Source organism: Epinephelus lanceolatus, chromosome 21 (assembly GCF_041903045.1).
Source record: "Epinephelus lanceolatus isolate andai-2023 chromosome 21, ASM4190304v1, whole genome shotgun sequence".
NCBI classification, from domain to species: domain Eukaryota; kingdom Metazoa; phylum Chordata; class Actinopteri; order Perciformes; family Serranidae; genus Epinephelus; species Epinephelus lanceolatus.
The window spans coordinates 25,299,611-25,443,789 of record NC_135754.1 but is presented as its reverse complement, the minus strand read 5'-3'; the positions used below and the strand labels follow the sequence as shown (position 1 = coordinate 25,443,789).

At 40.1% G+C, this 144,179-nt stretch overlaps 1 protein-coding gene across 2 annotated transcripts; it reads left to right on the top strand.

Moving 5' to 3' along the window:
- Window positions 1-42,042: 42,042 nt before the first annotated feature.
- Window positions 42,043-85,809, top strand: pax2b (paired box 2b). 2 transcript variants are annotated; one of them, XM_033611845.2, is made up of 10 exons: window positions 42,043-42,216; window positions 43,673-43,838; window positions 44,404-44,601; window positions 49,633-49,712; window positions 51,058-51,177; window positions 63,228-63,403; window positions 68,152-68,266; window positions 80,889-80,990; window positions 83,090-83,176; window positions 85,477-85,809. In XM_033611845.2, the coding sequence occupies exons 1-10, from the start codon at window positions 42,174-42,176 to the stop codon at window positions 85,596-85,598; spliced, it is 1,209 nt and encodes a 402-aa protein (XP_033467736.1). In that variant the 5' UTR covers window positions 42,043-42,173; the 3' UTR covers window positions 85,599-85,809. The 2 variants fall into 2 exon arrangements, with proteins under 2 accessions (XP_033467736.1, XP_033467740.1); XM_033611849.2 differs by having other exon boundaries at window positions 85,458-85,809.
- Window positions 85,810-144,179: the final 58,370 nt, after the last annotated feature.

Below are 144,179 nucleotides of genomic sequence, written 5' to 3'. Positions count from 1 at the left end.
AGTCCGTGGAGAGGAGAGCAGAGGGTGAGAGAGGTCATGTAGAACCAGACAGGGACACTGGCATGACACTGTGACATGTTAAGATCCCCTCCACTGAGCTGTGCCTTGCACAACAACATGAAACAAGGAAATGAGCCACACAACGTTTTCCTGACCCCCCTAGCTACTCCAACACACATGCACACACGCATGTACAAACACAAGGATGGGAGTCAAACAGCTGTAATTGTGAATTGATCTTATTTTTATCAGCTGGATTTTGAGTCGTGTTGAGAGGATAATTTATTTTGAAAAGGTGGAAATATGAGTTGCATGTCTCATGCAGGGGCAGGATTGTTCAACTAGACAGCAGCACTATGGCCATGTGTTCATCTTGTTTAGTGCACTGAGCTGACAAGACTCCACTGAAAGGGAATTATATGTCCTCCGCTGGGTCTCCTCTCTAAATGAGAGCCATTGCCCCTATTAGATAAAGGTTAATAGTCATTTGGTGAAGAAAACAGCTGATTTTATGTCTGATCCAGAACACAAACTCAACCAAGCAATGGTTACATTTGTTGTCCACCATGTGAGACCCTCTCTGTTCTCAGAAAGCCCCTAAATATTTTAATTTTGACCATGTGAAAAGATTCTATGTTCATTTTGTCTGTGCCCTGCAGGCAGGAATCAATGACATTTGAAATAATTGTTGTTACAGGGGTAATCTCTGGAGGGAGAATGGGGGCAAAACTGTAGAGAAGATTTGAGTAAATTACTGTGTCAGCTTCTATTTATTTGCGACCGGATTGCCAGAGGCAGCACTTCAAGATAGCCATTAGGAGTCGGGGCAATAAAGATAGAGCGTGTAGCCATTGTCGAAAAGTTAGCGTGTAATGCAGCAAGTTATCATCAAAGTGCTCCCTGTGGAGAGAGCAGGGCGCACACTGGGGAGAATACATGTGAGGAGAACCAATTATAGCTCCTCAAATCTCTCTCTCTCAGAGGGAGAGGTCATAAATAGGTTGCTATGGGTGTGTAAACGCTGCACTGTATATCATTCCATATGGAGATGCTTCTCTGTCTGTATCATTAAAGGTAACAGCCGTCCTTAAACTCATGCTATACATTTAGAGTACAGTAAAAAGCTACAAGCATTAAAAAGGCACAACAAAGTTCAAAACAGAGTAGTGCTGTCTTGGAAAACTTTCTCATGTAGGGGAGACCGGGGTTGGTTGGCACACTTTTCACTGTTTTATATATTACTCGAATATAATTTATGTTAGAATACTCTAACCAGCGGGAAATTAAAGGTTAAGGTCTTGGCTGTAAATAAATATGTTTTAATGTACACAAATGTTTTCTAAAACTAGGTTAAAGGATTAAAGTCATGTTGTGTATTTGTGCCAAAATGTTTTTGTTTTTTTTAAAGAATATTTAATTAAAACAAAAAAATGAGAAACATGAATATTTAATAGAGTATCCATCCATGTTTAACAGCAACATTTTAAGCAATTTATCAGTAGAAATGTTTAGTTATTTTCACCACTGACCATTCAGAATAATGATAATTAACTAGTATTATAAGCATTGTTTTTAATCTTTAAAAATAATTTTAATCTCTCAAAATACAGTTATGGCTACAACTCTTAAAGTGTCAGCCAACTCTGCTCACATTTGACCCAACTTTGTGATAAACTTATATGAGCCAGCCACCATCGCTCATCACAGACTTAAATCTTATATCAAATTGAAGCTGATTCTCTATTCTTTTAAGTCGAAGTAACACTTTTTTAATCACTCTGTCTAACACAGTTTTGTGATACTATCAAACTGAAATGTTACTCTCACCAAAAAGTTAGACTTTCAAATGTTTTAACATAGTGGATGGGTGTAGGTCGAGAAAGCAAACATTTTGGTGTTAGAATTTTTGTGACCTTCCAAGGACCAGTAAATAGCTGTGTGCCAACCAACTCTGGTCTCCCCCATTTACAATGGAAATTACTTGAAATGACTGCAAAGTATGAGTGTGATATTTAGATGTTCTATAATAAACATAATTTAAGTGTGAAGAGGTCAATCGAGTAATGTTTACTTCCAGTGTATCTGCCAGTCCAGCAACCAGTAATACCTGTTAGTAGTAAAAAGATAAGAGAGAACCGAACGGAGGGGAAAAGAAGCAAAGCTCCCTAAATAAGAATAATTTTTTTTCACTTATTTATAAACAGTTGCCAGTGGTGTATGTGCACCTTATAACAAGTAACTCGTATGCAGTAGGGCTCGTCATCTTACGCCACTGGCTAAAGGGCTCCACTAGTTTTAAGTAGTTAAAAGTTTGATACAGACTATTTTGTACTGAAGCTGTTGGCTGACATTGTTTTGCACAATGTTCAATATCTTTAAATATGAACACAGTAAGTGTTCCTTGTTATTTCAATAATAAATCTCATTTTACATGAGATAGGCTGCTCGCTGTTTAACTTGCTCCTGAGAAATGACACCTCTTAGCCTTCACTTGCATCAGTATTACTGTGGGTGTGCAAGGTCATCCAGTGGGTCAGGTCTGGCTCGTGGGCCTTATGTTTTACACCCTGCTTGAGAATGTTATTGCACAGAGCTCTTTGATTTTAAACCCTTAGAGTGTACACATTTAAAATAGTATTTAAATAGTATTAAATAGTGCTTTTAATAAATACATTTATTGTAATTTTGTTCAATTCTATATTTATCTTTCTTGTTTATACTGTTGTTGTTTTTATCTGTTTGTATTTATTTTGTTTAATATGCACTGTCGCTCGTCACAGACGAAGTTCCTAACGGAAAAATAAAGTTCTTTGAATTGAATTGAATTGAATTATGCACCACAGCATCAGAGCAAATCCCTTATTTGTGAAAACCTACTCAGCAATAAACTGGATTCTAATTCTGGTTGTGACGTTGACACCACTTGTAAAACCATTTATATGACAGACTACATAAAGGCTTTTAATACACCTTTTATTCCAGCTCACATTTCTTTTCTGTTACCAGTTTTGTCATCTTAAAGAGAACCTTAGGGTTCCCTGGACCTTCTGCATGCACTTTGAAGACATCTAACTGCACACTGAACGTCTCATGAATCAAGTTATTGGTTCTCATGATTTCAGGTACAATTCAAAGATAGTTTCTGTGCATTTGCATGTGCATTTTTTAACATTACTAACAGAGGGCCGATGTATTACTGCTAGTAATTTGGGACATTGATAGAATATGGAGGAGTTTACATCAGTGGCAATCCTAAACTCTGGGGGCCCAGACATAGAAACCTATCAAGGCCATCAACACCCCCTGATGTCGCTTTTCATTTCTGGTGACTAGAGAGGTATGCTTATTTCATTGTGCTGACCATTACACCTAATGTATGTTTGACAGTTACACGTAGCTAGCTGACTGTTCTAACTAAGTGAGTATCCAAAATTTGCCAATATGAGCAACCTCTGAGGTCCCATTTTCCAGAATTTTATTGGGCCCCCAAAACATTTGTCTGTCCAGATGATATAACCCTGGTTTACATTCTTACTTACGAATAACACATTGCAAAGTTAAGTCTGACTCAGATATATCACTCAGTATTCTTACATTTGACTGTTTTTAGGCCATAAAGCCCCCAAAATATGTAATCAAGGGATCTGATATGGAGCTTAAATGTATATGAGTAGCTAAATGAACGCACAAAGTATGAAAAATACAATGTTAGGAATGTTCTCAAAGCTGGTCAGAAACATAAAACTCGAGGCATTCAGACTCTTGACCTATTTTTAAATCCAGCTCTGCACCTTTTATAAACACCTTTCTATTAATGCTGTTGTTTCAGTGGGTTGTTGTCCTGGTAATCACTCTGAATATATCATTATGTAACAGATATCTACTCTGTTTCAGGCATATAGCCCCAGAATATAACTATGTCTCTTGGGATATCCTAATTAAAATGCTAATTTCATGAACAATGTAAAAGTACACAATTAGTTGCAAATTAAATCACACGAAGCCGCCTCAAATAAAAGGCCAAGCATGAACTGGTTAATCCTTTTTACTCTGTTTAAAATGAATCCTGACCTCTTTAACTACATTTCCGAGGATATTAAGAGAAGTGACGGTAAAACAATGAATATGTAAGAAAGCCATAATCCACAGAAAAGACACCTTTTTAATCCCCCAGCCACTCAAATATGGTACGATAACCAGCGGAGGCAGTGACTTTTAAATCTGGGACTTAAGAGAGGAGGGGGGGGGGAGAGGATCAAACAATGAACAGGAAGTGGAGATGAAAAGGGAGGCTGCATTAATTAGATGACGGCGATGGGCTACAGCAGTGAAGACAAGGCAGGGAGAAAAGGGATTGGAACTGTTTGTAGGGTCTGCCAAACAAATGGTGCGGGTCCCTGCGGGAAAGAGATTATTATGGGCTCTGTGTCTGTCAAACATGTGAACACAATACAAAAAAGGAAGGGAGGTGGGGAGGCAGGGGGGCCCGAGGCGGTGCTGCAGCCTCTGAGGGCCCACGAGGACCCGGGCTCTCCGCAGCAACACTGGCCCTGCCAAAGAATGTCTGTAATCCGCAGGCTGACTGAGGTGATCCCGTGGCTCTCCCCGGCAATGCAGCAGGCTTCCCTATTGTCAGCAACGCTCAAAGAGGACAGGGAGGAGAGAGGAGATGGGGAGGCGGAGGGGCACAGGGGAGGTGGTGTCCCTTTTTCAGCCCGGCCTTATGAGAGCTCCCTGCCATTGTCTGAAAATTACAATTGCACTTTTCTGATCTTTTGTGCACTCCTGTTGACAGTGGTTATTGACTAAGCGGTTGGACATGGAAAGGATATGACCCCCACCCTTACCCTCACTCCCTCCTCCTGTTTTTTTTTCGTCGTCTTTGGGGGGCCTCCGTGAACAAGAGAGGAAGCAGGTCCGAGGTTTACATGTAGCATTAGACTTAAAAAGGGTTTGAGGAGGCTTATGCGAAAAAGGAAGACAGAGAGGGGCGGAGACTTTGGCTCTGACAAAGACGGCGGGAGAAACAATGAGCAAGAGAGAAAGTTAGAAGAAGAAGAAGAAGAAGAAAAAAGAGACTTTTTCCTGAAGATTTTTTCCCCCCTGTTTCTCCCTTCAAACAGATGCTAAGGCAGATGGTGGTGAATTAGCAGAAAATGGGCAAAGAAGAAATGAGACAGTATATTAGAGGTCGGGGAGGACGGACATGACGAAATAAAGATTAAAGTGGCACTGCAGAGGGGAGGAAATCTCACCCAGGGGTTGTGGGAGGTCTGAGGTGTCATCTCAGAAGCATAATGTACAGCGGCTTTGGTGATGAGCGATGTGCTCTGGGCCTCGCGTAGCAAAAGACTCATCACATAGCAGCAGCAGCAGCAGCAGCAGGGCACTGTGTTTCTCAGTGTGGGACTCACAGGGTGAAAAACATCTTATTAATGTGATAATGGGGTTAAATTAGATTGGGTTAACAATGGAGGCACAGACTCAGCAAACGGGTGTTAATACAAGCTGCGCTCTAAAGTGGGGAAGTGACTTACATACGATTTTCATGTATGTTTCAGTGTTTTAAACCAAAGCTTTTTAATATTACAAGAAATTATACCTATTATTGAAATTAAAAAACAGCCGAGTAGGTGTGTGTAAATGGATCAGTATAAATTTGCACACTATATACACTTGAATTTCATTAAGCCTGGGCTAATTATAACGTATATTAGGTGGGAAACATCCCCCCATTATTCAAATATGCTTAAAACGTCACCCCCAAAATATTGGTAAATAACATAAGAAAAAAGTCAGTATGCTACAACAGGCAACAACACAAAGCTGTCCAAAATAATCATTAGCAAATATAACCATAATCATAAATAAACTTAACAAATTACCATTATTACTACCTATAGGTGTCGATTTTGGGATGTGCATTTGTCCACCTGAGTAAAAACATTACAAAATAGCAGACGATGCTTATTTTAGATGGAATTAAAGACATTTACAACATAAATCGATGCAGAAAAGGCATAAATTGGTGCAACAAAAATCTCCAGAATGCAGAAAATTAAGTGTTTGATGCTTAAAATATTCTAGCGGAGGACCGGTTTGGGCCCTGTTTCACATGTGCCTACCCCAAATTTGAAACAAAACCTACTCCCTTGTTGCTACTAGTTTTAATAATACAGTGTACTGCAGTTCTACATGTAGTTTGTCTAAGTGGTGTAGCCATACTCCAGCAGAAGTTGTTGCTCAACTGCTGTGCGTTAACAACACTGTTTAAATAATGGACTAAGCTACTGTGACGTCACCCATTGGTGTATGGACTGTGAGTATGGTATTTTGGACATCACCATCTTTGTTTTTTAGAACCGGAAGTGACCATATTTGGACGAGAGGTTGGAGCTGTGGAGGAGTGACGGGTGGATATGTCCCGCAGCCTGCAGCAACCGCGAGTCGCTACGTAACTTTGGGCGCTAATGAAATGTACAGTAGTCATGGGTGTTGGAATTAGCCATGGAAAACCAAAACTGTTTTAAATACAAGGCTGTAAACATGTTTGTTTCTGCTGTAAAGTTGGGCATTTTAACATGGAGGGCTAAGGGGGTTTACTCTGTTTTGGAGCCAGCCTCAAGTGGCCATTAGAGGAACTACAGTTTCTGGTTCTGCATTGGCTTCATTTTGAGGCCTCGGAGGTTGCTGCTTGGAGTTGGTGTAATCGATGTCAAACACTACTGTCCTTCTATATTGTTATTTTTAAATTGATGAAAAAGTGAAAAACTAGAATATGATATGAGTGTTACGCTGGCTATATCACAGTGGACTGTCACAGTTTTTGTAAAGTGTTAGTATGCAGTGGGGGGTAGTGTTCTGAAAATCTGTACTTAAGTAGAGTACAATTGCTCCCACAAAAAATGACTCAAGTAAAGGTGAAAATTACCTTTTGAGAAACCTACACAACTAAAGGTAAAAAGTACCCGATTCGTAAATTACTCAAAGAACAAGTTACTTTCCATGTTAATATTCTAAGGATGTGAGTTGGTGCAAAATAATGAAAAAACAGCACTTGTTGATAAAACTATTTTTAGGCTTTAACAACTGAGATATGAACGGTCCCTGTCCACTGCTTCCTCTCTACCCCTCTGTTAGCTATTATATCATCGGAGATAAACACTACACATGACAGATTAATAGCTAACGTTAGCTAGCCAACTATAATTTCATCTACACTGTGCATTTTACTTCAATGTGCTTGCAGACAAAAGGAGAGATGTCTGTGTTTTTCAGGAGGCACAGCAAACACTTCAATGCATAACTGGGTCTTTTTTAGATTTTGGTATGAAAGTGTGTCCATGTGTGGTCAGGGACTGTCACTGGAAGCTGCCTCTTGTTTTAGGTTCTCTCCATCGCGATTGCATCATGGTCAAAAGACGTGGTGATGGTGCTTCTTTTTCCTCCAGGCAGCTGGTAACTTGGCATCTACAGTAGAGGTGCTTCTTGTGAGCTCTTCCCCATCTACACTAAATCTCTGCATTTAGAGCAGTCTAGATGTAACGAAGGCATAAACATCAAATGCAGTGAAGTAAAAAGTAGATTACTGGCTCATAAATATACCCGAGTAGAGAGTAGAAGTACAGTGTAAAAAAAAGAAACATGAAAAGTACTTGTTCTTTGAAAAATGTTTTACTCATGTGCGTGCTTGTAATTCGTTACTGCCAGCCCCTGTTAGTAGGTCATAAAAAGGTCATTTAAAAAGAGTCCCTGATCCAGGATTTTGGTTTAAAATGCTCTAAGATGGTCATTATACCCGTTTAGTTTCCAAAAAATCATCCGATTCCCCCCAGACCCCCCTTGATGATTGAAAAAGGTCCCCCTCAGTGTTAAATAGGTGATAACAGCCCTGCATCAGACACACTTTACACAAAATAAATCAGGTAAAATGTTATATTCAGTCGTCTAACCTCTTTTTGGCCTTGTGCTACATTCTATAAATCCATAAATAGAAAGCAGTCCTCAGCTCTTTCTGCAGAGTATCCATTATTTTGAGAGATTGACAGAAATAAAAATAGTGAAAGAGCAGACTAGGTTAAGACTACACAACATTACAACCAGTAATTCTGGCTGCCTATTAGATTTATCTGTTGCAGGCCGAGGGAAAGCATGCACTTTGTCTTCAGACGTGAAAACAGCATCTCAAGTGTTACAATTCCAGAGGGGGTAAAGTGGAATTGCTGTTTTTACATTTCTGTATCATTTTTTTGCCCATAAGGAATATGGATAACAAATGAAATATTCAGCCCCATTGTCTGATTTATTTCTTTTATTATCTGCAAATATCACCCCGGCAATTTAAAGGATAGCTCGCTTCATTCTGGGCCTTTTCGCTGGGGGCTTGACAGCCTATCAACTTTATACCGCATAAACAGGTCAGGATTGTATGAGCATTCCTATATGTTATACTTTGAGGTTTTTGAGCTCGCAGAATTTCTAAATAGAAACTGAAAAAAGGAAAAAAAAAGAAAGGATCCTTAAGGGGATGCTACAGAGCCCCTTGCCTGAGAAATGATAAATTTGCACTGTGTCCGTTTTTGAAACGGGGGAACAAAATGTTATTAATTTCAAACCAACTGGAGACCTCCATATCACAATTTCTCAGACTGTAAGTAATATGACTCTCCTGGAGAGGATGATTGACTGACAGGCGCTCCAGCTCGGCTTTTTGTGCAGGCTGAGTGTTTTGGAGCATCCCTACGCTCCAGTTTGTCTTGAAGCAGTCAGACGATATAATAAGCCCCAGTTCTTGTCTTCTGCTCGCCCTCTGACTCCACAAAAACTATTAGTGTTTCATAACTGCCCGTAGATACGCAATTAAGAGCCTGCATCCAGGCTGGAGGAGTATGTAAAGAAATACAGGATTTCATAAGAAGACATGGACACTGGAACTGTATTTTACTGTGGCAGAAAAACACTTTAAGTCTCATTTATGAGGTTATAGCATGCTGGTTAGCTGTCACATATTCAATCTAATTGCTACTAAATGACTTGGATGTATAATTACGGACAATTTAAGAGAATAATTGCACTAAAAAAAGCTATTGTTACTGTACAAGTGACCTCCACATCTGTTACTGAAAAGTGTTACATATTTAATATATGTGAAAATATGTGTTCGCAGTATTTTTTTCCGCAGCACTATTTCTATTATTGGAGTTTTGTAACAGTTTGTACGTAGTGTCTGAAAGAGTTCAACTGCATAATTACTTATGTACTATAATGTATATGGGACAACATACATGGAAATGTCTTAGTCTGTGAATGACTTTTTGGCAAACAACACGAAGATAGATTTGTTCGTGCACAGTCCACCTGACGTATAAAACAACAAAAAGGTAACCTATTACGCTTTTCCTTATTGTCTGCCATGTATATATAATGTTACAATGTCAGCTGTTCATGTTTAATGTGGCCAAAGCTTCAAATAATAATGTAAATGTATGTGAAGTAATCATTTTAGACTTTTTTTTTCTCTTTTGGGACACGCTGATGTCAGATTGTGACAGATTTCTTATTATATGGTCATCCAACGCGGTTTTATTCCAAAGTCGTTGAAATCCGGCGCTTGGGCAGTGACTTCCAGCCTCAGAAACCTAAGAAAAAAGCTGTCATTTAACATCGGCATGATATGTGGCCGATCACTGTTGTAGTTTAACGGCGGCTGGCAGCATCGGGGGAAACACGGCGGGGCAACAATCAAAGTTAAGGCAACGAAAGTCTGATTAGGGTGGGTGGGAGTGGTGGTGGATGGGTCCAGCAAACACCGACTTTCACCCAGGAGAACAGTGTTTGTGTCCTGTAAGATTATGTGGCCAAACCCTGTTCTTTTTTCCTAAACCCAACCACGTGTTTTTGTTGCCTAAACCCAACCATGTGGGTTAACTGTTGGAGGAAAAAAAAGTAAATTCAACTTAATGCGTTTACCTTGAAAGAAGACAATGCATGTAACAGTCACCGCATCCCAGAACATCAACAACCAACGCACCCAGGGTACCTTGCACATCTTATCTGGGCTAAAAAAAGTCCATGACCAAACGTCAATATGTGACGAGGTCGGAGTGAGAATGTGTTGGATCATCTGCCCCAGACACGTTACAGTCTCAGAACCCATCAGCTATTGTCTGACGATGATATAGCCTCTTGGGGCAAGGGCCAATATTTTGTGAGATCCGGTGTAACCAGGAGATATCCCGTCCAAGACTTTCTCTTTCATGCGTCGCTCATTGTTTACAGTTGGATCAGAAATAAGAGACAGGTCCCGTCAACATTACAGCTGTTCTGTAATCTGCATATGAATTCAGATTCATTAGACAAAAAAAAAAAAAAAAAAAATATATATATATATATATATATATATATATATATATATATATATATATATATATATATATATAAAAGCAAGGTTGTTGTCAGAAAATAGTCGATTGGTTCCGTGACTGCATTTTGGCCAATGCATTCTGCTTCTTAACGTGATTGGTCAATACTACTTGACTACAAACAGAATCCAGAACACTTACGATACCAAAATCTTGTACTGTTGCCTACAGATTCTGCATACACATTCAGAATCTGTTCATAAAGATTAGGCACGCTAAGTGTTCACATTACAAACACTGCTACATGTAGCAACATGCTAACGTCAGGGAAACATGTAATCTTGGTTGCTGATGTTGTTAATTTCTCCCTGATTTCAGATCGTATTCCTGCTGGAACACAAACAGTCGTGAAGATTTTGGTTTGGAAGGTTTTATTGATGACAACTTTTTCAGGAGGGGGCCTAAAGGGACAGGCATGAAACAGAGCCTTCTCAGACATAGGGTGAATACAGGTGTTGGAGGCGCAGACAGTTGGAGGGAAATAATGTGCTCTTGAACATTAAAATATATAAAGACCACTTCAATACTTTTCTACATTTTGTATTTTAGTCGGATTTGAATTATATGTATATTTTAAAGGTACACTAGGCAAGATGGCGGGACACTGTTCGCAAACTGACTCGCCAGCAAAAGTGAAAGTAAAAGCCAACCCCAGGTTTGCTTTCGTTTGGCATTTTGTCTTATAGTTTTTATACATACAACAGTAAGTAACGCCAATGTCAACTAGACACAAGAGTTCATCCACAGTGTTCAGAAACGAAGCTGTAATAAGACAAAGACATAAAACTTTGCCTCTGAAAACCAAATAAAAAAACAGCTTCATTGTTGTTGACCATTAACTGAGACAAATTTACTGGACCGTGGTGTGCCCTATAATAACCAGGATGCATTCAGTAAAAAAAAAAACATATCATAAAGTTGGCTAAGAGGAAGAGGTTTGCCCTACGACCTTGAGAGAAACACTCTGCTGCAGGTTCCTTCCAGGTACTCTGTCCCTCCTGTCTGCATTTCCAAACACGCTGCATGGCTAAAGATAGTTATTCCACCTTGAACCGATCTACATCACCTCCCCAGAGAGCGCCGGTCCCTCTTGTGAAACCTTACACAGTGTAGCATTTCTCAGTTCCTAAAAGGGGAATCGAATGGCAGGGGTGAGGGGGGGAGAATATTCAGCAAGCCTCACTTTAAATCAAGATAAAAGACTGAAATGGAAAATAATAGAGGGAACAAACCCCTGGACGGCCCAGGGCCCCTAATGGAAACACATGGCTGAAGGCTGAGGTGTTGTCAGCAGCCAACACTGTGACATTCCTTTTTGATAATCTGGCCTGCCATAAAATTAGAATAGCAAATACCTCCTGACAAAGATGCATGTTCCTCCTCTATTGTGCCATCATGAAAAAAGAAAAAAAAAAACTCCACTGGTGACTCTGAACGCCACAAACTTCAATTTAAATTTACAGCGCTGCGAAAAGAGAAGTGATATGCACTCAAAAATTTTAATAACCTATTAAGTTACGACTTCAATTTCATTTTATGAATATTTTCCTTGGGGAGCACAGCCATCACCAGAGAAAGATAGAAATTTAAAAAAGATAAATAGTGCCATTAATCTACAACATTTCTCTTCCATTATCCCTGAAAATGAGGAGTTATTTTTGCTCAGATCCTCACGTAATTAGCTCCTTACACTTGATTCACTAGCCAGAAAATGACCATGTTCAGAAAATTAAAAATTTGTCATTAAGTGGAATTTAACATAATATCATTTATCTTTATATATTCCTCGGCTGACAAGCGGCAGCCTTGGATGTTGATCAGGCTTTTGTGTCGTAGGCAGTGTGCGGGGACTTAGCGTTATGAGAGGAGCAGGACTCTTAATGTGTGCCGGGTTATCAGGTGAATATTGGTGGTTTTAGCTGCTTTCACTCAGAATATTTATCCTACTAATGGGGCTGTCATTTGAAACAGGGACTTGCCATTTGTGTCGAAATGAGAATAGGACTGAAACACCATGTTATACTGTTATATTCTATTATGAAGACAGATGTCCAGTTATGAGTCCACTTTGATCTAAAAAGGCAGTAAGGATGCTTAAAACTCACTTTATTAGTCTTAGATTCTACTGAAAAATATCCACTTAATATTTTACCTTTTAACAATAATAAAATGGCAGTAAACTAAATAATACAATTCAAAAATGGGTGCATTGTCTCCAGCTGGAAAAAAATATAAAATAAAATTATTTTTTGCAAACATACTAGTAAATACATCCTTGTTATGTGGCTTGTGCACTAATTTGGTCCATTTTCTAACAGCAAAAAAGAATAAAATTAGGTTTTATTTATTTTTCTGCAGTGGTGGCGACAATGTCAGTACTGTAATTTGGTTTAATATATATGTGGGTGGGCACTGAAAATGTTTCACAGTCTCACTTCAGTTCCAACAGACACCAATGCGTTCTCATCCCGCTTGGTCAGTGGACTTTCATGTCTACATATGACATGCTAGGTATCCTCCTGCATCTGTTGTTGACGTTCCAGTACATCGTTTCAATTCATGCTTGTAACATGCATTGTGTACAGTTTCTGCTTGCTAGATGTCTAGAGAGTCGCATAAAGTGTGTAAAACACCCTGTTTACGTTATTTCCTTGTGAACAAAAGCACATGGTTAGGTCTAGAAAAAAACATCATGATTTGGCTGAACACTTACAGAGAATGTGATCAGCGGGCTCCCGGGTGAAAGTCTTAGGTTTATTTAACCTATCCATATCCCCTCCCGCCTGCCATATAGGCAATATCCAGCTCCTCACATTACTTTGTTACTAGTCTGAGTGGGCTGAAGTTCGCTGCATAGATCAGCCTCTCATTGGGCGGAACGAGCCACCCGCTGAAGTCCCGCCCTACCACCTCCGGTTGCAGTTTTCAACACGTCCTTTACTAACTTTTGCAGTGTTTGATCTTGCAGGGATGTAGCCATTTTTCTGCCATGGTTCGCGTCCTGTAGGCGATATTTTTGTGGGCATGTTACACCAAAACCTGTTTCCCCCGGCAATATTTTTGCAAGCGCATCGTTGCTGTGACACCACCCAGAACGATTGTGATTGGTTGAAAGAAATACAAGCAGCCGGGGCGTTCTCCAATCTTAAAGTGAGAGTCGGCCCAGCCAGACCTTTCTTTTCTTGAGAAAGGTCTGGTGATCGAGACTACCTTGTTACAGGCAGCGTTTCAAACTGACGCACCTTTCGCCGCCAGGCAGCATTATAAGTTGATGTCACACAGCAGCTTATCATACTGCCTTGAAAGGTGCCTTTTTGTGTCATGTCTGACACCGAAATCACTGACAAAGTGGCAGTATTAGACAAGTTTGGAATGAGAACAAGCTGGACGTACAGAAAATGAACCAATATGGAGTCCAACAGTGTTAGTGGTTATTAAGTTCCATCTGTGATTATGTTATTTACATTTAACTTTTGTTGTCTAAACCAGTTGTTCCCAACTGGTGGGCCGCGGTCCAAAAGTGGTTCCCGGGCCCATTCTAAATGGACTGCAAGTGAAAAACATTGTTTATTTTTAAGTACAGTGAATTTCTGGCACATAGCTCTTATTTTGAAGTGCTGTTTCCTGCTGTAGAGTAAGTGACTAATGGACAGCTACTTGACAGAGACAGCAAACTAGCTTGAGGACATGTCCAAACACCAGCATGACGCTGAATGTAATAAACTGTGAGGACCTGGAACTAATGACTAAGGAGAAATCTGGACCCTGTGGCTGGACCAGTTGGGAGCCACTAGTCTAAACCCAACTAATAACCTAGCCAGCATTTACATTTGTCACCACAGTGTTACTGGGACAACAATTTAGTTGTAATTTCAAGGGAACGGGGTTGGTCAGCTCCGCAGGTGTTTAAGTACCATGAACCAAAAGCACCGTCTAGTGGGATTCAGTGCTAATGTTATCAAGCTAGGCTGACTGGCTTTTTCTATGTGGTGGCGAATTAGCCCAGCTCGAAAGGTTCTGCTTATTTAGTGAAATACAAAATCAACAGGAAGATATATGCGCCCATATGTTGAACATTAGCCAATAAAGGGCCACATGTCCTAAAACAGTACAGAGACTATGGAGTACTGCTGCCCATCCAGACGCTGCACTGTTTCCACAAATATGTCAAAACGAGTCTATTCCATCGTCTTTGTCAATTTCAATATTTTACATTTATACAGTTATATCATCCCATACACAAAAAGTCATTTTGACTTAAAGACAAAGCTCAGCAGACAGCGACACTGCGAGCCATAAAGGATTTACTGGTATAGAAACTTTCATTAAGGCTCAAGAAGTTAACGTTCATTTTAAACACCAGCCAACAGTGGAAACAAATGATTCCAACATAACAAACAAATCCGACAACGACACATTTAAAATGATGTAATCAATGACTGAAACATATACAGATTTGAACGGGATGCTCGGTTCTGTTCTGCCAGCTGCTGTGTATGGTTTTTGTCATTTACTTAGTTCAACACAAAAAAACATGGTGGTCATCATCTCGGAGCACAGCAGGCTATCCATTAAGATCTAATTGATCATCAGAAGGAATGGGAGGAAGAAATGGAGTTGATAATGGTGAGAGAAACCATTTTGTCTCCCTCCCATTACAGAGTAACAACATTCTTGTTTAGTTATTATTCTCCTGTGACTATGAAAACAAGAAGTGAGGAGCCACATGCTGCACTTCTCTATTGGAAAACTTTCATTTCTGATAATAGACCTGTGCAAATCTTGTAAAGCTTCAGAAGCCTGCAGATAAAGAGAGCGAATTACACGGAAAAACACTTGACATGACAGGAAACAATGCAAAATCCACTCGCTATTCCAACTCATACAATCATGTAGCACAGCTGAGTTGTTTTGCAATGTGCATGATGTCACGGTACTGAACCAAATTAGGGATACATGTAGTACAATGGAGCCTTCACGTCAAATAGTTAATGCAGGCTCTCGTCACCCATGCCTGCTCCCCTAAAGCAAAAGCACATTACTGCTAGCTTTAAAACTAATAAACTCATTTCATAATAATATGTGCAGCTGGGCTGGTAATAAATCATTATGGGACTCCTTGTTCCCCTGATACAGTACTGAGGCAATGACCCCAATCAAGTGCTTGCAACAAATATTTGGAATTACAAGGTGGAGATGAATAATTTCACCAGATTCTGAGATTCTTTGAGGAGATAAACTATAATTGCCTCGGCTTCAAGAAGAGAAAGTCTATGATACTTTACAACTTTATCAGAGATAGGAAGTCATAAGTACATGTGCTTAAAGAATGCACTGTTGCGAAATATTGTACTTTTTGCTTTTATGTATTTATCTGGAAGCTGGAATTACTAATTATTTCACAGGTTCAGATTCTTCCTTAAACATGAGATGAGTTAAAAAAAAAATCTGGTACCTCCAAAACACTGAAAACATGTTTCAAAGCAATTTTGTTAATTTCTAAACCTGTAAAGGGGCATGCAATGTCATCTGAAAATGAATAATGTCTGGTTGTACTATTTTTGTATCCCTAATTTGGTAGGTTATCATTATTGTTGAATGAACAATCACTGAAGCTGTTGTCATGCTCTGTTGGTATGTATACCTAAGACAAATAATGCACCAGAATTTGTATAACCCGCCTAATTATAAGCCAGTAATTCACGTCGCCATGGAGACATGCGATCCAACACATTCTCACTCCAACCTCGTCACATATCAATGTTTGGTCATGGACTTCCCACGTCCAGACGCAATGTGAAAGGTTACATGCATTGTCTTCTTTCAAAATACACTTCCATTTTCACAGGAAATGTACTGTTTACATTCAGTGTCTTTTAAAATAAACGCACTACGTTGGTACATAAACTAATGCACATGGTTAGGTTTAGGAAAAAAGAACATGGTTTGGCTTTATAATCGTACAGGACATGAACACCACTCTCCTGGGTGAAAGTCCGTGTTTGTTGGACCCATCCACCATCCCTTCCCATCCACCGTACTCGCTCTTTTGCTGCTTAGACTTTCGTTCTCGTCCTGCTGCGTTTCCGTAACGGCTATCGGCCATGAGTCACGTTGACGTTAAAGGACAGCTTTTTTCATCAGTGTCTGACGCCGCAAGTCACTGCCCAAGTTCTGGATTTCGACGACTTCGGAGTGAGAGTGGGATGTGCGATCGTGTGATGAATGTCCTGAACCTGCTGTCACCAGCAGGGGCACCCATTAGTTGGGCACTAATAGGTAGACGCATTGTTGTATGAGGATATGTTGCATCAATACTACTCTAACAGGAACAAGTATTGGCAGTCAAGACTTTTACTTTTGCTTCTTAAGTAGATTTGACTGCACCCAACAACCCATTCACTGACAGCCTCTCATCCTCAACCAGACCTAGGGCAAGTGCCCCCTGCTTGTCCATTTTTGGAACTAGCTAGTAATTGCCGTGAACCCCACCCCCCCCTGCCAAATAAAAACAGTAGATTGATTACAAGGGAGGGTTAGCGTAAGGGCAGGATGGAGTGGTTGCCTCGCAACACTAAAAAGACAAAGCCAATGTTTGAGATGCATAAGGAGCTTTTGGGGAACTTTGGTCAAATTCAGTTGTTTTACCCTTTAAATGTACACCTACCGACCCCATACCAGTTCTACAGTGGCTGACAAGGACAAACATGCTACAACAACCCAAAACATTTTTATTACAGGAAATGTGCTGCAGCTTCAGAAACAATGCCAATTTAAAAACACATACGAAAAACCAAAACAGATACAACAACAGAAACGTTCTTTGAAACATGCTCTCAGACTCCACAGAGTTAAACAGCCAGATATTAAAGATGACATCTTAAGTATGGGAGCAGGGAGTCTGGTTGGCGCACATTGGGAAAGCGTGAACATGGTAGTCAATCACTTGTAATAGCAACGGAACAAAAGTGCATCCCGAGGACGCGCCAAACTCCACCACACACATTTTTCACCGGCCCCTCCCTCGAAAACAAACCCAAGCAACCTTACACGCAACCCACATCTATTCACCTCCCTGGGGTTCAAACCAATCTCTCTTGTCTCCAGCCAGTCTCCCAGCTTCAACCTGCAACAGCCATCAAAGCCATTAATCCATCCGCCGAAGATGACTATGACTGATTTGGCCGCCAAACAATCAATTTGTATCTCTCTCACTCTCTGGATGTACGAAATATCATGAAAAAGTGTCAGTGGTAATAGTTCCACCAGAGTGAAATAATAAGGCAATCAGCGTTTGACCTTGGAGGACAGCTAATTCATCTGCCCATCTGTCTTAATTATTTCCTCTGAAATGGATACAAAAGACAAACTGAACATTTCATTCGTTCTCAGATGACAATTTCATTTTTTATCGGCTGGTAAATGCCTCCATTTCTGACATGATGCAGCATTTCTTTGCAATGAATTTTGTACAGACTGAGTAGTTTAGTGCAGCTGCATTTCAAGGCCAGGACCTCTGAAGGAACACAGAGGAAAATTGGTTCTGGGTAGACCTGTCTGTATATATATTTATATATATATATATGATGTCAGAGAACATTTCCCCCTAATTATCTAAAGCTTTACAGACTAAAATCCTCTGGAAACTCCTTTTTATCAGTTTGCCAGTAATATTTGTTTTTTATTTTCCGCAAAAAAGATCAGATTCAAAGAATCCTTGGTGATTGCACAAATGTGTTCTACCTTCAAAGTCACCAGCAGTCGGCCCAGTGAATTAAGTTATTTTATCTCAGACTCCAGCTGCTGTGAGAGGCAGCAAAACATCCTTTCATTTTATAGTTACAGTTTACTAATAAAACTCTCCACAGTATGAACAGTGGTTACATGAGCCTCAAAACCAGCCACAACTCAGCCCTGAGCAGAGTGACCGTCCTCTATTGACCAATCAGACTGCAGAGTTCACAGCTCCACCTTTTAGTACCAGATCTGTGTGCTAGGTACCCCAACAGAGGGGGGACCAAAAATGGGGACGGTACAGAACGGTTCCATTGGTACCGTCCACAACTTTTCACAGTGGAAACGGAAAAAAAAAGCGAACCAAACTGAAGTGAACTGTATTGCTTGGTGGAAACAGGGCTTTATATATCTAGCAGGGTAAATATCTGGACCTGTCAGGGACCTTGCTGGCAAGCTACAATCAATGACAGCACAAGACACAGATTGAGAACAGGGACAAGGTGTGTGTATGTGTGTTTGAGAGGGAAGGAGAGGGAGACAAAGAGATGGGGAAGAGAAGGTGGAAGGTGGACTATTGCATGCAATGTTTTTGAGTAAGTTAAATTATTTATAACTTACTTGGAATGCTGCTTTTTCACTTTTTGACCCGCCCACCCAAATCTGATATATTCCAAGTTTACCTTTCCCCACTCAACATACAGGTTGTGGGTCGACTCATAAATCACAAATACTCATCAATGATTCCTCCTGCTGAAAGTTCTTAGTGTGTGACCCCTGTCACCAATTAGTCAAATCCACAACTTCAGGACTCGAGCCACGATCTGACAACTTTGAAAGTTTTGTAGTGTGAACTTAGACTACAGTGTCTTTAAACACCACATTTACAAGAATAAATGTACGTCTACATTCGTTATTACCTAAACGTAGCCTACAGGCCAGCAGTGACCAAGCCTCTGACTGTTTATAAAGTTACAAAAACTGTATCATCTTTAATTTGAAAAATAAGTTTGCTGGAGGCTACAGGCATGAGAGAAAGCACAATGGTGCCCTTTAAGAGTAAAATTAAAAAGCGCATTTCCTGGCTAGCAAACTGCACAGGCTAGCTGTTAGCGAAAGAAATGCAAACAAACGGGTCCATATCATTGGTCTGACAGCCCATTGGTTCGACATCCCATTAGTCCGACTGCCCGCGGTGCTGAATGGCTCCCGGCGGGCGTATTTCTACCTTGATGGTGCACTGCAACCGACTCTGGGTCAGCTGGGAAAGGCTTGAGGCGAAGCAGGATCACGGCTTATGTGTTTGTCACTTTCTTTTTCATTTTAACCCACACCATGATCTTTTCCTGACCCTAACCAAGTGGTTTTTGTGCCTAAACCTAACCAGACCTTAACCACAGGGCATCATGATGATTTCGGAACAGACTTCGGAACAATGGGTTTAATATGGTCGGAACAATGGGATGTCGGACCAATGGGCTGTTCCCAAACAAACAAGGCTGTCCTGAAAGATAGTTTTTACTCTAACAAGACTATGTAACCGCTCATATTGTGTTATTAAGAATACGATTTAAGAATACGATTTTTGAACAACTGCACCTCTAATGTCTTTTATTACTTTCATTTATAGCATTTTGTCATATGATAACTTTAAACAGCAGGTTTTGGAAAAGACACCGCAAGTACAGACATTTTAGGCCACAATCATAATGATTAAAGAGCAATTAATGAGGGAATTTTGCCCTTATCTGGATTTATTTTATCAGTACACGGTAAAAATACAACAAATGCCTTTTTAACATATTTTATATAAAGACTGCGTGAAGGTTTTGTGTGAATCGAGAGCTGCCACAGAATAATCCTAACATAATAATTGGAAAGAAACTCCTGTTACTGTTTCGGTCCTCCACCAGCCTTTGGCAAACTGACTTCAGAGACTGAGGTGTCCTGCTTTTAACTTTAATAACAACTTTTATACCAACTGTAGCTCTGCCTGTCCTTCAACACCGAATCACTCGAGGCTAAAACACTGCTGTCAGGTACAAAGTGCTGGTGAGCAGCAGTTGGAGGCACTTGTAGCTTGTCAGTCTCAGTCGGTCTCTGTCAGCGGGAGTTTTTTGAGAGTCTGACAGATGGTTCAACATGTAGGTTCAGTGCTGGCTGTCGGTCAGCTGAGGGCAGTCGGTGTTTGACAGCTCTAACTGATGCTGAGAGAGAAAGAGAAAGAACAAAGCTTTTCTTGTCGATGACTGATTTGTCTTTATATGTTCTCCCCATGTGATTTATCTCCCAACATGCATGTTCTTTCTCTTAGTTTTAAGATACTAATAAACACACTGTACCTGTGGGTGCTGACATTTGATCTGTCAGTTCTTTGTTTGAGTTGTGCGCCTCTCGACAGTGTTAGCTTGTCACCTGGGAACATATGATCTAGCTATGGCTTTTACACTACACTCTTTGTCTTTTCCAAAAATCCCATACTGTTAATTTTGAATTCTTTCAGAAAATAGCATTAGACTGCAGACACACTGCCAACAGAAAACTGATGATTCAAGCCCATCAGAGAGAAAATGTGTTTTCTATTTTAAGATCATTTGATTTGACAACAATATTCTTTGTAACTCCTGTGAAAATCTGTCATTAAATGTTTAAAAATGTTTATTTTTCAATGTGGACCCCAGGAGGACCAACAAACACTTAGTGGAAGTCAATGGGAACCCAAACAAAAAAATCAAAGACATTTAAAATAAATAAACGAATAAAAGAAATGATGCAAATGTATGAACACAACGATTTTATTTTGTGAAATCAGTTGACTTATACAATATTTCTGTTACTCAAGTTTGGTTTGTTTCATTACATCTTTGAATTGTTATTTATTTTCAATGTGGTCCCCAGGGAGACCAAGAAAAAGTTAGTGGAGGTCAATGGGGACCCAAATAAAGATTTAAAAATCCTAGAGAAATTAAAAGAAGAAGAAGGTGAAGAAGTGGAAGATGTAGTCTTAGTAAAGAAAAAGAGGTAGCAGCAGTGAAGAAGAAGATGATGAAGACTAACAGTCAAAATCATATGACTTATATTTTTGTTGTTTATGTTGGTTTGTTATGCCTTTTCCTTCTTTCATTAAATGTTCAAATTGTTGTTTATTTTTCTATGTGGACTCCAGGAAGACCAACAAACACTTAGTGTACGTCAATGGGAGCCCAAAACAAAGAATAAAAATTTAAAGACAATTAAAATGAATGAATCAATAGACAGAGACTAACAGAAATAACAGAAATGATGCAAATGTTTAAATGTATTTGTTTTTCAGAAATTTTATATATATGTATATGTATATATATGTATATATATATATATACATATATATACATATACATAGAGAGAGAGAGAGAGAGAGAGAGAGAGAGAGATTTTTTGGGTTGACTAATATTTCTGTTGTTTGTGATTGATTTTTTGGATTTTTCTCTTTTTTTTTGGTTAAATTTTTTAAGTGTTTTTCAATGTGGACCCCATGATGACCAAGAAAAACTTAGTGGAAGTCATGAGGACACAAAAAAGAATAAAAGAAGAAGACTAACAGAAATAACATATGTAATGTAAATTTATAAATGGAATTGGTTTTCAAGAACAAAACAAAATCAAAACAATTTTATTTTGTGAAATCGGTTAACTTATTTTCCAGTTATTTATGTTTAGTTTGCTTTACTTTTTCCTTCTTTCATTTAATGTTCAAATTGTTGTTTATTTTTCTATGCGGACCCCAGAAAGACACTTTGTTGAGGTAAATGGAAAGAAAAGAAAGAAAGAAAGAATAAAATAAATAACAGAAATGCAAACATATAAATGCATTTTTTTCAGGAAAAAACAAAAACTATTTTGTTTTATATTTCTGTTGTTCATGTTTGATTTGTTCTGCTTTTTCCTTCTTTCATAAAATATTTAAATTGTTGTTGTTTTTTATATATATAAAAAAAGACTAACAAGCACTGAGTGGAAGTCAGTGGAAACCCAAACAAGAATAAAAAGTAAAGAGTAGACTGACAAAAAAAGTCACATTCTGGAATATCCACATTGATCACCTCTCTGAACTCTTTAAAAGGACCTAATTAAATGACCCATGTTTCATCAACTTGCATTTACAAATAGACAAATTTAAGCAGATGGTAAACAATCTCAGTTCGACCTGATTTATATTTGTAGAATGGAGCTTCTCAACCTTTTAAAAGTCAAAGTATTTTTTGTCATTTAGAAGATGACAATGCTTTTTCTCAACTGTGATTTGCTCTTACTAGCAGAAGGATCCCTACAAGGCAACTTCACGTCACAACAATGTAAACACAAGCATGCACAGAGTTCACAGGAAGCATATTTGCTAAATGAGAAAGCAGCACAAAGCTTTTGCATAATTATCCCAGTTGAAAGCCAAAGAGGGAATAAAGGCATTTGGCATTGTGGATACAAACCATAACTGTGAGTGTGATACAACCCCGTCTGATGCTGGGCTTCCAGCAGCCGCGGAGATAAAGCAGCTCATAGTGAGCCATGCGAGAATGCAAAGCAGGCCATCTGATAGCACAGAGCAGAAGGTAGGAAGGAGGCATGTGTCTGGGAGAGGCAGCCGAGGAGCATTTGTCAGGAGACAGTGACAAAAGGGGGTTGAAGGGGCCTTGCTCGACGCTATTCAGAGACAATTTGTAAGCCCGGCTGTTGAAGCCAGGCCAAAGACTCGCGAACAGCTGGAGCCCTGCCGTGATTGATAAATGTGGGCCTCCAAGAACTTCATTTTGATATGAATGAAGACAAAAGCGCGACAACATTCTGTGAGTGTTTAATATTACCGTCATTAAGTGGCGACAGTGGACAAACGCCCTGTCCTCAGCTGGGGATACACAACGCCAAAAGGGAGGTCAGTACCCCCTGGTAATTAACATTTTTATGACAAAACACACTTGTTTTTTTTCTTTTTTGTAGCAGATTTGTAATTAATTCAGGTTTCGAGTCGAGTGATTAAAAGAACATTTAATCAAGATTTGAAATACACTGAGGGAATAATTAACAAAAAAAAGTCAATTGCATTGTTTCTGATGATAAAACATTAAGCGTGAGATAGCATGTCACCTTTTTTTATACATATATATCTAAAATAACAATGTAAACAGGAAACACGTTGCTGGTTTCAAGGGTGTAGGGAGGTTGGGCGTCCTCAACAAGGACATTTTGAGCGTCAAACGCTGAATTTCTTGCATTCTGGTGATTTTTAAGCATCAATTCATGGTGTAAATGTCTTATTTTTTGCCACTACTTCCATGTTTTTATCGCACTTGTTCTAAATATTGAGGGGAGCGTGTCCCCTGCATCCCCCCTTGAAATCTACACCTATGGCTGGTTTGTCATATTCAACTATCCACCCACATCTTGAGAAAGTATGGTCATTTTTGGACGCTTACAACCCTAAAAATCCAGAGAAAGACCCCTCTTTTCTCACACTGATCTGTACGAACACTAATCTAATTACACTGCGGGCAGTTTGTCATGCTAATCACGCAATAACCAAATTTCAACACGTATTGACAGCGTGCCACGTAAAAGAGTTCGTCGCTGCGTCTCTGTCACAGGCTTTTGCAGATGTTGTGACCCATGCGGACATGGGTCATTAAGGGCGAGGGTGACCAGCTATGATCCGTTCACTTACTGGGTTCACTGGCTTTTAAACCCGCGGGAAACATCTTTGTCAACAGCTGATTTTATTATTTCACTAGAGTTTTTATTCAAAGGGAAGTTTTTAAGTAAAAGAAACAGGCAGTGAGGTAATTTGTTTTTTCTCTTATTGATTATGCTTTTTCAAATAAGCTGCTTTATCAACATAACACAGGGTTTCCCATCTCTTTTGTAGAATTGAGAGTAAACTATGCACATTCATCCCTGACCTATTTAATGGCTGGATTGTGCCAAAGACCTACACGGGAAAATTGAAAAGTTTTCCATCATTAAGTGATATATATGGCTGTGACCGGAGTCCATAAAAATTGGGAATTGTTCTATTCTAATTTAAAATTCCATTTCAGACAGTCCTCGCAGTGACAAAGGAGAACATCCATCCAGTAATACAGTCGAGGATCTGCTGCCAGGATTCACGATGAATGAGTGAATATTGATGAAGTTGAAAACTCCGCCGGGTCCCTTTTCTCTACATCACTCCAGTGGAGGATGGGATGGGGGGAAGGGCGGGCTTACACTGGGTTTCCATGGAGAGAGCCACCTTTCTCAATATTCAGAATCCCAGTGTTCTGTGCCGAGTCTCAAAAGGAGATCAATCTCACTTTGAAGCGCTGGGGGCTTCATTTGTTTGTGAAGGATGTGAGGTGCTGCCTAAATGACTATGCCAATTCTTCAAAACCCACTTGCAGTTGACACTCGGTGCCTCTGCATTCATTGTTTTTTTGGGGGGCTCAAGTTCGTAGACGCATGATTGAATCCGGGCCACTTTTGGAAAGGATTGCTCAGGAGAAAGATCTGAGCACATGGGAGATGTATTTCTTACCCAACCGAACCGCCAATATCACAAAGATCAGTAAACGGAACTATGAAAGAACAAAGAAAAGAAGAAGAAAATAAAATCTGCACACGACTGTCGTCAAGAGCTCTGTGATTCTTTTTTTAACGATGAACTTCAGAATCAGAATCTCTTTATTGTCATTGTACGAGTACAACGAAATTGAGGTAGCAGCTCTCAGATTCAGTGCAATAGAGGTATAGTCTGTCTACTTCTGGTCACCCTGGTCTTACTCCAAGTCATCGAAAACTGCTGCTGCCGTTAGACACAGATGAATAAAGCCGGCGTGATACACTGCCAGTTGCCACTATTGTCCAACGGCGCCCAGCAGCGTCGAGAGGAAATGCGGTGAGACAACAACCAAAGTTAACGTGGCAGAAGTCTGAGTAGGGCGGCGGCAGGGGTGGATGATGGGTCCAACAACCACAGACTTTCACCCAGGAGCTGGTGTTCACGTCCTGTGAGACTGTAAAGCCAAACCCTGTTCTTTTTTCCTAAACCCAAGTACATGCATGTGTTGGCTAAACGTGACCACGTGCGTTTGTTGTTGGAGGAAAAAAATGTCAATTTGCAATGTTGTACCAACGACGTAGTGGTTTATTTTGGGTTTACCACAGACAGGCTGTTCTCATGCACAACTAATGTACGTGGTTGGGTTAAGGCAACAAAAACACATGGTTAGGTTTAGAAAAAAAAACAGGTTTTGGCTTTAGAATCTCATGGGATGTGAACACAGCTCTCCCAGGTGAAAGTCAGTTTTTCTTTTAAAAAAAATTTAGCCACTGATTTACAGACGTCTCTTTCACAATGTAAATCTATGGGAAAAAGTCTTTTGGAAGTTGTAATTCCACAGTTGGCCACTATGAAAATAGGCTTCTTAGGGTTGAGGTTTCACATAAAACTAAATGGTACTACAACAAAACTATGATGAACTTTGACTTTCATGACTCGCAAAATTATGATTTGAATTGGAAAACCAACCCAGTGTCACTCCAAAGTCGTTGAAATCCGGCAAATGGGCAGTGACTTGCAGCGTCAGAAACTATGAAAAAAAAAGTCGTCCTTTAACGTTAGCATAATACACGGCTGAGCACCATTGCAGTTTAACGTTGCTCGGCAGCGTCAGGTGGAAACACAGTGGGACAAGAACGAAAGTTAAGGCGGCGAAAGTCCGAGTGGGGCGGGCAGGAGGGGTGGTGGATTGATCCAACAAGTACCAACTTTCATCTGGAAGATCGGTGTGCATGTCCCATAAGATTCTAAAGCTAAACCCTGTTCTTTTTTCCTAAACCTAACCACGTTTTTGTTGTTGGACGGAAAAAAAAAAATTATTAATTCGCAGTATTGTACTGATGTAGTGCATTTATTTTGAAAGAGACTGTATGTAAACGTTAAACTTCCTGTGAAAACGGACGTGTATTTTGAAAGAAGACAATGCGTGTAACGGGCAGAACTTGACACGGTGTCCCAGAACGTCAACACACAGGGTACCTTTCATGTCACATCTGGACGTGGAAAGTCCATGACCAAACATCAATATGTGACGAGGTCGGAGTATGAATGTGTTGGAAAAACATCATATGTGCAATATGCCCCAAACTTGAATGGTTTTGACCCCCACCAAATGATACCTGTTACCCAAATGTTTGCAAAGTGAATGATTGGTTCACCTTGATATGTTCCCTAACATGTTTATTGACTTGCTGTCTCAATTTTTCTATCCATGTTATTATCCATTCACTTAGGAAAATGTGATCGGTTTCCTAGAGTATGTGTCAAAATCCGCCTGCAATAAATCTGATTTTTGGAGTTAGTGTTTGAAAGAACAGTGTGCAAAAAGGTAAGTGACTCTTTAGTCAAAAAGAAACGAGCTTATGAGTCTCAGTTTGATCCCCAGACGCAGATCCAGATTTTGTTTTATGCAGCCTGTTTAATCTTTTCTCTTTGATTGCAGACTCTCCTGCCTGTAAAACAATCCTTTTATTTATAAAAAACAGACTTGACCTTGCTGTGGCATTCAAAAAAGAGCATTAATACGTCTTCTGCTTATATTCATACGATGCTGTTTGCTATTTGATTCTTTCAGTCGGATCAAAAGATTTTCCGCAGCCCAGTTTTTGGGGGGAAATGTTACAACAGTGTGCCAGTGGAGCCCCATATAAATAAGTCTTCCCTCAGTCGCCCGGTGCTTAAGTAGCAGCACGTCAAGCCATTCTTCTCACAGTTTTAGCAGTGCAATGGCCCATGCGGTTCCCTCACAGTGTGTTTAGAAGAGGACCCTCCATGTCTGCTCAGTTGTGCCTGGTTTACCAACACTATTGATTGCAGGTGATGTTCTGGACAGAGTCCATCTGACCTCTGGAGGGGCTTAAATACATCATTGTCCAGAGAGGGACCTCCTGAGACTCTGGTTATACTGTGTGTGCAGCCCTGCGCCTCACTCCCAGACACACTGATAAAGTGGCAACAAAAAAAGTCAACAGGACACATGGATAAGCACTTCTTACTCCTTTACGGTGCTCTGCAAAATCTAAAAATACAGCTGGAGGACTGTAACTATGCTGGGTGATAGTCCTCGATGAAGCAGTTAACATGTTTTTGTCGTCTTTCAACCTTTGGACGTTAGAAACGTGATACGAGACGCTGCGGCCGAGCTGGTTTATGTACGCTGAGATTCTTCAATTCAGACGATCTTGCTCGCTCTTGTCATAATGGCGCTGATCTGCTCTTCTCGTCGCCTTGCTGTGAACTCTAATTGGCGTTATTAATCAGCAATCATGTTAACACTCTCCCTAATCTGTGTGGCAAGCTTTTGTTCCATACACACCTCAGAGCCATTGATGGAAATCCAATGAGACATAGGTTTACCTGCCATGAAAGTACCTCAGCAGCAGTCATCAACACATTGTGGGGAGTGAGGGGGGAAGTACACTTTAAATTAATTAACATCAGGCCTCTTGTAGCACTTCATTTCTGTAAACAAACATTGTAATATGAGGTAATTAATTAGATATGCCAAGCTTCCTTTCTCGTCTGTTCTTGTTGGGCTTTCTTCTCAGAGTTCACTTTTTTGGGAGGGTCACATTTTAGGGGTTATCTCGGGTTAGGATGCACAACGTTCTTACAAAAGAGATGCTCCTTATTTTCAGTTTGAGCTCGACTTACAGACTCACAAAAAAAAAAAGTGTGCATTTGCCACCCCCTAAATAAAACATGAAATTAGCAGAGGACTTTTATTTTAATGAAACTAAAGACATTTCCACAATAAAATGATGCAAAAAAAAAATGCACAAATTGGAGCTTAAAAAAATCACTAGAATGCAGAAAACTAACAGCATGACGCTTAAAATTTCCTGAAGATGGGCTCAAAATCCCGTTTCATATGCGTCCCTCCCATTTAAAATGAAACCGACGTGACGCGCCTGCGCAAAACATACTGTATTTCTCCAGTGATCTAATATAATATTGATATTAGATGAGAATATTGGAAAAATACCTGTGCAGATAACATTAGATCATTCAGAAATTTAGAAATTAACATCACAGTAGCATTATTAAATTACTTAAAAATCAAGATGTTAGACTAAACAACTATGAATCACCTAATTCTTATTTTTTTATATTTAGGGTAAACACTGTGGGACAGTTAACCCTTATCATCTCTATCTATACAATAAAAACATCATAATCATGTCCTGTAGGTATGACATCACTTCCAGGGGTGTAGAACATCACATTCAACAACCTGGCAGTGAACCATGATGGAGAGTGAAATGACTCAGGGCTTTGAAGTGAATGATGTTAAGGTTATAAAAATGTTCAACAACGATGGATAGTTTGTAATTGTTCTATATTTTGTTATAGGATGTAATAGTGAATCGGAATTTTAAAACACACCATTCATATTGATCTTTTTCTGTTTTCTTAATGCAACTTTGACGCTGTCACAGTTTGCCAACAACATATTGTTAAACCATACAAGTCATTAAAATGAAGGACCTGAGCTCCCTTTAATGTGTCCCTGATATTTTTACAAGGATGTACTTAATACCTAACCAGTGGATGAAGAGCCCCCTGATATTATGATGTGGTATGTAAAACGTATGTGTATCATACCATTGGAGGGATTATCACATGTGCTGAGAGGAACTCTGGAGGTTTTTGTGACAGACTGGGCCCTGATATTAATGTATCTGAAAGAAGAGTGGTCAAGAGTCGTAAGAATGGGGGTATCAAATATAACAGGATGCGTATATAAAAGACACTTTGTAAATTCTACTGGTTGTGATTACAGAACACACGTCATGTGTTTGTTCTTACTTTGTGGCCACCATTAGGTTTGTTTTAAGTGTGGGTTTTTGGATCGTTTCACCCCAATAGTGTTTAAAATTTAAAAACAAAAAAGAAAAAAAAACACCCAACCAGTGACAAACATTTTTCATAAATTGCCAAAAATGAATAAATAGATAAACAAAACAAAGTGTGCCATAAAAAGATGTCAAAAACAAGATGGGGGTACAGGCTCAGACAGTCGGACATTTCCAATACTTTTAAATCCACATAAGGTGAAGAAAATTATCCCATTTTTCTTCTGTATAGTGCAGCAGTGCTCTTGAGCTATTTAGAATAGACATTTGGGTCATGTATAAAAAACAAATAAGGTAAATTATCATAACGTGTCCCACTTTACCAGCAGTCATCCCACATACACTAAAGTTCAGTTCACAGAAAAAGAAAAAATACAACTTTTTATGCGTTTCTGGTAGGGCTGCCAAAATAACACATTCATTTCAATTAATTAATCACAGAAAAAACAATGTGGTGAAAAATTAACGCTGATTGATCATGTTCCGTCATGCCCTTTGACCCGTTGTGTCATTGGCAGACAAGACGACGCTGCTTGGCTCCGTGAATGGAACGTTCAGATGAAACTGTTGATAGGAGCACCAAATTTCCGTACCATCCGAGTATGTCAAATCTGAAATATCATCATCAAAGTATTTAGCAGTGAACCCTGAGGTCTGAGCTAGCACAGCCTCTGATGCTAACGCTAGCAGCCAGCCTCGTCAAGCCACACTCAACCAGATGTTCAAACTGAGTAAGTCTACTTGTAACCGACCAACTAGCTCCCTTGCAAAATGGATTGCAATGGACTGCAGACAGATTCGGTGGTAGAGGACGGGGAGACAATTGTGTCCGAAATCCAGCAGCTTTACGACACATCTGCCAAAATTCAATTGATAATAAATTGTTAGAATACTTTAACAGCAAAAATCGATGCATTAACCTAGATTAATTAATCACAGAGTATGTAATTAATTAGATTAATTTTTGGAATTGCTTTACAGCCCTAGATTTTGGTTGATCCTAATTGAAATTACATGTTTACTTAAAGGAACAAGTCTCTAAAAGCATCAGGAAACAGAATAACTGATAACCTCTTTTAATAACAGATTTGTTATGTAGTGTTAGGCCCTGTGTTTAAATATTAATCCTGTGTTTTGAATTATGGTGGAGTCATGTTAAAGACACAATCACAGATTCAATCATTTATTTCTTATGCACAAAAACCAAACTTATTTGTGGGTTTATTTCTCAGTGACACTTTATCCAAAAACACAGGGGCCCCTCACTTTCTGTTTTCCTGATTTCCATTTCATATCTGCAACACTCACGCGCCCAGCTCTGCATGAGAGCCGCTCATGGCTGATGATTTTCGAATCGATTTGCCATTCTCACAAACGAAGGGCACAAAAGGCTGAGCAATCAGTCCAAGGCTGGCTGCTTTTGGCCCAGAGAGAGGAGAGATACTCTGTGAGTGGAGGGCAAGCATGGCTGATCTGAATCATGAAGAATAATGTTTAGCCTGGCAGATGATTAGGGATGTTAATTTTTTTGGAGGGGGTGGGGGCAAAGGGGGCTGGCACTTGGTGATGTCACTTTGGCTATCTGAACAATCTGGCAGGGCCGATCCTGGCGAAACGCTGCTCAATTTGCTGGGGCTCCTGCTCCATTTGCCTGTTAATGAGCACTGTTGTTGGAGGTACCCATGTGTACCATGTCATGAGGCTAGCAGGCAGCACCTTCACCTGACGCTCTGACCACAGAGGAAAATGGCAGCCGCCGTGACAGATGTTTTCACAGTCCTGGGGAGAGAGCCATGGGAGACCTGTACAGTCAGAGGGCCCCGATATATCGCCGGCAACAACTGCTACAACATGTGTCTGCCTCAGAGTACATCCAGCGTGCACCGAAAACAAGGAGTCAGCTCTTTTCTTTAAAGCGACATCAGAATGACACGAGTGGGTCCCTCAGTGTGGCAGTAAATATTTAAATATTTATCATACACGTATCTGTCTGAGTAGATAATGTGCTGCTTCCTGGTGTGTGATTCAGTGGGAGGAGCCCTCGGTGTCACAGGATGGATGACTGGGGTAAACTCATTACGTCACAGCATGACAACAGCACTTAATTACTAATGAAAGGGTGAGCTCTCCACAGTCCACTCCTGCTGAATAGATCCAGGATTAAAGGAGCATGCCAGCGACACTGACTGTTTTTGTCATTTAACTTCAAATTACAAATAGTTAAGCAAACTATACTGCAACATGTTCCTCACTTTTTGTATTTTTTGGTGATTTAACCTTTATTGATAGAAGATGGTGGAGACTGACGAGAGAAGGAGATGACATGCAACAAATGTCCTTGTCTTCAGCTGAACCAGGGATGTAGTAATTTTATGGTGTGCATCTTTGACAACATGGCTACCAGGAAATTATTTGTCTGTAAAAGTCAGTTGGCCTCTTACATTTCAGCGAACAATAGAAACGTTGAATTTGTAAATTTCCATTGTATTAAATCAGTGAAAAAGTACACGAGCTGACTTTGTCATCTGGAGGTGGAGAGGGTGGTCGTTGGTGACGCACCTATAGGTGAAACGCTTGCCAAGATGAGGACAACTGTTCCAACTGTTCAAGATCAACCCGGTCTCACTCCGAAGTCATCGAAATCCGGTGCTTGAATAGTGACTGGCAGCTTCAGACATTGACGGAAAAAGCCGTCCAACATTGGCAAAATGCATGGCCGGTCACCGTTGTAGTTTATTGGTGCTTGGTGGCATCAGGGAGAAACGTGACAGGTCAAGAACAAAAGTTAAGGCTGCAAAAGTCCAAGTAGGCCTGACATGAGGGGTGGCGGATGGTTCCAACAAACACTGGCCTTCACCCTGGAGAGTGGTGTTCATGTCCCGTAAGATCCTAAAGCCAAACCCTGTTCTTTTTTCCTAAACCCAGCCATGTGCGTTAGGTGTTGGAGGAAAAAGAAAAATGTCAATTTGCACTGTTGTACTGACGTAGTGCTTTTATTTTGAAAGAGACTGAATGTTAACATTAAATTTCCTGTGAAAACAGAAATGTATTTTGAAGGAAGACAATGCATGTAACAGGCAGAACTTGACACGGTGTCCCAGAACGTCAACAACTAATGCACCCAGGGTACCTTGCACGTCGTATCAGGACATGAAAAGTCCATGACCAAACGTCGATATGTGACGAGGTCGGAGTGAGAATGTGTTGTCTTGACCAACAAACAACAAAAAAGGCTCTCCAAAACAAACAGACCATTCGGGGTCTCATTTGTAAACATTGCGTAGGCACGAAACGAGGCCTGAAAGACTCGCACGCCCCCTCCCATGCAAAAGTTATGATCTATAAAAACAGACTTGAAGGGAGAAACTTTGACCCATGCACATTTCGGAGAAGGGAAATTGCCGACTCAGATGATGAGGTGGAGGCCTGATTGTAGAAATGGTTGAATTTTTTGGCGCACGCCATTCTTGTCTTTTATCCGTACGTAGATTTTAAGTATGAATCCTACGCATTGTTTTATAAATGAGATCCTACGTGATTAAAACTGGTAACAAAACTGAATAAAGCAGTTTAAGGTTACAAACCAGTGTTTCTCCAATGCTGTTCGGCATGACGTAGACAGGCCAGCACCTGCTAATGTGTGCTGCCCTTTTACTTTCTGATATTTCAACACATTCTCACTCCGACCTCGTCACATATTGACGTTTGGTCATGGACTTCCTACGTCCACATACGACCTGAAAGGTACCCTGGGTGTGTTGGTTGTTGACGTTTTGGGACGCCGTGTCAAGTTCTGCCTGTTACATGCATTGTCTTCTTAGAAGATACACTTCCGTTTTCACAGGAAATTAAACGTTTACATACAGTCTCTTTCAACAACAAACACACATGGTTGGGTTTAGGAAAAAAGAACAGGGTTTGGTTTTAGAATCTTACGGGACATAAACATCGCTCTCTCGGGTTAAAGTCAGTGTTTGTTGGACCCATTCCCACCCTCCTGCCCGCCCTGGTTGAACTTTTGCTGTCTTAACTTTTGTCCTTGCCCTGCTGCGTTTTCCCCTGATGCCGCAGGGCACCGTTAAACTACAACGGCAACCATGCCGACATTAAAGGACAGCTTTTTTCATTGGTTTCTGACGCCCCAAATCACTGCCCAAGTGCCAGAATTTTGACGATTTTGGAGTGAGACCGGGCTCGATAACTTAAGATCCAGACGTTCAGGAGGTTTCTACCGAGAGCCGAATTATCCACAGGGTCTCTTCCTCTCCCAAACAAACAGACCAGGTGATTAAAACTGGTAAAAACACTGAATAAAGATGTGTCACGTGAAAAACATCAATACTTTTTTCAACACTTTTGTCGCGCAGGGGCTGGTAACTGAGGTAGCTGACGCAAAACGTGAATGTCCCAATCTAGAGCCAGTGTTTGGTTTGTCTGCTCAGGGCTACTATAGAAACATGGCGACCTCTGTAGATGAGAACACACCAGAAGTGGCACATTTCTTAGTTTCAGGTGATGCTGCTGATACATATCCCCCGAAATCCTACACACTGAACCTTTAAGTAAAGAACCTGAGTTCTTCTTCCACCACTGATGAAGTACATGATTTGTTGGTGGGTGTCGTCGACATGCTGAAGGCAACAGACTCAACCAAAACGCCGAGGACTGTGGAACACAAGAAGCCTCCGAGTGGAGATGAAAGTTGAAGGTTGCTGTGGTTATTTATTGACGCCGCTGAGTGAAATGTGCCAATAGCTGGGGCCATACATTGTAACACCATTACACAGTGCATCATTAAACAGATCCATAAAACAGACAGGCAACCAGACCAAATTTTAATGACAAATGCACTGATCTGAGATAAGTATAAATACTGTGTAATTCAGCAAGGTTTCATGCCTGGTTAAGCATGTACATCTTTTGGCGGCCCACTAACTGATATTACTTCAGTGCAATATTTCAGAGCGCATCAACATCCCGGTGAAATTAACTCTGATGTGTGAGCAGACCCGGGTCCGGCACTCCAAACTGTCTCGTGATTATATCGAGATAGATAGGAGCAAGTCGTACACACAACTCCCCACAATCTACAAGCTGTCCTGGCAAATTTAAATAAGGGGGAAAAAGACAAGGAGAATCATCCTCTAATGTTTGTGCTGCTGGAAAATAGGTAATAGATGCAACGCCCCGAGAGTGTTTTTGGAGGCAGTTGGTTTTTCCTCAGTCTGATTACTAAATCCAGGGTTGATATACAGATGTAAATATGCTGCTTAGAAGCCCCCTCCTCCTCCTCTGCAACCCCTCCCTCCCTCTCCTCTTCCATCTGGCAGACAATAGTTTAAAATTCTTAATCCATGAGCAACCATTGAACATTAGTGAATTGCAAATTACAGATGTTTTACTGTCTCTGCCTCTTCTTTTTTTTCTGTTTTGATCTGTGCATCCCACTGTCACTCAGTGTCGCGTACGCATCCCTCGCTCCCCTGCATTCATTAGACACCCTGTGCCATCATGGCACCATATGACACTGTCATCATTTGGTAATTAAACCTTTGCTCGTTTAAATATGAAAAGCTGGCAAGGGTGTGATCATAAACAACGTTGCGCAAACCAGATTTTCCAGACTAAATGAGAATTCGAGCAACATCATGCCAGAGATGGATTTTCTCTCTTCTATTTTTTTCCCTAGCATCACTTGGAGCAAAACAGAAATGAAAAACAAACATTGGGGAAGTTGCTCCTGTGCCAAACACATCAGACTGCCGCACACATTCAAATTCATATAAACAGACACTTTATTTAAAGCGCAAAAACACCGCACTTTAGAAAACAAACTCCAGCTTTGTGTCTAACGTGACACCATAAAAGTATGTATCTTTATGGCCGTGGTCACAGATTACAGCTCTCCTCTGTCACTCCACAAGTAAACAATGATAATAAACCAGTGGCTGACAACTTCCAACACCAGTATGTGCACCATAACACCATGATGGCACGGGGATTTTTAAATTCTGCACTAAAAGGACATCACATCAATGTTGCACTCTCCTATCCCCTAAACACAGTTATGTGCTTGATCATGTTGGACCACCAGACAATAAAATCTCCCCGCTGCCCGAGGACAAGCGTCAACATCTCCCAGATTCTCATCTAAATTCACACAGGCCTCCATCACTGGAGATTTAGCCAAATGGCTGTGGAGAGGAGGAATGCCCGAACCATTACAAGCCAAACTACTGGCTTTTTATTACCACTAAACAATCTTCCTCCGAGCCGTCCTTTAGCATACCTCCGGAGCTCGGAGCCGGTGAGAAAGTGTGTGGGAGGAGGCCATTCAGTCACATTATGGCTTTCCATAGATCAAGGTCACAATTTTCATGATCATTACACCACTGAAGGTGACAGGAAGCATTTACAGAAGTGATCAGGAGCTTATGTGGGAGCTGCTCATCCGTAGATTTCTGGGGAGAGGAATATATGTGTACACACACACACACACGCACACACACACACACACACACACACACACACACAAACTAATCAGCAAATGTGCAGCTGACATCCTCATCGTTACAACGAAGATAACCAGCACAGACAAAGAGGGAGAATTAACCTTTTACCAACCCTGTAAAATTCACCTAAAATGCCAAAGTAAACTGAATTTTTAGTATGTGCACATGCAAGATCTCATTTTAAAGGTAACACTGATTTTTTTTCCCACAAGTCAGAATCAAGCTTCTTTCATAGACTAAGTTTAAACGTTTTCTTTTTAATCCTCGCCTAAATATTTTCTTGAGAAAAGATGCTCCAGATGACCAGAACTCAGCCTGAAAACACTTTAGAACCAAAGCATGAAGCCTCACCTCACTTCATGTCAAATTTAATAACAGTAGCACAAAAAATAAAAATTTTACAGATGTTTTTTTAAGGTTTTGTCCAGGCGCTTTTCAAAAAAATATGTTAAAGAAATCAACTTGTGAGAGGTATACACAGGGAAAAAAAAAAGGTGAGTTCAAAGCCTGCCACCAGGAGGTGACTGCTACATTATGCATTCACATGCCATAGGCTAACACATGTCAGCGGCCCACTGGACAGAAGCTCTGTTTCCCATATTGCTGACATGTGATTGGAAGCTGTTGGCTGTCTGGTTGGGACACAGGCAGCTGGCGGGACACCTCCGAGCCGCCTCGGGCTGATCTCTGCTGCACACACACACACACACACACACACTGAGAAAGAGAGAAAGAGAGACACACACACTGAAGGATCCAGACGTGGGATCAGCTTCTCCCACGGTGATGAACCCAGGGCCTTATGGGAGGACTGGCTGCTTTTATCCACTGGAAGAGACGCTTCTCTTGAAGGTGGAGGTGAAGGATTCTTTTAAGTTTGTGTCGAATAATAAAATTTAAAAATGTTTCAGGCTGAACTTCTCTATATCCCTGACTTTTATTTTATCACTGCCCTCAAATTTTTTACAGTAACGCCTCCCCAGTCTTTGTTAAGTCCCAACCAGAGGGGCACACATTTAACTATTCATGTGGAAACTTTGATAGAGGGGGGAAAGAGACGGGATTTAGCCCTTGTTCCCAGTACAATGAATGCAACACGGAGAATACTTTTGAAAATGACAAGATACAGTCCTATTTTTAATCCAGCACTGCGGGGCATATTTAACAATTACTTGCAAATCTGCATAATGAATGAGGAGCGAGTGTGTATTTTAAGTCTCTGCCACTTGATTCCCCAACTTGGCGTGTTAATGCACGTGAGATGGAGAGACAACGTGGGTGAAATTTTCAGAATATATATGGTAATTTCTTTTTTTTTTTGTTAGGGATATGGGGGGAAAGAAAGGGAATAAGATGCAGGAGTGAGATTTTGTGGAGTGGATTTAAAAGCTTCTGATACTAATGATTTTATTAATAATAATAAGTAATGTTATTTTTTTGTAATTTGGCCCTTCATTCACGTTTAAATGCAAATGAGATGTTAATTTTTCTTAATGATTTGTTGTACCTGAGGCATGGAAAAGCTCAGAAACTCAACTGTCTGACTGCTTTTGTGCTCAGGGTATGAAAAGTAATTTAACAAAGTGTTTTCTAATCAAAGTAATGTAACCTGATCTCACTTGCATTTGGATCTTTAATACAATGCAAAATCAGTGGAACCACTCAGTGTGTGTGAGTGTGTGTGTGTGTGTGTGTGTGAGGACTAATGACGGGACAGATCATCAGCTGAACAGCCAGCCTGCCAACATGCAGCTAAAGGAGAAGAATTTAATTGGAGTTAACAGCAAACTGGGTGAAGAACAGTGAGAGCAGCTCCCAGTGTGTGTATGTGTGTTTTATCATCTGAAATACGAGCCTGACTGCTGTAAACTTCCGCATTGACTTTTACGTCTATTCTTAATTTTTGATGATTCCCCATCAACGACAGTAAACGGTTAAATTGGCTGCATTAAACTGACATATTTATTTATAAGTGCACTTCCGGGGGGGGGAAATGGTGTGAAATATATAAGATGGCGTCAGATTTGAGATCGAAGCACTGATGGAAACACCAAAAAATGCGATTTTGTTTTATATTATAGTGTTTAAATACACTTTTTAGGGTGTATTTCAGCTTTAAAATGTATTTTTTTTTAAATAATAATTGGGTTTACTTAGCAAAAACATCTCTGAACTCGAGGAAACACACGATAAAAAATAATTTATTGGTAATGTGTGATGAATGTGTGTCGATCAAGTAATTTCCCACAATCCTGCCTGTCACCTGAAGTTGAAAAAGAATACTTGAGACTTCCCACTTTTTTTTTATTAATTTATTTTTTTATTTAGCCTACAGAATATTTGTTAAAGAAATAAAAAATTAAAAATTAAAAAAAAAAAATAATTAAAAAAAAGAGATGCAGCCTGGCTGATAATAAACGGCAATAATGCTCATAATAATGCAGCCGAATTTGCACTTATTACTTGAAAATGATGCTCACATTATATTAATATCATAAATGCAAAGCTGGGAAAAAATACAGTAAAATATATGAATATTTAAACGAGATTTCGTTATGAGATGCTGCACAGGACCAGCGTGTGTGTTCCAATCAATAGGCCACACACTGATGTTATAATTAGTTTATAACTCTGCAATATTAATGCACAGGAAATACACGCCTAAATAAGTGTCCGTAAATGATATATAATTATAAAAAAAGAGGATTTTTGTTGCAACAACACGGAGCAAACAGGACAAAATAAATAAAAGCCATGATAAGAAACATAGATCACATTCTAATTTTACATTTAAACGAGGGGGGATCGATGGAAAACAGTCGTAATGATCCAATTAATTATGGGCAAAATTAAAAGCAAGTGCAAAATCAATCTTTCACGGTGTCGAGGATGGAATCAAATTGATGCTCCATCTGTTCACGCCAGCAAAAAAAAAAAAAGATTTGTAGCCCGGGAGTGTTTGTGGCTGCTCGCTGCTGGAGCACATGGACACAGTGAGGACAACCCAGTGTACAGTAACAGTGTCAGGAGATGTGTGTGTTAGTGGATGCAGGTGTGTTTTAAGAGCTGGTCGTTTAATGTGGATTTTTGACACGTAAAGAGCCTGAGAATAGTTTTAATTATGATGTAGGATATGTGAGCATGCACAGATTTACAAATGTCGCCACACAGCCGCCATAACTCTCCTGACAGAGTCCCTCCCTGCAATCGAAAAGGATTAATATTCAACTTACAACCAAGTGGTGTCAGCTCCCCTCTGCAGGGAAACTCAGATCGATTGGTGACGTTGGAATAACGCGAGACAACCTGCACGGGAAGAGACACACACAGAGAGAGAGAGAGAGAGAGAGAGAGAGAGAGAGAAAACATAAATAACACCTCTCCCACCTCCAGAAATAAAAAAGTTCTTCCTTCCATCATCCTCCCCACAGTTGCCTCAAAGTGTGAGCTGATGTTCGGCGGGTGGAGCTGCGTGCAGGACCCTCGGTGCTGCTGCCGCTTCCTCCTCCTCCTCCTCCTCCTCCTCCTGCATGCCACCTCTCCTCTCTCCTCTCTGCACAGGCCATTAGGAAGCGGGGCAAAAGATAAATTGCTCTCTGTCAATACATTACACCTCTCCTAATGGGTGCACCCGGGCTCCAAAAACATTTTCCAAACTCTTGACATGCAGTGTCTTAAACACTGCAGAGCGGAGTCAGTAATTGATTTCAATTCTAATTTTTCTACAGAAAATTTGGGCTGTTTCCTGGCTACACGTGGTTATTAGTATTAATTATTAAAGGAGCTGCAAAAATAAGAAGAAGAGGTGATAATTAATTCAGCTTTTGTGTTGTTTAAATGGCTTCTGTGACCCCCGTGTTGTTGCAGCTGAATGGGGCCCCCTTCCTAAAAAGAGGGCCCATCTGACCACACGGTCAGCGCACGTGCTGCTCAGACACAAACAAAGTGAACACGTGAAAACAGAGTGTTTGTTTAGATATTTATAAAGAGAAGAAATCATTTTGTTTCCTGCTCCTGCTTAATTTTTGCAGTGGGGAGATCAGATTGTGGGAGCAGGAGGACACGAGAGGAAACTGAGGGAGGGGGTGATGGTAGTGGTGATGATGGTGGTGGTGGTGGAGGTGGTGGAGGGGGGCTTATAGGGGGGGAGAAAAAAAAAAAAGGATGTAGCTTTAAGGGAAATGTGCAGCCGGCTGTGAAATTACAGCCTATAGTGCTACATATTGTACCAGAAGCTCTCTCCAAAAACAGTAACAAAAAGAGAAATCATCCCCTAACCTGACCAGGAGGCAGAGATGTGGCCGTCTGCCCCCAAACCCCACCTACCTACACCCCCCCCACACCCCCCACCCAAAATATGGTCAAATACGTGGCGGAGAGCGCGTGCACGAAACAATAACAAGGAGAATTAGACACTCACCTGGAGTGATGTCTTTTATTTTGAAATCTTATGTTATTATCGATCATTTTTTAATTATTTTAATTATTTTATAATTATTAAAATACATTATATTTAAATATATTTTATAAGTACCGTCATGTAAGGCATGCAGGAATATTAAGACTAACTGACTGATATTTTTGATCAATTTGAGGCTTTATTTTTTTTAATTTTACTTTTTATATTCTTTTAATTTCTTTGCTTTGCTTCCTTTTTTAAAAAAACTTTAAGAAAAGTGCTTCACAAATTCAGTTTAGCATTATCATATTAATAATTATTATTATTTTAATTCTATACAATATCATTATTATTATAATTATTATTATTAGTAGTAGTAGTAGTATTTTTGTTAATTCATTCTTAATTCTACACGTTATTATGATGACTATTATTATTATTATTATTATTATTATTATTAATAGTAGTAGTAGTAGTAAGATTTCATTTTATAATTTTATTTCTATTAATTTATAACTAATTCTATATATTATTATTATTATGATTAGTAGTAGTGAATTTAATTATAATTTTATTTTTAACAATTTATTATTATTTCTATACGTTATTATTTATTTATTTATTTATTTAATTGTATAATTTATCTAAAAAAATCTAATTTTAATGATTCTTATAGATATTATAAATGCCTGTGTAAAAATATATATTAACAGGATCCCAAATGAAGCCTCTTGACTTTCCCTCCATAACCGCTCAGTTTAACTTCACCCTGCAGGTGGAGGCCAGGTCTCATCTGCTGTTTCATTCCTTGCACCACCCTACATGGATCTATAACACATGGATTATTGCTGCGGAAGAATATCTGTAACTCCTAACTTTGATCACTCAACTGCACCCCAAGTTCCACTTTTTTGGGAGGGGGACTTTGACAGCACCTTTAAAATTTGAGAAACCATACAGCGCCATCTACAGAAGCTGAGCGGCACTGCTGCGTGCAGACCACTCTCACCTCCAACCTCCAACCACCTCCAGTGCTCCCAGTTTGGACCACTGCAATCATGACACCATCAGCTGGATGTAAAGAGGTCAAAGCATGTGCGTTAACATATATTACCCCCCTGTTAGACATTTTAAAGCAACAAAATGAGGCTGTATAATTATTTCAGGCCTATTGGGCTCCAGAGCGGACATAAAGACACATGTGGAGGAAATACATTAAATAAAAAGATTAAATGTGAAGATCCAGGGTGTGAGGACGCAGAGATATTCCCACAGACAGTCCGAGTGGTAAAAAAAAATAAATAAAATAAAATCAGAAAGACGCACAGATGTTTTAAAAATAATCTCAAAACTTCCTTATAATTCACAGCTGTTGTAATGTGTAATAATCTGATATTTCTAACTCTGATCCGCTCCTTATTTATCTCCCTCCCCTTCCTGCCGGTGTGTCAGACCCACAGACCTCCTCATTTGGACCCTTTTTTTCCCTCTTTGCGTTGGCGAATCACAAAGTGTTGGCATCTATTGCCTTTGTCTGACAAGTCATCCATATAAGCAAAAGGGGGGTGTGCAGAGGGGGAGGAGAGGGGGGGAGAAGAGGAGAGGAGAGGAGAGGAGAGGAGGGGAGGGTTGCAGCTTTTAGAACCACAGACACAGAGCGAGGCTTCATTCCCAGCCCCAAAGATCCAGCCTTACGCATCCAGCGCTGAAGACCAACCCGATGTGTGTGTGCGCACCGTGTTTTGACGCGTGAATCAAGGCCACCAGGATTGAGGAGATACACCGCGGCCCTGCACGCTGGACCTGCACCGGTGCATTTGCAAGAAGAAACTGCTCGCTGGCTGGCACGCTGTGAGAATTAACCTCCACCAAGGCTTCTTCTTCTTTTTTGTTTCTGCAGAACACAAACTAAACCCCAGGTCGCGTCACTGAAACAATCCGGTCATGCCGCTGCTGCGCACCTGCCAGACCTCCGCGCCCGGACCGGACTGTTGAAGACAGCAAGAAGACAAGGCAACTTTTTGGGGGGAAGAAGTTGCCGTCAGATCGGTTGTTGCAGCAAGGGGGTGGAGGGGCAAACTCAAGTCCCTCCATCGAGTCGAATTTTTCTCCTCACATTTTCATCCGTGACAGGAAGGCGACACGGCGACTTCAGTTGATTATCTCTCTTTCCTTTGCTATCCAATGGATATTCACTGCAAAGCGGACCCCTTCACTGCGATGCACCGTAAGTAGCACAACCCGAGTTCCCCCTGCAGCTTCCATGCGGATAGAAATAATAAGAATAAATACATGTGTGCATATTACACCGGCCTGCAGCGGAGCATGTGTGCTAACAGCATTTTGGCGCATAATAAACTGACATGCAGCAAACATGGAAACACAGTGCCATAAATACTCCTTTTATCACGTGTGCACATATTCTTATTTAAAAATCTCTAAAAAATATAATAAATTGCAGCAACTCTTGTGCACGCACTGCACAAATTAAACTTGTCATAGTAAACAAAGAACATGCGTTGGCAGGTGCTCTGTAATTTACACGTGTATCAGCCTCCAGCTTCCCGCGCACTGTGTGTGTAAACTGTGTGTGTGTGTGTGTGTGTATTTCAGGCCTAATAACACATATATTATTCAAATTATTCAAATAGCAACAAACTCTATAAGTCCAGCTGAACATACACACTCCTATCATTGTAATTTGGGGCATGTGTGTGAATAATTGATGCCCTCTTCGTTGACTAAATAATATGTAATATGAGTAATCAAAGCTCGTTCAATTATTTAAAATTACCGTGCAGGGAAAATGAGGGAGCGTGTAACTTAATAGGCAAAACATGAGCCGTGCAGGAGCTGCTGGGAAAATATGAGGGCAGGGAAACTTTGACTATATGGAGCCTCACATAAATTATTTTTTTAATTATTATTTGCACAATTTAAACAGCAGGTAATGACACATACTCATGGGTCAAAACAGGTTATTGTGATAATCGCACAAGTTGCAAAATAAGAGTGTGACAGGTGAAAAATCAGACTGTGTGAGGAGGTGTTCACTTAAATGTAACCTTTTATTTTGTCTTATTTAGTCTTAAAATAGAACATTTGGCATATTATAAAGAATTAATGTAATTAATTGTAATTTTAAAAGTTAAATATAAACAGGGAGTGAAACTACAGACCAAAATGCATGGATACAGATTAAAATAAGACACATTTTAAGCTGCAATGTCATTAAAAATGAAAATAACACTAATAATTACGGACACCAGCTTTACAGTGTCTGCTCTGCTTTTTCTTATAACATAAAAATATTTTTTATTCACTAATTATTGGAAATAATGACTCACAAATTTTAATTATTTAGTCACTGTGTTGCATATTTCATACATTATTAAACGTTTAAAACGCGTAAGGCGCCTCCATGGTGGCACTAAACAACTTTCTGCGTCCTTAAAATTAAAAATTCAAATAATATATATATTTTTAAACAGTAATCTGATTTCAAACATCCTTTAAGGCTTCTCCATAACACCATAAACACATATAAATCCACCTGCTCACTAGAAAACACAATTTCCCGTCATTATTTTTACACCCACCAAACTCACCTGCGCCTTCTTCTCTCCACGACGACTTTATGTAATGTTACGGTTGTGTGTGTGCTGCTGTTGTATCCCACGTAGGGCACGGAGGTGTGAACCAGCTCGGCGGGGTGTTTGTGAACGGCAGACCCCTCCCGGACGTGGTGAGGCAGCGGATAGTGGAGCTGGCCCATCAGGGCGTCCGGCCCTGCGACATCTCCAGGCAGCTGCGGGTCAGCCACGGCTGCGTCAGCAAGATCCTGGGCAGGTGGGTGAAGACCTCTGCAGCCAGGTGCACCGAGTGTGCTGCTGGGTGGGTGTGAGGAGGTGGATGGATATATGTATATGTGTGTGCAGTGGTGGTGGAGCAGTGGGCTCACATATAAAACTCAGCTTTAAATTCCTAAACATATGGTTAAATAATGGTCCGAAATTACGCATTAACAGTATTTTTGAGGGTTAGTGGAGATCAGGTGGGCTTCTCCTTTATTTTTTACATGCATTCAATCGGAATTTAACAGAGTTACATCTTTGCCGTGCATGCATGCGTGCACCAGTGTATTTTTCTTGCATTTTAATTCGCTTTTACGCAAAAATGTGTTTGTTTTGTGCCATCATGTTAATGTAAAGACGCCTGTTAAACTAATAAAACGCAAAAGTTGGATAGTTTGCTGCAAAAAAGTTTGACTTTCCTGCTAAAAAGTAGTTCTAGTGCCATATGTGTCATAAATGTGTGTATCATTGCGTTTAAAATGATATTAAATCTTCAGAGGGTGTCGGTGGGATGGAGTCTTAAATATTGCAAGCTGTAAGAATATTATTATTTTTTGCAGATATTACGAGACTGGCAGCATCAAACCAGGGGTGATTGGTGGGTCTAAACCTAAAGTGGCCACGCCAAAGGTGGTGGAAAAAATCGCAGACTACAAGAGGCAAAACCCAACCATGTTTGCGTGGGAGATCAGAGACAGACTGCTGGCAGAGGGCATCTGCGACAACGACACTGTTCCCAGCGTCTCATCCATTAACAGGTAGGACGCACCGGTTAAAAGCTTAAAAGAAAAGATGCAAATTTGGATTTAATGGGTTTTTTTTTTGTTGTTGTTGTAAATATAGCTGGGGTTAAACACCGGGCTGCAGGGTGTAAACACCTTAATGAATAAATGATTTATCACGGTGTATCTGTGCTAAGCGCACAGCAGAATATTGTTTGACCAACTTTTGTGCTGGCCGGCAGGCCGAGGCTGCCCGCGGTCTCTGAGGTGCAATTCAATCTTTCAGACCAAACTCCCTCAACAATCAGCAGTACATCCAGGACTGAGTGAATCTGTCGAGATGAAAACCGATCAATATTCGGTGACCAGATCCCGTGGCGCTATAAAGCAGGCCAATTTTCTTTAGCACATCTAATGTGCTGCTGCTGCTGCTGCTGCTGCACACAGGCTCATGGCTTTCTGCTGGATTTTATTTTGAAGAATTAAGGGGAAACAGATTGGCTGTAATTTGCAAAATAAGGTGATAAATATAAACATATTGTTGCAAGAGAAATCCTTGCATTAACAATCGAGATGGTATCCTGCTGTAATTAATATTGATGTAACATTGATGATGCATAAAAGTGCTATGGCTAATTATCTGGTAAAATATCCATATTTAAGATTTCAAGAATCACTATTGATGCTAAAAATCTCTCTTAAAGAAATATGTAAACGGCACTATTTGTCATAGGTGCAGATTTCAGGGGTGGGGGATGGTGGGTGCATTTGTTCCCCCCACTCCATCCCACCCCTAATAAATAAAAACATTACCTTTTTACAAAATTGAGGAGGTAAACCATTAATTGATGCAGAAAATGCACAAATTGGTGCCTAAATATCCACCTAAAAGCAAGGAATGCTCAAAATTTTCTGGTGAAGGACCCCAAAGGCCCCCTAATAAATTAAAATATGAATGAAGCAGAGAACGTTTATTCTGACAAAACTGAAGACATTTACACCATAAATTCATGCGGAAAGCGCATTAATTTGTGTTTAAAAATTCACCAGAAAGTAAGAATTTAAGTGTTTGATGCTAAAGATTCTCTGACGAAGGACCCCCGAACTCCCCCTTATAATTTAAAACATGAATGAAGCAGGGAACTTTTATTCTGACAAAACTGAAGACATTTACACTATGAATTAAAGTAGAAAATGTACAATTTGGTGCCTGAATATTCACCTCAAAACAAGACCTTGAGTGTTAAATGCTCAAATTTTTCTGACGAAGGACCCCAAAGCCCCCCCAATGAATAAAACATGAAGGAAGCAGAGAACATTCATTCAGACCAAACTGAAGACATTTACACCATAAATTAATGTAGAAAATGTAAAAATTGGTGTATAAACATCACGAGAAAGCAAGAAATTAAATGTGTCAGGCTCAACTTTTTTTGGGCGAAGGACCCCCAAGCCCCCCCAATAAATAAAAACATCAATTAAGCAGAAAACTTTTATTCTGACAAGCATGAAGACATTTAAAACAATAAATTGATGTAGAAAATGTAAAAATTGGTGTATAAAAATTCACCAGAAAGCAAAAAATTGACTGTTTGATGCTCAAATCTTTCTGGCACAGCCTCCCCCAGTAAATAAAAATATGAATGACAGAGAATTTTTATACTGACTAAATTGAGGACATTCAAAACTATGAATTGAGTAGAAAATGTACAAATTTTTGTGTGAACATTCACCAGAAAGCAAGACATTAGGTGTTTGATGCTCAAAATTGAAAATTGTATGGCCCGGGACCCTCAATGCCTCCCAATAAATGAAAACATAAAAGAAGCCGAGGGCTTTTATTTTGATTAAAGTAATACATGTACACCATAAATTGATGTAGAAAATGCAGAAATGTGTGTATGAAAATCCACCATAAAGCAAGAAATTAAGTGTTTCATGCACAAAATATGTCCCCCACCACCCCAATGCTGAAATGCAACCTACGCCCCTGCTACAGTCATAGAGTGGCAGCTACAGGAGGACCCAGGACACCCCCACCCTCACCCTCACCCCTCCTCACCCCCCCTCCACCAGAGATCCCTGGTGATGAACTTTGGTTAAGAGGCACTGTTCCATAGAGCCAGCATCAGCATTACATTTTAATGAGCTGATGGGAGAGCATGGACAGCTCCACACAAGACATCTTTTAAATAGAGAAAAAGGCTGAAGAAAATTCATTTCATGCTTCGTGGCTGCTTAAAAAGCCCCATTTAAGGAGGCTCAGACACATGTATGTGATAAATTCAAAATGTACATTAATATCATTAAAAGAGCCCTATAAAGTTTTTTCAATTCCAATTAAAGCTTTTTCTATTTTGGACCCCGGGGGTGGGGGAGCCTTATGTGTCTTTGTTTATGTGGGAAATTAAATTGTGAATACAAAGAAGTGTAATTCTATCAGCCAAATATGAGAGCTACTTTGAATTTCTATTACGGCTTAATGCTGATTTTTTTTCTTTTTTTTCTTTAAGCTGATTTCAATGTGTTGCTCTGTGCTACACACACACACACACACACACACACACACACACACACACACAAACACAATGGCGCGCAAATGAGATGCATTTGTTTTGATTTAGCTGGAGGTTAATATTTCAGGGCATTTCAGTGAATTTCTAAAGGAGCAGTCCGCAAAAAAATCAATGAAAACATCCTTAGTGCTTCAGATCATGTGATGCTACTGGAAAAATATCTGAAAATAAACGAGAGAAGTTTTCTTTTTTGCCAGAGGTGTTAAAACAAGGGTTCCCCCACTTGAGACAATTCAGAAAAAAAAATTAAAAAACAACCCGTAAGACTGGAGCCAAAGTCTTTTCCAGTTGGGTGACTCTGACTGGGGCCAGTCGTGGGTTTCTGTGGCAGACAGTCTGACCTCAGGACTGTTGACAAAAGAGGATGCTCCATTTAAACACCTTTCGCCTGCATGCATTATTAAATGCTACAGAGACAGTGTTGTACTACGAGTCAGGGGCCATCACAACCAACAAGTAACGCTACCCTGTTGGTAGACATATAAAAAAAAAAAAAAAAAAAAAAAAATCCTCAATGGCGCTCGATATTATTGATTCAGAAGGAAAGCAATTTTAATATTTCTTCAGGGGATTTTCAGCAACAGCCAGGTCATTAATTCATTCTCCCAAATTGCTTATTCAATATCAAGAACATGGATACCAAATAAAGTCTTTGAATTTATGTAGCACACACAAGTCAAAGGGGTCGAATAACTGTTATGGGGAGAAGTGAAAAAAATTAAAACATCAATATGCGCTCTCTGGAAAAAGCTTGTTGTTGTAGCTTTGCCTCCAAGGCGAGTTTTTTTGTGTGTGTGACAGTGTTGGATTTATTCCTCTGAAGCCTTCTGGCACCTACAGTAACATCAATATCCAAATCATCTGATGCATTTCTGGATAATATGGAGAAAATATAACAGGAGTATTTTTGGTTCGGTGTGTGGAGGCTTGTCTGTTCATCCTACTGGAATAATACATGCACAAAAACAGGGGCGTAGGTTTAAACATATGAAACGGGGGGTCAATTTTGAGCATCAGACACTTTATTTACTGCATTTTGGTGAATTTTCATGCACTAATATGCGAGTTTTCTGCTTCAATTTATGTTGCAAATGTCTTTAATTTTGTCAAAATCAGAATCCTCTACTTTTTTCATGTTTTCAGTGGGGGTGACAAATGCCTATGTTCTAAAAACTGAGGGGAACGTATCCCCTGTGCCCCCGAAATCTTCGTCTATGACTGAAACATACTGCCCATGGCACTGAGTATCAACAATCTAAACCACCAGAATTTGGCATCAAATGTCCGGTCTGATTCAAAATCTTGTTTACTTATTTTTAAATCAGATATCTTCTGATTGCAGATTTCAGACGGACTATTTATGCACCAATTTTAAGATTTTGCAGGTGTCGTTTAGGACACTAAATGGGGGATGTGAAGGTTTTTGCAACCATGTGTGAGTTCCAATTTTGGTGCAAACTGTGTAAAATAGTGAGTCATTTTATTTTGGTTATCATGTCATATCCTGGAGTGTATATGACTGTCTTATTAATGTTTAAGTGTACTGTTGAAAGCATCAAACACTCAATTTTCTGCAATTTTCATGCACCAATTTGTGTCTTTTCTGCATCAATTTAAGGTGTAAATGTCTTTAATTTTACACCATTGCTACTTCTATGTTTTTATTTCAGTGGGACAGATGCACATGCTCTATCCCTCTATCCCCCCTAAAATCCGCACCGATGCAAATAAATAAGGATCTAAATCTGAATTGTGCACCCTAAAAGGCCCCACAGTCCTCACCCGACCTCTCTTTGTGCTCCAAAATAGCTCCGGTGGCATACATGATGAATAGTTTTAAAGTTTACAAATTATTGTGACAGCTCCCTTTCTCCCCAAGTGCCATTCAGATTAAAGGAATCTAATGCTGGCGTAAGCTTGTGCAAGGCAATAAGGAACTATTGCTTTCCTGTCACATATAATTTATAGCTTTCTATTTGCATCTGTTTGCCCGTGTGACTAATCCCCAACTTTTTCTCCCCAAGCCCCGATCAATACAACCTCATCCACATTGGCACATGGGGGGCTGCTGGTTCTACAGAGATGTTTGATCTGGGAAGCAAAAGGGCTGCGATCGGACCCGGTGAAACCCCCTCCACAGTGGGGGGGTGGGGGTGGGGAGAGACGAGGGGGGAGAGAGCTGATTAGTGTGGGCCAGGTAGAGTCAGTGAAGCTGATCATTGAGGTGAATTGATGTGATTTCATGCTTTGTTTGCAAGATCACTCAGACCAAAAGTGCAATGAAGACTTTTCTCCACAGCTCACCTTTAAGGTAGAACCACTGACCAGATCCCTGCTTGCGTATGAGTTGCGTTTGATATCTTAATCTCACAATATCTCTGTAGTAGCTGCTGTTAGGGGTGGTTAGGGAAATCTCCAGGAAGGGACGTGGGTTGTAGAAGAGCAGCTGTGACATCTGTTTTTTTTTTTTTTTTGTCCCTTTGTTCCTCAGGATCATCCGAACAAAAGTCCAGCAGCCTTTCCATCCGTCTCCTGATGGGTCATCCCTGTCGACACCAGGCCATACTATAGGTAATGCTGCACCTCACAGCATCATGTGAACACTGCTGGTTTGAAATGTAATGGGTAACAGATTACTTTGCAGATGTGATTACCTTTTGATTATAATAAAGCTGAAGGGTCCTAAAAACATAAATTATGTCGATGTTGACGCCATTTTCATCGCTGGTGGTAAACAAGCTTAACGCTGCACAGTGATGTCAGAGCTAATTTCTGATTTTAGAAGGGAAGTATTTTTGAATTTTGAAGAACTGAAAGGCATTCTTGTCTGACCACATGGCCACCTAACTTGGCATTGTTGACCGGTCGCAAACTCAGGGTTCTTAAAGTATTGTGCAAGGATTTTATTGGGAGACAAGAGGCGGAGCAAATTCAAATAAAAGAACCAACCAAAAACAATGCTGAAAATTTGACGTAGAAGCAGCTCCTTGTAAGCCAACCTATGCTTGATGGTGCACCCAAATTTGTCCCAAAGGCGTTGCTGACCCTTGTTGACTGGCAATAGGCCAAAGAAAGGTTTTACGTGCATGGCGACAAGATGCAAAGCAACATAATAAATGTTTTATTCAACCTATCAGCTTTTTACCAAAAATATATTCGAATGTAACCGCTTTACAATTGCTAACATTGTGATTAGCAACTGTAATTTAATCCCGTATTTCTCCACGTAACTAGTTATTCCGCAACACTGCCTATGACATCACGGCACATACTAGGGCTGGGCGATATGATATTATATCGATATCGTGATATGAGACTAGATATCGTCTTCAATTTTGGATATCATAACGTAACATAATGTAATTTTCTGAACATAAGCAGACTGTTTGAGCTGTTCTATTATTTGCCTTTACCCACTTTGTCATTATATCCACATTACTGATGATTATGTATTGAAAATACAGAAATATTTTGTGAAGCACGAATTGTCAACCCTACAATAGCGATGCAATATCAATATCGAGGTATTTGGTTAAAAAAAATATCATGATTTTTGTCATTTCTTCCCAGTAAATACCGTACATGCATTAGGAGTGTGTCGATATACCGGTATAGACGATAACCATAATATTTAAAATATGAAATACTGATATCATGGTAATAATACACATACGATAATATTGTGTAAATAATCCAGCGCCTCTTAAATTGTTTGTTTCTTTCTGCTCTTGCTTTGTCCCCCTCTCCATCTCTGAACTCTTGTATTTTGTAGTAAAGTTGGAGTAAAGATGAATTTGACCAATTAGCATTATTATTAGTAATTTTACAAATATATGCCGATATTATCGTTATCGTGAATTCTTTTTGCTACGATAATTGTGTAGTGAAAATCTGATATGCACGTTCCCCCCCCCAGTACCAAGCACAGCCTCTCCGCCTGTAACCAGCGCCTCCAACGACCCTGCAGGATCCTACTCCATCAACGGGATTCTGGGTATTCCACGATCCAACGGTGAAAAGAGGAAAAGAGATGAAGGTAAGGGAATTTTGTCTATCTTGAGAAGTAAAGAAAAAAAAGCTCAGCTCAGGATTAGCATGAAGAAAATATCTTTTCAAAAAAGGCTAAAAACTTGAGTAGAATTCTGTGCAGCTTTATGCTATAAAACCCACTTTGCTGAACTTGCAATTACAGCATTAAAACCTGCTTCAGTTCCAGCAGATGACCCTTATAAAACACCTAAGTCTGAACTCTGTTACACCGCTGTGTCAATCTGCCAAGGAGTCTTTTGATTTGAAGACACGACCTCCGCTGTTGTCTCCTGCAATTAATCTTTATGGAAGTGATTAAAGGGCTTTAGATAATTACATGTCAAGATGATGTAGCCAACCACCCAGGTCAGTCAAGAAAGCCGCTGTAGCTCTGTGGAGGGCTTTTTTTTTTCCTCCTTTAACAAAAGTGGCTCCACTTCTGCTGCTGAAGTAGTAGGTTAGTGGATATAAGAGAGCCTGAGGCGATATAGATTATTGGTTCTGTAAGCAATAGGCTTCCTTAATGTCACTACATAAGTAGCTGATGAGAATAGCTAAACAGATGCACTCCGAAGCATGTATGGGTACGGAGGGATGATGTGGCTGCTGGAAAAAGGGGCAGTTATCTCAAACAGGGTGGGGAATGAGTGCCTTATTTCTGCAGTGCTGTGGAATGAGAGCTAATCAGAGCACGGCAGCAGTTTACATAGCGTCTTCTTTGTTATGGCGTTTGTTGAGAAGCACGGGGGTTTGCGGGATATTGAGTGGAATTGATGTTTTATGTGCGTGCAGGGGAGGGAGGGGATGACTAATGACCTGTCAGAGGTAGATTTCCTGGCAAAGATATAAAAACCAGCATGACGTGGACATGGCAAATGACATAATCAAGTCTTTCCCTGTAAGAGATGCAATCGCGGCGGCATAATGCAAACGTCTGGTATTTTCAAGGGTTCATTTTCAGTCGTTCGAGGACCTCTCATATTAGCCGGGGTGTAATGTCTAGTCCCTGAATGATAGAATGCACACATTTCTATGCAGATTGCTACTGAAGGGCAAAGAGGTATTAAAGGGCATGGAGGGGAATAAGGTGTGTGTGTGTGTGTGAGGAGGAGAGCCGGCCTGTTTTGTGGAGGTCTTCCAGGTGACAGCGCCATGTTTCTACGGCTATTCAGTCTCAAATGATTCCCCTGATGTGCTGCCATTTCTGTGATTTAGGTGCTCGGCCAGCATTACGATGAAAGAGAAGAAAGCTGTGTGTGTGCGCGCGTGTGTGTGTGTGTGTGTGTGGGGATGTGTGCGCCCATGTGTGTGTTTGTGTCAGGGTAGGACTTGTACTGAGGGTGACAGAGGGAGCTGTGGTTCTTATATACTCTCTCTTATAACGGCCAGCTGGTGCCTACCTGGAACCACGGGGTCAGGGATACTTTATCTTTCCAAAACATAAACCCCAGGCCTCGGCCGCACACACACACACGGCTGCAAAAGCAATGTCTCGCCTCGAGCCACAGTTTGTAAGAATAGTATATTACATACGATGTTACCCTGTAGACACTATTGTCCTGTTGCTGTTTGCTCTTAAAGTGCAAATACAGTCCCCAAAAGGACTAAAAAACACACTGAATTTCAAGATTTTGCATGTGGTGGGCTGCAGCAGGGCCGGAGCCATGGAGTCAACATTGGGGGGGCCATTATCTGCTGGGGGTTCTGGGGGTTAGGAGCATTTATTCTAATTATTTCGGACAGCGATGCATGGTTTCCTGTCCTACTGTAGTAGCATAACAAAGATTTTTTTTATGTATATGTTAGCAATAATTTGGGGGTGGGGGGTGATGTGTCCCCCCAAATTTATATTATAATTCCTGCCTTGGGCTAAAGTGTCATAGCTGTCATTTAAGACACTAAATTTGGAATGTAGAGGTTTCAATATCTCTGGAAATTAAGCCTTTGCATGAAAAAAGTGAGTAATTTCATTTTGACATTTAGGCTGCAGCTCCAGTATGACGTATTATTAAGTTTTGCAGTGCACCGTTGAGAGAAAATCATCACAGATGCCACATTTTGCAATAGATGCCATCAACTGTTTTAAAGGGCCTTCTTACTCTGCTTCTATTCATGCATTTTTGTAACATTTACATTGAAAAAACAAGTAATTTAGTCACTTTTAAAGAGAAAAATGTCTGGACATTATCAAATGCTATAACCATAAGCCTACTGCTTAGCCTTTTTTCTAACCAAACAAGGCAAAGTGACACTTCTTAACCAAGAAAGCTACATTTATTTATTTATTTTTGGATTTTGGATTCACTCACCAGTCTTTTTACAATGTAGTAGTAAAACACAAACTTATAACATGGTGTGTTTTTCTTTTAAGATGAATGAATAAAAAATATTAAAGAGTTGAAAAACAAATTTAAACACTTTCCAACACATTTTCTGCTTCTTCCAAATTTCCTCAAATGTAATTCCCTGAAGCCTCATTGTGAGCGTAATTCTTTCCATTACATAGATTTCATAAATGATATCACACCAGCTCTCTATAAATGGGGTGTCTGGCTTAAGTCATTTGTTTGTAATTGCTTTTCTAGCAACGACACTCAGTATGCCTAGTATTTTGTGTTAATATGAGAAGATGCTGAAAGTAAAAAGCCCCAAAAAGGAGTTCATCACACTTAAATATATATTTTTTTCTGTGTAAATTTCACACCAGAAAGTGTTTACTTTCTGACAGGCCCAAAACAAGTGGTAACGGTTGGCTTCCTGGGAGCCAAAATTCCTCCAGTGGTGAGACCTCTGAGCAGGTGTAATATCTGCAAAGACTCTTCTAGCCAGACGCTCTACATACAGTTCAGCTTGACATCTTCCACTGAAATTCACAATATTTTGTCCAAACTTAAAGCTAGAAAGCCACATATAAGTCCTCAGTGTTTGGAAAGTGTGAGTAAAGTCACAAGGATGCTGCTACGTTGGTGTTTCTGGTCATTTTTGGGTTACAGCAGCTCTTTTTTTAGCTGAGCTCTGTGTTTCAGTGTTGCCTTATTTCCCATTCAGATGTATTTTGCTTCCCTCAGTAGTCAGTAGTCTATAGTCAGTTAATGCTTGGATTAAATTTCCTCACAGCACAGTAGCTTGCCTGAGCCCTATTTAACTTGGTAAGCCTCATGATGATTGTGGCACAAGCAGTCATTATGGAGGGTTGAAAACATGAACAAAAAATGAGCGAAGGAAAAAGGAGGGGAAGGGTTACGGGAGGGGAGGGAGGGCGGTGTGCAACACGGGCCCTGCTGAAATGGATTGGCTGTGCAGCCCAGAGTATTTGTTTTAGGCAGTCGCTGTGGCGCTCTGCCAAGCAGGCCGACAGCTCCTAAGTTTCCAAGTCAGCAGTGCCCTTAAAAAAAAAAGGTCCCCCCCATTACAGGAGGGATGTAGAGATAATGTACTGTGACACACGTTATGTACACTGGGTCTCGGCGAGAGGAGCTTCAGGGACACAGGTGTCATAAGAGCCATTAATCTGCTATTGTCACGTGTTATTGCAAATTAAAAGTAGCATGTTACACTTGGCAGCCATTGCTGCGGACGGACAGAGTGGGGGAGAGGGAGACCTCTGGAGACGGTGTCTTTGGTGACCATGGCTGTCCGCACCTTTTACAAAGTGACATATATTAGAATTTGCAATTCTGCAGAGAAAAGCTATTACCTCACAGATTAACATCCCAACTCCGCCACCCCCGCTGCTTCTGACACGGTGGGCTCCAGAAAAGACAAAGGAGAAGCTGCTCCTCTCAGGGTCAAATAAAAATCTGTCATACAGGATCTGATGTTTAAGTACAAATCTGCTTTCATGGATGTTTTTTGTTCACCTTCTTGTTATTAGTGAGCGTCTGAGTGAGCTGAATTGACTGTTGAGAACATGCAGCGTCCATGAAGTGTGTCCAGGCCTTTCAAAGTCATATCACAGCGGCCTTTCAGAGCGGCCCACAAATTGCACAATCAGACCTGTAGACGACTCTTAATTTCAGCCATTCTGGCCGCTTTCTAGCTTTGTGTCGGGCTTTCTTCTTGATTTATGAGAGGAATACAGAGAGAGAGAAATTTCATGATAAGATGATCATCATATATTTCAAAAGCCAACAACAATAGCCAGTGGCAGTCAGAATGGATGTGATTCTGTGCTTCAGTAGCTGTTGAATTAATTATTTCTCATCTCTGAGCGTCATGAGGACTGAGCTGATGTGTGTGTGTGTGTGTGTGTGTGTGTGTGTGTGTGTGGATGGAGATGAGTGATGGAGCGGGCCACCGTCACACCCTGCTCTGTGTATCAGCATCTGTTATGGAGGGGTGGGGGAGAGAGGAAGAATCAACACAGGAACTCAGAGTGGAGCAAAATGTCAGCACCTAAGTGCAACCTCCAAATTAGATTAATAAAGCCTTTAAAAGCTCAGGAACATCACAGCAAATGGATGGCCGACAGCAAGTTTCCAAAATGTTTCCCCTCTGAATCATCCCAGCAGGACACCGACGTCATTACACGTCCACATGACGTAAAATTCTAACATCATTAGATATTTAAAATATCGTCAACACGAGTTTCATTCCAACAAACTTCCAACGTCTTTCTGACAGCATCTTGACATCCAGTACCGACTGGGTTACGAGGAGGAGCAGCTACAGAATACTTTGATTATTTTGATTTGTTTGTACTATAAATTGTCAGAATATACTTACACTACTTGTAATGTCTTCTCAGCTGGCTATCAACATCATGAGACCTTGATATTTGGTTGAATTTAAATTGTGACACTGGGTTAACAAATTCAATGTCAGAATGTCTAATGCCAACGTCTATTGGACGATAGATGATTTTGTTGGTTTAAAGATCAATCAATCAGTCAATTTTATTTATAAAGCCCAATATCACAAATCACAATTTGCCTCACAGGGCTTTACAGCATACGGATATACATACAAGATGTGTTAAGTAACCAAAATCCAACATCTTCCAAACGTCTCATGCCAACGTCATCTTGACATAGAAGATTTAGTTTAGTGAAATATGGAGAGCAAAACCCATAAATGTCATAATGTTAATGTTCACACAACTTGAAATTCTAACATCATTAGAAATTGAAAATTTTGTCAACACAATTTTCACTCCAACCAAAATTTAATGTCTGTCTGATGTCATACAGATTTCCGATGTCAGCCCCAGCTGGCACACGACTGACCTTCAATGTTGAAATGTGGTTGCAATTACTGTATGTCAGTTGTTGTTCCAACATTAAAACAACATTGAAACAACATTTAAATCTGATGTATGTAAAAAGGTTAACAAATTTCTCATGACTAAACACTGAAATTTCAGTAAGATCTGTTTCAATGTTGAAACAATGTTTAAAGTTTATGAAACAACACTGTAAAATCAACATTGATTCATCTTTAAAAATAAAAACATAATTCAACAGTGACTCAGCCATAGTGCATGACGTTAGTTCAACAGGAAATAAACATTAGAATGCCTGCTGGGGCACGATTATGAGGAATGGGGCTGCAGCTACAGAGTACTTTAATTATTTTAATTAGTTTGGCCTATTAAATGTCAGAAAATATTACATCTACTTCTCAAGGGCGTAGGTTTTGTTACAGCATTGTGGGGACACATGAAACGGGGAGTTTGGGGGTCCTCTGCCAGAAAATTCTGAGCATCAAACACTTAGTTTCCTGCAATCTATTGAATTTTTATGCACCAATCTGCTAGTTTCTGCATCAATTTATGTTGCAAATGGCCCTTTAATTTTGTCAAAATCAAAATCCTGTGCTTCTTTCATATTTTCACTGGGGGTGACAAATAAAATATTGAGGGGGACATGTCCCCTGTGACCCCCTGAAATCTTCGCTTATGGCCGAAACATGCTGTCCATAGCGCTAAGTGTCAAAAAACTGAACTACCAGGGTCAGATTCATAATCTTGTTTACTTATTTTTGAATCAGATATCTTCTGATTTAAATCATAATTTTGCACATTTTAGATGGACTATTTAGGGTTTCAGCTGTGTTTAGAAAACCCAAAACATTTGAGAAGTTTGGCTTCATTTATTAAATTAACAAAAGAAAATAAGGGTCTGTAAAAAAAAAAAAAAAAAAAAAACTCGACACCACTGCTACTTTGTACGTCCTTGTTTTGTTTGACCAACAGCCCCAAAATCAAAAAAGTAAATTAATGTGTGACATAAAACAGAGAAAAGCAGCAAATTCTCACATTTGAAAAGCTGCAAACAGAAAATGTTTGGCCACTTTTTGATTAATCGATTATAAAAAAATGTTGTTGATTAATTTTCCATCAATTTAATCGTCCAATCCCTATAAAACACCAATCACACATCTCTGGTGATGCAGAACAAACATATCACAGCATTTCATTTATGTTTACATAATCAAAACATTCAATTAGACAGAACAAAATGCAGCTGAGTTCATCCAATTTGTTTTAATTTGATTTCATTTAGCCGAGAATTGAATCAGGCGGGAAATCATGGAGGTGTATTATTGTGAAATACATAACAATGTGTTGAGGGAACGAGAGCGTATGTATGTTGACATGTTATTTAAACAAGGAGCCGACTGAGAGGGGGGGTAAGCTCATTCATCTGAGGGGGGTGTTCATGACCTCAAGGTGCCAGCTCACCTCCCCGCGCCTCCGACAGCAACTTAGAAACTCTGTTTTCATCGTGTCAAAAAAGTTAAACTTTCATTCTGAAAAGATTTTTTCTTCTATTGGAATCAGACTTTTTGTGTTATTTATGCTCAATGTGCTCTTCATTCATGATAACTGTTCTGTTTTTGTTTGGCGGGCAGTCACTCAGACTCACCCCCGGTCTCAGAGTTGCCTCAGCTAAAGCCTCCTGCTAAGGGTCGTGACCTCTGGGTGCCAAACCCGCAGAGAGGAGTCTGCTTTATAGAGCCGGTTATCTGATCTGATAGAGGCTGCTCCCTCGTTACCAGAGTGTTAATACAGACCGATGTCAAGATGAATACACTCAACTCCAGCGATGATCAATAAACGGCCACAGAGCGGGACAAGCATGTAACGCACCAACAAAGCCACTGTGGTCAAAGATTAGAATCACCGCTGCATAATGGGCACATTTGGAAACGTCCAAATAATGAATCTGACTTCTTGTGGCGACAACAAGTGTTTAAAGACACTTCACAGCAGCGGACAACAACTACAAATGTTTTACATTTCTATTTAACACTCATTATTTGTGGCTTAATGAGCAAAAACCAAAGCTAAAGCTGAAAAAAACACAAGTATGTACACATTAATAATAATTTAACACTAAAAACTCAACTACTCTGCTGCATCAGGTCTGTGCAGGTGAAGTTTGATCACATTTGTTTGGCAGGGGCATCTCCTGATCAACATAAGAAACAAACAACCATTTAAATATGGATTCTAAATTTTTTTATTGGTTGAATTCTGATTTGTGAATTGAAATATCACTGCATCAGCCTTTTTTCAGTCATATTTGAGCACACACAAAACACAAATATGGAAATCTCTGATGTGAAATGACCTGTATTCCTCTTACTTTGGAAAAAAAAGTGTTTTCATGTCTCATTTATTGTAAGAAAATGACAAGTCCTTCATATTAAAGTACTAAATATGCTGAATGCAACTTCCCCTCAGAATGACGCAGAAAAGTTTTGTTGAAAAATCATACACAGTTTTGGTTAGATAAACAAATGAATTGGTTCGGGTTAGGAAAAGGTTAAAATGACTACTTTGTTTAGATTATGGGCGTTTGATGACATGGTTGCAAGATTAAAGGAAATGATTGTGGTCATGATTGAAAGACAAGATGCCAACACTGAGTCTTGGTAGGAACAGTTGACTTTCTTTGTTGACATTTTGTGGTTCTATGAAAACGTCCCCCTACTTCTTTTAAGTCTTTTTTGGGATTGTTGGCTCAAATACCTGATTTCACAGCAGCTTTTCTAAAAAATTGCAATTTATGTTGCAATGTTTTTAATCGTTTTTTGCGGGAGCGGGTGAAAATTGCAAAAACAGTTAGAATTTGTTTTTCTGTATACTTGATTAAAAATCGAAGGCAACTCATTCCAGGCAGAATCAAACCACAGTGTTCTGAGTTTGTGTTTTATACAACACCAATGATGCATATATAATCAAACTCACATTGATACTTTTAGCATGTGCAATAGATCTGGATGCAACAGCCTCTGTCTTGGTGATTTTACCTGTCTGTCATCAACACATTTCAAATGTTCTCCTGGTGTCATTTGCGGTAGAAACTGTTTGTGGAACCGATGACTTTTGCTTGAGTTCCACCTTAACGTTGCACACTGTTTACCCTTGTTTTGTTCAAAACATCAGGTTGCCTTGCATGGTCTTTAGCAGTAATTTCTGTTGGTAAATGTGAGACGTTCATGTCGCATGTGTCTGCATCTTTACAACCAGGAACAAGGAAGTGAGTCTGGTGATGTGCGGGGGACTGCTATGTTTGGTGAAACCTAGGAAACGATATTTGGTCAAATATGTATAAGCTGCAGTGACTGGACAAAGTTGAAAGATCGCACAGAATTCACAGGAATTGGTTGAATTTGTTTTAATTGTTATGATCGCAACATCCTACAGGAGCTGTCTGCCGATGGAAAAGACTTAAAATTTGTACGACTACTAAAGGGCTTTGTCACTTGAATGAGAACAAATGTAGTCTTTAGGGAACTGATGCTATAGTTTTTTCGTGGTGGACGGTCTTGAACAATAATTAAGGATGCATGAACTTGATTTAAACTGAAAGGAGGCTTAATTACACATCTCTACATAAATGTTCTAAATGTCACCAGAATCATCTTCATCACCAAAACACAGTCGTTGCTGATCTGTCAGATGAGAGTCAGTAGCTGGGAGGACAGATGGGACTGTCCTCAGTCTGAGTGGGAGGAAGAGTGTGTAGGTTGACCCAGGATGGTTTGTCTTGTGTGTGGGAAGTGTATTCCTCAGTGGTGAATGACAAATATGGTGGCGGTGGGGGGCGGCGGGGTTGAGGGGGGTATTGATCAGGTGTTGTGGCTCGGGCTGGCTGATGGAAAGTAATTAATGACTCCATTTGCTTTGGAAGCAAAGAGAACAATTGAGTTTGATAAAGTGACAAGCAGCAGCTCGAGTAGGTGAAAACATGTTGAATATTCACCTCAAGAGTTCAGACGAGCAACAGATCCGGACCAAAATCAGAGCTGGTCTCATATAGCTTAAAGGAACAGTTCAACCTCTTTGTTTTTGTCTCATGGGTTGGGTGAGTCATATCTGTGCAATAAATATGAAGCCACAGTCAGAAGTCGGTCAGTCTCAGAGCCCATCTGCTAACGGTCTGGCAACGTTTAGCTTCGGGGGGCAAAGTCCAATATTTTCGGGGTTCTGTAAGATCCAGCGAGTATTCGGGCCAAGACTTCCTCTTCCATGCGCCGGCAATGGTTTACACAGTCTCAGAAGCCATCAGTCTGACAACAATCTAGATACTGGGGAATCTCTATAAACAGATATCTGCATATGAATGCACATGAATTTAAACTAATGCTTATAAAAAGCTTTATCATCATCAGACGATAGCCGATGGATTCTAAGATTGCATTTCGGCCACTGTGTATCACCTCTTTTGCTTTCCACATGGACTGTGTACCTGCATGCATTCAAAGCTTATTCAAACATGATTGGTCAAGACTACTCAGACTACAAACAGAAACCAGTACGCTTCCGGTACCAAAATCTTTATATGTAGCTATCTGATTAGAACACCAGGTTCTGCCGCAGCTGCTTCTCTCGTCCATCGATCTGATCAGCTCTGATCTGATTGACTGATCAATTATTAACCCTGCTAATCAAAGTCCATAAAGTCCTGCTGAGGAAAAATAAAGTCACGAAGAGCTCCACCTGTGCTGCATTCATGGACCCACAATTTAGAGAGGGGACACAAAATGAAACCAGAATGATACCAAAGGACGCCAAGGAAAATAGTTTGCCCACCTCCATACCCCCACCCCCTGGCATCAGCTACCATCATACATAGATTATGATTCTGTGGGAACCACTGAACTATTCTTTTAAATTATCTTGTGTCCTTAAAAAAACATGTTTAAGCTGGATGACAAAGCATTTTTGCATTTATGGTGGATTTGAATATTTAGAAGTACTCAAGGTCTAAAGGTCAAAAGTGATGTACTCTCATACAACATGGAAAATTTCTCATAAATATAAGGAAACATGAGAGTAAAATTTGGATTGAGATTAACTGAAACCTCAAGTCAAGGTATCTACTGTTACCAAGTACCAGTGATTTCTTAGCCCAAATTTAAAATCTGTTTACCTTACCTTACGTACGTTTAAAGGTAAACAAGTAAAATGAGGACAGGGATTACTGCGGCACTAAAATCTGATACAGCAGCCATGACTGAAAGAACCACAACTGCAGATAAATTTAAACAAAGGCTAATAAAAAGCTTTGTCATCGTCAGACAACAGCCAACAGATTCTGAGATTTCATTTTGGTCATCGAATTGCATTTCCATTACCGTGCCACTAAAATCTGATACAGCATCCATGACTGAAAGAACTATGAGTGCAGATAAATTTGGCAGATGCCTTAGATTTTTATAACGACATTGACAAAGAAACGAAATCCATCATATTGTGGCCAAAACCCAATCAACCTATTAACATCAGTATTGGCACCGATAACGATACGACATATTGGATCAGTGTATTGCATGTAAATATGTCCCGCATTTATCTGTGCAGTGAAAACAGAATGAATAGTTAGCAAGATATTGTTGGCAAACTCGTGATATTTATTGCTCTACGTTTTTGCAGCTATCAGCACAATTTCAGGTCAAACACACTCCCCACACACACACACCCACACACACACACACTCTTTTATAGCTCCTTGACGGGAGAGTTGGGTTCATCCTCTGGCCTCAGCCGGTGAAAAAAGGTCAAGCAGCAGAATAGAATGGCAATAACCCTCCCAAATGGTACTATCACACAGACATGATTGATCAATTGAATTCCATGGCAGAGAAAAATGTGGGATTAAGTAGAGTATTATACGCACAATGAGTTGAGGCATGATGTTCATTTCAAGTTCATTTCAGCTCCCTCTTGCCACCAGATCAGGCAATCAATAGGGGCCTTGCATATCATATATCACTACTCTCCCACTGAGGGGAGAACATAATCTGCCGCAAATTTAGAATGACAGATTTGTAAGGGAGCTGAAGCTTTCTGGGATCCGGGGAGGAGACCTACAGACACTGCAGCCAGGAGGGGGGGGGGGGGGGGGGGAGGAGGGAGGGAGGTATGGTAGGATGGTCTGTAAAGGCTTTAAAGCGTCGCAAACAAGTAAACAAGTGACAACGGGAAAAGCTAAGGCATCCTTCTCCCAACATTCAGGTAATCAGGTCAGGAGTCGGGAGAAAATTCCTGTGTTTGGAGAGCAGGATGATTGAACCAGACTGTACAATTTTATTCAGCCTCTTGTCCTCCGCCGCTCTTTCCAAATGGAACCACCACACTCGCAGAGAATGAAAGCAGTATTGAATTGTGAAAGGGAAATTGTGCTTTAAAAAAAACTGCTCTTGATTTCAGCGAGCACCAAGAGGGTTTTGGGGAGGAAAAAAAATCCTCTAGCTGGAATGAAAATGGGCTAGCTGCTGCTTTCATTAGTATACATGCTTGCCACAACATGTATATATTTGCAAGTGATGGTGATCCATCAATTACCAGAGGGCTTTCAGATCATGATGGTGTTACTGTGGCGGTGGGCGGGGGGGGTGCAGGGAAAAACCTGTGTGATGTAGCCAGTGGCTCACTACAGCCATTAAGGAATGGGAAAACCTGCACACCATCCCTTTCTGTCCTCCTCAGATCCCCCACAGAGGTGGTACAGAAAAATACATGAGGAGAATATAAAGTGCTATAGCTTGAAGTGAAGGCCAGCTTCCCGGGGTCAGTGTCTCGATTGTTGCTCTTTCTTCTTGTAGATGGTTCAGATGGTTCTGGCCCAAACAGTGATTCTCAGGGTAGTGTGGAGAGTTTACGGAAACACCTTAGGGCAGATGCCTTCACCCAGCAGCAGCTGGAAGCATTGGACCGGGTCTTTGAACGCCCCTCGTACCCTGACGTCTTCCCAACATCGGAGCACATCAAACCTGAACAGGTTAGTAGCACTGAAACACCTCTGCTCTTTCTTCACATGCAAGTTAACACACCCAAACTGTGAATGTGATGATACCTGAAATGACCATGACCTCTGAACACTGCATTACGTGATGGTGACATGTACTGTATTGAAATGACATGGTGGTGGTACTGATGGGTTCAGGCACTAAAACTGCTTGATTAGGTTTAGAAAAATCTTGAGTTTTCAGTTAAAATAAGAATGTATGTTATGTACAGGGCAGCACAAATACTTGGTTAGGTACGTTTGTTACGTACAAAGCAGCACAGTTGTGTTAAAGCACCAAACCTGCTTGGCTAATTGAAACAAATATCATATTTTAGATTAAAATAACTATGTTTGTTAAGGACAAAGCGGCATGGTAGGAATTAGACACCAAAATCATTGGTAAGGCTCAGAAAGAGATTGTGTTCTCAGCTAAAATAACTATGTTTATCACGTAAAGGGCGGCATGGTTGGGTTTAGGCACCAAAACTACTTGGTTAGGTATAGAAAAAGCTTGCGTTTTCGGTTAAAATAACTAGGTCTGTTATGGCCAGAGTGGAATGCTAGGAATTACGCACCAAAACTACTTGGTTTGATTTAGAAAGAGATTATGTTTTAAGTTTAAACAACTCTGTTTGTTATGTACAGGGTGATTCGGTTGGGTTTAGGCACCAACACTTCTTGGTAAGGTTTAGAAAAAGATTGAGTTTTTGGTGGAAATAGCTACTTTTGGTATGTACAGAGCGGCACGCTAGGAGTTAGGCACCAAAACTACTTGGTTAGGTTTAGAAAAAGTAACTACATTTGTTATATACAGGGTAATACCATTGGGTTTAGGCACCAAAATTGATTGGTTAGTTGAAGAACAGATCGTATTTTAGGGTAAAATAACTACATATGTTGTGCACAGGATGGCACAGTTGGATTTAGGCACCAAAACTACTTGGTTTGGTTTGGAAAGAGATTAAGTTTTTAGGTAAAGTAACTACGTTTGTTATACACAGGCCGGCACGATTGGGTTTAGGCACCAAAAATACTTGGTTAGATTTGAACAAAAGATCATATTGACCATTAAAAAACTAGGTTTCTCACACACAGGGCAGCACAGTTGGGTTTAGGCACCAAAACTGCCAGGTTAGGTGGTTTTGGTTAAAATAACTGCGTGTGTCACCTTCAGAGCAGCATGGTTGGGTTTAAACACCAAAACTACTTTGTTAGGTTTGGAAAAAGATCATGCTTTTCATTATAATAACTAAGTTTGTAACATGCAGGATGTAAGAACATCATGAAAGCACAAAAGTATGTAAAGGACATACGTATATCAAGTACTAGGTGAAAGTCCAGCGTTTCTTCCATAAGTAAGGACGTAAAGGATATAACTTGTGAAGTAAAATAAGCCGAAGTTGACTTTTAGTTTCACACAAAACACAAACAGCATGTCCAGAGTAAAAGTACGGTGTAGCTGTAACCCATCCACCACCCTGACCTCCCCCCTAAGCGGACATTCTCACTCTTTATACTGCCTATAGGGTCATTACATCACCACCGCCCACTGCATGGCAATACTGAACCAAGGAATTTGTATGTCCACCAAAACCAAGGATCCTACCTGCCTTTCCATTGGCATTCTTACTGTAGTGCCAGCCTGTAATTTCAACACAATACATGCCACCACCATGTAATGCGGCGTGAAGAGGTCCTGTTCATTTCACATATTTCTGTACAACCAGGCTATGATTCAAACACACGCACACAAAAAGCACCTTTGTCACAAATATTCCCATACCCAGAAAGCTAATTAAACAGACGTCTGAGATGTCTTAGCACTGGATTACAACCAAGCATGTATAATGCTGGAGGGATCACCAGGAAAACTCCCACACACTATTGATTTTGTGATGAAAAACACATTCCTTGTATCCCCTATAATTGAGAATAACAGTAAGGCAACATGAAATTAATCAATACCTAGATTTTTCCACATTTTTGTGCTGTGTTATTCAACCGCTGCTTCTTGCCTTTGTTGTTTATTTTCCAATTCTGTGTCACATCTTGATGCTTAATAACTGACACAGTCTCCGAGGCTGCCGTTATTGTAACATGTATTCACGAAATGGACGTATGAAAGCATGTATTCCTGCTCCTTCGTTCTGATATTAAAACCACACTCGCCATCCATCCTCATTTTAAAAATTAAGAGGCATTTGGGGACCAGCCACCCTCCACGCCAAACCGACAGCCACAAACCACCGCTTATTAAAAGCTCTGGGCTTATTACAATGGATAACCTTTATTTACTTTCATTATACTATTAAACAACAAGAGACTATTAATTTCTCCCACCGAACTACAAGTCGGACCCATAAAGCAAAAGCAGTCGCCTAATTGAGTTCATTTTAATTTCTCTCCAATCGGGGCGAATTACGCAGGTGATAAATCAGTGGGACAGGCCTCACCTCCAGAAGAGGGCCTAATTTGCAGCTAATTACAAAACTGATTTCTACTGGAAGATCAATACCAAAACGAATTGGAAATGACTTGCAATCACAAAGAGCGTCAGGGAGAGTGTTAAAAGGCAGAGGGAAAGGGGTTAGACTAAAAAAGAGGGCAAGTAAGGAAAAAAAGGAGGCCAAGAACAGTCTAGAAAAATCAGGTTTAATTTAATGCAATATTAATCAGAGCACTTTCCCTTTCATGGGTGCCTCACGTTTTTTTTTTTTTTTTTTTTTTTTGTGGCCCTATTAGCCAGTGTCTGGGTTCTGTAGCGAGGCATTAAAAACCCATTCTGGAGATGCAAAACTCAATGGATTCACCCCTCCCACACTTCTGCTAGCCATTTGGTCATCCCTTTCAGACCTATCTTTTCAGTTTTCCCCCTTCTGCCCTTTATCTGCATGATAAAACGTCTGTTTGGCGTCTGAAGCCTCTGAGAATAGAGGAAAACATCCGACATTGTGCCAGTGAACAGTTGTAGCAGACAATTAGAGTTTATCGGTGATAGTGGCAGACAAGAGCGGGGTCACGGGCGTCCCCCTGTGGGAGCGCGGCCCACTGAGTCACTCAGGCTCACACTGGGCTTTGGACAAACATTGTCAACACTCAGACTCCGGAAGTCTCATCTCATTAAAAAAACCTGCTAGCATCTGCCATGAGTGTCTTTTAGCGGATTTACAAAAGGGAACATGACGATGAGGGACAAGCTGGGAAGAGATTATTTTTAGATTTAGTTGTTGTTGTTTTTTTAATTAAAGGGTCAGTTCACCTAAATAAATAAAGAAACACTTGGATTTATTTGCATCTAAAGAGACGTAGCTGTGCATGTATTTACTGGAGCTACTTTCTACTCAGGAAACACACTTCTGTTGACTATCCAGGACACTTTTGGGCACCAAATGAAACCAAGGGTGTAGGTTTGGTCTCAATATTGGGGGTGACACATATAAAAAAGGGGATTGGGGATCCTACACCAGAAAATATTGAGTTTCAAACACTTAATTCCCTCCATTTTGATGATTTTTCATGCACCAATATGCGCCTTTCTACATCAATGTAGGGTGTCTTTAATTATATCAAAGTAAAAGTTCTCTGTTACTTTCATGTTTTTATTGGGATGGGGGAAAAAATGCACATCCGTCCACCCTGAAATCTGCACCTATGACTAAAAAATATTGTCTGTATCAAAAATTTTAACCACCCAAAGTTGGCATCAAATGCTTGGTCAGATTTGTAGTCTAGTTTATTTGTTTTCTGAATCAGATATCTTAAGATTTAAATCATAATTTTGCAAAATTTAGACAAACTATTTAGGGTTTCAGCTGTGTTTAGAAAGGATGAAACATTTAAGAAATTTGGCTATATCTGTTAAATGAACAGAAGGATTTTGTAAAATATAAATAAATAAATAAATAAAGTACTTAAAAAAGTATTATTTTGTTATCGGTACTTGTATCAAAAATTTTATTTTGTTTTTAATTTTAATAATAATAGAATGTAATAGTTAATAATTCTATTTTTTTATTAAAAATGTACATTTAAAAAAATAAATAAAGCAGCAGAAATGCATTTATTCCATTCACCACTGTTAAAGTAGTGTTGAAATGGAAGATTGTGAGATCTCAAAACCTGAGCACATAAAATTACTTGCATCACGAAACACTGCTTTTGTTAAAAATATGTTGTTTTTTTAATATGATTTGGCTGAACTAGTCCTTTAACACAACATCTGAATGCACACAAGAAGCACAAACACTCAAACAGCTACATGGCCACAAAAAGTGCAGGTTGTACAAGTGATTCTATTCAGAGATAAGAGGTAATGAAATTTAAAGGTGGTTTCGACTCCAAATTAAAAGCAAAACGCAAAAAAAAAAAAAAAAAAAAAGGTGAATGGTGTCTCTCAAACAGGGGCCACATGGTGAGCCTGTAACAAAGCAGAACTGCTTTCTCCCTTGGCTGATCAGGGGTAGGACTGCAGTCAAGCACAAAGGGCCAGCTGACGCCTTGGCTTTTCACTCATCTCAAAATCCCACTTCCTCTCAGACAATACCAAAATACATTCATGATATGCTTGAACTGCCACCCTGCAGCTTGAACAGACACACACACTCACACACACACACAATGCGCTCATACAAATTTATACTCGCACAGGCCTGTGTGGAGCGCTTAATGGAGGAGGAGAAGGGAGGATTTCCATCTTGGTATTGTTTGGTTGTGTAATGATTCAACTGTCCTTTTCCCAGGCTAATGAGTACTCGCTCCCTGCCCTGAATTCCAGCCTGGACGAAGTCAAGCCCAGTTTATCCTCTAGCGCCAACCCAGACCTGGGCCCCAGCGTGTCGCAAAGCTACCCTGTAGGTAAGATCAAGCGCCATACAGTACGCCTTTATGCTGCCGAGCCACAGCTTCAGCTGAGGGGGATTTTAACAGTGTAAAAAGATCGAGGAAAAACAATGCTTGTGCAATTTGACAAAAGAAAATGTGATAATAAAAGCAAACCAAAAAGTTAAGTGTGAAGACTTTTTTAATACCGTTTCACTCTGAGCTGAAAAGGTGGTACAATGGTGCGATAAAAGCTTAGCAGCTGTCCTCCGTCTGGTTCTTTGCTGAGCAAGCAGGGCGATAAGAGAGATTGTGGGGTGGGGCAGGGAGGGGGCGAGCTGTTCAGTCACCGCTGGACAAGGACCTTTGGGTGTCAGCACATCAGAACTATGACTGTGTATCAGAGCAAGGTCTCGCAACGAAAAAAAAAAACAAGAGAGGGCCACCATGCAGGACTGACTGCTTGTTGGCTGCTGCTGTGTTGCTCCTGTGATTTGTTCGCCGGGAGACAGTTTGTGTGTCTCAAAGCACGAGTAATGTGCCTCGGTAAATACGCTCTGGCATTTTCTGCCGCCTAACTCTAACACCATGATCATTTATTTCGCCCTCCTATCTCTCTCTCTCCCTCCCCCCCCCCCATCGTCTCCTCTCCTTGTCACAGTTAATGACTGCCTGGCTAATTGAAATATTGTTTCGTTGTTGCTGTGTTATTACCAAGAAGAAGGTTAAGTTTACTGAAAGTTTACGATGACTGTCGGGGGCCCCAAGATTAATATACAGAGCTTTTATTAAAATTCATATAATTATGCAGCAGCCATCAAAGGCAACGAGTTCTGCGTGGGGGAGGACAGGGTGATTGAAAATTGCTGCAGCCCCCCTTCTCAAATGATAGCCAAGCGGCCTTATGAGAAAAGAAAGGGCCCTTTTCTCATTAATATGTGGGAGGTAGATTTCCCCTGTAAGACTGGCCTCCTGAGAAGAAAGGTGTGTGTTTGTCCTTTGTGCACCGATGGCCCCTGTAGAAACGCAGGCCCCAGTTGTGCAGGCGGCTTTGTTTGCACCTGGGATATTTTAGATGGTCTCTGCAGACTGGAGAGGGTCTCCTTACTGCTTTACAGGTGCAAAGAGACATGTAGAGGAAGAAAGATGGGATTGTATGCATACTAGTGTGTGTGTGTGTGTCTGTGTGTGTGTGGATGCATGTGAGAGCACATGACTTGCTTTGGTGGAAAGGCGAAGGTTTTGTTTCAACATTGGGGAGGAAATGGGAAGTTTGGGGGGTAAATTTTGAGCATCAAACATTTAAAGGAACAGTGTGTAAGATTTATGGGTGTGAGGAGTGCAGATTGCAACTAGCGGAAACTTCTCCCGGTTAGAATTCCTTCAGTGTTCATTGATCAGGAAGTTTTTACCGGGAGCCGAATTATTTAGAGAGGTCTTTTCCTCTCCAAAACAAACAGACTGTGTAATTTAAACCAGTAAACACACTGAATAAAGCAGTTTCACATTACAAATCAGTGTTTCTCCTACCCTGTTTGGCATGCTGCAGACAGGCCGCTAGTCCAGCACCTGCTAATGTGTGCTCAAATTTTTCCGCGATCCCGCGATTAAGATCCAAACGTTCAGGAGGTTTTTACCAGAAGCCAAATTTTCCACAGAGGTCACTTCCTCTCAAAACAAACGGACCCTGGGTCTCATTTATAGAACAAAGCGTCGGTACAATACTCAAAATGTACGTACGAACAAAAGGCAAAAATGGTTAGTGCCAAAAATATTTGATATTTTCCCGTTTCTAAAATGTTCGTAAGCATGGGGTAAAGTTTCTCACATCAAGTCTGTCTTTATACATCACAACTTCTGCCTGGGAAGTGGCGTACGACACATTCAGGCCTCGTTTTGTGCATACGCAGTGTTTAGGAACGATTAGCAATGATCATTTAAACCAGTGAAAAAAACACTAAAAAAAGCTGTTTCATGTAAAAAACAAAGAAAAAATGCTCTCACTGCAAATACGAATGGCCCTTTCTAGAGCAAGTGTTTGGTTTGTCTGTTCTGGGCTACTGTAAAAACATGGCGGTGCAACAGGGCGGACTCTGTAGGAAAAAAACACTCCCTATGTAGAAATAAACGGCTCGTTCTAAGGTAACGGAAACACAACAATTCTTATTTTAAGTATATTATACACTACGGAATATATTACATTTCATTTCTGCTAAAATATCCCCCTAAATCCTACACACTGGACCTTTAATTTTGTGCCTTATCTGCATCAGTTTACTGTAGAAATGTCTTTAATTACATTTAAATACCAGTCCTGTGATACTCTCATGTTTGTAATGGGGTGGGGATAAATGCACACATGGTAAATATTGAGTAGGACGTGTCCCCTGCATCCTTCCCAAAATCTATGCCTGTGCTTTTGTGTTATAAGTTTATCCCATGCCCTTTCTGGTGGCAGAGAAATAAAGCATACAGAGGTCAAACTAATGGAACAAACATCACTCTGACTTACACTTGGTAATTAGTATTTGGTTAGTGGCTCCTCTGCTTGGTTTTCCCTCAGTGGCTCCCTGTGTGGATATTAGGTGATATTCAGGTGTGTGGTCTCTCTAATGGCTGAGTATTACAGTTTACTTGGCAGCGATAAGCCTACCAGAGGAATTTTAAGCCATGCAAAAAGTAGTAAATTATCTGCAGTATTTAGGCTGAGATCCAATTCCAAATTAATTGTGTCTTTACGGGGGAAAGAACTGGAGATTATGTTCATCCTTAAAATGTTTTCCAACACCAATTAAAAACGCCTGCAGTTATTGATCTTGTTGATTTTATGTCCTGGAATTTGCATAATCTATTAAAAATGAATGATTCATGAAGTGCTCATTGCCAGAGATCGGGATTCTCAGTGAACTGAAAGACTTGAGAGATAGAAATCTTTTGTGTCCTCTGCTTATCCTATTAAGGCTCAGAAGTACCTGCAAAGCAGGCTCAAATAAGAAAGGGATTTAAGGGCATTGTGCACATCATCGAAATTCAGAGGCAAGAAGCCACTTCCATTAAAACAGTTTTTTCTCCCTCCCTCTCCTCCACATTAATGCTGTATTACCTGCTAAATAGTCCCTCTTACCCCATAAAAACACCAAAGGGTTCCATGAATATGTGGATAGGACAATTGCATATTGTGAGGTAATTTCTATTGTTGATATGGGAAGTAATTTCTTTGATGAATTCCCTTCGAGAGATGGATTTCATCTCAAGTGCTTCTTATTCTTGTTCATTCGAACTGCTTAAAATTCAAATAGTGTGAGCCGTGGGTGAATTTATGAATAGCAGAAGGAGGAGCTCTGAACTTTTTTGTGTATTTTGAGAAATAAATGGAGAGATGGCCTTGATACGGCCAATTGTCCACTATTTCTATAGAGAGTTTCTGTATTTCCTGAAATTAGTCAGAGCCCACCTGTTTTCTTGATGGTACTTCAGACTGAAGAGCCATAGCCGAGCGCCGAGCGTATTCCCTTGAGCACTCAGTGGGAGTTTTACACATCTCCACTCAGTGACTGCATACTGAAGACTCTTTAAACATATTCCCTGCTGGGCCTGTTAATGGAGGCCTCCGAAGGCTTAAAGCTCCCGTGTCAATGACACTTTTTCCTCCTCGAGCAGCTGCTCCTGTACGCTCCCGTCAACTCTCTAAACAAAACTTCACCCAGCAAATAAAACTATCCACACTTAAAGGGACAGTTCACCCTCTTACCTGTAGAGCTATAGAGACGTCTGCCTTTTCTCCAATACAATGGAACTAGATGGCACTTGGCTTGTGGTGCTGAAAATGCCGAATTAACTCAAGATAATCAGGGGGTTTACATTAGCCTGCATATGCTGTCTTTTTTCTCAGTACCACGTGTAGTTATCCAGCAGATGAAAATATCAATAGCCAAAATGTGTGGTGGGAAATATGGCAAATAAATAAATAAATTCATTCATTAATAGCACACTAAATAGCCGAATATTGTATACCTCTGACCTATGTTGCCAAGAAAACTTATAAACTTAAATATAAATATAAACGTATACTTTGTAGGCTAGATTTTAGGATTTTAATTACAGACGGATCTATTTATCCTCTTAAGCTGCCTCTTCAGAGCATACGCCACATACATTGCCGTCATGGTCTTCCTCTTAGCCTGCTCGGTATAGTTAGGCGACCACATCATGGATCACATTCTCAAGGAAGACCTTCAACACACCACGGGTCTCCTTTTAGATCAAACCAGAGATACACTTCACTCAACCATGGTTAGCCAGACCATTGATAGTGGGTTTGATGATTTCCTGAATGCATTCACGGAGGACTTTATGGTTACACTTGACGCAAGTCCTTTGCCTCCTTTGCCTCTGCCACTACGCCTCTGATTAGTCTCTCTGTTCAATAGGCCGCTTCTTCATTTGGTTTATTTTCAAGTTAAAATTTGTCTCATTGTCGTTTGGCTCTTTAAAACATGTTCGGTAGTTGTTCTACATGGCCGGAATTCTGGAGTATTAACAGCCATATTGGCCGTTGAAAAAGATGTCTTGCATAAACCCTGAAACCACAGACAATGTTGTGAGCAGTGTCATGTAGGAACTATTTTCTTTCTACCAAACTACACCCACCAACTGTATCAATGTGCAGAAGGAAGTGTGCATCTACTGCTAAACTAAGGAATGGTTTCTTTCCCTGGGCTGTAAGAACACTAAACAAACAATAATCATGTGCAGCATCTACACTGTGCAACATTTTAGCTGCTGTCTTTTATTGTTTTTACTTATTTTATCATTTGCTATTACAGCTATTATATGGCTGTGTGTATGTAATGTTTAAGATGGTTGTCTTGTTTTATCTGTTTTTAAAGCACCAATGGAGTGGCACGTGTAATGTCATCATTTCCATCTATTCTATTGCTAGCTCACCTAGCACCACTGATGAGAAGGACACCATTAATGTTTACATCTCACGCTGTCATGAGCACAAGCTTCTGATGTACGAGTAGATGCACTGTTCCTTCTGTGCGGTGATACAATTGGCTGGTGTAGTTCAGTAGAAAGCAAATAGTTCCTACATAAAACTGCTCACAATAAGGTCTGTGGATTATTGCTGTTGAGTTTTTCCAAATGTGTTCTTCGGCTCTTTGAGCACCACAAGCTGAGTGCCATTATAGTGGAGAGAAGACAGACAACTCTATGGCCAAAATCTTCAACACTCTGCAACACAAACCAAAACTATCTAGACTGATACACAGCACTACAGGTAAGAGGAAAAATATGTAGTTTTGATTTTGGGGTGAACTGTCCCTTTAACATTCAATTAAGGTGAGTGAGCGCTCTCAGGCTGAACTACACAGAAAGCATCAGGACCTGCCGTTGTCCAGTGAGCAGCGAACAAAGATCAGACAGCGAACCTGCCGTAAGTGATGTGTGGCCTCATGACAAACCGCTCGCCCGTCTCCCCACAGGGGGAAACGCGGGCCCAGGCTCCGAAATTAATGCTTATTTCGTCTTCACAAAAGCAAACTAACCTTTGAGCACACATTTGATAATGAATGACTTTCAGCCGGTGTTTGGGGAATTAAAGCAATTTGGCTCTCCAAACATTCTTTACTTAGTTGTAATTAATTAGGGTGCTGAGATTTTTTGGCTTGTGATAAATTGCCCCATTCTGCATATAGCCTAGAAAACGGAGGTCAAAGATTTTTGGTTGTTGTTGTAGCAAACATGAAGGTGTCCCTGTCATGCTAAATTTAATACTCTTGCAAGCAAAAGAGTCATTCACAAATGACTTTGTTCCTGTGCCAAATAAAGAGAAGGTCATCTTGCTTTTCTGTTTGTGTTTTAAGAAATGGAGTTGATGTTAATGCAACAATAATAGTTTCTTGTCACGTTGTAGTGGGTTGACTCATGAATCTTTGTCTTCTTGTTGCATGATGTTTTCAGCCACTCTGTGTAGTTCAGATTAACCAGCAGTGTTGTCAGTACGCTGTCATTTCTTCTCAGTTTGTCAAATACCTGCAGCAGAAACACTCTCAAACAATCCTGTCTGTGAAAATCAGATATTTCAAGGCCAACTAAAAGCAGGAAATGCTGTGTTCCCCGCTCAGCGGCGACTGTTACGAGCCACTTCTCAAATTAAGACAGAAATCAACAGGCTTTTGTAACAGCAAACCAAAAAATCTTTGAATTGATTTTTGCAGGGGAAGAAAAAAAAAAAAAGAGGGCAGGGGAAAAATAAATAGCTTGATTTGCTGGCGTTCAATCTAAGGGGACTGTCAGAGGAAGTAGACAATATAAAGAAGCCCATCTTTTAATGAGAATCTGGACACACATCTCTGTTGTAAAAACAACAAAGGCTAGGAAGCAGCTAATGAGGCTATCATTGCTGTACAGAGAGTTCTCCGAACTGGCGCCTCTCAGAAAGAGGGCTTTAAAGGGGACATAAAGCAACAGTCACAGAGCTGCTGGCGGTCACTGCCAACTGTATCCCGGAATACACAAAAACGGGATCCACAGAGGCCGCGATTATCATTATTATTATTATTATTAGAGTCAACATGTGATGGCAAAGACTGAAGCTGGTGGCAATAGGCTGATCTCTTACTGTGTAATACCAACCTTTGAAGAACATGTTCTCTACATCTCCAATCATTTGCTTTTGTATAGTTAAAAAAATGAAGCAGAAAAACACCTGTGTTTTATTGTTGCTATTTAAGGTTAAAATGAAGATTGAGTCTCCAGTGAGAGTTAAGTTGACAGTATTGATGCCCTGATTCAACACCCTGGATCGGTATCAGGGCTAATATTGATCAGGTATTGGCTAGAAGTGACCGACCCACATTAAATTAAGCTTCTAAGCCATTTGCCAATGTTATAAAAGTATAAAAAAAATGCAATTTTATGAACCTCCTACAAAAATTTTGTAAAATTTACACAAACATTAATGGAATTTGGTGTGTGAGAGTAAAACCTACAACCTCAGGACCTCAAAATTGATCAGTTTCACCAGTAAGACAAACAAAATCTGATTAAGGGCTGCTAGATATGCAAGAAAATTACATCGCCATTATTTTGACAGATACTGTGATTGCAATATGAATCGTGATTTGAGTGGGAGTGGTAATTTTCGCATTTCATTTTCACCAAAAAAGGAAGAAAAGAAAATGATGACTGTGATTTTTGCAGGGTCTGTACCAGACAAGCATGTTCCTTTACATCTATATATGATTATATAATATGATTTATAGTCCAGGGAATCTCTGTTGCATCAAAATGCTTCTTTTATACTGTTATTTTGTGGCACATTTTCCTTCAACAAAACGTTGCAGCTCCTGCTATTTGAATAATATTTGGATTAACTGTGTAGCCCTGATCTGAATCTGTATCTGAAGAGGAAGAAGAAGTAAAAATAAAAGTAAAAACTGTATTTCTTGCCACATTTTAAAGAGATCAAACTCGATGTTTCCCCTCAGACTGCGCAGTAAAGGCAGAGAGATCCTGCGCTCATTATGTATTTCATCTCTTTGAGGCGAGGTAATGAAGAGATAAGAGTATTTACTTTTATTAAACATGTGCGACTGCTGTAGCTGCTGCAATGATAATGAAGAAAAGACCTGGGTCAGTGTTTGCTGAGACAGTTAGACAATAGTTACCAATGTCTACACACACACACAATGGCCTCACCCCTGCCGGACCCCCCACCTACATTACTCCCACGGCTCCCTTTGACTTTTGTGCACTGGCTTGTGGCTAACTAATTCTTATTATAAATGAAAGGTCCGGCATGACCTCACTCTTCTCTGTAAAGCTCTTTAACTCCGCAGCCCTCCAGTCTCGGCGCTTTAACCAAAAGTCACATCTCAGCAGGCCTCGTACAATGCGCCGATCAGTGCAGAGATTTGAAAATAATAGAGAGCAGGAAGGCTGAATAGTTTCATTATTGCACGATACATAATCACGAATGGAAGAGTCTTTTTTTTTCGGCATGTGTTTCAAGGCAGAATTTGCTTCGAAATAGATTTCCCGTATGTATTTTCTGTAATATTGTGACTTTGCTGCTCAACCAAAAACAGAATTATTCAGACTGACAAACCTGGAGTTGCTCCACAGACAGCCAATAGCAACTCATATGACTTTGTGACAACAGGATGGTGTTTCTATTAACATACAGGCACATTTTCTGATGCAGAAGTGGAAGATTTGCATTAAAAAGCTTTTTCAGTAGTAGTATAAGTAGTAGTTAAGATTATAGATTTAAGTAGACGCAGCACTACCACAATGAAAAACATCATTACAAGTCCTGCATTAAAAGTTTAAATGAATAGATTTGCAGAAGTCTTTTGAGCAAAATGTACTTAAAGGGTAACTTCAGTGTTTTTACAACGTGAACCCTGTTTTCGCATGTTTCTGTGTCTACGTAGGAACAATAATTTTTGAAACTGGTCCAGGATTGAGAGAAAGGGCTGCAGGCTGCAATGCAACTTTTCAGGGCATTTGTGCACCCTCAATTATACAGCTGCTAAAAGTGCTTTTTTTTGCCACTGACAGGCTCCGATTATCATTTTAAGTGTCTGAGAAAATTCTGGAAAGGATCCTACAGAGATAGACCATTTTCTTAAAGAGGAAGATAATTTTTGTTTAACTAGAAACAGCCCTAAAATCCCCAAACTCACCAAACTTCATTTAAATAAACAGTAATTTAAGTGTGTATAGAGCAGCATATTGGATGAATTCATGGTTTGTTTTAACTCAACCAGAGGTGGTGAGTTTTATTTTGTTTCTGTTGACTTTGAATGAAGCTAAGATGCTAAAATTAGCAATGCATCATATTCTATTAACAAATTATACAATATATTTGTATGTGACATCTTAATCTGCAAAGTAATTGTAGCTCTGAAGAGATTTAGAGGAGTAAAAAGTGCAATATTTCATAAATATATTGGAAAAAAGCAGAATATCAAAGGTACAAATACTATTAAAAGTACTACAAACTAGTACTGATAAATGTGTCACATGACGACGTCTGAAAACAATTCCTGTTGCTCTAATTTGAGTATTTTCACACGTGTTTTATTGTCCCAAATAATAGCTATACAGGGTATCAATGGCTCCTTCCACCCCCACTCTCTCCTCCTCCTCCTCCTCCCTGGCAGGCCTGAGTCTCGAGGACCTCCAGGCCTGCCACCCTGCCTCTCCACCAGATTCACCAGCCGTTTCACTCCCCACACACCCCCCTCTTCCGCAGCCCCCACTGCAGCCAGTATGCCTGCCAGCCTGTAGTAGCAGGTACTCCAATACCCAGAGGGCTCATTCACTCACCCTCAATTAAACAAATAAGTTTCTCGTGATATTGCACATGTATGAATTGGATTTTTTTTAAGCCAATATCTAAATTTGCCTGTGGTTTTATGCTCTCATTAGCGATGCTAATTGGTGACAAGAGTCAGTTTTCAATATTCGGACAGATGAATGTGTTTTTGTATGAGGGTGAAGTATAGCAATGGAGTTTACTTGTAGAGTTCTTTTCATATTTCATTTTGTTTGTTTATTCCATTATGTCATATTTTGCATTGCATATCGCACAGATGACACAAACACTTGGGTTTGCCACACACTACAAAATAGTACACACAATATCCAGATAAGATGAATAGGTATAAAAGGTATGATTTTCCGAAACTATCAAAAACAAAGCAGCAATCCCATCCCGACCTACTGCATGTGACAAAAAGTAGAAAAATATTTTCGTCTACATCAATTTTTACGCATGTAGAAAGTATTTCTACACTCCACAAGGTTGTAATTTGACTAAGTGAGACAGATTTCTATTGTGAACAAGAGAAATGAAAGAAAAGAGAGAAAGTTTTCCTACAGGAAGTTGAGTTTGTAAAGGCTTCAACACGCACAACAGTTTTCCTGTGGCGTTTGATGCATTTCTGTCCACTAGTCCCTCATTAAAGCTCCATTGGGAGATGATTTTCCCTCCGAGTCCAAGTGGCCCTCACAGCTGACAATATAACAGGGGCCTCTCTTACCCCGGCCCCTGCGCAGATTGGGGGTTACGTGCCATTTTGTGAAAACGTCCCTGTGGCCAGCGAGGACAACCCAACCGTCACTCTCAATTACAGAGCTGAATATCTGCAGCTGAACGGGTGACGCTCTGCAGAGGGGCCAGTGTGCGCAGAGAGGAGAGAGGCTGCCATATTCAGAAAAGTTTGAACTGTGTAATGAGGAGACATGTTTGTGCAACCAGTGTTGAGCTGCATCAAAGCAGCAGCTGTTGTCTTGTTTTCAGTTTAACTGTTAGAGAGGCGGACTGATGGTTTCTGGGGTTTGGTAACAGGTTTATATGGCACTACATTCCATGAGATGTTTGTTGAGTGTCTCTAAAATGAAGTGTTGTACTGACTTGCAGTGGTGATGATGAGACACGATGTCACCGTAGGTTCACATGATATCTTTTTTTTAAAAGAGGTGACATGTTATAAGTGTTACTTAACTGCAGGAGCTGGTTTGCATTTTTAAATTGAACAATAAAAGCATAGCTAGAAAGCTATTGAGCACATTTACTCAAGTACTGTATATAAAGGGTGCCTATTACTGTCCTTATTTTCTGTCTTATGAAGGGTGTTCATAAATGTATGAAGGGCTAATCCCTGTGAGCAAAAACCTCAGACTGCAGACCGGTCTGACACTCAGCTTCTAAGTTTTTCTACTTTCAAAACAAGCTGACTGTAGCTTATGATGGATTTCTTTAAATGGTCATCTGCTCCAGGCACACCTACTGCAAGTGTTTACATACCTTGCTACATGTAGCTACATGCTAACATCCGGTAAACATTTATTTTATCAATTTAACCTTTACTTATTTAACCAGAAAAACCTCTTGAGATTACAAATCTCTTGAGTGTCCCGGCCGAGGCAGGCAGCAACATGAGTTACAGACAACATAGAGGAAAAATACACAGTATAAATGTAAAGCTCTAAAACAAGCAAAATAAAACACAAAATAAGATTACAAGGGCAACTACATGATTATAAAGACCAGCTAAGACACACTGTGACATGGGCATATAGAGGATTGTATACAAAAATCCTGCAGCAGTGCTTTGAAACAGCCGAGAGGAACCAAAGAGTGCATCTTTAGGTCCTTCTGCAGAGAGTTCCATATATAAGGAGCTGCAGACATACAGTAAATGCTCGCTTACCAAACTCTGTATGTACCCTCAGTACAGAGAGTAAAAACATAGGCCAAGACTAGCTTTGTAAACAAGAGAATGCCAATGAAAACATCCAAAAAATGACAAATATGAAAGACAAACATAGTTGTGGTTGCAGATGTTGGCAATTTTCCCCCAGTTTTGTACCATATTCCTGCTGGAATACATATTTGGTTGTGAAAATTATGGTTTAGAAGTTTTTATTGGGGATTTTTTAAGGTAGAAACAGCAGCTATAGTCTTTCACAGTCATTCCCCTGCTTCAAGTACACTGCTACATGTAGCTACATACTAGCATCAAGAACGCGTGAATATTGAATGCTGATGTTCGTATCCCCCCATTTCGGATTATATTCCCTCTGAAACATTTTTTTTTTTTGGTTTAAGACCTTTTATTGGTGATTTTTTTTAAGGTAAAAAGCTGGTGACGCAGTGACGGTGTAGAGACTACAGATACAGAGACCCCAAAACACAAATCAATCAGAGCAGACTGGTCCAGACTTTTTTGGGGAAGGGGCTGAAAGAGACAGGTGCTAAAACAGAGCATTTCAGACAGAGGGTGTATACAGGTGTTCCAGCACAGACAGTATGAGGATAATAAACTGTTTTTAACCCTTAAAGCATGTAGATGTGTTTGAGTAGAAACCAAAAATACAAGCATGAACCTGAAAATGAAAATAATGGCTCCCATTTAAGTACAATTTTGAGGTACTTGTAATTATTTTTCATCTCCCTGGCTTTTCATTATGTTTGACTTCACTACTTTTATTTGAAAGCCATATTTACAAACTTAAATTTAATAAGAAGATCAGTAAATATGAAACATCTGTACAGATTTAACGAACCAACTGCTACATCATCATCATATGTATCCGTAATAATATCTCAGTAATTCAATACATATATAAAACTATCAATCTGAAAGGTATGGAAGCCCATTTCTGCCAGTAAAATAAAAAACAAGATGAAAACTTGAGCCTTAGGATGAAAAATAAAGATCCTGTGAGTCATTATAATGGAAACGTTCTCAAAATAATGAGTTTGTAAAATAAAGTTTCCCATTATTTTCAATACTAGGTCACTATTTTGAGAGTGTTTATTATTTTGCAATAACTAAGTCACTATTTCGTCAAAGTTTCTTAATAAAATGACTTATAGGGTATTTTGTGTTTATGACATTGATGGAAATGGGATTCCATTGAAAGGGACCATTCTGTATGATGAGTATTTCTGCTTTTATTTTCATACAATAAGTACATTTGTAAGAAAGTATCAATTCAATGCTGTATTGCTACCTTTACTTCAGGATGTAAAGATTTCTTCTACAGGTCCAAGAAATGTTGTTTTATTGCACACAAATTCAAACTAGAAAGCACTGATGAAGTGTTTTTGTTCTGTTTCATATTGTCTCTGCAGGTCGGGATATGGCCAACACAACCCTACCTGGGTACCCCCCTCACGTTCCCCCTACAGGCCAGGGCAGCTACCCAACATCCACGCTTGCTGGAATGGTTCCTGGTGAGTGAGCGACGACGTCACCGCTTCATATTGCCATTAGGCGGTCTATTTAACAGGTGGCATCGCCCTCAAAATGAACAGGTGTAGCAGCTATAGAAGCAGAGTGAAGAGACTTTAGCGCCAAATTACACGGAGAGGCGATAAATATTGACCTGCAGAGTAAGAGGCACACACGTCCTTATATTAGCTCTGTGTGTATGATTGGATTAGACAGGCTGAATAAGTGATCAGAGACAGGGGAGAGGACGGTCGCTCTCCCTTCCTTCCTGCTTTCCCCTCCGCCTTATTGGCTCATTATCTCCCCGCGTGGCCTGTTCGCACCAGCCGTCGATAAACAGCACCAGCAGCCCTCCCCAGCCTCTGCGCTCCAAAGCATATCCCCTTCCCCTCCTCTACTTAACCTGCAGTTCAGGTTCACAGCAAACAGTTAAGGGTCAAAAGGCAGAGGCATGGGAGCCCGGTAAATATTCAAATCGCTGTCTCTCTGAGGAGGTCAGGCTCGCGTTTCACTGCCAGGGATGCAGTTTTGGTGCCGGGGCTTATACGCTTCTCCAGCTCCGGCGTCGCCACACGCATTTTTCACCAAACCGCAGCCGGCATTTTGCTTGGGTGTGATTAAACCACATGGAAGGGGGAAAGCAGTGGAGTGTGTCTTGTGTTTGCATATCATTTACCGATCACACAACCCATCACAGGCTCTGGCTGCTCCTCTTTTCTCCTTTATGAAGGGCTGCGATGATGAGGTTTGTTATCACCTCACACCAACCAAGAGGGTTATAGTAACTGGGCCATTTGTTTTAATCTTAAGTGGCAAGTAACCTTTGAAAAACAGCAAATATAAAGTTTTTGAACCTTCAAAATTAGGTAATGGAATGAGGAATAAGTGCTTTCGTTTGATTTTTTCCAGATTTTAAGGTGTCCTTATGTTGGTAAAATAAAGAGATGTCAAAATGTTTTTAGGAATTTAGGCGATCTGACCCTCTGAAAAAGTGAGATACAACGTTTTGCTATTTTCTTATACACTACTACACTTATTCGCATGAAAAAAAACTTGCCATATGTATCCCATGATGCTTTGTAACCGTGTATTTTGATGCTGTTTTCTCAACATTTTCTGATTAATTTAGGTTGGCTTTTCAGTCTAAATAAACACAGGAGGAATGCAGCCTTTCAGTGCTTTCTACTTTTTATTCCTGCCTCTGTCATAAAAAGCTGTTTTAAAAATATAGAGAGACTTTACATTTTTTTGACATACTCCTGCAAACAGCTGAGTCTGTTTAACAGCTACCAGTAAAAACAGAAGGAGATGTGGTCGCACCCTGTGGCGGTGCAGCCCGGATTTACTTTTGGATCTTAACTAATAAAACTGTTAAATCATGTCAGTGGAAAAGCGTCAAGTCAAACATACTTTTACTTTCCATTTGTTCTTATGTGGCACAAAGCAAAAGATGAGGGCCTTAATCCCATGGCTTGTGGTTTTGTGTTACAACCCATTCATCCCATACACAACCGCTAAGATTTAGTGACAGGTGCAAAAACACAGTTAAAGCAAAGCCATTTCTCACCAGCTTCATATAAAATCCGGCCTTTATTGTCTCGTAAAAGAAAGAAACGTGTTGAACCAACAGCAGTGCTCACTGACATGCTCCAAGTTAGTTCCTCCTGCAATGAAAATCCTGTCGCGCCAAACACCAGAGCTCAGACCAGAGGGGATTCAGATTGGAGATGTTAAAAAATTCCTCCAAGAAAGGCTGCAGGATTTATTGCAGCATATCAAAAATGTATGCATGAAACTGTTTATTACCACTCTGTATTTATTAGAGCGGTTTGGAATATAGTGGAGGAAGAAGAATGGGTAGATATCCATAAATGGGACAGGGAAAGCCGCCTTCAGTGTCACATCCTGTATTGTTCAGTGTTGCATAACTTAAGTGAAATGAAAAAGAAATAAATTACTTGCTTGACTGGTCGCACATCGATGACTATCATTTTCCCCCTCAAATTGCATCCTGTTTTGAATGACGAGAAATGACTGCATGTGAACGCCGTAATGGTTTGATGCATTGAAATGCTAATTGATTTGTTGTTTTGTTTTGCAGGGAGTGAGTTTTCGGGGAACCCCTACAGTCACCCACAGTACACAACCTACAACGACGCCTGGCGATTCAGCAACCCAGCATTACTAAGTGAGTAGAGACTGAAAAACTGGTTTCATTGACCATTCGCTAAACCCCGCCCCAAAACGGCGATAGTCCAAATGTAGCCTTAGCAGCCCTAACTAGGCCCAGAAGCTTTGGATTTCATAGGGGCTGTAATAAGAGCAACACTCTGCCTTTTAAGAAGCTGGAGGGTGTTTTTTTTCTCCAGGTTTTCCAAAACTTAAAGCCTAAGAGCAAAAATGTAAAGAATAGATTAAACTCTGTGTTTATCTGCTGTATCCTGAGCTGCAACCGTTAGCATGCCCTGCTAACTACCTCACTAAATACAGTAGTAACTTTCTAAAGTCAGGAGCACAAGACACAGTGTGTAGAAGCTGGTCTTGGGTGCTTTCAGGATCAAGGATCTAACATTAAGCCTCATTTCCACCAAGCAGTCCGGTTCAGGTCAGATCAGTTCAGTCCACATTAAAACAATTATTTTCACGTTTTCGTTGTGAAAAGTTGTCAATAGCACTAGTACAACCATTCTCTACTGTCACCATTTTTGGTCACCTCTCTGGGGGGGTACCCAGCACATTGATACAATGCTAAGAAGGTGGAGCCAGAAACACTGCAGTCTGTTGATTGGTCAATAGAGGACAGTCACTGCTCAGGGCTGAGTTGTGGCTCGTTTTACAGCTCATGTAACCACTGCTCATACCGCGGCAAGTTTTTCGTACACTGATAAACTATAACTATAAAATGTAAGGATGTTTTGCTGCCTCTAGCAGCAGCTATAGCCTGAGAAAAAATACTTTAATTCACCCTGCTGTTAGAAGGCTACTGCCGGCAGCACTCGCAACTTATAAGGTGGAATATTTTCTTGCATGTTATTCAAAACATAGGTCGACGACCTGACTCAATCAACACACCTTAAATGTCAATATGATAACTCTGACCATTTCATTTGTTATTACTGTCTCTCTAGAATAAGATACGCTTTAGTGACAATTGGATCTTTAAACGTTTAAACATGTTTATGAATTTCAGCCGGATTATGTAGATAAACGTGTCAGAGTGTCTTTCTGGTGCGCTCTGGCAGCACCACATCCCTGCGCTTGCCTGAGAAGGACTAGATGCTCAAACCTGCTATTTCTAAATATCTCGTCGAAAGACGCTCACTGCAGCCTGTTCCATTTTGTTCTGAAAATAATGCGTGCAACCCGTTCTGTGGATGATAAACGAGGTGCAGAAGTTCCTCTGTATGACCATTAAAAAGTAAATACAGCCTACATTTAAGTATTGTTTGTTGTGGAAATGCTAAACAGATCTAGGGTCTAGGTATATGTTTGTAAAGGTTAGTTTTGGTTCTAAAGCTACTAAAACTAAGTACCTCAAGTTTTTGGCGGAAATGCGGCATTTGCGGCTTTGTCCTTCTCTTTGTTCGTACATTTGCCAAACACATCAGTTAGTCCTCATCCTGAAAGCACCAAATTATAAACAAGTATATAAGCAAAGTAACCATCCAGATTTATGTTGGAACGAAATAAAAGTCTGAATGTCTTCTAAAATTCATCACCTGGCAAGGATGCTAAATTTTGCTTTGGACATGTAGCTTCAGCTTTTTAGTACAATATTATTTTAGACCAAGATTGTCACCTTAAAACCAGTTTGCTAGAAAAATGAGAACAAGTCAAATTGAGATGGCATTTTTAGCCAAGTCATGGACTCATCGTTTGCATAATAGGCTAGCTAGCTACATCTGACAAACAAATCAATTGTCCCCCTGGCTAAAAATGAAAAACGTGCTTGCTTGTCTGAAATCATGGACACTTTGTTTCAAAAATTATAAAAACTCAAGTGATAAATGCCTCTGTCGTCATTGTAAACCGCATTATGTGTTCGGGAAAGAGCGGGAAAAAGCTTAGCAACAGTAACTACGTTGCTACGTAACTACGAGGTTTAGCTAACGGTCCAATAATCATTATCATTTTACGTTAAAGACCTTTTCAGTTTAGAAAATGTGTAAACAAATACTTATATTCAACTCACTGTAAAAAAAAAAAATAAATAAATAAATAAAAAAAATGTATGGCAAAAAATTGGCATCTGTGGTTGCCGGAATTTCACCGTAATAAATACAATGGAACTTTTTCTACTATGACAGTAAGAGGATATTAGTGCTGTTAACTGTATGTTTGGAGGTTTTAAGGTTGGAGTTTGATTCCATATTTTACCAGACACAGTGATTAACATTAAAGTATAATACATTTGGTAAATGGCATTTTGTTTGTTGTTTCAAATGGTTCGTTCTTCTGTTAACTTTCAGGTTCCCCTTATTATTATAGTGCCGCATCGAGAGGCTCCGCCCCTCCCACTGCTGCCACTGCCTATGACCGTCACTAGTTACCATGGAAACCAAATCAACCTGCAGGACCATGGCCTTAGCCTCCATATTGCCCCGGTGTGAGCGGCATGGTCCACTGGACACTGAGCAACTGCGCATAAAATGTTCCCCGGCTCACACAATGAGAAACTTAACGTTTTTTTGGGAGGGGATTCCAGACGACTGCTTCCCTCTCTCCTCCTCACAGCTTTTTTTGGACACTCAAAGCCAAAAAAAAAAATTTAAAAAAAGAAAAAAAAAACTACAAGAAGATCATCAGAGACACTGAAAGTCACCACACATGATGAAAACTGGCTAATTGCAGTAAAAAATGAAAAAACAAAAAGACTGAAAAGACAAAAATACCAGAATCTATTTTCCCTCTCTGTGGCAGCATCACAGTTTCATCCCATCACGGATCAATACTGTACATTCCTTTTCTTGGCGGCTCTCAGCAGGGACGCTGTCCGGAGCTTAAAATGTAGCAGCAGCCTTTTTTTTTTCTTCTTCCTGTTTTCATTCGTCTCCCACTCCGATTCAGACGGCAGCGCAGTGAGATCAGAGGAGATTAGCGGCAGCACGTGCAGGCTGTGGCAGGCTAACGCTTGTTTTTATCCATCTGAACAGTCACCAACCAAAACATCCAGCATGAGTAAAATCGATCGCTTTTGATGCCATGAGAAGATTAGGACATGTTCTCTGTGATACACAATCAAGATGTAAAAATGAAAATAAATAAAGAAACATCCATGTGAGAATAGAGGGAGCCATGACAATATATCACCATGGCCCGCTATTTGCAAGATTTCAAGAAACTAGTAAATATATTCTTAAAATGATTTTTTTATTTCATTTTTATAATTCGTAACGACTAAACTGCAGACTGCTTGGCTAGTGTTTTACTATTTCTTATTTGTCAGGATACGAGAGGTCATCAGGCAAAACCTTGTTGTGTTTTTTTGTTAATTTTGCACTATGTTGGAGGTTTGCAACACTGGAGCGTTATGCAGAAAAATGATGATGCATATTTTTGCTTTATGTCATGAAACTGACTGTAAGTCTAATAAGTCTCAGTGTGAAAAGGCACTTACAGTTTCACAGTTCTTTTTGTTCCCTGTTATTCAAGGCCCATCATGTCACTGCCTTGACGTGCACTACTATGTTCTCACAGCTTACATTTTTATTTAAGTTGATTAAGTCTTTGGCATTCAACCACAGAAAAAGGATACAACAGCCATCCCGAGTCAAACCAGTGTCATATCGTCTAGTTCGAAGCCGGATTCACGATCCTGGCAACTCCAATAACGTCAAAAAGCAGGGCGACGATTTCAGCTAAATGCCTTAAACATGTTCCCTCCTAACTTCAGCTCCCTCACATGTTTCAGGCCAAGTTATTTCTTTGAATCAAGCTGGAACGATGGTGTCTTCATCTGTCAAGTGAATGTATTTGCATTTGCCAAAGACTTAGTTCTTGTTAATGTTTATTTACAGGCCGCCTATATGCATCATGAGAGCAGTATTATCATTATTATTGTTATTGTTATTATTATTATTATTATTATTAGGAAAAACCCACGTTGTTCATGAGGAAAAGTATATGTATAAATTCTATGCAGTGCAGAGATGGTCATCATATGCATATTCAGCTGTAAACCTAAAGGTAGGTGGAGTTTATTTAACTGTTATGTTATTTACAAATGGTTCATTTTGTAGAAGGATTTTTTGTGTGTGATGTGAAGACACTTCTCTGTAAATACAGTAAGAAAAAATGTCTTTCATGTTCATGGGTATTATCACTTTCATTATGCTGGTCTCACATGTACAATAATAAAAGTGTCTGAAATCTTTTACGCAAAAAAAGGGCTGCATGGTGTTTCTGACGATCTGGAGAAAAGCTGAAACAGCTAATAGAAAGAAGACTAATCGACAATGTTTCTGATAATTGGTTAATTCCATAAGTTATTTATTAAGGAAAATGCACTGGTTTCAACTTGTCAGTGTTAGTGTGAACTGAATATCTTTTGGTTTTCGACGTCAGCTTGGACTCTACAGCAAAATGTGACTTAAGAAATGATCAAAAAAATGGGAATAATTCCTTTTTGTGGCTCAAATCTTTAAAAAGAAAACTCAGAAAAGTTCTTTTAAATGAGCCTTTACATGAACCTGTGTCTTAAATTTTAACCCTTTGTTGTCACCATTTGGTCCCTGTTATGAAATGCAAAAAGCATCTATCAAAAGGTATGAATTGATCTGCCAGTATGGTGATACTGAGTTATGTTAAGGGTAATCTCTCAAGACAGATTCTGCAATCTACATTGTAAAGGAAGAAATTTTTTTTTTTTTTTTTTACCGATGGATTTCCAGATTGCGTTAACCATATGGGCCCTAGGCGTTTTTGGGGTATTTTTACTGCCTTTACTTTTAAGCTCATATCACAGTCATTATAAAGGCTACATACACATGCTATATCTTGTTTTTTTCAGGACAATGTGGGCTATCCAGATTTGCCATCATTTCATGTCCTTCTATGTGCTTGTATTTTATATTAATTTTTATATCAATGAAAAAAACAAATCCATGTGACTAAATTCTTACATTTTTACATGTATCTCAGCATAGCAAGTTGGAAGTTGACATATTCTGCCATATATGAAGAGGGGAGACTCTCTGGAATCTGGCATTATAAGAACCATGATGGTGGGACATTCTGTCACTTCACAGCTGTCCAAAACATGTGGTTTGTGCAAGGCAGACATGATTGCCAGTATTTTTTCATTATTGTAAGAAATTCCATTGACTCATTCACAAGTCAAAAATGTGTTTTATCTGAAAGAAACATGCAATATTTACATCTAAGATCATAGAAAAATAGTCAACCCAGTGCAATGATGTCCTCCAAGATAATATTTGCCACTTTGTTTGCAGTAAAGAAAGTTTGTTGTTGTTGGTGGGGACACGTGTCCCCCTCAATGTATATGGTGACTACGGCCCTGTCAGCATGCATAATTAGGCTACAGTTGTCTGGGTGCGCAAAGGTGAAGTGGCTGGTCTTGTCATACAAAGTTTGATGGAGTGTCAACTGGACAATATGGAGATATTTGCATCTTGAAAGCTGGACTACAAATGTGGATAGACAGGGAGAAACACACGCAAGCCTAAGACGTGGTAAGATACGATATTCCTCACTATATGAAGTGACTGATAACAAGATCTGTATATTGGATTGTAAAGAAATTTGTCAGGTTTTTATTTTGTAGACATTCAATCTGTATTTACAGCGTGATGGGATGACAGTACAATGATGTGTGTGGCATCACTGGAAAGCTCTGCTCCTGCGCTTTCATGTGATATGCGTGGCATTTCTGTGCGAGCCTGCATTCGTGAGTAATCCATCCAGAAGTGTGCAAAGCTGCATGAAAGCTCTGTTATTCATGATTTTAGTGTAAATTTATCACTTTTTTTCGCTGTGAAAACATTGGACTACCGACAAGTGCTTGGTCTTGTCGGAAAGCTATGATTCTGCTGTTTCACGTGATATGCGTGGCTTCTCGCTATGACGCACGGTCGCGGAGAAAATCAATAGAGAAGAACAGGTGTGAATTTGGACGCACTATGCGTCGTTCGGGCCCATAGGGTTAACGGTAACACTTTATTTAAAACCCTGGTAAACACTTAATAAATATCTTTAAACACAAGTGGTGGAAAGTAGCTGAGTACATCAACTCATGTGCTGTACTATTCATGTACTTTTTTCCTCCCATACATTTAAATTACTTTGCAAAATAAAAATTCTACATTAAAAAAATCTATTTATAATAAGTGATGCATCGATATTAAACAATTCCTACAGTATATAAAGTGGGTAAAATTGGATTCACATTGACAAACTACATCAAAATGATGCCTCATAGAAATACGATTAAAAAATCAATAATAAAAATGTAGATATTAAAGCAGTTTAATATTATCGATCTCAAAATCTAAGTTTTTATTGGGTGGGGTTTTTTTTGGAAAGGGCCTGTACATGGCATTTCAGGGTTACAGGGGCACACACTTTTACATTATATGGTGTATAGGGTGCCGTTCAAGACACCTTTTAAACAAATTTAGGACAGATTTTGGGACAAATTATGTTTTACTTATTTAAGCATCGCAGGTAAACACTGCAGGCAAGTAGTATACATGTGGTCTTGTGCAGAGGTAAGTGTTATGTAGGAATATGGTTATTAGAGTGCATAAAGTTAATCTACATTTTGCCAACAAGTGCAAGTATGAAGTAAAATGACAGTATTGTAGTTTTTAAAGATTTGTTATATAAGAAATGTGGAGTTTTATATAGAAAAACTTCACTCATTTACACAAAAAGAAATCAAAAGATGTATAAATGAAATTACATCAAATATTTGTAGCAGTTACAACCTCACAAATTCAAATCTAAGACTATTTAATGACTTTTAAAGCCTTATTGTTGCCCTGTAACACTGAATTTAAGACATTTTAAGACTTTCTAGGGACTTGTAGAAATCCTGGGTGTAGGAAATAAAAATTAAGTTAAACACACAAAATGAAAATTTCACACTAACAGATGATCTTCGTAGCTATATTAAAAAAAAAACAAAAAAACGTCCAAACTACGTCCCAGGAGGAACTCCCATCTTTCACACTGCCTTATAATCTATTGAGCACAGACTCACAGGATGCTGTCTCTACCATTGCATTTACATAACCTAAAAAATCTGGAGCTTTAGCTGATTCACAAGGCCTTGAAATAATTCTAATAATAACCGATAATTTACATACTGATGGATTAGCTTTTTTGGAGAGCTGTTACCCAATATACATGAAGCAGGAGTCAAAAAGAACATCAACAGAGGACTTTTGTAACTTTGCCTCACAACAGTTTCACTAATGGATAATGTAGGAAGGTTTATTATTGCTTACAACTACAGGAAAGTGTGTAAAGTGTTTGTATGCTGCTTATAAATGCTAAATAATGGGTTAAAATAAAGGGAGATATCTGCACATATCAGATGCAGGTGTGTTGGAGAGTATAACCTAAGTCTTGATAAAAGAAGATACAGTACACTGCTCTTGCTCAGCATCACATTTTGGTCCCTCCAGACTTTCGTCAAGAGTATTTTAATGATTTAATTTAATGTACACTCCTGACAAAGGTCCAGATTGACCAAAATGTAAGTATGACCGATAGATTATGATGCTGAGATACAGCATAGTGTGGGATCATCTTTTTTTTAAGTTTAAAATAAGTGTTAGATGTTAAGTGATGTTTATAACTTTTGCTTGACGTGACAAATAATTCAATGGGTAAAAAAAAATAAAGCCTGTTGAAATAAACACTGGCAGAATGAATGCAGGTAGGTAATGAGAGTACTTTCAGATAAATGTATTTGTTTTCCAGGTATAAAGATCACATGGTGCACAGGGGGCGCCTACAGTGAGAATGCCTCTAAATGTTTTCTCCATGATTCGGATCAGCGAGCAGCACATAAAGTGTTTAACCTCTCCTCGCTTTGTAAAGCTGAATTAATTTTTCTAGCAGTGTGCCTGAATTCAATTTGTGCTAAGTTGCAGGGAGAGATTTATGCATGAAATCCCTCTTAGAGCTTATTTCACTCTTTCTTCGCGCCGTAATCCCTCTGCCGCTGCCGCCTTGTATGACTTAGTTATATCATTATTGATTTACAACAAGTGGACACTGTCCTGATTAGCGCTGTGCGATTTGCAAAGGATTTGGGGGCTGCGGGAGAACACGATAAAGCAGTATGTACATATGAAGCGATGTCAGACAGAATGGGAACATATAATACAGTTGTTGGGCTTTTCAGTTGTTAATTCAGACATTCATTTCTTGGTCCAAATACTGTTTATAATCTTGTTTTAATGGAAAAAAGAGAGTTTTATCCTGTGGTCCAGCATGGATGGCAGTGATGTGATATTAAATTAAAATATTATGAAGTTTTTTTTTGGTAGAATACTCACACTGCGCATTTTCCTCCCAATTTTAACAATGTAAAGACAGAAACTAAGCTCCTCTAAAAGACACTGAGCTGAGCTGTTTTTTGGTGCACTCTGATGCCTCTGGGTCCACGAGGAGAGACCCCCTTTTTGCTTTGTAATTCAATTTCTCTGCCTGTTGTTTATTTCATAGCTCCCCTGTGAAGCATCAAAAGCTGATGTTCTGTCAGCCCCTAACTGTCGTATATGTTTGTCATTCACAGCCCTTGTTAAAGGAAGAAGGGAGTGGGAGTGGAGAGGAGAGAAAAAAAACGGGGAGCTTGACTCTTTCCTCTCCCCAGCTGAGAATTCCCAGAAGCAGAATTATTCTATTTAGATGGAAACTTTTTTGTCACTTTCCTGTCTAAATTGGCATATCTGGCTCTCTCCTCTGAAACCAATAAACTGTGAACCTGGATGTATCTGTCAATCACGCACAAGCTGACTGCAGCATGCCAGATGACAACAGCATCCTCTGGAATATAAATATATATATTATTTACTGTATATAAGAGGAGCGGAGGGATGATCTGATTGGCTCTAATCAGCAACTGTCACTGTCGTTGCTCATCAAACACTTAGATCAAATTAAAAATCAGCAGCAAAAGCACAATTAGTTGGCTCAGACTGACAAAAGTGTGAGACATAAAATTGCGTATTTAATCTTTAAAACTATAAAAACTTAGCAGAGTGTTGCACAAATACATTTTTATTCAGATAGTTCAGTAATCAAGTTAATGCTCAAGTGCTGAAATCTTGATTTAAGGCACATTTTACACAAGAAACAGGCCGCAGCTTTGATTTTTCCTCTTTAAATGCTCCACTTTTTGCTCCATATCTATCCGTGACATTAATGTTATTACTCCTCACTGCAAAAACAGTAATTCTCTTAATGTGTAGACCTCATTCTGGAGATTGCTAATGTGGAAGTTGAGTTATTGTGCCTCAAAGTTGCACTAAAGATACGTACACATAGAACAGTTTGTCTCCATTGTAGACACACAATCCTGAAAACTTGAAGCTGATGTATTAACACGACCCCAGACCCACTAAATTATTCTAATTTATTTATTTTTCATTTTCATTTTTGCTAAAGTCTGAGCACCAATGGCAAAGTTTAGCACATTTTGTTCACCTGGAAAACACTGGCCTTCACAAGCTCACCTGGCAGAGCAGGTGCCCCACGTACATAGGCCATGACCCTGCTGCAGTGGCTGCGGGTTCAGTCCCAACCCACGGCCCTTTGCTACATGTCATCCCCCCTCTTTCCCCCTTTCATACTGTGTCTGTCCGATCAATTAAAAGTAGAAAGCCCCCCAAAAATCTCAAAATGCCACACCCTAACACCAACTGGTCTCACTTATTGGACACAAGGGAAGTGTATACTTCGTAAACATGGCTGTAAAATTTTTTGTCCCACCTCTTCAAACTCAAATAGCAAAACTCCTCCAATCATGTGTCAGCAGTGTTTTAGCAATATTTGCTTTGTTACCATTTTATGTTGGTGCACTAATATGGGTTCTTATTTAACTAAGACAACACGTTTACATGTCGTTTTCTATATGTTCTCTGACATTTATCCTCGCGATATGAGGCAGTCTTTGTGGAAAAAAAGCTTGTTTAGTGGACTAACTTTGCACTTGAAGTATGCCCGGTCACTTACGTTTTAACAGGTCTGACGCTACTATGCGCCCCAGCTGTATCTAGGCTAACGGCTAACATGCTAACTATTATTTTTATGTCACTAGTCACTTGAAACAAATTTAGGACGATAGGAGACAGGTTGAAATAAACCGAAATTTCCCTTTAAGAAGACAATATCCCTACTGAGCTGTTCACATGGCTAGTAAAAATGGATATTCCACAATTATTCCTGTTTACATTCAGCCATGTATACTCTGATTAACGTGCCCTAACAAATCATGTCAGCGCTGCAATATCGGCACATATCAAAAAACCTGTTGATATCCAAGTGTTTCACAATGTTTACAAGTAGGTGTGTTTCTCTTTCTGACCGGAAATGTGGGCTTTTCTTCTGGGCGTGTATCTCTACCCCATAGCCTTTCAAAATGTTTTCAAGTTGGTTTGTGTACAATGTATCCATGACAACACACAGAGCTGACGGTAAACAGGCAAGAGGCTGTGTGTCGCAAAACCCCAAATGAGATGCATGTTCCAAATGAAGTGTATACCTGCCCAAAGTATGCTATTAAAAAAAATGTCTTAATCAGAAAACAGCCTAATTTGGAATATCCAAAGAGAATATGCATTTTACATGACTTGCATCATAATACTGAAATATTAGCATGTATGTAAATGTACGCAAGTTCACAGTATGACTCTGAGAAGCTGGGTTGTGAGTTTATCCCAACTGGAGCTCAATAGATAGACAAGTATGTATTGTATCCTAAATTAATACAACAATTGTGTCAATACAATATTTATGTATTTACAATATTGTATAAGACTTTGGCAACAACCTTTACATAGCAGCCTGGATGTCAACAGTTAATCGCCAAGTATATTTCTGGCTGGCATGTCAGTCTATAGATTAATTTGCCACTCTTAGGTTAGTTTACTGCATTGTCCTCCAACTAGGTCTGATGGGAGCTAGCTAGCAGTGCCACTAATGCAGTGATTACCTCAAGTAACACTGTCCTGACCCACAGGTCACCCAGGTGAGTAAAGCGGCTCAATTTTGAGCCATGGATTGTGCTGTCCCAGTGACAGGACAGCATTACCAGCAGTGATCCTCAAATTAGCGGCATCACTAGCTAGCTTCCCACCAACCTGGGTGGTGTGCACTGCAAAGTGGTCAAGGCTAGCATTGGCTAACCAGTGGAGACCGGAGGGTGGGCAGTAGGTACTATGTTTCTGCATGTTAACGTGGCTAGCCGGCTGTCTGTCACAGTAAAGCCGGCAGAAAATAAAATAAAAGGCGAAACATTTACATTACAAAACTTTTAAATGTCACCACCTCTAAACAGATATCGCTTTGAAATGCAGTGCTAAAGCTCAATGAACCAATGAAGGGCCAGAGTAAAGGGAAAGACCTCTTTTATTTTGCCTCATTTTGCATGTTTTTTCTTAAATATTTACCTGTTAGTTACTGGGTAATGGGTGTTGGGCTACTGAAAGTAACATTAACTGAAACTGACATCCCTAGTCTGTAACAAACAAAAAAGATGCATCCTATTTTGGGGCAAAAAAAATATTCCTTGAACTTTAACAAACAAGAAAAAGGAAACAATTCCTATGTTTTTTTTTACATCTTAATATGTAACATAGCCTGATGAAGCCAAAACATACATAAACAAGTTTTGACAGTAGTGTTACAAATTTATTTTTAACAGTGTTTAATTGCTGCTCAGTAAGAGATATTCATGTGAAAGCTGTGTGCATCATTTTGTTGGAGAGAATCAGTAAAAGACAGAACATGGTTTTAAGTGCAGTGTTTGATCCGTTAAATACTCCGTTATTCATTTTTTGAAAGAAACAGAAAAAGACCCAGGCTGGAGTGCCACGTGTGGTGAGATGTGTATTAAAATATAGCTCTGACAGTAATAAGAAAGGCCCCTCTCTTTCAGGTATTACAGTATAACAGTGAACCCCATCATGCATAACTTCAAACCACAGTGTCAGATCTAACTGTTGACCTTTCGGAGCGGCTCCGCACTAATACATGCTGACTGAACACTCTCTGTGTGCGATTTGTACAGTGGTTCTATGAATATGCCGCAGCAACTGAATTATAATTTGGTTACTGGTGTGTCAAATGTACAATAAATCCTCAGGATGTTATCATTTGCAGTGACACACCAGGACGAGAGGAGGGGTGTGTGTGTGTGTGTGTGTGTGTGTGTGTGTGTGTGTGTGTGTGTGTGTGTGTGGAGAAAATATGAAAATGCATTTCACGTCTTTATATCTGGTTTGGACGTTATGAAAAGAGGGGAATGGATCTGCTGCTTTATGTGCTGTATCTAATTGGATATGGCAATATATAATACGATTCTCCAGTATCCATCAATTCCTGTGTTAGACCTGTTTGTATGGCCGTGTCACTGGGGCAGCCTAGCTTGTTATGATGCCTGAGCAGCAATTATGAGGTAATTTTTGACTCTTGCTGTGTGAGGCCATCCAGAGGATACTTGAGGGGAGGTTCCTAATGAGTGAGCATTGATTGATTGGACGTAATAAGTGCGCTGCTTGACTGAAAGCGAGTGTGAGAAAAAGGGGGGAAAAAGGCGAGAGAAGGAGGGAGGGAGGGAGGGGGGACAGCGGAGTTTGGATGACAGGATATTTCCAAATGAAGCAAATGACCAGCGATTAGATTTGTTAGCGTATAGGTGAGCGCCGCACCTCTGCCAAAAACGAGGCTAGCTGCCTGGCTGGCTCAGCCCAGCGCCAAACCTCATTTACCCTTCACCAGTAAATAATTACCCTAATGGCTATTGTGTGATACATGATGCAATTAAAGCCTAATGCAATGCACCTCTCTTAGTGAACGTGTCAGGTCCCACATAACAGGCGATGGTGGTCCTGGGCTAACGGGGCTTGCTACCTGACTGGCCAGTAATGAGGATATCCTCCAAAGCAGACAGAGGAGCTCCCTCATCAGCTGGATCTGTCAGCCAGGCGTGTTTGTTTGCAACCAGGGGGAACTGGGAAATATTCAGAGAGGAGTGAGGAGGGAAAGCAGAATTTGATGCAGGCTATTCCTGTTCGAGGGGAATAATAGAAGCGGGTAGAAGAGAGGGCAGAATCATCAACCCCCATCCTTTTCCCCCCTGTAACCCCAGCTTCTCCTGCGGCTCCCCTCACCCTCGCCTCCCCCACCACCACCACCACCACACTCCCAACACCCCAGTCACTGTCAGGCCAAACACATGATGAATTGCCCTGTCAACAGAATTCATTCAGGGACCAATTAATTCAGCAGAAATGAACTAGAGCCATCAGTCGCTGAAAAACTCAGAGCAAAGAGAGCAAAGTAGCTCTCTTTGGAAGAAGGAGAGACAGTGTGTGTGTGTGTGTGTGTGAGGGAGAATGAGAGAGAGGGTGCCAGGGGAGTGCAGTGGAAGTTAGCCTGACAGGAATTGGTCATTTAATGCTTTAGCGCACTGGAGACAGCCCCTGTCATAGAGGAAGCCATGACAGGACTCCCCTGGTACTTTATTTATTAATTATCCAGAGCAGCAAGGGGCATTTAACTGTCTCACTCCAGGCCTGTCAACTCGACTTCTTGTCATTTCCTCTCCATAAATAGGTCCTTTAGAAACAAAACCCCCCGAATCAAAGCAGGAGGAAATGTAATTATTCACACAGCAGACAAATATTTGTGTTGCAACGGCTGTTGCATCTTGGAGGGAGAAAAAAATCAATTGTCATGAATCGTCATGCTAAGGGGTTGCTCAGAAGTGTGAGCCCGCTCTGAAAATTTAAACACTCGATTGTCGTGGAGGAAACAATATCTGGCCTTGTGTTATGTCAGCTGATCAGCTGTCAGCAGTGAAAGGGGAGACAGGTCACTCTCACGACCTTTTGACATGGAAACAACACAAACATAAACACCCCTCCCAGGACGCTTACTCCTGTTCAAAATAAAGCATCTGATACAGCGTTTATTTTAGGGCTGCCTCCTAATAGTCGACCAAAAGTTAATTAGTCAGCAAGATTTCATTGGTTGCTTAGTCGCAGAAAAAATAAAATGAAGCAAACATGAAAATCAGGAGCTGCGTCTTGTCAAAATAAATCAAAACTTATATGTCTGGACCATGTGGGAATTAGTTTGAAAGAACAGTCACAGGAAGTGGCCACGCTCAGCAGTTAGACAGGAGTCACGTTACAAACCAATCACAGTCGACAGATTTCTTTCCCTTCTTCTGTAAATATTCAGTCTGATGAATACAGAAAAGTTGATCATGTTAGTGCAGGGCTACCCAGAGCTTTACATCTGTCCCACAGACCATAGGCCTACACACTTATAAACAGCTCCTGGAAGAATATCACCTCTGCACTCAGGCTGTGATACCATGCTTGTTAAGGTTGCAACCTCGGACGCAACCTGCTGCCACGCTCTTGAAAACTGGCACAGTGAGGGAACAAGAGTAGCACCCAGCACCCGACCTCGTGTTTGCCAGGAGGTTAAAGATGCAGCATGTGTACGGCCCCTAATTTCCAGGGCTGGTACCTGTGGTTATTACACAGGCTACTTAAAGAGGAACTAATGTTTTTTTCAACCTGGGCCCTATTTTCCGATCTACTTTGAGTGAAAGGATGTTCAATATGTGACATTTCTCCAGTATGAAGCTAGGGCTGACCTGCCTGCAGCCCGCGAGCGCGCGCTATATTAAATAATAGGGCACTCACACAGCGTCAAACAACGTCAAAATACGTCCACTAAAAGTGCATTTTTTTCCACACAGATAGGCTTGGATTGTTAGTATAATTATCCGACAACATAACGGAAAGGAGAAATGAACGTCTGTGTTTACCTTTAGCTGGAATCTGGGGTGGCACAGATGACAACGTATGTGATGATGCTATAACTATGATCCTAGACAGGGTATAAAATACAGCATTAACATGTCAACATATAAGCTACACATCACACCACAGAGCCCCTATGTCTAAATTAAAACCATATGCAACAGTTATTCTCTACAGATGAATTAGAAATAAGGTCTAAGGCTGCCTTTCCTTAATGCAGCCTCAGCAGAATTGACCATAAAAGAGATAAATGTCAAGACAAGTACATAACAACACAGCCAAAATATCACCTGGACACCTGTGGCGGGTATAACAAGTAATATTATTAGTAATATTAAGCTGCATACATGAAATAAATCACCAAAACACAAAGATGTATCAACAACACACACATTAAAGCAAAATGGAGACACTATACAGCACAGTTTGCGCACCACCCGCTGCAGGACGGCAACGGGTGGTGCGCACACCCGCGCGCAACGCTACGTTGCCTAGCAATATTGTTGTCCTGAAGAGAGAGCTAGCTAGGAGTGTGTCTTCGTAGGCTACTCACCTGTATGAACGGAGTAAGGTCTGTGTGAGGCTAGAGCACCGCGAAGTCCTGAATCTGCTCGGCCTCTCTGCTCCCAGTATACCCAGTCCACTCGGCCTCTCAGTCCCACTGTGCTCCTCAAAGTTTTCTTTAAACATTTTGAGCTGAATGAGTCTCTGCAGTCTGTGTGACAGACATTAAATGTCATGAGCAGAAAGTCCTTGTACGTCACTGAAGGTATAATTTTCTACCGGAAGAAAGAAATTGGGGAATCAACAGCAAGCACTCTGTTAGCATGTTAGCATGCTAGCCACACCCAGCATGCACCTGTTCACGCAACGTCATGGGTGTGTTTGATTTGGGTCACTTAGGGGTGCTGGCCGGGTGGAGCATAAATCACTTATTTTATTTTTATTTTTATTTAGTTTAGTTTTTTGGGTTTTTTGTTTTGTTTTTGTTTGTTTTTTTGTTTTGTTTTAAAGTAAATTTAGTATTTCTATAACCATAAAAACAGAATTCTATTTGTGTGCAATAACATATAGTGGGATATATTGTGATTTATTACCCTTTAACTCTAACTATAAATTATGTCCCCAAAGAAAGACTTTGTCAACATCTGTTTTATTTAATAACATAAATGCACTTATATACTTACATTCTTATTTTTTATATCCTCAGTCTTTTACAAATGTATCTGTTTAGTCTGCTTGTGATATTATAGCTTACATATGTAGTGGCTTTTCTTTCTGCTGATATGCTGAATGATGGTTTAATCTATATTATCCTTAATTGATTTTATTTGGGTATCAGTTTGGTATTTTGATTGTTTTTACATCTTAGTTTGTCTGTACTAATATTTTATGTTTGTACTTTATTTCAGTGTGTAGGACCCCAGGAAGACTAGAGGCACATTCATGTGTTTTTAACAGGGATCCTTGAATAAACAATAAAGGATAACATTTTGAGTCAGTTAATCTCACTTCATTTTTATGTATCTAGTTGACCAAAGAAGCAATGATTCTATTATTTTTGTAGGCTACCAAAAGTTGAATTTGTATTTGCAATATTAATAATTTATAAAATAAAAATTGATACTTGGCATCTATGTATCGATACAATATTGCCAAGCAAAATATCACAATACTATGCTGTACCGATTTCCTCCCCTACCCCTAATGACAATACAAGGGTTAACTAGTGAGGGTTTTTTAACATGATGAGCTTAATATGAAATCTACTGATCCATTTGGGACATACATGTTTTTCAGTCTTACACAAAGTGTGTTATTTGCGAGAAAGATGTTTGTAATTGTAGACTTTTTTTGTCTAAATACATTTAAGATAGTAAAAGTTTGACATCACATCATTGTCTTACATGTATACAACTTGTATTGTCTTTATTACAATATCCTGTATTTTCACCTTAACTAACCCAGCTGGCAACCGACGTCATAAGTTGATATTTGGTTGAATGTAGGCTGTGACGTTGCGTGACCCAACCCAGCTGGCATTTTAATGTTTGTTCACTGTTGAATCAACATCATACACCATGGCTGAATCCCTGTTGAAGTATGTTTTGATTGCAAAAGATGAATCAATGCTGATTTCACAATGTCCTGTCAATGTTGTTTCATAAATTGTAAACGTAGTTTCAAAATAGTTTCAACACTGAAACAGATCTTTATGAAATTCCAACTTTGATTTATATTGATCACCTTTTCACAACCATCAGAATTAAATGTTGTTTCAATGTTGTTTAAATGTTGAAACAACAACTGACATACTTTCCACCACATTTCAATGTTGAAAGTCGGTTGTGTACCAGCTGGGAAACGTCTAATGCCAATGTCAATTTCACGTAGACTACTGACGGCAGATGACGTTGGTAATTTTTTTGGTTTTAGTTGTACCCAGTGTCTTCCAAATGTCTAATTTCAGCGCCAACTTGACATAGGATAACAACATTAAATTGTAATTTACGGAGAATAAAACCTAATGTCTGCAAAACATCATAAAGTTAACATCTAGACAACGTAAAATTGTGTTGTTAGACACTTAGAATATCTACAACCTGCTTTTCATTCCAACCAAGGCCCACATCGTTCTGGTGTCAAATCAATGACCGGTGCATCTGGGAAGGGGTTCATCATTCAAATTTCCCTTCACCTCAGCCCTTTACTTTTCAAATAACTTCCTTTCTTTATAGTATCTCCTTTAGAGTCACAGAAACCATTGGCATCTTAACTACAAGCTCATTCTAATGATTTGTAAATTGTAGCTTATTGTACCTTTGTACTCTAAAATGAATGACTAACTGAACTGTTACAGGACAAGTCTGAGTCTAAGTCTGAAAGAAAACTGCTTTAAGGGATGATGTAACCTCAAGGTACATAGGTGCTTTCATAAAAAACCTAGCAAGATTTTTGGATGCAAAAAGAAACATTTGTAAAAGAATAAAAAGCCCGACTGTGACGGTGTAACTGTTGTCTTCCTGCGGCTGATACCGCTCTGTCTTCTCTGCTGGAAACTCAATGAGTGTGTGGTTGACCTATTCAGTCAAAGGTTTGATCTTTCCCTATTGTGTGGTGTTGATCAGGTGGTAAATATTTGATGACACCTTTTCTTTAGCACATCATGCATCCCGGTGTAACAGGAGGATGCAAGTGGCAGCTGGGAAGCTGCTGCAGGTATTCCTTACCACAATGACACAACAACCCACAGCAAAACAACCAACTTCGCCTGCTCTAGCAGCATTACGAGGCACATTTTCAAGAAGGAGCACACACAGAAAGTTAAAGAAGGAATGTTAAATGATTTCTTATCCAGTCGTCCTGTTGTCATGGGAGTCACAACACTTAAAATAAACACCTTGTAGTGAGCTGACCATCAAAAGAGTATGTTAAATCCACACAGCACCTCTCTGAGAGCTGATCTTCTCTGCAAGTTTGAAACAAAGGCAATGAAATCCAGAGGAAGCCAGAAATAAGGAGATGTGCTGCAGTATATAATTAATTAAATGAGACTAATTAGGAACATGAGAGCAGGTGCCAGGCTATGGGCTGACAGCACAGACAGCCAGACAACAGGAAGGGGAAGAAAAAAAAACTATGGGTAAGGGGTGTAACGTGACAAGAGGAGGGACAAAGCAACTTTCTGTGTTTTGTCACATGAAACCTCCAAGGAATATATATGTGACAGAAACTGTAGACCCAGACGCCATGGGGGTCTTTCCCTTTGTTTAAGACAGATTTTCATTTCGCCAATTTGAGGTTGATGTAAGCAAGAGATTTTCCTCCTCATTATTTCCGAGGGTGGATTAAAAAAAAAAAAAAAAAGACAGAAAGCGGTACGACTGAGGGAGTAGTATATGAACATGTGTGGGAGCTCACCAGAGACGGCATAGAGATGTCATGCATTTCGAAATACTATGCATATAAATTGTAGTGCAAGGCTTATATCTCAGACTGCACAGCCTCTGGTGTAATAAAGAACTCCAGCATTATAGATCCAACAGAACTCGGTGTTATTTTTGGTTGATAGAGGTAATTCCAGCTCACTACTTCCTGTTTCAGAGTCATACCAGGAAGCGTAATATCCCTGTTACTGATATGAAGCATTCAAGATTGAAAAGAAACCCGTATTTCTGCCACAGAAAGCACCTCTCGTCCTCTTTTTCTCCCACACCGATGTGGCTCCCAACATTATGGAAAGTCCAGCTTGTGCAGCCAGAGACGCTCAGAAGGGGCATCAGCCTATTTTATCACAATTTGCTCGCTAACCAGTTACAAATGTGGCATGTGATGACAATAATGAGGCTTGATGTCACTTAGCCTTTGGGCCGTGTGTGTGGAATAGCAAAGCAGGATGTCAGGGTGCTGCAGGTCCTCCACTCTGAGAGGCCTCCTGCGCGCGAGGTGACAGACACCACGGTTAGAGAGAGAGAGAGCCGCCTCTCTAACAGCATTATAAATTACTGTAGATCCTATTTGTGTCAGTGGAGGCAAGTGAGGGGAAAATTCAACATCAGCCTATTTATTCATTTACTTATTCCCTGGCTCGGTCAGGCTCAGTGCTGCCGGAGAGGAGCTCTGCAGAGCCACTCTGCCTCAGAACAAATGCTGTGTGTTTACAGGGACACATGGGCATTTTATTTTAGAGGCACTGCTGATATCAGAGTCAATCAGGCCAGAACAGGGAGAGCATTACAATACAGCTGATTTTTCTTCTCCCGATCTGGATGGAGCCTGAATTTTCAAACAACCATGAAGTGTAAATAAACCTCCAAGTGTAGATGGCATTTCCTACATGGACGAAAACATCCTTCCTGAGATGTGGCAGAAATGTTGAGGAGAGTTCACTCACAAATCTTTTTCAAAAATGTTGTGTGTGTTATGTGTAGGATGTTTTAAGGCAGAATAAAACCAGACCAAATCCAATAAGTTGTTTGTACAAAATGACCCATATGACCATGAGACTAACAATTCGTATGGTGGTTTTCTGATCTATCATCTCATTCGTCAGCCTTGTCGCCAGAATAAAATGCTGGCATTGTTAGTTTCTGCAAACCTTAGATGTTTCATTTGTACATTTCCTACATATGGCATTGTTCAGATTACGTGTGCCTGAGCTGAGTTTTTCATCAAGAGGAAAAAGGGATTCATGGTCGATAGGCGATAGGCGACAGCAGCAGCCCACAGTTAGAGACCAATAAAAGTGGGTGCTATTTATAGCAGCCAAATTTGGTATTTCATGCCAAAACATGATCTTTTTCTCGCCCTAACCAAGTGTTTTTTATGCCTAAACCTAACCACACATAAATTACAGCATTGTCACTACATATGATTGAAAAACTGGAACCATAGATAATGGACGCAGCCACTATGACATCACCTGGTTTGTGGACTCCTGTTTTAAAGCCTCAAGTTCGCCATTTCAGCCGTCACCATCTTGGTTATTTGGCGCCAGAAGTGACCATATTTGGACAAAACACTAGTGTTGTGGAAGAGCGAGGGGTGGATCTGACTGCAAAGCTGAAAGCACTATCTGCAGACAGCCTGCCACTCAAAGCAGCCTGTCCTTAATTATACTTTAAGCCTTAACAGAATGTAAACAGGTGATATATATATATATAAAAATGAATCACCGTACTGTTGTAATGAACGGGGAAGTTAGCTACAGAGACCAACGAACTGTTTTGGTACCAGGCTGTAAACATGTTTATTTCTGCTGTTAAGTTGGGCATTTTAACATCTACAGGTCTTCAAGGATTGACTGGCTTCTGGAGCCAGCCTCTAGCGGTCATTTAAAGAACTGCAGTTTTTGGCACTGTCATGTTGGCTTCATTTTTCAGCCCTTGATGCCGCTCGATTGAAACATAAAGAAATGTAAAGTTTTACATATATTTTACATGAAAATGTAGAATGTACAAATGTTACATATTAGCGGCATGGGCGGATTATGAGAAAGTCTTTGAGACCATCTTTTCTACATAGGAGCAAGACACAAACTTTATCTTTGTTTAGCCTCCTTCTGTTGTTGTTTTGCATGTCTGTGTGCGTTTGTGTGTCTTTGTGGTTATTTTGTGTCTCGTTGTGGTTGTGGTTTTCCCCTTTCTATAGTCGTCGTAGGTATTGGTGTTAGTCTCTTTATATTTCTTTTTAGCTATTTTGCATGTCTTTGTGGCCAATTTTGTTTCTTTATAGTCGTTTTATCTTTCTTTGTGATCATTTTGTGTCTCTTCCTGGTCTGTATGTGTTTCTTTTGATTTACATGACATTTACATGGTGGGGTCTACAATTGGTGTACAGCAACATGATGTATGATTAGTGTCTTCTCCAGCGCCACATAGTGGAAACAGGAAGTGCGAGAGGTGCGAGAACCGGATCATTGCTGCTTACAGCTTTAATTTTTCTTTGTGATCATTTTGTGTCTCTTCCTGGTCTGAATGTGTTTCTTTGAATGACATTTTGCAGGTGAAGTCATTAGGGCCCTGACACTTTGGTAATCCATCCATGATCCGTCGTTTGCAGAAATGTTCAATGCCAACATTTATTCTGACAGTTGAGTTGCTTTTTTTAAGGATTGCTTAGTTTCGTGTGTTAAGTTTAGGCAACTAAAACGTGGTTAAGGTTAGCAAAAGATTGTGGTCATGATAAAAAGAAACGCAACAATTAACAACACATTTTCACTCCGACCTCGTCACATATTGATGTTTTGGTCATGGACTTTCCACATCCAGATACGACGTGCAAGGTACCCTGGGTGTGTTGGGTTTTGACGTTCTGGGACACCATGTCAAGTTCTTCTCTTTCAAGATACACTTCCGTTTTCACAGGAAATTTAACGTTTACACACTCTTTCAAATAAACGCACTACGTTGGTACAACAACACAAATTGACAGGTTTTTTTTTCCTTCAACAACAAACACATGGTTAGGTTTAGGAAAAAGGAACAGGTTTGGCTTTAGAATCTTACGGGACACGAACACCGCTCTCTCAGGTGAAAGTCGGTGTTTGTTGGACCCATCCAACATGCCTCCCGCCCACCCCTCTCAGATTTTTATCACCTTAACTTTCATCCTTGTTCCCCTGCTGCCAGGTGCCAGGTGTAATGGCAACCAACCGCATATCATGCCGACGTTAAAGGATGCCTTTGTTTGTTGGATTCTGACGTCACAAGTCACTGCCCAAGCGCCGGATTTCAACGACTTCGGAGTGAGACCGGACTCTAATTAAACTAATAATTGCCTGTTAGGAGAAAGGATGTGAAAGGTTAGGGTTGTTTCTGTGTCAAAGCATCCAGAGAAGAAGTTACATGTCAGAAAAAACACAAGGTCATTTAAAGCATTGGTGATTCTTTATCAAATCAAGAGAGCCTCATTGAGATTAAAAATACTTTTTCCTTTTAAAAACACTAACAACACAACCCACAATGACTACAGACAGGGAAAACAACCACAGACACACAAAACCATGGAGGGATGCAAACCAACAACAAGAAGTATCCTGGGTATCCTGAGTTACATTCTTATATTCCCCAAAACACTGACAGCTAAAACATGTTGGTGAATGAAGTTCTTGGTACATGAGAAATGTCTTTGCCCAATAAACAGACTCACCTGACTAAACATTCAAAACAAGAATGTTAACAGTTCTTACTTTGCGTAATCAATAACAAGTGACAGAGAATGGATTCAGAAAAAAAGTCATTTCCCAGCTAACAATGCCACAAGTGATTTAAAGGAACACAGTGACCGCAGCTCGATATGTTTTTGCATGCACCTGTTAATTCACACACACAAAAAAAGCTAATACAGAAAAAGAGATGGAGCTTTCGTTTAATTATCAAGGGATGGCTTGGACTGTGCATCATCATTAGTTTGACTAAATAGCGTCGGTCAGTGACTCAAGTAGTGGTAAATGGCACAATTAGCAGGCTGAGCAGGGAGAGGTATATTCAATTTGAAAGCCTTCTTTCTTAATCCATCTCCTGTGATCATGAGAAATGCTGAGCTATGGGCTTTTACGCTCAATGACATTAATCAGGTTAATTCCGAGTAAAATGTCAACATTGTAATCAAGAACTAGCACACTCCAGCAAAACGTAAATGTCTATGGACGCTAAATTTAAATGTCCAACAGCTTTTATCTTCCCCATCTCCATCTTAATGTCTTTCTGCAGAGATTCCTCTGTTAGCATGGTGGCACATTTCCTCTTCAGCTGGGCATATTTGATTAACAGCTAAGAGGGAAAAAAACAAGCACAGATTAGTTTGAAACCTACGTAGCAACCGGCAACAATGAATAGCTTAAGTACAGACACCAGGGAGGTGTTGACATGCTTCCTTAACATGAATCTGTTGTTCCTTGTTCTACTCCCAGTGCCCCAGTGCTTAATCCCCCAGTGCACTTGCTCTGTAACCCCAGCAGGTGCAGTGGGAATCTATAAACACAGCTGGTGCGTCTCAGCGTCGAAATTCTCGGATCTACCCTCACCTCGCGCCTCACCCCACCGAAAAACCCACAGTTTACCCTGAATACCACGCATAACCCAGATTCACGATGCTGGCTGAGTCTTTTATCAGGGCTGCGGGCAAGACAAGAGTTCATGTCAACTCATTACAAGTACTCAGTGTTTCCGTCAGGATTTTTAGAAATTTGTCAGAGTGGAAAAGCCACTGAAACAGCTTATAGGCCATTATGGGACACTGAAACTCTCAGAGTTAATGAAACATTCTCTGGTTTGCATCTTTTAAAGCAATAACACATATTCAGTGTTTGAGGATACAGCATGATACAGTAACAAAAGCATAAACAAGCAGTGAGAGAAATAATTTCAATGTACCGTTAAGTCAAAATATATCTATTGCAGATTTTATACTGCTTCTGAGTGACAGTGTTTAAGGACACACCTCCAGTTTATCAGCACTGACCAACACTGACAAGCAGATGCATAAGTATAGACAGTGCAGGCAGTGAGGTTGCATTGGAGCCTATGAAGCGTGTGTGTGTGTGTGTGTGTGTGTGTGTGTGTGTGTGTGGAGGTGAATTGTAGAGAGTGCTGATCCCATGATAATGTCTTTGACTATCTGACAGAGAACAAACTCAGAGAAGCTCACCTTAAACTGAAAATGGTGCCATCTGCCATATGCCCTCGTAAAAGCAAGCCCAGGTCCATGATGGTTAATGTTATGTTTATGCTATATAAACTATAAAACTATAAATAAACTATTTAAAAAACTAAATTCTTTCTTATTTTATTTGGTATTTTTGTCATATACTGATTTGCAATGATGACTGCCGGGTAATACGTATGTTGATGTTGTCCACTGTCAAGTCTCCATTTTATCATGTGACGAGAAAATTTGAAATACGGTAGCTAGCAGAGTTAAGTCGAATTAACTCGGATTAAATCAGTATCTGGTACAGATAACGTGCTTTATACGAATATGAGTCCTACACGTGTCTCTACTCCTGATGAGGGGGAGTCCTCATATAGGTACCTGTGTTCAGTCTCTTACTAGTTTGATCAAAAATTAATTGAAGCTCAATTCTGAGATTGTTGTATGGAAATAGTTTTCTAAAACATAATAAATATAGCAACTTCTGATCAACCCATGTCAGTTTCAGGTTTAAAGTAACAACTTCGGTCTAAACTCGATCCATTTTGAGTACAGATACAGATAATTTTGTTGGTTAAACACATATAGACACTCGCTCATCCGTAGTTTACGAACTTTCTCAAATCTGGCACTAGGGTTTGTTATAATAGTGTTTACTGGGGCCTGTACTAACTACCGTACACCACGGCTGACAAGGCTGATGTATGATAGCATTCAATAAAAAGTTATGTTATGTTGGTTTGAATGAAGACTACAAAACTCAAGATCAAGATCAATTCTTGTTGAGCTGAATTAGAGCTCTGAGTAAGAGAGTTTGAAACTGAAACAAGACTCCAGAGAAGATTCGATCTGGTACAAGACCACAACCAAAATCATGTATGTCTATGTCAAATGTAAAATATAAAGCTATATGAAATTCATTATGGATTAAAAGAAATATGGAACTAGCTGAGTGAGTTTTTGCCTTTTCAAATAGGTCCAAATAGGCAGGCAGTCCAAATAGGTTTAGATAGCTTGTCATCTGAAGAGGTCAACAAGCCTATCCCAGCAGACATTGGGTGAGAGGCGGGGTTCACCCTGGACAGGTCACCAGACTATCACAGGGCTGACACATAGAGACAGACAACCATTCACACTCACATTCACACCTACAGACAATTTAGTCACCACTTAACCTGCATGTCTTTGGACTGTGGGAGGAAGCCGGAGTACCTGGAGAAAAGCCACCCATTGAAAACTGGGTTTATGACAAGTTATTACAAGTTAAATAATAACTATAAATTTGTAAGCTTAGCGAATGATTGTGGTCATCAAGAAATATTCTGGTAATTTATCCACCTCAGCCTTCTACAGATTTGTGGTGCTATAAAAACATACTTTTAAGTCGTGAAATTCAGTCTTAAAAACGGTAAATATATTGGAAAAGTTGAGACTAACCCTGGAGAATAAAACTTTGTAACACATGTTAATGCACAATTTAATACTATACACTGCATCTCCTTCCCTGTGTTGTATTTATGTACACACGTCACCCACTGTCTCTTGTCTCTTTCTAGACGCCTGATGACTCTGGGTATAGGTTGTCTCATTCACTCTGATTTAATGTTCTACTTGGCTTTGCATTTTAACTTGTTAAAGTGTCGTAGTCTATACCTGCCTGGGAACGTTAGTCCTGATTGCTTAGGAAATTCACCGCTGCCTGCCTGTAATGAGAGTGGACAGAGGTTAGAACAGCTCAATAGAAGAGATAACCAGTCTTTGATCCAAACAGCCATGCAGAACATACAGGCAGTACCATTAGAAAATGTACTGTCAGGAATTTTGGATTTTAAATTACACCTGATTAACCTGAAGGCACGGTGGAGGAAGAGTTTGGAGGACTTGGACATACTGAAAAGAAACATGTGGACAGAAAACCTGTCAACTTTCCTGAAGATTCAGACAAAGCCGGAATTAATGCTAAAACATACACAGTTGCCACGTTCAAAAATAAAACGCGAGCTCTCGGTGATGAGGGATTTTATTCCGTGCACCTGTCATTCACTTCCATCTCGGGTGCTGCAGAAGTGTGAGAACAGCCCTTGCTGATCAAGATCAGTGAACAGTCTCATGTCTGCAGATGTCTGCTGTGTGCTATTATCAGAAAGCAGCTACACGTCAGACTGCTGCCATGAAACATGCATCCTAGAGAGGTTTGATTCAGTCAAACTGAAATTTAAACTGTCCTCACTTTCTAAGGAAGTATAAACTACATTAATACTACAGCTACTCTGCATGTTTTTCCTTTTTTTGGACATTTCTTAGCTTTCTCACGGCAGCAGATCACTGACATCTGAGGGCCAGTGTTGCTACAAGTATTTATAGAAAGCTGTTTCATGCTGTAAAGTTTGTATTTCACAAAAGAGGAAGCTAGTAAGCTAGACTAACAAGCTCACGGTCAAAAGGTGGAACTATTACCAGAGACCGCTGATAAACTGAGACTTAAGATTCATTTCCTGTATCTGTGTCACTTGGGTTTCACCACTATCCCGCCCCTTTAGGAGGTTGTAATATGTTGTTTTCAAATACCATTACAAGTTAAATTTTGTTGGTGAAACTGTATTGTCTGTATTTTATAAGTTAAAGGGTGTCCAGTTAACACAGCAAACGCTTTAGTGACGTAATGAGCATAGCGTTAGTTCAGGCAGGACACGATGTCAAGCTCAGCTCACATCCCAGCTACATCAGCTGATCTCAAACAGCCCAATCAACTGATGGACCAGCTGATTATGGAAGGGAGTCAGCTGATAGATCACGTGATGCCTTTCTATGCAACCAATTGGCAAAGATGCTTTGGGGGTCTTTGCTGCTGCTCTCCTTGCCTTAGGCTTTCTATGTAGGCACATGGAAGGGCAGAGAGGTGTGCTCTCTCTGCCTTCAGTTTTCCTCGTTTGCGCATGGAAGGGCAGGGAGGTTTGCTCTCTCTGCCTCAGGCTTTCCTCGTTTGCACGTGGAAGGGCAGAGAGGTGTGCTCTCTCCGCCTTACGCTTTCCATGTACTGGTGTCTTCCATGTGGAAGAGATTTTCTGCGTAGGCCTAGGAAAGTCAGAGAGGCCCCAGAACAGAGCCATACCACCAAATATAATACTGCAAATGGAAATAAAGTTTTCTTTAACTAAAGTGTTCCTGACTGAACTGTATTTGTTGTGTGTAATTTGTTGCTGTAGAGAAGGCCGAGTCTGATTTTGATTTCATTAGCCTGATTGTAATGTTACACAGTAACTCCGTAGTGTTAATTGTTAAGCAGCAGTTAGCTTAATTATTTCTTGACCTTGGCTGTAGGAGCCCTCATATCATTTACTTTTTACCAGGTACATATTTGTTTTGTTTACATGTAAAAATTAATTGCTGTATCCTGTCCTCATGTATTTTCTGAAGCTGTGAAAATTTGCCATGGAAGACGATTACTACACAAGGCCTACTAGACATTACTTTTCGTTCATTAAAGATTTAAATGTCTCACTTAGCAATAAACCTGTATAAAACTCTGGGTATGAACTGGGGTAATAAGGATAATAATCAAAAGGTGGTAAGTGATTTTCCTCTCTATAAGATAAAAGTGTCACAAAGTATTTCCCAGTAGACAGTCGTGAAAAACGTATCTGTTGATGAGATACCTCCTTTAATTAATATTTTTCCCTTTAATCAGGATTATGTTTTGACAAATCTCCTTGTCTGACTTTTATTAAAACTGTAAATTGATACTAAATCCCTCGGCTCTTGAATATTCACGAGGGTCACCTAAAAAAAAGATTCGGATCGCCCAGAGTTGCCACCACAGCCACAGTCTCACTGTGCCTTCCAAAACACCTGAGGGGGGAAAATGATTTCCTCATCGCCAGGCTAATGGTGTTCATTTCTGTTAATCTATGGTCCAGTGTTTTCCAATTTGGAGGGTGTATCCTCACTATCCACTGTCTATTATGCTCCAGGGCCAGGGAGAGGCCACTTTCTTCCCATCTTGGTGGCACTTGAATTAAATGGAAGCCACTTGATTGCTGGGAAGCACACGGCTAAGCGATAAAGCAATTAAGACAGTCCAATTCTTAGCCAAAGGACGGGGCAGCTACAGCTCAGGAGAGAATTAATTTGTATATAATGATATCCTCTAGTCTTTTTATTCACATTTTTGTTTCATGGCTCTTCTGGGCTCTTTTGTGTGGAAAGTACACTCCTCTCTTGGCTTGTCAGAGAGATGAAAACAAATTTGTGGTTAATAGGTCCTCTGTGGACAGAAGAGGTCTATTAAAAGGTTGTTTGGGAATGAATGGGTGGACCAGCTGAAGAGACAAGAAGAAAGGGTGTAGAGGCAGACTGAAGAGTGGACACACTGCTGCCCCTCTGTAGGTTAGATTCATTCATTCAAATTGCATCATTCAAATAAGCATATTTTGAAGGAGTAAGGGTTGTTTAAATGCTTTGAGTGCTTCAAATGAAACCCCATCCATCTGCATTGTATTGGGGCAGAGGTAATCTAGGCCTTACCATACATACATTATTGACAACTGTTTTCCGCCTCCTTTGTTCTCACACACACGAAAAACAATCTTGTCCACACAAGTACTGTTGAAAAAATCTCCATCCAAATGTAAACACAATTGAAGCGCTGTCAAGAAAAGGCCAGACAAACAGGCGATGATGTTGGTGGCAGGGTCTGTGTCATTAATTCATATTTACTCCCAAACCCTCAAACCCAATGCTTGGACAAAGGCCCTCAGCGTCAGATACCGACACACTGAAGCACCCTTTAGCAGCATAAGACATAGCCTATGGGTGGCTTTATTGTCTTCACAATTCATTGTTTCTTATCTGTGAAATAAAAGTAAATAAAAGCTTTGTTTCCACTGAGGGAAATGGTTTTGGCTTACAGAAATAGACAGGAGGTCTGCATTGCCGCCACATGCAGTTACATTTCTGGGGAAGTACACGTCAGGCTACAGTGTAGGTATGGTGTTGACTCGATGTTTAAGTATAAATCTCACTCAAGATATACCAGGCAGCAGCATTTTATCACTCTCCAAGCAACCACTGTAGGTATAAGGAGCAAGAAAGTGGAGGTGGATGGGTCAAACTGCACTGGTCATTTGACCAGATTTGACCCGATTTTTGAGACGCACGACCTGCCAACGCTCGGGCCGGATTTCCGCTTCGTCGTACGTGTTTTGCCGTGCAGTGTACGGGGGGGGGGGGGTCGAGGGCCGATCATCTGTTCCAGAACCGCGGTCGGATGGTCGGATGAATTTCTGACATGTCAGAAATTTTGGTCGGCCGGCACAGACATTCACACAGTTGAAGCAGAGCCATGAGCCGATTCACCAACGTCTGTGCATTTATCCCTCACTGCGCCTGCGCGAGGACATAGATCACCATGGCGACGCGTTGGTGGACCGTAAATATGGAGGCCAGGTTGGTTGAGCTGTGGCAACAGTATGAGTGCCTGTTCAACGTTTCTTCTGCCACCTACCACGACCGCTATCAATGAGAGAAACGCTGGCAGGAGCCAATATTCTTCAGCTGCCTGGTAAGTTTTTTCTGCTCTCATTTTCAAGCAAGCGCAACAAACATACAAGCTAGTGTGCTAGACAAGGTACAACACACACACACACGCACACACACAGAGGGTGCACCTGGCTGTAGCCAGCTTACCTTCAACTCTCGTTGTAAAATGGACAAACCATACTGTCCACGTCTGTCAAGCCATCTGCGAGTCCATATGCGCTGACGCCTCTTCTTTTTGGACGTTTCAGCACACAGTATAGCGCAAATCATCAAAGCAAACCGCTTGTCCTGCTTCGTTGGCAACATCGGCATTTCCGGAACAAATCGGAGCTTTCAAATGTATCTTTATTGACAACTGTCAACGGGCAGGACAGTCAGCAGGGGCCGACGAGCCGTTTTCACCGTACAGTGTGAGCTCTCTGATCGTGCTTGATGATCAGAACGTACAGTGTGAGCACATAAATCGTGAGCTTTGGCCGCACATTGCAAACGATTCACTCGTACTGTGTGAGCTGGTATTAACAACAAGATTTTAAAAATCGTACAGTGTATGCTGGGCTTAAGGAAGTACACCCAGTTCTTTACCTACATTCTAACGTTATTTTGAAAAAGACAGTATGGATTTAAGCAGAAGCTGTGAAAACAGAAATTAATGATGGAAACACAAAATGCATGTAACTGGCATTGATTGAAACGCCCTCCCTGATCATTCAAAACTGACGCAGGGAGGATACTTAAAGCATCATAGTTTGATATTTTGGGTTACTGACCAAGACAAGGGCATGAATACAGACAGTGCAGGCAGTGTGGTTCCACTGGGGCCTGTTGGGTTTAGGGCCCCATAGAAAGAGCAGGCCCTTGCAAGTGATTCAGACTGCCACGGTGAATATATACCTGTGTTCACAGAGGAATGATAAAAAAAAAAAGGTTGCCATTTGCTATATATGTCCTAAAAAAGACAAACCCATCTATGTCATGGTTAATTTTTTTATTTCTTTAATTAGTAAGTAGCTATCTAAAATAAAATTATTTGCCTTTTTCTACATAGGCTATAAAATCTATAAAAACAACTCAATTAAATGATTAATTCCTTACTTTTATATTTTTGTCAGATATGCAGTGATGATTGCTGGGTAATATGTATATTGATGTTGTCCAATGTCAAGTCTGTATTTGTGTCAAGACAATACATGCATGATAGCGTGCACTGGGGCTTGTCATAATAGCGTAACTTCCTTATGCCACTGGACCAAGCATAGATGGTAAAAATAATGGACGTAGCTACCGTGACATCACCCATTGGTTTGTAGACTTGTGTTTTGAAGCCTCAAGTTGGACCTTTCAGCTGTCGCCACCTTGTTGTTGTTTTGTTTTGTTTTAGTTAAAAGTGACCACATTTGGCTATTTTGTGTTGACTTCATTTTCATTCAAGTTTGCTGCTTGTATTTGACGAGTTGGGAGTGAGAATGTGCTGATGTCGTAGGAGTGTTAGCAGTACAGCACACTCTGATGCCTGTGTTCCTCAATAGTGGAAGAGTAATGTTACATTCGTGTGTAAGCATGTGAAAAAGTCCTGTTTACAAGGTTAGGACCAGCACTTTTCTGGTCGCGTCAGCCAGTGCAAGAAATGGCACCCTCATTCATCTCACAGAAGAGATGCACTCTGGCATCACAAGCCAAAAATGTCCTACTGTTTTCCTTGTTTATACATCAACATTGAAACAATTTTAAACAAACTATTATTCAGTTTGCATGTGGATGAAATTTCAAAACGCATAGAAAAAGCTATGTTTTAAGATATATTAATGTATGTGTGGACGAGGTCTAAGAGACAAAACCTCAGCAAATAAAACCAAAACTGTCTACATGGATAGATACCACTGTAGTAAGTGAAAAAAAATGTGTCAGGGTTTCTTTTTTTGTCATTTGGGTTAATTTAACTTAATTCAGCTGGTTGTAACCAATTAACAACACACAAGCATGTAACTATTCTTATTCCCCCCAAAAAAGCCAAACATAAAGGAGATCAAAGAGTGATAATCATTTTCTAATCACGAGTGTGATTGCTTATAGACACTAAATGTTTGAGAGCAAACAATTTTCTCTCCAGCTGGCCTCTTTATAGATCATGAAAATATACTACTTAAATCAATGGGAGACATCCCACACACAATGGCAGCCCTGCTGTTCAATGATGGCTTTTGTATTGGGGATAATCTCCTAAGGTCATCAATCATGTCATGCATCCTCCAGTCTGAAAAAAAAAAACAACACTGGCTGATGTAATGGATTGAAACATACCTATTAGCCTGTAAAACAACTCCCTTCTTCTTTTGTTCACTGAAGATGTCGTGAAATATCTGTGAGGAAATATATATGTTTAGCACCAAACAAGGGGAATACTTTACACCAAACACCAAGGGAGTCAATAAGGCAAATTGTTCCAAATTCACTGTCAGGCATGTGGCGAGACAGGCACTTTCACAGCAAAAGACTCCCTGGTTGAGCTGGAAATGTACAATTGACCCTGTCTGCCTTTTCAAAATGGTGCAACATTATAACCTGGGGGAATGTGTTGTCATCCAAATGAGATAAGTTTATTTTCTGCGATGTAGCATTTGTTCCATCAGGCAGGGAGGCTATAAAGCTAGAAGGATCAGCGGGGAGTCGAGCTCGGCACATGTGGCGCGAACGAGGAGCCCGACGAAAAGGCTTGGCCACCACCCAAATCTCTGCCTCTGCCGTCTGTGCGGGCCCAGCCTTGGAAAGCAGGAGGCCACAATATTGTGGAACAAATTTCCTCTAATCTGAGCGTGCTGGTCCGGGGCTCCGGTGGGAAGGCTGCTCTCCTGTGCCCTCCCCGCCTGTCCCACAGATCAGCCCAGTTTACCCTTCACAGTGCCAACACACTGCAAGACGGATGAGATGTCAGCGGGGGGGTTAGAGCTGTCGGGATCCCGGCCCTTCCGTGGACCGCTCATGTGTGCTCTCAGCAGGCCAGCGCTTTGCCCTGGAGAAAGGAGCTGAGTGGAGAAGAGCTGGCACGGGATTGGTCAGCTCCCACCTGCATCCTCACAGCCAACACTGATACAACTTTCACAACTTTGTCACTATTAATCTGAGAGTACAAAACAATAAAAACCTGATCCGATGTTTGGTTTCTTCTTCTCTGGATGCTAAACCATTCTAACCAATGTGACAAAAAAACTCGCCGTAAACTGTCCATTTTCAGAATAAAAACCTCAAGTACGAACATATATATAAAACGTTTCCAACCGCAAAGATCCCACACAGCTAAGAGAGGATCCTCCCGTTGTCAAGGACTACATTTAGATTAAATGTGGTGCCATAAGCGCCGATGGAGACAGGTCACGTGCTCTGCTGGGGACTGTATCCATCAGCTTCCAGTCATTTTACAGCAGCATGCAAGGCTCCTCGGCGCAGGATTGATCGAGACAGGAAAGGAGTGGGAGTGATGAAATGTATAGCAGATAATTATTTATGGCGGCGATGCTAGGAAGCTCCTCCAGCACTTTCTTTCAGGCGGCTTCTCGGGGAATAAACAGTGTTTATACCACAAGTTTGGGAGTTGAAACTTTGAATTGATGGCTTTAAGATGAAATCCTAAAAGCACCTCTTTGTGACTTGTGGTTGAAGGCTTACTTTTGATTTTGGGACGACCGATGAAAGGATCAACAATCTGAAACATGTTTAAAATTAAAGCCTTCACATACAATCGTTCAAATGGCAGAAGTGGAGAGACTTTTTGTATTTCCTCTTCTTGGTATAACCTGAAAAATGTGCATCAACAATACCCTTCTCCTCATTAACATCTTCATAAAACTAATTTTGTTTTTTTATTGGACTTCATGTTATGTTTACAACTTCTGAGGGAAAAGTTCCTAACATAATGAAGGTGGATGATGTCAATATTATACATATCCCTCCTGCTGTTACTAACAGGAATTAGAGTAAAAATATTTTCCCAGTCAGCAGTTCATATTTACAGAACAGGAGACAGGATGTGCAGCAGTGTTTACCATTTATTTAAAAAAGATAGACACACACAAGTTTGTTTGGTCGTCTTTTGTGTTTGGTTGGTTTCTATGATTACGTATGTATGAATATATATGTAAATGTTTGCCTGAATGCATATATGTACTGTATATTTAAGGCACCTTCTGGATAATGATGATGATCATTGCAATCGTAATGTCTTGAGATCACTAAAGGTGTCCCCCAGGATTCCATCTTGGGGCCTATTTTGTTCTCTATTTTGTATTATATGTTGTATTTGTTACATTTTAAATGTGCATTGATAGGCTACTGCCCTCTTCAATCTCAGTGGGACTTCCTGGTTAAATAAAGGTTAAATAAAATAAAATAAATGTGCAGTATTTGGATGTATGTAACCAGTAGTGTAGTGGTAATTGATGAGGTGGGTGTACTACTAGGTAGATAGGTAGGTTACTGATGAGGAAGTGGGCATACTCTCCTATATATTACAATGGCTGTTTAGCTGATAGGTGGGTATACTGTAACTGGATAGAAAAAGAAGTGGAGAAGAGATGGAGATAATGGAGAAAATATACAGTCTTGTCTAGCTGCATTGGTGCGTACGCACAGGTTTGCAGAGTGTCGTGGACTGGCACATTGCAAGTAGCTGCAAGTTTTAACTTGTGTCGTCACTAATCTTTGGTCTGAACCGGGCTTAATGGTGCTAAACAGCGCGAACGACTGCTACAGTGCCAGGGCTAATGGTGTTAACCTGATGGGGAACCAGAGTGGGGGCACTATGCTTCCGCAACAACACTGTCCCACCAGAACTGAAACTGAACTACGTTATCAGCAGTAACAGTCTTACAAGCGTGAGAGAGGAGCGGTGAATAGCTATCCAGTAGGACACACACAGAGGGACTCACATGTACTAACATGCTCATGCAGCTGGACCATCTACCACAACAAAGAACAGATAAGCTCTGATTACAGTGTGACTTCATTCTCTGCTCATGACGTCGTTACTCTACTATAACCTTTCATAGCTAGTAGTTGTCTGCTGCTATATTCATACTCTGAATGTCACATAGAGCTCCTTTAAAATACAAACACATTGAAAGGCTATTGCTGAACATAAATAGTATCAAAAAGGGTTGCTATAGTGAACATCATAAGGATTATAACTCTTGATACAACAACTAGAACAACTAGATATTCATAACATTAATGATAAGAAACCAACAAACTGTGTGCTTGTATTATATTCCTATCATGGTTATTTAAAATTGAGGAAGACTGTTAGGCGAGCAATTCCTCAGTCTCCATCTCCAGCCAGCTTACTGGAGCCCATTCTAGGAAATTTTCCAGCTGCAAAGCCGAGCTGAACACCGTTAAGCACCCGAGTGCACCCCGAGCCATTTTCCATTTGCAATAAACCCTGTTTGAAACAGGGCAGAACAACAGAAAAGTTGACTTGTTAACACGGGGAGAAGGAGGAGGACTTGTATGGTCTCAAATGAGCAGTCTGGGGCATTTTCATGCACTCGGGGGGGTTGGACGGGCAGGGAGGAGGGGGAGGGGGTTGATTTCCATAGCAACAGTCAAGTCCCCAGCTGTCATGTTTGGGCTGAGATAGGTGCTGTGAGCATAGGGACCACTTAACCCCAGCCACACTTCAACTTAGGAAGTTAAGATGCTGCTGAGTGTCTGTGCTGTGCCTCACTTAAAATGCAAACTCTATACCCCTGGGAAGATAAGGGAATGCTACTGAATTAACCCTGGGATACAGGAGCTATGCAAAAAGGCTCCTCAGAAATAATTAACCATCAATGTTTTTGGATGTCATTGAATGAAGTGTAAAGAGAAAAAAACAAGCAGTGAGAGCATCGAGCTAGGCACACAAACACAATGAATCCCCAGTTTATCGTCATGTGTCACTTGAAACAGATTCACCAGTCAACAATTAGAATAGCTAGCGGAGCTATTGTTTAGCAATCAGGAAGTAGATTTTTTTATCTCCCAAAATAAATTATTTATCAATGCTGATGAAATCCACTTTATACTACACTCACAAATACTAATTCAAACCTATGAAATGGCAGCTTTAACAATGTGTAATAACAACTCTAGTTTATCAAGAACGTAATGTCAAAATAAAAGCCTTGACAAATTGCTTATTTAGCTATTTATTACCCACACCATTTTCTCCATGTGAAGAAAATTACACCCACCTTAGTTTTTATCCTCTGCCGTTGTCCAGATCACAGGGTTCATCTCTCCAATTACAAGCATGTGAGAACCCTTGATGCTCAAATGAGGCAAAATGAATTCATATTATGTCTGAAGCTTAGACAGAGAACATGGTATCATCACAGTGAAGCTCCATAGCTGCTGAAATACACTGTGGACCAGTGTGAGCACACAAGCATGAAGCATGCGAAAAGGAGGGTAAAATGTAGAGGAAGTTTAGAACGAGTGAACGTCAACCGAAGTATTTTTTTCAATAAGTAGTAGCTGCTGACAAGTTGTTTATTTTGACTTTCCAACCAATAAGTTAAATAATGTCAAATGTTCTGTGTTGTGTAAATGTACAAAGTAAAGGTTGAATGCATGCAATTTGGCTGGCGTTCGGACATTAGGACTAGGGTTTTAAATACATTTGGTGATTGTGTTCCTAAATTGACTAAAAAAGAAGATCATGTCTGCTTTGATTTAGAGGTCCACTGTGTAGGATTGAGTGTTTACTGGAGATGAATGGCGAACCTAGAGCCGGCGTTTGATTTGTTCATTCTGGGCTACTGTAGAAACAACATGGTGGACTCCATGGAGGAGGACCCGCTCTGTAAATGTAAATATAAACGACTCATTCTACGGGAATGGTAACACAATGATTCTTATTTTTAGGTGATTATAAAAATAGCTTAGACGAAATAAAGACATAGCTATGAATATTATATTCCATTTCTTTGTCCTTTAAAAGAAAACATCATTCAAAAGTCTTGAAACACTTTAGAAGAGGAAAGGAATAGTTCAACATTTGGGGAAGAACCGTTATTTGCTTTTTTGCTAAGAGTCAGATTAAACGGTTGGTACGTCTGTCATCTTAGTGGAGTAAATGTGAAGCTACCATCAGTAGCCAGCTAACTTGGCTTAGCACAAAGACTGGAAATGGGGGGAAACAGCTAGCCTAGCTCTGTCTGAAGGTAACAAAATCCTACTGTCAACGCCTCAAAAGCACACTCATTGACACGTATTTTGTTTTTTAAATTTGTTCAAAAACTTAGGTAAAAAAAAGGGGGGTTGTTTGATAAAGTATTTCTTGGTCAGGACAAGTTGCCAACCAACCAGCAGAGACTCCAGGAAGGTTCTCGTCCTAGAAATAGTCTACATATCCCTGTATAGCTTTTTTTTGTACAGATTAAACACTCAATATATAACATGTTAGTTCATGATCTTTAGAGGTGCCCGTAGATTTACTTACTGTTGGAAAGAACCAAGCTAGCTTCCCAGTTTTTATGCTGAGCTAAGTTAGCTGGCTGCTAAGGTAGCTTCATATTAATGCTGCCTTCAAATGGGGGCGTGTTAACTGTGTTCACAAGAAGAGTCCGAATGAATCCCCCCCTCTTATTCACAACCTTTTAAGTATATATATATATATATATATATATACATAAAAGATGTCAACAGTAGCGTCAACATTGCCGTTGCCTCGCAGCAGTGTTCTCGTGACTTAACCACTTGAATGCCAAGCATATAATGTAACATTACACGACTTCCTATGTCATCACCACAAGCTCACAAGTTGCTTTTAAAGGCAGCATTAATGTAAAAACATGAAAGTGGTGTCAATCTCCACACTTAACTCTTATCAAAGCGTAGTAAGCGTATTCCCTCGAAATATTTTATTTGTACTTTGGAACTAGGATTATTCGTAACACCTCAAAGACAAGAGTGGAAAGGTAGGTCTCATTTATGCTCAACGTTAGATAGGTGTAAGGACACAAATGGAGCCTGCTGTACGAACTCTGCATCCATTTTGTCTGTATTTGTGCATGTTTTCTGAAAGCTTCCGAATACGGATGAAACTGAGCAGTACAACCAGAGATCATGATGGCAGTGTAGAGTAGTTCAAGCGAGATACGACCGTAGGAGACGACTAAAACATCCAAAAGATGGCGGTACAGAGCAAATTGGTAATATAGGGAAAAGAAGTCTCCGTCTACGTTATGCCAATGTATTTCATGTCTACAACGCTACCTCCATTAAAGGTACATTATTACGAACTCTACCGTTGCTTTGTTGTATGCTATCATAAAGGACGCATGGAAGTATAAAGGCTGTGACGTTTACAGCGCTGGAAACAGACGCATCTTTTTTTATACGTAAAGGGAGTATACAGCTCATAAATTGCTTATTAAAGACGGCACAATCGGGAGTTTTTTTCCTCGTGTTATCCATGGCACATATTTTATAGATCCATACTGCTATACAATATTGATCTACTAATATCCATCAATATTAAAGATTCTTCACATTTTTAATCTAAACAGGGAATTATGTAAATCTGGACTCCTCCAAACCCACCAGGAAACACTGATTTTTGTTTAAAAAGAGGCGACTGCAGTTTGAACAACCAGTCATCTCTCCATGCAGGCTCACTCGGTCCCCTCTGAGCTTTTCAAACAGCCTTCTACAACATAACAGATATTGCTCGCGACAGGCCAGACAAAATGTCCCTGTTGTTTTGCAAGGGAAAATGTGGCATTGTCCCTCTGCTGCGGTCCCCTTCTGGGTGTGAATGGCCATCTAATCAAGCTCTCCCTTTCACTGCAGCTGGTTTACAGCGAGCAGTGGGGCTGACCTCTGAGGGGCCCGCCTCCCCCCTCCCCGTCCTCGGGGACCCTTCAACAAGCTTTAGAGGCCAAATGAGGTGTAAGTCTATTAAAAGGGAGTTTGTGTGTAGATCACAGTCCCTCTGGGGGTGGGAGCCTTTGCCTTGTCATTCAGGTGCGGCTAATTTCCTTCTGCTCCACACGCAGACATCAGGCCTGCCCGTGGTCCTCATCGCAACTCAGACAAGACCCGCTGCTAGAATTTCAAATGACAGCTTCTTGCAGCGGCAGCAGGTGATATATTAAAACACAAGAGTGAAACAAAGAGACATCGTCTTTATGTTGTGGATTATATGCACAATGAATACAGTGTATAATGTTCACAATCCATGATCCAGTTCATTTATGCACGTCATAACTACAGTGTAAATATCACTGAATGCAAATTAGATGGAAAAAACAAACAATTTTTGCTCATGGTTTTTTTAAAGGCCAAATTAGGGTGGATTTTTGTAAGAATGTGACAAATACTGCTGTTTATTGAACTGACAGAGAAAGAGAGAGGCTGGAGAAGCCGACAAGGGAAAAAGGAAATGGAGGAACAAGGCCACAGGCGATGCTTGAGTGAATGTGAGTTAAGAATTTGTGGCATAAATTGATTGGAAGTGAGGGTTGTCAGAACAACACGATGTTCTACCAATCAGTTAGCTCTTATCGAGAGATCTGTTTATCACAGCGCCCAGAGAGGCATCTTAAACCTCGCAGCCCCAAACACAGAGACAATCACAGCAGAGTGTAGTAATGTAATACCTGACAGTTACAGTGCAGTCAGGACAGTGATGTGGTTTTACTTGTGAGTACTCCAGCACATTGGATTTGAAACGAAACAGTGACTGTGAGGTTAAAGTGCTGACATTTAGCTTTAATTCCAGGTGGTTTACGTCCATATCAGGTGAAATGTGTAGCCCTGACCTCATTCTAGCTGATCACATGTTTCACTTACTGAACACCATACTGAAGGCAAAATGCTGGTTATTTTCTGTGCCCTAAAATTGGGGGGTATGTATAGAAAAGGCTGCAATTCCTGCACAGTTCATCCGATGTGAATATAAACACCCTTAAATAAGATAATTCTATTAGTTTGTAATGTAAATTAGTTATAATAACATTGTACTCACCAACATGCATGCTGAGATCTAAGTTTAAAATGACTGGGCAGGTTGTGAACAAGCAAACAGGTTAGTACTTTAGAGGGAGGCAAAGCTGGTGAATGTAAAACATCCATTACAGTTCAATTTATTGTTCTCTTCCAACAACATGGAGGGTTATCGAATCACCTGTTTGCTTTTGTTTCGTGCTGCGTTTGACTTCTTTAAAGTGCTGCATCTGGGTGTCCTGGTTGAGCCACAGTGGAGCACAGCAGCTCATGAATGCATCATTCAATCCAAAATAACTTTTCATACCACTTCCTAATAAGTTCACCCCTTTCAAATGTCATCAGCTCATTAAATGGCTGTTATCAGTCGTTATCACTACCATTCTAACATTTCAGACAGGGCCACCTGCACCTACCAGCAGGTTGCAGTGCGGTTAGGTTTCAGTTTCAATAAGTCTAGGCACCAAAACTACTTGGTTAGGTTTTGGAAAAGATCATGGTTTGGGTCATGTTTTTTTTTTTTTATAGAAGTTCTTCAGATGTATAAGACCGGGTTGTTGGCACCTCAAATTATGTGTCCATTCCTTGATTAGCCTGTAAGTTATTCATATTCCTTTGGTCTGTATAAGGGTCCTCAGATCAAAAGAATCAAAAGGGTTTTTCATTAACAATTAATCCAAGTTCAAATCAAAGGCCTGTCCCAAATATAGGCCCATTGATTTAAGTGATGTAGGCAAATAATAACCCGGGCTATTAATTGAAGTTTTACAGTAATCTGCGTTACCTGTATAATATCAGTTAAGTATGTTACAAATGTTAACTTACGTACATCTGTTAAAATTTTGGTGTGTTTTCACACCATAGATATAAACGGTGGTCTCCCGGGTGAAAGTCCTGTGTTTGTTTGAACCATCCATCTACCCTGACCTTCCCTACGCAGACTTTGACGCTGTTTATACTTTGTCAGCTGACTTCATCCTTTGCTCCCTTCATAATTACACTGTATTAATGCTAGGTATGCTTTATACAATAGCTTTAAGTCATTGATAATATGTGCATTGCCAGTTTGTAAGCCATTACTAAAGTTATCAATAGACGGTCGAATTTTTCACAGTCTAATAAGTCAACAGCAAATTAAGAAATCCATCTGTAATTAGTAACATTAACAAGTCATTAATTACAAGTTCCTACAGTACTCCATTGAGTCTGATAAAAAAGGTCAGGGGTCAAATGGTCCATTAGAGGAGCCTTCATGAAGGTAAAGAGCTAAGAAAATCAAGTGTCATGCTGGAGGAGGACAAACAACAGCCACAACCTGGCAACCCAAAAGTAGTTCTATAAAACATTAGTTAATTATTATAGACTGTTAATAAAGCTATTAAAATAAAATTACAGTTGTGCACTTTATGCACTTGTATGAGATTACTGGATCATCTCTGCATCATGATAGAAAATGTATTTGGCAATTAGTCATACTGACATATCACTGGATGTTTGGACTCCCATATGAATCCCTGAACACCCCTCAAGCAACCTTCAGAGTGGACCGTCCTGATATTTGGCTGAGGAAGAGCTTTTCCGAATCAAGCATTGACAGTGTTTGTCAGAGGGGACCGGGGTCAGCCGAGCCGCATTAACCTCTGGGAGACCATCTCCGTGCAGTGCATTAGTCACATGGAGGAGGAGGAGGGATGTCCTGTAATAGATTATTGACCAGCGGGCAGCGGCCTGCACCGCACCATGTGGTCCTAGCCAGCTACTGACCTCTTCATCACAGATGGAAGAGCCCACCCGCAGTCCACGCACACACATATATGCTCCCACGGCAGCATAACCCCGACGACTAATGAGAAACACACGAGTAATATTCTCTGTTTGGTTGCGAGACAGTTAGCAGGACAAGGAACCTGAGGGGTATGAAACCATATTCATTCATAGCTATAAAATGGGAGTCCTTGGCTCATCAAATTGAAAGTGCTGGGGAAACAACAATTGCTTCCATGAACTTAGACTACCTAATTAAAGGCAGGCAATTTCTCTCCGAGAGTCACACTCAGGATCTTTAATTGAAATCAAAATGAATATCGCTGGAACACAGAGAGCAGGGTGGAGCGAGAGTGGGGGTGGGGATGGACACATCCTTTGCCATTTCACCGGTCTCACTGTCGGCTCATGTGACTTCACATTTGATTTGTTGATTGCTGAGGAATAGATTTTAAAACAAACCGTTCGTTTTCTTACTGTTTGGGCTTTAAACAACTCATGACACGCTGCATTACAGTCGCCAGAAGCATAAAAAACTAGATCAGAAGACAGACTGACTTAACCCAGAAAGACAAGAGCATCTCAAAAACCATTGCCAATATCATCTGTGCTCTGTTTCCCTTTGGCTCAGCCTCACTTGTTTTTTTTTGTTTTTTTTTAATTGTTTGATAATTCATCTCCGAGCTCTAATTTACCCCCCATCGTCAGCCCTGTATGTTCGACCATTGTGCGAGACATTCAGCTGAATTCCAAATGAGCTGGTAGCATATAAAGTCTTTCTTCCAGGGAAAGCACCTATTTATGGACATGTTTGTTTGTTTTTCATCAACATTAACCCTTTGGGCGAGGAACGTCCGTATGCCGCCTTTTCAAGAACGGTCCCAGGAACGTCCTTGGGCAGGAAGTCACACTGTTTTAGTTAGTCTGGTTTCTCAGTGACTCCTGGGGTGAAAATACAAGATAATTAATTTAGGTTTTTTTTCAGCATCAGAACATGTGACCTATAGGATGGTCTCTTTGAGCTCTTATTTAGCTCTAGTTTTTATTTTCTCGCATTTGTGTGTGTGCTTTACAATGCAGATAGTTATTAACAAAGGCAGAACATGAAATTTATGACAGGTGACTATTATCTTTAATGGTGTCTTCATTGGTCCGATTCAAATGACATATATACACCAGTCAGTTTGCTTAGTTCACAACCGAACGGATAAGAAGAAAGGTTTGCTTTGTAAGTTTCTGTAAGCTATGGATACGTTACATTTGTAGATTCTTTTGTCGTGGATATGATGAAACTTTGCATTTCAACAAGGTTAGGTCTAGACACAAAAACCACTTGGTCATAACTAGGAAAAGATCGTTTTTGGCTTAAAGCATCCACGTTTTCTGGCACAAAAGCTGCTGGAAATGTAGGGATGGGTTGATGAAAAACACCTAAGTTCAGGGGCTCACATGCTGCTGGGAAATGCTACAATATGCTGCTAAAAAAAACAAGTAAGGTGCCACAAACATTGGTGGAAACACCATGAAGGGTGTTCACTTTAGAAACATTGACATTAAATGTATGAGACATGCAAATCTAAGGCATTCGTGATTTGCAGAAATGTACAATGCAAACTTTGTTGCTCCCCAAAAAATGCTACAGGTCCATCAAAACACACACCACAAGATTCATAAATAGTCTCTACCCCAAAGCTATTCCCTTACTGAACTCTGAACTGAAGCGAACCCACTAAAACACATTACAGTTCTTTTTCTTAAGTGCAATAACTTATTTTATGTGCAAAATTATGTATGCTTATCCCATTTAAACTGCATACATTGGCAATGAGTGTATGGTATTTACAATTGTGTTTATTTTTATTACTATTAATTACTTATTTTCATATATGAGCTCGGTCCTTGAGTGCACCTGAATTTCATTGTATGTTGACAATAAGGAAATCTGAATTCTGAAATCTTTTGGCGACTGGACTGTAGTGCAAGGACTAAAAACAGATGGAACGAGATACCTTGACTTTGTCAACAAGATATAATAATCAAATAATTTAAAACATTAGATCCCCACTGGGAATATTCTTGCGAAAACCCCCTGAAGTTGGAACAACAACTCGGACAGTCATTTGGTACACAACTTACAGACTTTGACATCATATATACAGGAACATGGCGGACAAAAGCAAATGTTTGGTTGATGGTAATAAAGTTTTTATTAATTCACATACTGGCTATACATTTTTTGCAAAAATGTAATTTGTAATATGGTATTAAGATGTAACAGTTAGTTGCCGTCGATGTAGAGTGACCTTGATTAGTTAGAAAAGTTATCTATTAGCATTAACCCTATATCAAATCAGTTAAAGCACTATTTTAGTGTTTTCACAAATATACTGGTGCAGCAGCAAGTCTGGGATGGATATATTGGAAATCGCTATCAACGTGTTGCTTATTGAATACTCAAAGCAATAAAATACAACACATCTTCTTTGTAGCATTAATGCAACATATTGTCATACAACGGTTCTTATGATATCCAATGATTTAACACCCCACAAATGACATCATCATGTTATAAACTTAATGTAAAGTTAAATACTTAATGTAAAGTTATGTAGGTTGGGTTTAGGAAAAGAAACACAGTGATGACGTACCTTAAAATAAAAAGTTTACTTGCTTTCACATGGGACACAAAAGCAGGTCTCTTGGGGGAAGTCCTGTGTTTGTTTGACCCCAACCTGCCTGCTTACACCAACTTTCACTCTTTATACTACTTCCTTCTTTTCTCCCATCAGCATTAGGAATCATACACATGCCATGTTTTCTGCGCCCTCAAATTAATTATTTTCAATGTAGTTGTGGGTTATATACGAGTTGTGATGCATTACTTTTTGTAGCTATATGAACAGAACATGAGAGCAGCCTCGTCCATGTTGTTCTCACATTATGACTTAAATGCTCATGAACGCACCAAAGTTGGAAGGATGACTCACCATCTCAAGAAATGGACCATCCAAAGAGCACATGAATGCAGCATTAATCAGTGAGCTTTGAAGGTGCTGGAAGGCTGATTTTGTTATTGTTGGACAGACGCAGGCTAGCTGTTTCCCCCTGTTACAAGTCTTTATGCTAAGCTAAGCTAACCCCCTGCAGGCTGAAGCCTTATATTCAACAGACAGGTATGAGAGTGGTATTGATCTCCTCGTCTAACTCGCGGCAAGAAAGCAAATAAGCGTATTTCCCCAAATGTCAAAGTATTCCTTTAAGCGTTGGCAGGGCTGGCCAATTGCTGTAGGATGTAAAGGTAAAAGGATTTTGCAATAATAATAAGATTATATATTTGTTATATTTATTGAAGACATGGGAGTTTAACTTGCATTATTATTTTTTTTATTTTTTTATTTAAGGGAAGCTTCACATAATGAATTCTTTCTAACAAGATGAAACCTTTTTTGGTGTCTCATTTTTCTTCGTTGTAGTTAAAGATCAAATATGAAAAACCTTTAAACATATCAAGCGTTTCAAAAACATGTGTTCCTCGAAACACAACAAACCTTTCAGGGTGCAACACTTAGCCACAAACACACACACGCACGCACACTCAGACAAACACCCACACACTCAAACAGGATTGAGAATATGAGGCTATCAGAGCCTTGCACATTACATTGACTGGTGGAGGTCTTCACTGTTTAAGTGGAGCTGCCTGCTGAGGTTTTCCTCCCCGGCAGCAGGCCTATAAGAGTGGTAAGTGGCGGTGATGAGACACTGTCCCCTGTGCCTCCTTCAGCTGCCATTCCCCTTAAATTGAAACAGAGTCCTGCAAATAAATGCCACATTCTGAGCTGGGAGAACGCCTGAAAGTTGAATTTCATATAAGCACCCGTTGGGGAATTGGCCCCGGCACAGTCTGCTTTATTCGCTCTGCTTTTTGTTATTTATATGATGAAGGAACAGGGCTACGTCAGGGTCATTCAGTGTTCATTTATCTTTTTATGTTGTGTTCTGAGGCAGGCTACTATAGCCAGGCTGCCTATAGCGACGGATCTTGCAACATGACTCCCCTCCTATGCCTCTGAATATTACAGACGGTCTTATTCTGACGCTTTCACCTCTATATCAATATGCATTAGTTTTACCCCCTGTTCATTAGCTTTAAATGGCATCTCTCTTTAAGATTAATTGAAGCCGAGATAAAAGAAGATGGCTCCCAAGAGTGGCCCACTGTTTGTTATTCATGTTGGCCTGAAAACGGCAACAGTAAATCCTCTAAGTTGTTGTTAAGCTGGCTGTATTACCATATGTGTGCCATTTCCATGGAGTGACAGACCCCCCCTGGATCAAATGGGGACTATTGATCCTGCAGCACTCCATTTCAAGTTAATTGTGCTTGAAATGAGGTGCACACACTCAAGCATACCTGCATTGGGAAGGCTTTATTTATTTATATTTGTCAGGGAACCCGTGTCAGATAAACAGAAAATATTCAATTCACGTCTTATTCAATTTTGCTCAAAAAAGCCAGTTGTGCTGAAGTATGCTCAGAAAGTGGTTGAACCAGATTGAATCAGACTTTGATCCTCAGTAAGGCTGGTGCTACATGAGGCTACAGGCTACAAGGGAACGTGTTTAGGTGGGTGCTACAGGGATGATGTTTTTTTGTAGGCCAACATAGAGGTTAGCGTCGCCCTCAAGAAAAAGCCAATGTGATTTTTCCATTGACATACCATAGTCGCATGGTTTCCACGCTGCCACCGTAACGAGGCTCTGAACTCCTCCAGTTGAAAAAACTTCAACTCAGAGTGGAAAAACGCCCCATGTAACCTCTTTTTTCATCATTTTTTTCCCCATTGTCCAATCGATTTGAGAAGTGGGCCTTCTGAGGTAGTCCTGACAACAAGTTTACAGTAAGTAAACAATGAAGGAGAAGCTGGTGGTATCAGTTGCTGGATACCCAGAGCTATACAGCCTGAAGATAGGCAGCAGGTTGTCAAACTGCCCTGAGTCATCCTAAAATATGCCTGGGAATGGCCATCATGGCGGCGAAGCTCCTGGACCAACTGGTGGTACTCCCCATGATCCATGATCTATTTACTGACAGCCTCTCACCCTCAACCAGAGCTACAGCAAGTACCCTCTGCCTGAACATTTTAGGAACTAGATACTATTTACTGGGGGTGGTAGATTGATTACACAGGAAGGACGTGATAGGATGGTTGCCTGGCAACAATAGAAAGACAATTAGAAAATTATGTACATTTTATTATTATTTTACAATATCATGTAATATTTTATTGTTTATTCACCTGAATAAATTAATATGTAATCTTTTTTATTTTTATGTTATTTCACTGGGGGCCACCAGGGGGAGACTCGCCTAGGGCACCAAATGCGCTAGGGCCGGCACTGATAATGTTAATAACATTAGCAAAATCACTTTTCTTTGTTTTATATGGATCACATCCAACTTAAGTTTCAATTTTCTGATTCTACATTCTGCCTGCAGGTTCAAGCAACCCTTCTATGTCATCACTTTCCACTATTTTCAGTTCACGCAGTATATACATTTATCACTTCCTGCCCCTCATCTGAATTTCACGCAGCTATACAGTGCAGGGGATGGGCTGAAATTATACTTGTAGAACAAAGATTTAACCTCATCAGTGGAGAAAACTCTCAACAGATTCTGACAATATTCTCACTAACCTCAGCGGGATTCCTCCCAGGCCTTCTTTTCCCCAGCTGGAGACATGAGTAAACCTGGCTGTAATATTTCAGGAGGGGTCAAGTGAAATCTGGCCTCTCCCTGACCCCTATTCCCTCCGACACTAACAAAGCGGGCTCTAAGGTAACCAGGCATGAAGAGCCTGGCAGCACCGAAGAGGCTGGAAGCGGCGGAGTTCCTCAGCAGACGTCCCGCTCAGCCTTCAGCGTGATCATGTGCCAGATTATGACTTCGAATACAAACAGCCTACAAATCATTTATCTCTCCGCAGCACGGTGGGCTGAAACTGGTGAATGCGGAGTGAAAGAGAGGTACAGGAGATTAAATGTTTCAAATACAATCAAATCTAAAAGCACCATGTCCTGAAATGTAAAACAAAATTCTATCATAAAAGAATGCGTTTGTCAGAAAACTGAAATTAAGTTCATACACAGTTCAAAGCAGCTGTGAGGGTAATTCCATATTTTCTACTGTCAGTGACTGGCAGTGAATATCACCGCACCCTCCACTGGCCCCAGGGCCACTGCACGGGGAAACAAGCCAGCACAGCACCATTTGTAGAACAACCCCCTCCCTCAGTTTGTTTATAAGCCTATTCTTTTATAATAGTATATATAAATAAGTGAAACTGTGTAATGGATCGCATTAAACAGGCAGGCATATTGAGGCAGGATTTAATTTGCATGCCAGATTAGCTTGCTATTGGCTGGGGCAGTGCCTTAGGGCAGCCTATTCATTAATAGGATCTAGTCTCTTCAAATCCATTAAGTCAATTGAACCCATACATAATCTGATTTCAGAGGCACCATGTAAATGTTGTACTGGTACGCCTGTTCTAGGACAGGCCTTTGCACTCCCTTAAGTGCAAGTGGTGTGGTGGTATTTGTAGAAGTGAGGGAGTGCCTGTAAGCAAATAAACAGGCTGAATAAATAAATAATAAACAATGTACCCAGAAATATCAGTTAAGCCAACGTACAGAATGTGTTGTGAGGCCTTCTTTGATCTTTTCATCTGTAGTTTTAAAACAATTTAGTTTTAAAGTTCCCCTCTGGACACTGATTAAACCCCTGAGAACCCATTCTATGGTGGCCCTGAGGGTCAAAATATAAATTTCGAGAACACAACATCATTTCAGAAAACATAACAACATTTCAGAAAACATAACAACATTCTGGAAAACACAACAACATTTAGGACACACAACATTTAGAAAACGCAACAGCATTTAGAAAACACAACATTTAGGACACACAACATTTAAAAAAACACAACATTTAGAAAATACAACAACGCTTAGAAAACGCAGCAAAATTTAGGACACACAATAACATTTCAGAAAACACAACAACACTTAGAGAACACAACAACATTAAGAAAACAGAACAACACAACACAACATTTCAGAAAATACAACAACATTTAGAAACGACAACAACATCTCAGAAAACACAATAACATTTAGGAAGCACAACATTTCAGACAACACAACAACATTTAGAAAACACAACATTTCAGAAAATACAACAACATTTAGAAAACGCAACAACATTTAGAAAACACAACAACATTTCAGAAAATACAACAACATTTAGAAAAGGCAACAACATTTAGAAAACACAACAGCATTTCAGACAACACAACAACATTTAGAAAACACAACATTTCAGAAAATACAACAACATTTAAAAAACGCAACAACATTTCAGACAACACAATAACATTTAGAAAACAACATTTCAGAAAACACAACATTTAGGAAACACAATAACATTTAGCAACAACATAACATAACAATTAAGCAAAAAAAAAAGAAAAAAAAGAAGACATTTATAAGTTTTTGCTCCATGAAAAAAATCCCATCGTGTCTTAAATGTAACAACCTTTGCCTCATTTCATATGCGTAGACCGCACGAGCGTAGTACCTGCTCACCTTTGGCTCTGCTTACCAAACACACAAAACTCAACTTGCAACCAGTAAAACCTAACATGAGCCTTCAGATTGACAACATTATCAAACAGCTAATAACGTGTTGCTAGTGTTAGATAAACTTTGCTCCTAGCTGGTTTCCTTCTTTCACTGTTGTGCAAGTTGGCGAGATTGGCCCGCAAAGTTTGTGATGTAACAAGCTCTGGCTGATAATCTGTGTTTTTGAGACTGTCATTAATACACTATAGTTGATGCTTATTGTGCAAAGTCTTAGGTCTGCGCCTACTTAGGGCAACAAAAAAGTTTATCTCTGGTGCGTTGGTACAATGGACCACCAAGAAACGACAGCAGAGGAGATACCTGCACACCAATAGAGCTGAGCTGGACAGCCACAAAAAAAAGGTTCACAGACTGAGATCAATGCCAAAAAATGTCAATTTATTTAGGACATCTGTGCACAAAAAGAAGGGTGCTCAAAAAAATAAAACATAAAGAAAAACGGCAAACATTTCAGTCCTTGACCATCATCAGTCCTACTGACATGAGTGCTTCACAGTAAAGATACAGACACAGATTCCTACCAGGTGTAATTAATCAGTCACCTGGTGGCACTAATTAGATGAGATCAACTCTGACGAGCAGAGGACTGACTACCAAATCACAATGACCTGACTGCTTATTTTGCTCATAATATGTCTTGAAGCATCTATAAAAAACATCATATGAACATTACAGGTTAAAAACTTGATTTTTACTTGAGGGTTAGTCTTTACACTACCCCACCATAACTCAGTTATTTTTCTTCAAACACAAGAAAAACAGCTGAATTTGAGACACTTTCTGAGGCATCTCTGCCACTACCAGCACATAGCTGATGAAAACCAAAAACTTTTTTTTATTCTGTTACCTGTCAGTGAGGATGGAGGATGGATTCTGTGACTGCACTGCTAACACAACTACAGCAGGACCAGGAACAGCATATAAAACATGTTGCTGTTGTCTCTTCTTGCCCTTCTTGCTTTGTTTTCCTAACCCTAACCAAGAGTTTGTTGTGTCTAAACCTAATCACATGTTAACCTCAGCACAACATGATTATTATTTATTGAAAAATTAAGACAACTGCAGTGAAAATGTTACGCTCAATGTATTGCTTTCAGTTTGTGTCAGCCTGGTTTTGTCCAGACAGGTAGCCAGAATAAAATGGCACTGTACATTTCTGCAAACAACGGAGATGTTACATTTGTATGTTTCAGACAAATTATGTCATTGTCTCTAAAGTATCATAGTTTATTTTGCAAGTATATGAGCTGAGCTTCTCAACAGGAAATAGAGGGGACAGTGGATGGTGTTAGACCTCGGCGCGACGGCTGTCAAGCAGCAGCAGATCTGGCCCAGTCACAAGAAGAAAATGTTAAACAAACTACAAAACCAAGTGTGATTTAGTGTGTCCTTGCTTTGTCTCCAGTAGCTTTTAAGGCACTGAAAGTGGGAGTTTTTCCATTGAGGACAATGCCAGGACGGTTGGTTGTTTTTTTTACAGACATCACTACATTTCCAGCTGTGATTGTTTCCCCAAAACTGGATATTTTAAGCCAGAACATAATGTCTTTCTAACCTTAACAAAGTGGGGTTTGTGCCTCAACCTAACTACACATTAACCACAGTGTCGTCACAACATAAAATTGAAAATCAAACCATAAATGAATGTAAATTTTCAACATATCCAAATGAAACATACAAATGTAATATATCCATCATTTGCAGAAACATACAATACCAATATTAATTCAAGTGACACTTTATATATATAGTTTTGGGGACTTCAGGGCGCCATAAAGACATTTGGGATAAAAACATATCACAAATTTTTGGATTTGGATTTTTGCTACCACAAAACTAGCCACTGCCATGGCTTCTTTTAAGATAGTTATTACGCATATTTGTCATTTTCAGGGTATGAAATCCTGCTTAGGTCCCAAAAGTCACGAGCCAGCAAATATTTCACAAGACTAAAACAACCAAATCATGGATTACAGGATACTCACATACTCACGTGATACGAAACAATATAATCAGTATGTTTACAGGCTCTGATAATTAAATCTACTTTGTGCAAACAACAGAGGTAAACATCTTAAACTCCACAGATGATCGGCGGCAGTGACTCCCAGCCACGGGTGATGCAGGCAGGGGGGTAAAGATGACCTAAATCCTTGTTTGTGAGGCTGGCTGGTCGGAGCTGAGGAGGGGAACACTGCTGGAGGCGCTCACAAGACAAGGCCCGACATAGTCCAGGTCATGCCTGAGCGACCCGACTAGCCCCAGATTTACACACTGTACACACCCCAGCATCTGGGCCAACAGGGAGCCACACATGCGTGCACACACACACAACCGGCTCGCAGATACACACACATGCACGCACTGTAGATGTGAAGAGAGGACAGGGACTCACCATGGGGAAATCTATACAGTTTATAATTGGGGGGAGGCTACAGAAGGAAGAAGAGAACCATAACAAATCTACACAAGGGTGCATGAGGCTAAATAGACCTGAATGTCTAAAAGGAGACTGAGAAGTGGGACGATTTCAGGAGAAGAGGTAAGATAGATAGATATGAAGCAGTGCCATCCATCATACTGACGATACTGTATTTAAATATAATCATTTCCAAGTTCCTCCAGGAAGTTCTTCTTTGTGTTTTTTGATTTTTTGTATTAAATCTGGTTATATGTAATTGGCTGGTGACAGGTGAATGCTGCACAATCTTAAATAAAGAATCACAGTAGGCTGTTAACTACACCTCACCTGAAGACACAAAGACTTAATTTACAATCCTCAAACTGTACTGCAGTGATTTCTGTGTCAGAGGATTTGTCACCTCTGCTGTGAGGTCTTCCTGCTTTACAAAACACAATGGGGGAAAAATTAAATCCCTGGAGGAGGATTTAGACACTTATATAACTCCCCAATTATAAAGTTTTTTTTTTCCCTTCAAGAAGCCCCAGTGCCCTCCCCTCTGTTTATATGACTCACAAATATCTAATACTGAACTGTGTATAATGCCAGTATGCCCACATGACTGCAGAAAAGGCTCTTTTGCTTTCTGCCCGACTGAGTCAGGCATAATGGGAGGCTTGAAAAGCTGCGAGCTTAAACCAGCGCAGTCTTGACAAAGCCTTGGTGGCTTGCTGGGAGACTGTGCATCCTAGGAAGTTGCCAAAAAACTAATTTTCAAGAGCACTCAGCATGGTCTTAAAGCTATCTAATGGAACCACACCCAGACTGGACGTTAAATACCTCACTCCTGCATGGGCAATTTGCTGACAATGACGAGGGAAATGACTGCGTAGGCTACTACAGTATAACTGTCATTAACATATAGGGGGAAAATCAGAAATAATGCAAATAAATGTACATTTTAATGGACATTCAACACTTTGTGCCATATTAATGAGTCATTTGCAAGGAACAAACTATATGGACAAAAGTATGTAGACACCCATTACATGTGATGATTGAACACCTAATTCCCAAACTATGAGTATTGATATGCACTTATAACAATGTCCATTTTCCTACGAAGGCTATACACATGATTTTGGAAGCTGGCTGCATTCAGCCACAGGGGTCGGAAACTGATGTTTTGGTGATGAGGCCCGGCTCGCAGTTGTATCCCAGTTCATCCTAACAGTGGTGGGTATAGGGCTCTGTGCAGGCCAGTCTAGGTCTTCTACACCAGGGATGCAACTAATGATTATTTTCATTATAGATTCGTCTGACGATAGTTTTCTAAATGTATCGATTAATTGTTGAGTCAATTAAATGTTAAAAATAAAAAAAGGTAGTGAAAATGGTCTCACTCCTGGGGCATCAAAAATCAGTGGCCCTTGGCGTCAGATACAGAAGCACAATGCCACCTTTAGCATCTGTGCGAGACACACCAGGCTTTCAACCAACTCCAGTATAATCCCTCTGTGTCATTATTAGCCCCTCAGAGGAACGGGCATAGTATAAAGACTGCAAAAGGCCGCTTAAGGTGGGTTTGGAGGGGAGGTGGACAGGTCCAACAAGCACAGGACTTCAGCCCAGGAGACCGTGTGAAGTCAATGTTGAGTTACTTTGCCACGTCAGCGGTTTGTCATGTGAGTCAACTGACATGACTGACGTCAACCACAACCTTTTCCGAACCCTAACCATCCAAGTTTGTGTCCTGATGCAACGCAAGAGGCTGCCCCGGATTCTGCCCGAGCATTAAAATATGATGAGTAGGGATGAAATCACATTGGTCCATTACAGCTTTCCCGAGCCAAAAGTGACATCATTAAACAACTTTTTTTTTTGTTCGACCAACAGTCCAAAATCAAAACGTATCCTATTTAATTAACTATCATACACAGTATTATATTTTATTGGTATTTCACACAAAAAAGTGGAAAAATTACGGCTTTGTTATTGCTTTAATAATCTTGTGACCCCTTAGATTTATCTTGGGAAACCTAAGGTTAGTAACAACTCTATAAGGTATGTGTCATCTAATGGAACAACACCCAACAGGAAGTTAATTACATCACTCTTACATCTGCAACTTATTGACAATGACAGTTGCAATGAGGACATAGGCCACTATAACCAACAGCAAAGGTTATAACTACTGCAAATAACTGAAACTACTCTCTGAAATTTAAGAAAAGGGAATCTAGAAAAGAGCTTATCAACCATCAAGTATAAATCAATATCTTGTTAATACCTTATCAACTTGAAAGTTGCTAGGATTTTTTTCAAAGTGATATGACAAATGATCTAATGAAATACTGTATACAACCCCAGAGATATAAAACAGTCAACAATAAGCAGAAGCAAAACTGTGACAATGCACGTACCTCACAAATTATACTGTATGTCTCATGTCCTATTCAGTGGAACCTCACCAAGACAGGACATTCAACCTTACACCTGCACCTTCAATTTGCTGACAATAATGACAGAAATCTCAACATAGACCACTATAACCAATAGCAAAAAATTAAAAAGTAATGCAAGCAACTAAGAACTAAGTAATTTACAACCCAAAACATTTACAACACTTGACAGCTTGTTGAGGAGTGATTATAAGTGACATATCCTTAAACTTAAAGACTAACAGCAAAAATCACAAAATACACCTACACATGCTATACGTTTGTCCCCTGCAGTCTAAGTTAGAAATAAACCTGATACAGGTAGGAGTAGCTTGTAAAAAGAATGCCTGGTATTTGCCTTTTTAGCCTTGTTCTCTTACAGGACATATTTTATGATAAACCACGACGCCAAGTCACGGAGAGGTCCCAGTCCCCTCTGATCCCCCTGTACTTGCCAGCCTCAAACCTCCCCTCCCCCCTCTACTTATGTTTCAACCCACCTTGATGTACCTGTTTACTTGTCTGTGGGTGGTCCGCCTGGTGCTAAAATAAATTCCCTCCCTCCCCCGACCCTGGCAGATCCAGGAATAGAGTATACCTGCTCATGCGATTTCAGGAAACAACTGAGCCTGCTCGTTTTAGAGTTTATGGCATAAGAGAGGTAGAAAAGAATCGAGGGTGGGCACATGGGTGGAGGGGATCATTCAGTGAAACAGCCCCCCGGCCAGGCCTCAGGACCACCTAACCTGTGGCTTCTATTCCTGACCCCATAATGTGTGTGAGGGAGGCGGGGGGATATTACCTTTTCTCCGACAGTGCTTCCCCATATTCCCTGACCCCACAGAGACATTACAGTGGGCAAATATAAAGCAGGGCTTCATGAAGCCTGAGCTTATCTGGGCTCTGAAAGTATGTGAGACATGCCTGGGAACAAAAGGCCGTCTCTCAGCCTGGGAGCAGGCCAAGGGGATCTCTTTCAGCAGCCACAGATTGCCCTGTGTTTTCTTAATTGACAGACCCTAGCCACATTTGATAAAAATGACATGCAGCTGGCAGGGAGCCCCGGCCTTCCAGGTAGACCACCTTTCAGCAGGAAAATTGTCCTCAATCTAGTTCATAAAGAGTGTTCGATGGAGGTCTCTCAGTCTGCGTCATACACATACTGTGCTGTGGTGGGTTCAGGTCGCTGTGGATTAGTACACCTGCGTGGGAAAAGGTGGTCATCTCAGAGTGTGGGGTCAGCTCTTATCTACAGCCACTGATGAGCTGGGTGGTGACTGTTTCACAAAAACTGCATGGAAAATATCCAAAAGCAACTTCTATTAGTTTGCAGGGCCAAAAGTATGAGCTGAAATCTATTATCAAGGGAAACACCCACATTTAACATCAGGTGCTCATTTTTATTCCATATCTAACTGACTGTATTAAACTGACTTTCTTCCAGTGTATAGACTCTTTTGACGTCAGTTTGTTAGTTGGAGGCAAAACACGACTCTCCACCACAGGGCTGTAGGCTACATAGGAGTCTTAAAATGTCGTCTTGTTGTGTTATTGGGAGCCAGAATAGAAGGAGTCATGGCTCAAAACTTATATCACATACAAGCCGCCACTGCCCGTCAACAAAAACAACAACTATGGTTAAACACAATAAGACGAAAGGACTGGACGAGGTGATCATCAAAAATGCTCACATGTGCAGAGCACTTCGTATCAGGTTAGGGAAAAAGCATTTACTGTTGTAGGGATGAATAACGTTATGTGTATTAAGGGTTTTCATGTCCACCTCATCAGAAACTGGGGAGGTATTAAGAGGAGTGCTGGAATTTGTAACGTTAACTTTTTAGCACATTAGCTAATGTTAGCTTCGATAGCAAAACAAATTGGATGAAACCATTCAAGCGTCGTCCTCTGTTGTAAGATTGGCACAGTAATCAACCACAAAGCTTCCTGTGACATCATCCATCCACTGAGTGAGCGCATACGAGTCGGCCAGTCTGGTCCTGTTGGTCAGTGTTTATTTATTCAAGTAACACTCGAATTTGCGTTCATAAACTCAGTCTGACACTCTACACAAAAATGAGAGCCCTGTTGGCTGAAGAAACGGAGCATTATATATTTCTATATGAATTAATGAATGGTGAAGTTAATCATACATTCACTCCCATGGGCTCTCTGCTGCTCTGTCTCCCCAGACAGTGCCCAGAGTGCGCTCTGCCACTCCGAGATAACCGAACAGCGCATTCCAACATCACTCTGAATTGTCGAACGGTCCAGTTTGTGCCAGAGTGCACTCCAGCACTCGGAGTGAGTATTTCCGAACGCACCACTCACATAATCTTCCTCCATTGTCTAAAACAAGACAACAGAACTTGTTAGCCAGTGTTAGCTAATGTCTGCGGAGAATAGTTTTGCCTCCAGCTAAGCCCCGCCCACCTAAGAACGTCATACTGTTTACTAACAGTAAAAGGGTCTATACTGTCATGTACACATATGAGCTTACTGTTTATGACATAACAAGACTAATTCTACTGTATAACCTTTTCGTTGGTTGCTGTCCACACTATACTATTATAGTTACTTTACTGACATAGTTATAGTCACATTCCTTCATACTGTACATTTTGTATTTTGCTTATTGCCTTTTTTTTTGACAGGATAGATATAGTGTGAAAGGGGGGAAAAAGACGTCCCTGCTTTGTTAATTGGTAGCATCCTATCTCTTTATTGTTTAGAATCAGAATCAGATTTAATGGCCGAATAAGTGTGTACACATCCAAGGCTGTATTGTTTCTTGTTCTTATAGTACATACACAGTTATGCACATACATGCCCTGTCTATACGTACACATATTTTTAATGTGTCACCCATTTGTTTGTGGACTCCCGCTTTGAAGCCTTGAGTTTGGCATTTCAGCCGGTGCCATCTTAGTTTTTTGGAGCCAGAAGTAACCATATTCTGGCACGAGGCTTGCACTGCAGAGGAGGGAGGGATTGCCGCTTGTAAAATCGGGTATTTTCCCCCTCCTTTTCATAAAAATATTAAGTCCACACTACCTTCATTTTCCAAAATATCCCTGTGCATAAATGCAACACAAAAACGACCCCAAATGTATAACGGCATTGGCAGGTAGTAAGGTGCACAGGCTATAGGGTTACCTTTTTCAAAGATCACATCACCATTGATTCCCCTTCGATATAAGGATGAAGTAGCTCACTCACTCTGGACATGCAAGTTTTCCTTCATATCCTCATTGACAACAACCCCACTCTCAAAACATTCCTACCATCTGCCTGTTTGACCAGGTCTGATTCAAAACTATAATTTCTGGTGGACTTTTTAACCACAGACACTGATGAGGACCAACTAAAACTGGGTGCAGCAGAAGCCTTCATTTGTCCATGAAGTGGTGCAGCAATACTAACTTTAAGTGTTAAGTAGTCATTGGACCAAACAGTGTGAACAAAACATAAACAAACGGTAGGAGATGACGCCATTGTTTCCCAAATGCTCCGTTTCACATGTCCACACAAATACAAAGGAACCAGAGTTTTGAAAAATCTGCTCCTTAGAAGACCTAACAATCCAAATGCTTGTCAACAAGAGGCCACAGTTAAAACAACAACAAAGCTGAACAAAGATAAGCATAACATCTGACTATGAAATGCATTTGAATAATATGTACAGATATTAGAAACAACAGCACAGTGAAATTGCAAATAGTAAAACAGTAGTAAATGGAGCAGAGTGCAAATGATCCTGGAATAAAAATGGAATTATTACTGTGACAGGTTGCTTTATGTACATGAGATGTGTGGATACAGAATACAGTGATGCTTACAGTTATGATATTAACATGTTAAAGAACAGTAAGTATTTAAACTATGACATAAATTGCTGGTAAAGTGGATGCTTGGTGTTACAGGGTTATTGCACAGGGATTGTTCCTGACACTGTGGACTGGTGTTAATTCTGTACATTTGTTTTGCTTTACATATATATGTATGTGGACATTTGCTACAGTTTGCACTATCTGAGCAGAAGCTAATCTTACTCTGTGCAATGACAGTAAAGTTGAGTCTAATCTTCTTGCTGAGCTACATAAAGCTATATGTTCCCCTTTCCCAGTCTGAGGAAAGCATGTCCTCAGCTGGCCAGATACAGTAGTGCACCCTTTGCTTTCTTTTTCTTTTCTTTTTTTAAACGCCCTGTCAATCAGTCCTCAGAGATGTAACCTTACTCCGTCTGTATTTACACATTTAAGACCAAAATTTAATCTCTAATGAATGTTGAAGCTGATGGCTGCTGATGTGCTGTGATATTTTAAAATGGTGTTGGGTTTAAATGATATTATAATTTGTTTCTAATAGTGTTTTGACAGCTTTTGGATTGTTTTGAGGTGCTATTTAGGATGAAATCTTTAATTTGATTAATTTACTTTGTGACTTTATAATCATATTTCTGTCTTATTGTGATTTGTGGAATATTTTGTGTTATCTTTCTCATGTTATTTCTCTGTAACTTATTTTGTTAACTGCAGTCATCGTTTATTGTAATTTGGGTTGCAATAGCCGTCTCAGAAAATATTGCAGTTTCAAGGCATCACAAATATGGTATTACACAATTATTATTATTATTAAAAGTTACAATGACCCAAACAAAAGGGTTTCTTGGGGTTGAACAATCATTTTATTATAATTAAGACTTGAGTAACTTGAGTAAAACATCACCCTTTTCAAAATAAATTAAATAAAGGTGAGATTCTCTGTATGATTGTTTTTTTTTTCGATACTGCAGATAAACACAGTATAATAACCGATACCATAGTATCCCTTGTAACCAATAGACAGCTGCAACCCTGATAGTACTGAGGTTGTTTTGTGTATGTACCGTGTAACAATGAATCTTTCTTTGTCTTGATCCTAGAAAGACTTCCGGATGTAAAAAAGGTTACAAGAATCACTCAGAACATACGGTGATGATACCATTTCATTTAAATCTCAGTAAGCCCAGTTTTCTGCATGTGCGTCTACAGATAGTCACATCTCCAGAGCTGAAAAATGCAAATGTATCTCAGTGATGTGCCAGTAACCACAAACAACAACATAAACTGCCAAAATGCCTTTGTCACGGCACATATTGTCAAAACCTCTTGTGTACATTTAGATGCTGGGCACCCCAAAGGCCCCAAACTCCACAGAGAATAAAAAAGAGGCCATATGGCATCCATGTCTCAAGCCCCCTGTGATCCACCCAGGCTGATTTCCCATCCGGTGCAGGAAAAAGGATTTCAGGGTGCCAAACAGTGTCGGTCCCCTGTGGATATTAGTGGGCCATGGAAGATAAGAAACTAGCCATCCTAGACAGCCAGTTCCATCAGCAGATAAGAGCAGAAAAGGCCCCTCAGCTACACCTGAACCTCCACTGATCCACTTCAGGACTGATGTGATGCGACTTTACAGCATCCATCCATCGCCAGTATTTTTGTTATTCATTTATTTTGGGTTTACATATTTGTAGTTGTGTTATATTCTTTGTTATGGGTTTCACAGGGTGTTGTCAAGAACATTCTCAGCAATTTGTTTACACATATAGACACATACAGAGAATGTAATGAAATCTTAATATCTTTGAACTGTGTTTTCATATATTTTGAAATAAAAATGACTAATTTATTGTTCATAAAAAAGGGGATATTAACATAAAATATTACTTATGCATGCACACATATCGTATCTTAACACCGAGCCTCAATTCAGACATACTACATATTTATTCCTTATGTGTTGTCTCATATTTAGAGGTTGCCATCAAGTAATGTATTCTCACTTAAAGCTAAAACCACACAAGCTTTAATTCAAGCTTGAACTCAAAAGTTGAAATACTGACCACAGTTACGCTGCAACACTTTAAAAGTAAAAAATAAAACACTGTAACCTGTAATTGCCAAACTTGACACTGTGAAGTACATTGGGGAGATTGTGTTTTGTTGTAAGTGACTTATTGCCTTGTTTATAAGGCATTGTTTTTGGTGTCAGCAATGGGCATCAGTATGTGCTTTCCTTTTACTGAACATTCACAAATACAAAGGAAATGTCTCTCGCGTCAACAATACAAGTGTTAGTGTGTGTACAGACAGCTGAAACTTTATTCAGACTTCAGAATTATTATATCATTCATGATTTTTGAAATGTTCAGTGCTTTATCTGAATTTTTTTACCATTAAAATGAATGGACGGAGTGTTCAAACTCTTAATATTCTGCCCTTTTTTAGAAGTTTTCAACTGCTTTTAAACCTCTTAGTGCTCATTCATACTTTCACCTACAAACTTCATTCAAACTTAAAATAATAGGTCATCTTTTTTTGTAGCTTTTATGGTGTTTACGTCATCACAGTTGATGTTTTGTGCATTTTTGAAACTTCCCTCAGAGGCTTTTTTGACATTGTTGTGTATAACACAATGTTCAGAACTGTGAGTGACCCACAGATATCTATGGGGTGACCCTTCGCTAAGTCTTGCCCCTCTTAGTTACTAGCTATGTTTCCATCCAAAAGTGATTCGAATCATTGGGAAATGCGCATTAAAAGAAATACGAATCCTGTGTGTTTCCATTAAATGTACAGACTTTGGTGAAAACTACGAACTTGCGCAAGTTTTCCGCAGAACCGGAAACAAAACAAGTCTCGCATTCTTCTTCTTCTACATTTTCTGGCGGTTGGCCACCAGCTTGTAAATGCATTACTGCCTTCCTGACCTGGAGTGCGGATATCACCATGGAGAGAGGTGCGCTACGTCAGACTTAAATCGAACATAACTGTTTCCATCCCCCGTTTTGTGAATCAGCATTTTTTCAAATCAACCAAAACCCAGCTAAAGCGAGCGTATTTTAGTTTGTGCGAATCAGGGGATTTTAATTTGAATTTTGGCGTTTCCATCATAATTTTCCAATGCAGTACTTCTAGATGCGCATCTAAACAGGCTGATGGAAACATGGCTACTGTTGTCACACCTGTAAAGCTGTCACACCAGGCATGTTAACATGGCATTTTCAGCAATATCAGTGGGAGATATGCAAGCGTCAGGCACCCCACGTCTTGACAATTCACGGCAAATACAAACAGGAGCAACAATATTCTTGCACAGCTGTGAAAGTCAATATATTGTTTTATTTTA

What these genes read in the sequence shown, in the direction of transcription:
- pax2b (XM_033611845.2), top strand. Translation starts at nt 42,174, where the DNA reads ATGGATATTCACTGCAAAGCGGACCCCTTCACTGCGATGCACC. An exon ending in AGCGTCTCATCCATTAACAG is followed by an intron (nt 44,602 to 49,632) that starts GTAGGACGCACC and finishes TTTGTTCCTCAG; the next exon opens with GATCATCCGAACAAAAGTCC. An exon ending in GACACCAGGCCATACTATAG is followed by an intron (nt 49,713 to 51,057) that starts GTAATGCTGCAC and finishes TCCCCCCCCCAG; the next exon opens with TACCAAGCACAGCCTCTCCG.